The 124,478-nt window shown below is 39.4% G+C and overlaps 3 protein-coding genes across 6 annotated transcripts; 2 read left to right on the top strand and 1 right to left on the bottom strand.

Annotated features, from left to right (window-relative positions):
• The first annotated feature begins 7,216 nt into the window (after nt 1-7,216).
• On the top strand, nt 7,217-15,114 carry LOC115371496 (T-box transcription factor TBX2b-like). Its single transcript, XM_030068906.1, has 7 exons — nt 7,217-7,587; nt 8,110-8,377; nt 8,968-9,114; nt 9,581-9,657; nt 9,758-9,927; nt 10,937-11,499; nt 13,987-15,114. Exons 1-7 carry the CDS (start codon nt 7,223-7,225, stop codon nt 14,407-14,409), a joined length of 2,013 nt encoding a protein of 670 aa, XP_029924766.1. The 5' UTR covers nt 7,217-7,222; the 3' UTR covers nt 14,410-15,114.
• Nucleotides 15,115-27,139: 12,025 nt separating this feature from the next.
• On the top strand, nt 27,140-68,226 carry acaca (acetyl-CoA carboxylase alpha). Of its 4 annotated transcripts, none has more exons than XM_030069768.1 (55): nt 27,140-27,319; nt 29,298-29,556; nt 32,294-32,426; nt 32,548-32,686; nt 33,082-33,191; nt 33,294-33,375; nt 33,484-33,582; nt 33,965-34,071; nt 34,180-34,290; nt 34,656-34,865; nt 35,034-35,204; nt 35,947-36,108; nt 36,810-36,973; nt 37,135-37,285; nt 37,607-37,710; nt 37,805-38,032; nt 38,401-38,551; nt 38,666-38,800; nt 38,890-39,036; nt 39,126-39,314; nt 40,184-40,284; nt 40,788-40,876; nt 41,103-41,227; nt 41,530-41,643; nt 42,157-42,270; nt 42,365-42,454; nt 42,584-42,702; nt 44,551-44,574; nt 45,146-45,295; nt 45,895-46,038; nt 46,190-46,292; nt 46,428-46,535; nt 46,637-46,693; nt 47,026-47,070; nt 48,140-48,181; nt 48,830-49,045; nt 49,537-49,692; nt 50,272-50,496; nt 52,705-52,860; nt 52,953-53,099; nt 53,587-53,856; nt 54,107-54,204; nt 54,392-54,512; nt 54,639-54,749; nt 57,581-57,724; nt 57,861-57,981; nt 59,511-59,607; nt 59,755-59,851; nt 59,939-60,074; nt 60,152-60,329; nt 60,676-60,788; nt 62,028-62,182; nt 63,498-63,668; nt 66,154-66,290; nt 66,405-68,226. In XM_030069768.1, exons 2-55 carry the CDS (start codon nt 29,327-29,329, stop codon nt 66,529-66,531), a joined length of 7,224 nt encoding a protein of 2,407 aa, XP_029925628.1. In that variant the 5' UTR covers nt 27,140-27,319; nt 29,298-29,326; the 3' UTR covers nt 66,532-68,226. The 4 variants fall into 4 exon arrangements, with proteins under 4 accessions (XP_029925628.1, XP_029925627.1, XP_029925629.1 ...); XM_030069767.1 differs by lacking the exon at nt 27,140-27,319 and adding an exon at nt 27,557-27,807; XM_030069769.1 differs by lacking the exons at nt 27,140-27,319; nt 45,146-45,295 and adding an exon at nt 27,557-27,807.
• A 19,515-nt stretch (nt 68,227-87,741) lies between these two features.
• LOC115371726 (LIM/homeobox protein Lhx1-like) lies at nt 87,742-92,422 on the bottom strand. Its single transcript, XM_030069209.1, has 5 exons — nt 92,253-92,422; nt 91,054-91,274; nt 90,022-90,296; nt 88,511-88,667; nt 87,742-88,118 (listed from the first exon to the last, which is right to left on the bottom strand). The coding sequence occupies exons 1-5, from the start codon at nt 92,420-92,422 to the stop codon at nt 87,742-87,744; spliced, it is 1,200 nt and encodes a 399-aa protein (XP_029925069.1).
• Nucleotides 92,423-124,478: the final 32,056 nt, after the last annotated feature.

Below are 124,478 nucleotides of genomic sequence, written 5' to 3'. Positions count from 1 at the left end.
TACAAGAGCCATCCTCAAGCCTACATGTCAGTGTTGTGCACAGTCTATCACAAAATATAATTATTTGATTGCCATGATAAGTGCACTCACACTCCCCAAAGGAAGATTCCTCTTGTTTGTGATGAGCTGATAAATGCTCCTCTACTGCCTCCCTAATGCCAAACATTTGGCTAATGCACAACATATCTCTAAATGTAATGAACATATTGGTAAGTAAATTGCAATTGTACTCATGCTTCCCAGGGAATGAACTATCTCAATTTTGATGTCAGAATTACCTCTCATGACACTAAGGGGCCAAAATGTCAGATTTGCATATGAGATATCACTAAATCTAATTAGCTGATTGTCATGATATTGTGTGAGTGCATTCATACTCCCCAAAGGAAGATTCCTCTTGATTATAATGACCCCAATTACCTTTCATCTAGGACCACCCTCAGGCCAAAATATCCAGTTTGATATCTCAAAATCTATTGTGCCATGACATTGAAATGACTTGCCATGTATTGAATAAAAAAAACACATTTATGCTACCTAAAGGATGAACTATGCAGCTTTGATGACCACATGACTTTCCTATTTCACCACCCACAGGGCAAATTTTACCATCATTTTGCATATATGCCATTGGGTCAGGTCAGCAAAACCAGCTCATGCCAGTCAACTTTTAGAGTGCATCCCAATTCATTCGGGCTTAATCTCGCATGCAGGGATGGGTAGTGTTTTAATAAAAAGTATTTACTGAATTAAGGATGCACCCTTCCGGTTTGAGACATGACAGCTGTTGACATCTAGGTAGCCATGCTGACAAATGAGGGTAAAATGCAGTGCTGTCTGGAGGCCTCTCTCTATATTGAGTTACCAGACTTGAACTGAATGCAGGCCACTGACTCTGATCACATGGACATATGAGTAGAAGAGCATCTTCACTGTCATCGTTGTAAATATTGGGGCTTTATTCCAACTCTGACCACCATGTTTCGTGTGGAACCAACACTGAATTGATGTGCACACCCTAAGAAGTCAGGAAAGGAAATGTATAAGGTGACAGGATTTTAAGAGATATCTAAGGTACATTACACGCAACTCTTACCCCCAGAGTCCAAATCTAGGCTGTTGTCTTTGTTTCACACCATCATCTTTCTTTTCTGTCTCTGTTGACTATAACCTGTAAGATGATGGAGAAAAGCCATAACATTATATCTTTTTTAAAAGGCACTTTTCCATCAGTGGTAGACATATATTGGGGCATGATTCTCCCTGATTAAGACATTTACAAAAATCTATTTTTAAAAAACATTTCAGCTTCAGAATAACTTTATTTGGCCTGCTGTTGTAAAAATATAGCCAATGTTCAGAGTAAACATGATCATACAGTCAAATACAAGTAAAGACTTTCTCAATGCAATTTCACAATTTCATTCAAGGAGCCTTAAATGATCACTGTTGATTAATGTAAGCTCTTGAATATAGATAATGCATGTGCTACTGTCTATGCAATATGAATTTATCTATCAGTACACACAATGAAGTGCAAATGAGTTTGCTGAGCTGATTGTCTTAAGTACACACATACTGGATTATCCTACAAAGTTACAGATAATGCCCGATGCATGCAATATAAAACAGTAGTATAGTATATATTTAGAGTATGATATTCATACTATTTATTGATTTAGATTTCAACACTTTGCACTTTCACTAGTATGTCACAGGTTTTTGCTGTGTTTAATTGGGGTTCAATAGCCTGCATGCTGTGGAAACACTGTGACATTAAAACCTTTAAGCCTGATCATAAGCCCCTTTTGATTCCTCAGCTGGGCAATGACAGCTCTGCCCTTTTTGAAATTCTCTCTCATTGTTTCTAACTTCAAAGGGCATCAAACATGGCATCACTTCCCCCAAACAATATATCATGTATTATAATGTGAACTACTTTTTTTTTTTTTTTTTTTTTATCTTACTTTAAATTAAGCAGACAAAGCACAAGATTAGTGTCAGTGAAGCATCAACGTTTCACTCATCTGGGCTTTCTGAAACATGTATCTGAAACTGTTTCATTTGTTTTTACTTGCAACACAACATTTAGTCAAATACACTGAAATCAGGTTATTAGAAATTCTCTACTCTCTCCATAAGAAATAGAATGAACAAAAGCCTCTATGTACATAAGCTACTCTTGCCTATTTATGATCGTACTTACTTATATGGTAAAGGAAAACATACTCTGAATCTTGCATAGAAAGCCAATGGTCTGGAACCAAAAGTGGAACAAAACACATGTGGGTGTTCTAAGCTGCAGAAGAAAGCTTTTCGGTCTTTAGTGGAGTTCATCATCTTAAGCTCTTTACAATAATGAGCTGCATTCACATTCCACTCGGCTGGAGCACAGAAAGGCCACTGCAGGCTGAGCTTTGGCTGGGAAAGTGATATCATTATGAATCATTTGAGATAAGCCTGAACAGGCTTTCGCATGTAACACAACTTGTATTTGTGGGTACTTTGTACATATGTTTCACGTGCTGTAATGAGAAATCAAAGGATCCAAAGGGACATGTGAATTAGAGGATATACTTGTAATTAAATGCATAGAAATGTAAGTCTTTTTTGCGGTAAAGTAGCTCCCTGCATTCAGAGCTGCCCTAATCCCAGCATTTAGATCATTTTTAGTCAGGATAAACAGATCCATGTGTTGTATCTATTATGTTACGAGTATGATGTCATGATTAAAACAAGAGACTGCAGAGTTGAGGCTACGATGATTCCACTGAGCCTTGAACCACGCTGCTCAGCCGTGAGTCCACACTTAAGTTGTCTTTCCCTCTTCTTGTTCCCGTTTGTCATTTCAGAGAGCTCTTCTGGCCTTCAGATGTGATATGCACTTTACATGCTTGCCCTTTGGATGACTTGCCAGGAGCCCTTGGTGACCTAACATTCTCCAGAATTTGTCCCAGGTGTGGACTTTGACCAGAGAGGTGAAATCCACGCACCATCACTCAGATTGACTGCCTCCTTCCTGTTCTGGCGCGCCTCTCATGTGCTGCTGGCTGCAGAAATACGACAGTGGTGGTGTATCATGGACCATCCCTTTCAGTTGCAATGAGTGAGGAAAAGCAGACCTCAGCACCGCTCCCCCTGCTCAACCCAAAATCCAGTGGTGTTGATGTGTTGATGGCTGTGTCAGACAGAAAATGCCACTCAATCTTTATTTTTTATCATGAGAATATGGGCAAACAATCTCATGCATGCCGCAATTTTCTGAGTGTTTTTTAGACAGGAGCAGAGCACCAACCCCTCCTTTCTTGGCCTTGCTTCTCTATGCCCGTCTCATGGCTTTGATTACAAGTTATTACCCTTCCCTATCTAGAGAGCCATTCATCTTGCACGGGACTACTGAGATCACTTCCTATCCCGAGCCTTTCCACCCTTGTAACTGTCAAGCAGCACTTCGGTACACCCTGCAGTCACTGTAGTCCAACCTTTGATACAGTATGAGGAAAAACACCAGAGCTTTATTTCCAATCTATCCAGGGAAGAAAAAGCTGACTAAAATGTAAAGGTTTATGCTGTATTATTTCCTAATTTCAAAGCCAGTTCAGATATATGCTCGATTTCAAGTGAAAGCATAGAGAGTCCCATGCGACCAGAAAATTATGGATAAAGTTATTACAATAGCACACTGTAATAACTTAACATTTCAGAGGTGCTGACCTAATTTTGTGGTGTATGTTACTTTAATAATTTGCTGAGAATTTAATAACTGTCTCTGACAGAATTCAACTAGTGAAAGAAGAATGAAAAAAAGGTCACAGCATGTATTACTGATTGCATTATTAAAATTCATAAACTAGCAGTTAAGACATAATGTATTTTCAAGAAAGTTTAGTTAGAGTTGGAATCACAACATATTCAAGAAAAGTTGTGAGAAGAAAATATTCCCATTTCACAGATTATTTGTAACAGTTTACAATAATCTGACTTCAAAATGTCACTGCCTGTGATAAAGGCACACTAAAAACATAATGTTACTTTTAAATTGTGAATTATCATTCATAAATTCATATTCTGACTGCATATCCATCCAATTAAAAGAAGAAAATGGCACCATACAAGAAAAGAAAAAAAAAAGAAATAAGAAATAAAAAAGTTTTAAATATAGCCTGTAAGCCTGTCAACAGGAACTGCTACTATTTAATTAAAGAATGGGTTGGCATTTACTAGCTATATTACTTATGTGTGGGGAAAAAAAATAGGCAAATTATAGTACAAAGTTAGGTTTGTGTGTGTGTGTGTGTGTGTGTGTAGGTGGGTGTTACATAACACTAATTCTGTGTTCATTAAAATACGCCTACGATCAAGTATTTTTTTTTTTTATTACAATTTCATGTCACAATTTATTTTCTGCGCCTCAATAAGCAACGAATGTAACAAGTCAAGATTTAGGCAGACACATTTTGTTTGAAGAAATGTAGTGCTTCAACTTAAAAAAATAAAATAAAATAAAATAAAATAAATACCGTGATAACTCGAGTAAGTTCCGCTCACGTGGCAGAGTTAAATTCTGTTTTCCTGGTCAATCTGTTAATTGTGATTGGGGATTTAGCCAGCGACATCTGCATCTTTGTTTAAAGCTCTAAGACGGCAGTTTAATCAGCCGAATTTTCTGGACCTTTTGTTGATATCGAAGTTTAATTACAACAGTTATAATATTATAAGGTTTGTCATACACACTGACACAGCCATCAGGACCACCTGCTCTGTCCAGGACACGCTGCCTCTCACTGATCAGCTCACCATTTCAATCATGTTCAGTGAGACTTATTGTGCCTATGTGCGCTGCAAAAGTTTTACAGTGAAAGTTTTAATGACTGTAATCCTTCCATAACACTGATAAGACCCACTATATTTCATAATTTGGCGCGCCGAATTTTAACAGGTTCATTATTAAACAAGCAAGCAAACAAACAAACAAACAAATAAACAAAAAACCCAACATTTTCTATATTCAACTGTAAAGGCATGGGGGCTATTTTATGGGCTACTTTGCGTTGTTTTTTTTTTTTTTTTTAATGTTGATTCATCGGTTTTGGTGTAAGAACAACACTGTAGTTCATAAGGTTTGTGTGTACTGCCAGAATTTCTCACATAATCATCAATTTGGATAAATCTTTGGTTCAGTTTGGCATTTAGCAATTTGGTATTTCTACTAAACCTGTTGAATGTACAACATTACACTTTCTTCAACCAGGCCTCGTCGTTTACAGTAATAACATAACAATGTCAATATGAAGCAAGGAATAAAACGAAGTTATTAAAAAAAAAAAGAGTTTAACGTTTAAGCTAAGTTTCAAAATATTTTTATTTTCTTTGAATAATGACATTTGTGTAAATTTTGTGAGATAGGATAACCCCAGTCAGTTTTATTCCCCAAGTTATTATTATTTTTAGGCTTATTTTTAAACAAGTGCCAATTCTTGAATTAAGATTAAATAAATCAGATCACCGAAGATAATGACGATTCTTGAAACAAGCTAAACTTGAAATTAGACGCTTTTTGTCTTTTCTTTCTTTTTTTTAGAACAATGTTCTGTTAAGTCTCAACATATCAAATGTTTGATTACTTCGCATTGTAATGCGCCTACAACCCTTTGAGCTCAATGTCATGACTTCATGATCATTAATAATGAAGGTCGAATTCATGGGGAAATGAACAACTCATTGCAGGCCCTTAAAGCATAATAGCCTACATATTTTTACGCCAGAATCCATATGAAATCCATTTTCAACTCAGACTGGTAAACTTAGAATATCAGACATCCTAACAGAGTAAAAGCACAACGTTCAAATTTACCGTTATTTCACAGAATTAAAACCTCTGTATCGTTGAACTCCTGTGTTTTTGACTGCTGTTTTATTTTGTTACTAGCCTTACCTTTCCAGACAAGCGCTGTTTTCATTTAGACCCCATAGATTGAAACAAATCATTCAGGATTTCTTCTTGCTCACGCAGGCGAAAGCTGAAATACAGCCAGCGGGCTGCACTGACTGTATAGCAGGCGACTTGAGGATTTGGGGGGTAAATACGAAGTGACAGGAGAGAGCTCTTAGGCCCTTTGTGGGACGCCAGCAGACTGGCGCCAAGTCCTCCTTAATTAACAGACCTCGTTCTACTTAATCAAGGCCCTGTGGTTTCCTCAAAAGGTACGTGATATAAAATTACATAATGGAATCGAGATGAGACGACCGGAGCAGCGGAATCAGTCAAAAATAAGTGGTTACTTTTGATAGTCTTATCACCCTCTGTGGAAATACCAGGGTGAACTTGAATCGGGCTCATATGTCACGTCAGGAGATAACGATTTCCAGAAGATACGGTTCAAATGCAGCCTGACTGCTGTTGACTAATAGCACATTAATACCTACATTTTGACTCATTAGGGAGAAAAAAACATAGCTGACCTCTAATAATAATAATGATCATATGAAGAAGAAGAAGAAGAAGAAGAAGAAGAAGAAGAAGAAGAAGAAGCAGAAGCAGAAGAAGAAGAAGAAGAATTGTTAGTAGTAGTTGTTGTATTGTTGTCGTTACTGTTACTATTATTGTTGTTATAAATAAACAAACAAATAAATAAACAAGCAAACAAACTACTATAACTACTTCTATTCTATTCTATTCTATCTAATGCCTTTTTTTTTTTTTTTTTTTTTTTTTTGGTAAAGGGGTGTTTCTGCCTGCTCAGGCCGTCTCTCTCAGCTCCTGTCTGGGCAGGGGAAGCCGCGCCCACGGGGCTCTGCGATTGGTGGGCTTTAGGAGCAGTGGAGGTGGGCGACCTAAGACATTTGGTTTGAGTACTTTGCCATGAGCTACAGGAGGAGGAACATGTGCAACTGTTCAAAACAGGATCTTAAAGGATCTCTCTCTGCTATCTGCAATTGTATTGGAGCTTGTGAATTTTTCATACAGATTATGGACTGAGGGGAGCAGCCGGAGAGGAGCTCGGCGCATGTTCCTGAAGTGCGCTGCCGTCACTTCTGGGTGAACAGAGACTGTCTCTGCCTCTGTGCTCTGTCTGGAGACGGCTGGGAATTTGCATGCACTCTTGTGGTCTCTCGGACATGATGCAAAACTAAGGTGAAAGTTGCTGCAGCTTGGATATAAGCATTGCGCCTGCACTGAGGTGTGCAGGAGTTCCTGTTGACTTGCAGGGTCGGTGTACTGATGAGAGATCCAGTTGTCACGGGGGCTGCCATGGCTTACCATCCTTTTCAACCTCATCGACCGGCCCCGTTTCCCATGTCAGCCTACATTGCCGCTTCTCAGCCCTCGTTTTTCCCCGCGTTGACATTTCCCGAGTTCAGCTCCATGTCCAAGCCTCTCCCGGAGCAGGCTGCCTCCGAGGCTGCGGACGTCGGGCTGCACGCAGCGCTGGGACACCAGCATCACCCAAGCCATCCTCGCTCCTTTAACAGCTTGCAGCCAGAAGAAGGGATGGAGGATGACCCGAAAGTCACTCTGGAGGCACAGAATTTATGGGATGAATTTCACAAAATGGGAACCGAAATGGTCATCACGAAATCGGGAAGGTAAACAAAGTGTTAGCCCACTTAAAGTGCGCTTATGGAGCTCAAATGCGACTTTACAGAGGTCTTATTGGAGTTTGCATTTTAACTATGTCGTAACATTTCTGTATAGTCATTATGATCAGCTATAAGAGCAATTTACATCATGTAATGTAGGGTTGATGTCACGTGCTATTATTTATCTGACTAATCTGTTGCCATAATGCCAAACTGTCGTATTGAATAATCGATCGCCATTATGTCTATTTTAATGTCAACAGTTTATGAAATAAAACAGTATGCTATAGGATGATTAGCTGCAACAGATTCGATTAGTGATCTAAATAAATAAAATATAAGAAATAAATTAAAAGGACACGTGCAGGAGGACAAAATGCTCATTATGCACATTAACTTTCTGAAGTAAAATAAAGCCCTTAAAGTAAGCAAAGTATATTGAATTTTTTCTTGATTAGGCCTACTCTCTGGAGGGGAAAAAAATCAGGCAGCCAGTGATTGCAATCTGATCGTTTTACTCTGTTGCAGGAGGATGTTTCCCCCTTTCAAAGTTCGCGTGGCTGGGCTGGATGAAAAGGCAAAGTATATCTTGCTGATGGATATTGTAGCTGCTGATGATTGTCGCTACAAGTTTCACAACTCCCGCTGGATGGTGGCTGGCAAGGCCGACCCAGAGATGCCTAAGCGCATGTACATCCACCCGGACAGCCCGTCTAAAGGAGAGCAGTGGATGTCCAAACCTGTTGCTTTTCACAAACTTAAATTGACCAATAATATTTCGGATAAACACGGATTTGTAAGTAGCACTGATTTAAGCTGAGCTGTTGTAGTTTATGGGGCTTTTCTTTTGATAGTAGACACCGACTATAGTTCTTAACTGGCTGAGTTAGGCCTTTGTGTTCCTTCTTCTAGCCTAATTATTAACAGGGCCTATAATAGGGCCTATATATTTATTTTGTATTGAATTAGTGCTGCTCACTATTGTGTTTACAGTGATTTTCCTTAATCACTTACACTGATGTTCTCACAATATTCCCCTGAGGATTCACAGTATAGTTTTGCTGTAATATTTATAGTAACCTTCTTAGTTAATTATGGAATTATTATAGCATTTTTATGTTATTTGTTATGCAATTGACAGCTCAAAGGCACTGATGAGGCACTTAGATGATAATGTGAAGTTTTATGGGTAGATCAAATAAGGTCTGTCATGATGATTTGAATCCTATTGCATTGAAGCTATAGTGTAATAATTACAACTGTTATCCTACTTTTTAGCTTACTTTGCCCACTTTACAGTCCCAGGGATGAGAGTATTGCACAATGGGAAGCAGACCCTTGCTCTAAAACAAATAGGTTCTAATGTCTATTTCTTTGACTTTCCAGACAATTTTGAATTCCATGCATAAATACCAACCCAGATTTCATGTTGTGAGAGCCAACGACATAATGAAGCTTCCTTACAGCACATTCCGGACTTATGTTTTCCCAGAGACAGAGTTCATCGCAGTCACTGCCTATCAGAACGAGAAGGTGAGTTTTCTCTCTCTCAGGATCTCTCTCTCTCTCTCTCTCTCTCTCTCTCTCTCTCTCTCTCTCTCTCTCTCTCTCTCTCTGGGGCCTCTAAATGTGAGACTGCATGGAAAAGCATGGAATACAACTGAGAGCATTTTCACAAAGAGTTGGATTTTACATCTTGAATAAAAACTGTCTCGATGTGCAATGAAACCAGTTGAGAGTCTGACATCTGTTGGGTGGTTTGGGAAGCTTGGATGGAAAATTTAGGATGATGATTGCTCTCAGAGTCAGCTGTTGTCTAACTTTACAAGACAACTTGTAACTCAGCTTTTAGATACTGAGTCTTCACTCAAGCGGAGTTACAGTCTGTCTGTAAGATATTCTGGATTGATTTTACAATGTTGCACTGATGTCTTTGATAATGTGAGAGCTCATAGGCCTATTTTTAGGATGACTGATCTGCATCTTTTTCCTTCTCAAGATCACACAGCTAAAAATTGACAACAATCCCTTTGCCAAAGGATTCAGAGACACGGGAAATGGGAGAAGAGAAAAGAGGTATGACATGTAGTCTATTCCTTTTGCCATCAGAACACTCTTAATAAAGAATACCAGCTGGACTGTGGACATGTTGTAGTAATCTAAGGCTGGTCTGCAGGAAGCAGTTAACCCTTCCCTCACTGCGCATGAATGAGAACCAGAGCAAAGTGGAGCGGGATGGTGCCGAATCTGATGACTCCTGGTGTGAACAGCCCAGTTCCAGTGATCCCATTCACTCTCCACTGGAAGTCGTGAGCAGCCCACTGTTGTCCAACTCAGCCAGTCAAGGTGGGCTGTGTTGTGTTGTTAAACAGATTTTATGGCAATTTTTCTACTTAATCAAATTGATTTTCTAATAGTTTTAATTTTGTTCAGCATTACAGTTCATACTCCAATACTCCTGCAAATAAGGGACTGTTTATGCTTTACAAACCACTTTCTAACTATTTAGAGTTCTAAACATCATTAGCATCATTTACAACTTCATATGGGAGCTTAATAATCACTTATGTTAAACAAAAAACAGTTCATCACTGATGAATTTTTAATCAGATATTTAAAAGTGCTTCACTAATAACAAACTACTCACAAACTGAAGGCAATCAAAATCATTTATTCAGTAATTTATAACCTTTGATAAAATATTTTATGATTAGTTGACCTATTAACATATCATCAATAAACATGTGTGATGGTATGGTGGTTACTATAAAGTACTGCCTGACATCTATATATGTATTATACTGCAGACGTTTACATGTTTTCTGGAGTGTTAACTAACATCACCTGAGCTGAAATATTGTACATTGTCATTATGTTCTATACATGGGATGATAGAGAAAAACAATGCATATTCTTAGAGTGTGAATGATTTAATAAGTCATGAGTGAGTCATTCTAGGCAGAAGTGAGTGTGACAAATTTGAAGGGATGTTGTTTGATGTGAATGTCAGCTGAGACAACTATGACTAATCTGAGTAAAAACAAAAAACCCTTGCTTCTATCAATGAATTTTATTCTAGACAATGGGAGTTGTCTTGGGCTCAAGTTTGGCTTGCGAAATTGGTTGCATATTTTCTCTTTACCCCATCATTGTTATCACTCAAGGCACAAATGTCAAATTAATTTTAAAAAATCTTCATTATTCAGTTTTTTTTGTTTTTTTTGTTTGTTTTTTTAATTGTTTAAGTGAGTAGTCTCAGGGTATAGGCAGAAAGTAGATCTCAAGAAGACAAGTGCTTTTAAACTTGTCCTGACAAATGTCTGACATCTAATGAAAACAATCTTTTACTACTCAGATGAGAACAACATTGGAAGCGATCCAGATATTGATCCAGATATTGAGGATGAGAACGCTACTGGAGCCAGCTGCTGCAGGCCTGAACGTACATCTCCTTTGCGCCCCAAGAGTAAAGAAAGACCATGGAACAGGTCTGGTCTTGGCAAGAGGAATGAACATCAGGACTCAACAGAGGAAAACCCATTCTATAAAAAACACTCCAAGGAAATGGATTCTTCAAAGAGGGATTTAGACAGTGGCATCTTGAGTGAAGTCAAAGATGTTTTTTTGCCTCTGACAGCACAAGCGCAGACTTCATCATCCCTCACTGCTGGTCACCTTCACACCCTTGCTTTCTCAAGTTTGCACAATCAACAGTTTTTTAAGCTTGGACAACCCTTGTTGTTTCACCCTGGACAATTTTCAGCAAATCCAGAAGCGTTTTCCACTGTGGGCATGGGACATCTGCTTCCCTCTTTGCCTGGGACAAACAGAATGGAAAATGGAGGTCTATCTTCTCAAAACATCAGCTGTCCGACTCCCTTCATGTTCCATCTGTCACCGCATATGTTGGCATCTCAGGTAGGCTGAAACAGGAACACCATTAACTCATCTCTACGTAGCATACTGACCACCAGGGGCGTCGTAGTGGGGGGAAAAGCGGGACTGATTACCCAGGGCCACAATGGGGAAGGAGGCCCTCGAAAGGCCTGAAATAAAAAGGTTTGCCTATTGGCCGGCTATACAAGGGCCCAATAAGATTTCTTTTCATGGGGCCCAAAATCCCTGGCGGCGCCCCTGCTGACCACATATTGTTTTCATCACTGGGTGAAGTGGGGCTGTCAGCCTCTAGCCCAAGACTGTCCTCTAAATACTTACAATTCAAGGGTATTTACACACAAAATATATATACAATAATGTATTAAGAAAATGAGTGTAGTAATCCATGATTTTTTTACTATTGCCAACTGATGTAACATGACAGTGATTAGACCTTTGAGTATTTGATGAAAGTTTTTTACAACTGCTGTTAAACAAACACCCTGTGTCAGAAGGGTCATCAGTGAGAAAAATCCCCTGGCACACAAGATTGACTGATTGATGATTTTTGTTACTGGAAGCTGTAACAAGAGTTCGTTTGATAAAAGAAGAAGAACTTGGTATTTAACCTAGGCAGCAATAGTCACCACAGCCAAGCAGATAAGGAAGAGACCGCAAAGTACAGAGATTCAAATATCGTCAACAAAAAATCCAAGGGTAATGGATGCCCTGTTTGTTTTCCATTTTATCTCTGGGAAGTGCAGGGCAAAAACACCATGAGATGGAACAGTAGAGTAAGATTAAATTTCTTGATCACCAAAAGTCCCCTAATAATATTACTGTTACCAAAGAGAGGTCATGTAAGAGCAATGTTCATGGAAAATAAAACATTTTTTTTGGATAATGATCAAAGTGAGAATTAAAGAAATATGATTCAATGGGCAGAGCGTGATGTGAGATACTTGTCAGCCCATAATGGAAGATGCAGAGTAAGTCTGCTGTTCTGAGCTGAAAGCAGAGGCACTCAGGATGGAGAAAGTTGAGACTGTTGAGTGATGAGCAGAGGTGAGTTTCTCAATAGTGAGTGAAGTTAAAATTTCATGACCTATTTCTTGAGGATATGTCATATGTCATAGCATGTCTTGAAGAAGGATGCTATGTTTTTAAATCACTTCTTTCATATTCTTCATGGGACTCTTCAAGGCACTGTGACACCTTTCAGGAAGTGCACCACAGATTGATACAGGGAAGGGAAAGACACATGGCAGGTACTGACAGAAAGGACAGGCTGGACAGTGCTTAGGGTTGGACAGTTAACCTTGATATCTCATTTAGGGAGTGTAGGTTTGATTTGATGCTAGGAGAGTTTGTTGAAAACGCGTTGGACTGCTTGATACTGGGTGAGATGTACTAGCTGAAGTGAAGACACGTTGGACTGCTTGATACTGGGTGAGATGTATTAGCTGAAGTGAATATTTTTGTAGGCTGACTTGGAGGGAACTATAGTAGTCCAGATGGGAAATGACTGAGGCTTGAATAAGGAACTGGGCTGAGTCCCTGGTGAGGAAGGCTCTGAATCGACAGATGTTGTGTGCAAATCTGCAGGGTCAGGTCGTGGTTGCCAAGGGGAAGTCACATGACAGTCAGTTGTGTAGAGTGACACTCAGATTCTTGACAGTCTGGGTGGGAGTCACCATGGCCTTGTCATTAGTGATAGGAAAGTTTTGTAGAGGACAGGAATTCAGCTTATACTTAAAAGAGCCATTTAATAGAGTCCCATACAGATCTTCATGGAGCATCTCCAATTTCCCTTTATAATCCCAAATATTTGTCCTTTGATTACTTATTTTATTTAATCATTTAATGTGCAACGAGTGATATTTATGTTGCCTAGCGCAAAAAATGACCATAATATCTCAGTGAGGGTTCATAACCGATACCTTAGTGGTTGCCAAGAATTTATGTTTCCAAATGATAGTCATGTTTTCGTTTTCTCCACACCACCAGGGATTACGAACGGGATGCAAGCTTGCATAGGAACAGCTGAGTGTTGTGAATATGTGACAACTGCAGTTGAGATGTCTTTGAAATTAGAAAACAAAAGCAAGTCCAAAAGTAGCCATCATGTAACAGTAACTGAGAGCAAACATGGTCTTTTTTAAGTAATTCTACATAGTCCCATGTCTAGTTGGGTATAGCAAAGTTTTCAGTGTCAAGTTTCACATGCTTTTGTGTGAGAGATTCAGATGCATTTCCCATTTTGAAGTAATTTGCTAAGATTTCAATTTTAAATAATTTTAAATAAATCAAATAATTTGCATTGTGTTGTAACTTAATGTATTTTTTTTTGTTTTTGTTTTTGTTTTTGTTTTTTTGTATTCTAACCTGCAGTAATAATTGCTCCTTAAAATATGAGGGAAAACAAACAAAAAAAAAAAAAACATTGTTGAATTTTACAAGGCAGTGGATGACTTGGAAAGTGAATCTGGTGCGTTGGGAAATTGATCATTTCTTTCTTTTTTTATACAGGGGATCTCCATGTCACCCTTTGGAGGACTGCTCTCATATCCTTATCAGTACATGGCAGCACCTGCCGCAGCAGCCCCAGCTTTCTCCCCCTGCTCTGCCACCTCTCCCCTGGCCAGAAACCGCTGTGTGAGCAGCCCTCGTTCTTGGGTCCGATTCAGCCCTTATCAGATTCCCACATCTAATTCCTCAAGCCAAAATCTGCTAACTGCCACCACAAGACTGCATGGCAGTTTAAATGGAGGACCTGAGTTGTTCAAATCAGGCAGCAGAGAGTCGAGTTCAATGTCGGAGAACTGCGGTTACAGGGCTGGGGCCAACCAGAAGACTGTTTCACCCAAAACCGGCGTTAAGGGTTCCAGTAATGAGCTTCAAAATATACAAAAACTGGTCAGAGGACTTGAGACACCATGCCCTCCACAATAAACTCTCGTAGATGATCTGTTCTGGCTATAGATGCAGTGGATATGGGTTGATGGGATTTGATATGATTAACAAGAGAGCACTCTTAAGTTCCAAAAGGCACATATAATAGTTGCCTAAAGTGAGTATATTTTCTTGTCATAAAATGTACATTTTTATAAAAGGTGCAAATGAAATCCTCATTATATCCTCCTTCATTGCAATTGGAAACGCTGTCAGTAAAGTAAGAGCTGCGTTTGCGAAAGTAAATTAAATTTGAAGGTTTTTAAAAGGGACAAAATGAAAGATTGAAGCATGGAGGTTCTTGGGGATGTGCTGTGAAACACTCAAAAAGACTGTTTTTTAGGTTCTATAGATTAATAATGTACTTTAAATGTGAATATTACACAGCATTTTATTAATTTATTCTGTACAATTATGTGAATATCTAGTTCTTTTTTTAACATGAAAAATATAAGACCAGCACAAAAGCCTTCAGAGCCTTTTAAATCACATGTTTGTAATAGGTCACTGTTTATCCTGCCAGTAAGATATGAATAATTGTATACCGCTTGTAAACAATTTCACATTTTGTTGATTAAACAATGCAGCAATGTGGAGTTGGAAGGAAAACTCAGGATTTTTTTTTGTTCACCAGCACTAAAGAAAATTCCTTTGATGAAAGTGATTTGGCAGGTTTCCTGCCAGTTTATTCAGGTAAACTGATTTGCTTTTGTTGCGTTCTGCACAGTTTCAATAAATGCTGATCACATTTAGTGTGGCTGTTTTAATATGTTGGTTCTATATTGTTGATGCTGTATTTTCCAAATGTTCAAACTGGAATCTGTGACCCTATTTAACAGTTTAACAGCAAGAAACATGGAATATGTTTTGCAAAAACAATAAATATAAAACTACTTTATTAACCACAGTCAAATTAAGTTACAGGAACTTAATGCTTATTTCCGGCAATAAAGAGGTCAGATGTCACACAACTGTGTCTCTCTCTGGAGATGCATTTAAAATAATTTACTCTGACCCCTCATGTGATTAGACCAGCTTGCATATTTGTTTTCCATAAGTTGACATGGTCCATAGCCTGTGACTATTTTTTTTTTTTTAATTAATTAAAAAAAAAATCTAAGATTGTTGCATGGATGATACACAGATATATGGAATAGACTAGAAATTAATCAAATGCACTTAATTATTACATGAAAAAATCATTTTATGTCAAAAATGAAACACCACATTCACCATTAAAATGCTGCTGATCTGATACCGTGGAATATTTCAAAACATAGGAAGCCACTGAGGTAAAGTTTAAATATCAGCCCATGTCTAAAGCAGCTTAGGGCTTTCCCTACCAATTCCCGCCATGTGTACTAAGCCCTGTGTAGGTGGACCAGCAGTGCAGGTCAAAGGGTCAACCTCAGGTTAGCGTTGACAGAATAGCAACATGGAAAGAGAGAGGTGATGAAAGACAAAGGAGAAGTAGTGACCTCAGGTGCCCATGATGTATCGCTAGTCCACTGCCTAAGATCTGGGCATAATATTCTCATTATACCTTGAACAGCAGTGTCTGTTGTCTCTACAGTGATGTATTCTCTGCAGTAAAGAGTGAGAGACCCATTCTAGAATAGAATAGTAGCCTTTATTGTCATTGTATACATACAATGAAATTCTAGAGCTTCAGCTTTGATGATGTGTTGCTCTCCACATTTTTCCCTAACCTTAACCAAGCTATTTTACTTGCCTGGCTAAGCACTGTACCGCAGTCAACCATTAACACTGATGTTCTTTCGTTTTATATTCCAGCCAGATCACTAAGGTCCTCCACAGCTTATCTTTTAGATGTTCCGTATGTGTCCCATAAAAGTACTGGTGAGGCTACTTTCTGTTTTTATGGCCCTAAACTGTGGAACACACTGCCCCTGGATATCAGGATGGCAAGTTCGCTTGGTATTTTTATAAGGAAACTGAAGATCGTTTCAATCTGGCTTTTATTTTGGCATAATGTTACAGCCTTAGTTTTTTTCAGTTAAATCATTGATTTTCATATTTATTTTTAGCCTTGTGTTTATTTTTTTTTTTTTAATTTAATTTAATTTAATTTAATTTTATTGACTTTAATGTTTTGTTTTTAACATTTTTTTAGTTCTTATTGTTGTAAGTTTTAGTCTGGCATACTTTTTATTGTTGTCTGTTGTTTTTATTTGTATTTTGTTTTTGTATTCTTTTAATCTTGCAATATGAAGCACTTTGGGCTGCATGTTTGTATGAAAGGTGCTATATAAATAAAGCTGTTGGTTTATGTAGCCGTTCATCTGAAAAAGGATTGAGTCAAAGTCATTTTTATATCAAACAATTGATCTGTGCTCAAGGGCAACTTCAGCCAACTCTTTTATAGTTTGTCTTGGACTGTCCCTTTTTCTTTGTGTTGCTGGTTATTGTAGAAGTCCCGAGTGAAGAGGCCCAGCTGTCCTTTTGCACTCATTACTCACCCTTTTCATCCACCCACTCACTCCAAAGGAGATGACAATAAAAGGTGTTGTATTGGGCAAAAAGGCCCATGAATCTAATGAGCTTGAGTCTGATGTAATGGTTACAGACCAATGCCCTTAGTTACTGTTGCTAGGTCAGACAAGGTTTATATGCTCAGCCATGGAGAAAGTGATATTCACTCAGCTCCTCAGTGTGTGTCTCCTGCAGTTTTAAACAAACAAACATGCTATATATGTATATTTTGAGCATCTTGTACTGAATCTAACTATGCCAGGGTCTTTGCAAGTTGAACTCTACTTTTTATGTGACCTTCAAAAAGGTGGCTCCACCATGTCCAAGACACACTTTTCCTGCAGAAACTATCTTTAGACCTTCCCACAGTTTCAATCAAACATGCAACATGTTACATATCAAAATGGTCAGCATGTTCTGCTCAGTCTAACCATGTCATGGTCAAAGCAACTGCACTTCTTTTTACAGTAAGTCTCTTGGAAGTTGCCAGCGTCACCCAGGCAATGCTAGGCTAAATTAGTTAGTAAAGGGGCGCTCTGGTCAGGGTCAGGTCACATTTAGTTTGCACAGCCTCCAGTCAGCAGCATAAACCTTTGAAAACACCTTCACATCTAGAGAAACTCCATTCGCATCTATGGAAATACTGTATATGTAGGTCAGTTGTGGGATACCTCTTAGCACTGCTGCCACCTCTCTTTGGGAACCTAATGATGACCATTTGATAAACAATGGGCAGTGCTTAATATGTAATTGTTCACACAGTAGATAAGAATGGTAATACTGAGGAACTCCAACAATGGCACTGGTTAAGATGACATCCATTGCCATTCTCCCCAAAAAGACGAAAATACATGGTGTTCTGTGCAGTTTTTATCATGAATTTTTCCAGGTACAGTCCTGGTACACTTGTGGATTAAATTTAAAGGACACCGCATCGGTATTTGTTAGAGGAGGGAAATGATTTTCTCATTCACCTTTCTAGCATCAGTATTTCCAACTTTCCTGGGGTTTCAGGTCATTCATAAGATGATGACACACTGATGCAACAGAACTATGCCACCCTTGGGATGGTCATTGTCAGTCATGGTGATACACAAACGAGCTGCGTAAATTCAGGGATATAAGCATAATGAAGATGCTACGGCCCTCGGCTAGGGAAGCGAAGGAAAAAACTAACAAAAGGCGGACGAAAACTACATGAACAGGCACCAGGATGAGGTATGAACATTTTTGTGACAAACATTTTGGAACTGGAGAAAGGTTTGTGCCTCCTTTTGTGGTTCCAATCTGTGTTGGCTCAGCATTCAGCTTGTTTCTGTTTAGCATCAACATGAGCCTTAATGTACCATCCAAGTAACTTGCTGGGGTCAGTAACCTGTTGTAGAACTTGCAATTGCAGGATTTCTCTTGTAGTTCCACCAAAGTTAAAAGTGGTGCAGTACAACAACTTCTGCTGCCACGTCCTTGCCACAGCAATGGTGGCTGAGCAATAAAGGTGAACAACAGTCCTGTGCACTTCATCCAGTATGCATGAATGCAGCCCATTGCTTGCTAAAGCACTGTCGAATTCCCAAAGCATCTCTGCTTGCAACACTGTGGCTACATTTGAGTTGCTAGTCCCGCCACCCAGTACATCTTTTAAAGTTGCTCTGCCGAAAATATTCTTCATTCTCTTGCTATTGTTAACATATTAGCTTTTAAATCTTTGCAGCTTCCCAGTAAGCACCGAGTAGAATTTAACCACTGATTTCTCCTTGAAAACTGGGAGATATTTGGTCTGGATGTCTAAGACCTCTTTTCGCAAATAGTCCTATTGTCCTGCCATAGATTGCATAAAATAAATGTTCAAGTTATGTCACCCAACAGTTTCTAAACTGCCATTTTGAAGCCATGAGTTTTTCTTCATACTTGATGTTATCTTGTAATGTCTTGCAGATGGAAAACATGCAGAAAACTCAAATTTGGTCAGCATGGTGAAGATGAAGAGAAGCATGTGAGTGCAGCCTGAGAAAGAGGAGGGTAATCTGCACACTGCCCAGTTATGCCCACCTACTTCCAAAGAAAACAGGCACTAACTACACCCTGATACATCATACTAATTTGGACAACAGGCCAATTAAAACGTAAACTTACTCAATAAACTGGACAGCAGAGTCCTTAGAGGGTCTGTTAGTGCTGCTGAACATATAACGAGACATTTTCAGTTATGAACTAAGAGAGTAAGGGGAGCTGAGGCCCACACAGCCCTGCTGAAATGTATTGGAATGTATGCATGTGTAAAATAGAAAATGCAGCTCCTAATTAAAATGCCATTTTATTACAGTTATTGACTTTAAGGAACTCTCAAATCTTGATGGCTGATGAAGATAGTACTCAACAATGACATTAAATAAGAAAATCCATGTTTTAACTGGGTTTACCATGTTGATTGTTCCTTAATACAGCTCTGCAGTTGAATGTGGCTTGCTTTTAGCCAGATTTGGAGAAATTACCACAGCACTACCTAACACTTTTTCTGGTCTAGTGTTAACAATATAACCGAATATGTTACAATAGTTTTCTTAACTACACTAAATACAAGCTTACAACTTCATGAAAGTATTTTGGTGTGGAGTGAAGGGCATTAATGTGATTACTCTTTAAAGGAAATAAATGCACAAAGATGTTGTTTTGTGGATGTCAGATCAAAAGTGATAAGCAGTATTCCAAATTTACAGATGTCACAGTAGAGATTTTGAGTTGTGCTACAGTAAAAATAACCTATTTATGTGCAATTGTGGAAGCACAGTTAAAGTGATGTAGTGATATGACAGGAGGCCACTTTACTTTTGATATAAGAACCACTTTTTAAATAATTTTCCAAGATCCCGTTCATGCTAATAAATATAGGCAGCTAAATATGATGAATGAGATTATTAGTAGGCTAACATTAAACCAATATAACCTTGTTTCACATTATATTTACCTTTAAACTGAGACCCAAATTCATTGTGAATACAGTGGGATGATTTCTGCCTGGAGCGGAGGTGGTTATGATTCAGGTTGTCACACAGCAACTCATAAAAAGACATTATAGTTTCCCTGACGATATCTGTCTGCCTGACACCAGTGGGAACGTGGCACAGAGTGCAGGGGAGCTGTCAAAGCAAAAGCCCAGTAGCCTCAGGGCTTAGTGTTGTTCTGAGCCAATCACAATTCAACATTCAATCTAACCTGACAGCATGCATCTGTGAAAAAGCTCATTTTTGCCACTGGAAAGTTCTTGTTAAATATGCAAGACCACAAAAGGTCTTGCATATTTAAGGTCAAAGGATTCATTAAAGGAAAGATGTGTAAATGTCTGTTTTTGGAGCACCAGCTCTTAAATATCACTTTCCAAAGACAAATATTTGACTGTATGGTGTGCATTAAACAAAATGGTACTTCAGCAGTTATGAGCTCACAGGTAAAATATATGTGGCATGTTTGTTGGAAAAGAAGGTTGCGCTTCAACAAAATGATTCTCATTGGAGTGCTAAACCCAAAATCCAACATTCCATACTTGTCCCCATCCCCATTGTGTGTGTGTGTATGTGTGTGTGTGTGTGTGTGTGTGTGTGTGGCTGGTTATTAGCACCATGTAGCTGGTGCATTTACATCCCACTCACTGATGAAAATACTTTAACTATTTATTATGACAGATCATTTTAAATATTCATTTTTGTGGAAATGTTACTTGGTAATTCAGCATAATAAATGATGCATTAACAATAGTACTTTACATTTAATGTCTTTTTTTTTTTTTTTTTTTTTTTTTTTTTACTAACAGTTAATCTCAAGACTTTTCAAGAATTCTTTGATGAGTGGGTCATTCAGGCAAATTCCTGGCAGCTAAACCTATATGTGTATATCAATCAAAGGCACAAGTTGGGTTTTTCTTTCATTTTCAGATAAATGTTGAGTGCTAGTTTGAGCTCATAACTCCACAAAAAGAACATTTCAAATCTTACATGAAGGTACAGTACAGGCCAAAAGTTTGGACACACCCTCTCATTCAATGCGTTTTCTTTATTTTCATGACTATTTACATTGTAGATTCTAACTGAAGGAATCAAAACTATGAATGAACACATGTGGAGTTATGTACTTAACAAAAAAAGGTGAAATAACTGGAGGCTGTGTAAGGGCTATTTGACCAAGAAGGAGAGTGATGGAGTGCTGCGCCAGATGACCTGGCCTCCACAGTCACCGGACCTGAACCCAATCGAGATGGTTTGGGGTGAGCTGGACCGCAGAGTGAAGGCAAAGGGGCCAACAAGTGCTAAACACCTCTGGGAACTCCTTCAAGACTGTTGGAAAACCATTTCAGGTGACTACCTCTTGAAGCTCATGGAGAGAATGCCAAGAGTGTGCAAAGCAGTAATCAGAGCAAAGGGTGGCTATTTTGAAGAAACTAGAATATAAAACATGTTTTCAGTTATTTCACCTTTTTTTGTTAAGTACATAACTCCACATGTGTTCATTCATAGTTTTGATTCCTTCAGTGAGAATCTACAATGTAAATAGTCATAAAAATAAAGAAAACGCATTGAATGAGAAGGTGTGTCCAAACTTTTGGCCTGTACTGTATGTCAAATCATTTGTTTATTTTCCTCTTCAGAGAATCCAATTTACAATTTATTATAAACAGTTTCAGAGGTCACTACCTAAGGGATTCAAGTCTGATCATGGCTGTGAGCATAAATATGTACTTGAAAGGAGCAAAAGCATTTACTGAGAAAACAGTCCCTGCTAACGTCTTGGATGGTGTAACATCAAATCAGTCCAAGTGACATCAACCACCTTAAAACTTCCTGCTTACCAGCTTGCCTTGCTTATTTGACAATGCTATGAGTGCACTTCCAAAAATCAATTGATTATGTCAGCTGCTGGTGTGAACAGTGAGTTAGCTAGCTAATGACTAGCCCTGCGTTCCAAATCGCATACTTATACTTTTTACTTTTAGTATGTACTGCAGCTGCCCTTACAAAGTATGTAGTTTAGTATGTATTGGGACATACTAATTCTTTTTTTCCCTACTAAATAGTATGGTAGTATGGGTATTGGAACGCAGGGTAGAAGTACCTGACCAAATCTCTTGCACAAAAAAAAAAAAAAAAAAAAGTAATGTTTCTATGTCTGAATTTCTGCTAAAAATAAGGTGAGTAGTGCACCTCTGATGAAACACAGTTTGAAAGTAATCCTTATCAGTGCAAACAAAAATGACTATTATTTTCAACCTGTGGCCAATAGGCTACTTTTCATTCTTATTAGTTTGTACCTTTTATTTGACCAATCATGACAAAATAGCTGGCATGGTTTAATTCTCTCTTAAAAGAGTCAGGTGGTCTCCCAGGAGGAAAATTGATCTAAAAGCCCTCTTCTTGTGCTGGCTCCACTCATGTCTCCACTGTGTGCATTTTCTCCTTGGCTGAGCGTAGTCTCACAGTGAAAGAGCATCTCCACTGGCTCAGAAATGTGGCAAAGAGGTCAACTGCAAAAGTTATTGCAGTCAGCAGAAAAGTTCCCCCCTGCCGTGTTAGAAAGTTCTGGTGGTCGGGAGGGAGGGACGCCTTTGGCATTAAAAGGACCGGGAGTGAGGCAAGAAGTGCTCCTCTCCTGTCACTGAGATCCTGTTTTACCCCACGTCCCTCTTCTCCAGGCGTAAGTGACTGAGGGAAGAAACCGGGGTGGGAATGGGCCTGACAGCACAACTGTCTCACACTCCTTAGTCTGCAGAATACTCAATAATAAAGAGAGGAAGTTAAAGATACAGAAGATAGAGCCACTGTAGCTGGGCTGGATTGTGATATCAAGCAAGGAGATGCATTTTTGTGGCCTGGAAAGCTCAGATGGGACTTATCAATTAAACATTATCATACTCAAACTGCTGTCAACAAAACATGGTGCATCTGCTTTAACATTTTCCTAGATGGCAGAAGAATGCTTAACCTACCAGTGCACTCGCATTTCCTCTGACGAAAGTGTTGAGAAAAACTGAATTGTCAACACAGATAGTTTAAAGAGACCGAATAGTTGTGGTCTGCATGTAATATGAATCATTTACATTAAGGGGATGTCATAAAAAAAAGCTATGTTATCATAAATGAAGCATGGACTTCTATCTGGAAGGGCTTTGTTAGAGTAGGGATAGGGAAAGTATAAATAGGCCTACTGGCATGAATGCACTGAGCAAGCAATATTAAATGCATGAATGATTGTGTCCCTATCATAATCCTACAACACATGTAGATATTAGAGTAGCTTTCTAGGATTAGCATCTCACTAAAACATACCAAAGAGACAAACACAGTTTTGTGTGTGTGTGTGTGTGTGTGTGTGTGTGTGTGTGTGTGTGTGTGTGTGTAAAATGCTGTATGATCTTACAAAAGGGGAAAATCCCAATGACACTTAAATAAAATCTATTATTGTGTAATGTTTTTGAAAAAGCCTTTATATATATATATATATATATATATATATATATATATATATATATATATATATATATAACTCATAACTACTGGGGAAGTGCATAGACTTATCATTTTGAGACATCAGAGTTGAAGTCACTACTAAAGGAAAATGTGTCAAATGGTGAGAAGTTGTGGAGGTGGAAATACATTAAAGTTCAGCAGTGTGTACTTCAGTGTTATCCATTTCTGAATTTATAGGGAATCTTAAAAGAGATTTCCATCACCTTATGATTGTTTATTAGGTGTTCAGTACCAATGACAGTACCCATTCTTTCAGCATAGGTCTGTGGGGATTATGGCTGACATCAGGCACCTCGCAATGACTGGGGCCTCCATCATCATTTTTATGGCATTTCTACATTATTTAACAATACAATTCAGGGAGAGAGAGAAAGGAGAGGGAAGACGAGGGAAGGGACAACAAAGGTCCCAGACCAGATTCAAACCCAGAGTGTTGTGATTACATGGTATACACTTAACACCACTGAACAACCAGGACATCCCATCTAGCTCTTTAAAAAAGAAGGAACCAGAGGAATCACAGAGCAGTTGAACATGTGAGTGTTATCTTTCAGCCATACAGTTCAGACAGTGGTTTCATGCCAGTCAGTGAGAGTGTGCTGTGGTTGTTGGCAAATGGTATACTACTGTGAATTTCTAAAAACTGTTGGACTGCATGCAGTTGATCTTTTCTGAAGTGTGTTTTTTAATTACGAACTCACTGTTAACTTGCATTTAATTGATGTTAGCTCTAAGGGCCACAAAAATGCAAAAAATACCCCATCAGAGGAATGTGGATACACATGTTGAACAGGCAGTCATAATTACCGAGTCGCAATTTGCTGTGCTGCATTCATACTGGCAAACTAATGGCCTGTGAAGACATCTAGTGGAGGAAAATGATACAGACGCTGCAGTTTTCTTTGTCTTTAAAAAAAAAAAGGAAAAGCTTATTTCTAGGATTTGTTCTGTTTAGATGGATAATGCTAACATTTAAAACACTAAATTGAATACTTAAGTGTTATTTAAGTGTGGATCAGGCATCATTCTTGCATCCCATGTTTACATGGTTCCTATTCTTACTGATGACAGCTTTTACACAATGTAACATTTAGGCCAGTGCAAAACATTTGGGTTGTTCATCTAAGTATGCAGATATTCTTCCATCCATTTTCCATAATCAGGGTCACAGAGGGCTGGAGTCTATCATAGCATGCACAGAACAGGTTGCCTGTCCATCACATGGTCAATACACAAACACACTTATATATCAGTTCACTGCCCAGTATAAAGTTATTCCCTTTTATTTTAATTCTAGGTTTAATTAAGCTTCTCTTGGTTGGTTGGATGACAGGGGGACTGAGTAATTAGAGTCCATTCCTCAGCCAAAGGACCTGCGGTAAGGTTTGAGTTAATCTGCTGCAGGGAGGCGAGAGAACAGACAATCTATAAAGGATGGCATATTCATATCATTATTAATTCAGAATATTTTTAAGTGATACATTATTCTTAACCGCATTATTATACAGCTGCATCATGTATGAATTACTAAGCAGGGCATTTCAAGCCAAGAGGATCAGATGTTGTGGATAAGGTGTAAGCCTAAAAGTGGAGATGAAATGCCAGGGGAGTGCATGTGTTGTGTAGGTAAGCAAAAGTCTGATCTGTGCTCGACAGGCAAAGTTTTTTCTTTTTCTTTCAGGTGTGACAGGTCTTCTCTAAAATGACATGCTGTAAAGACAAAGGATGTAGTCAGAAATTTAAGAAAGTTGCACAATCTCAACAACATAATCACTGGACTGATGGATAATTATGCATGATTATAGGTCATTTAAGAAAAAAAAAAAAAAAAAAAAGGCGAGTCAACTGACAAATCATATGCCAAACAAGATGAACCTGGCCAAGCACCTAAAACAGAAACACAGCATTGTAAGGTTACTGATTGAGTTAAATGGGCATAATGATATTATGTCATTATGTCATTATGTGTCGATTGTCTGCCCCTGAATTGAACTGAACTGAAACTGAATTGTGGCTGACTTTGTGATATCAGCAAATATTGTATCATTGTCCAAAGAATCAGGATAATATTGTGTTGTGGTGAAACTTGTGACTTACACCCCTACTAAACTAAGAGAGAGTAGTGTTGTCATTAAATTGGGCCCACTATGACAAGGATTAAGATTTCATATTTTAGTGGGAGACACAAGCTCTGCAATATTATGAGTCTCTTTAATAGCCTGCTTATTCTCAGAAATCTTCATGATATTGGTTCGGAGCAACATGCCTGGTCCAGCTGCTTTCTGGTCATATGAACTTCTGCTCTTCTGCAAAAAAACATAATGAATCTGTAATTTTCAGTTGTGATTTGGGCCACTTTCATTTGTGGTCCCAAAGCAGATACGGATCTGATTCCTGCTGATGTGGAGGTTGTGTGAACGCTCAGACCAGAATTAATGTGTTTGTTCCCACTGAGCATGCTCACATCACTCTCAGAGGAGCATCAGCATTCATTTATCATCAGCAGTGGTGGACAAAACAAAATATGGAGGATTGCAGCAATAATAACACAAAGACAGGAGGTTACACATTTAACAGATATATGGGAGGATGCTTCAACCATAGCCTTTTTTTGCCTTCTTGCAGGATCATGGTTCACGTTTCACACTGATGTCAGATATAAATTTATATCACACACAGAGGCAAAAACATCAGAATCGGGTCACTTTGAACCGCTGTGTTGAACGTCGCCTAAGACTAGAAACCAGTTTACATGAGGCTGTCGCAGCTGTAGGGCTTTCCACTTTGAATAGCTCCCTGCAACACGTTTCAGAAAATGCAGTGTGGCGCTTTACGTTTTCAGCGTGAATATGCACGTCGGCAGTGTATCTGTAGTACCGGCAGCGGCAGCAACTATAAAACATGCAAATATTCTTGTGTTTGGAATTATTCAAAAATTTTGATATTGCTGGAAAAACAGCATTACAGTACACTGACTTAAACGCTAGTATAATCCGAGACCACCCTAAAGCTCTGTCAAACCGCCTCTTCCGGGACGCGCCCACATCAGTCGTTGTGAAATCCGATTGGTCCTGCAGGATGGCGACCATAGAATTAGATTAAATAGACAATATCCCACGACTTCACGACTACAATGAAAGGTGCATGTACTGTATTATGCTGTATTTGCCAGAGTTTTTTTTTTTTTTTTTTTTTATTTTAAATATTTGTTACCATGAAAAAGAGGAAGTATAAGCAACCCGGTAAACACGAGATAGTCAAGAGTCAAGCTGTGCTGTTTCATACCAAAACACGCTCAACTGACTCCATATTTTTGATAATATTGTCAACCAGTCAGCGAAGGGCATCCAAGATTTAGTGACAGAAATGTAATGTGCACGAAATATAACGCGACACAATCAATTTGAAAGTGTTTTGATTTATTTATGTAAGCACAGCTCTGTTTTTACGCACTAATATAGTCTATCATGAAAATAAACATAGAAAAGCGGTTCCATGCAATGCATAGTTAACCTCTTTTGACCATACTATGAAACTTTATTTTGTTGTCAGTTCATTTGGGGATTAAGCTTTTCTTCTCGGCATATTGTCTCGGGGTTTATTCTCAGTTTAAGCCTGCAGCCATCTTAAACGTGCCGGTACGTGAGGCGGCGCTTCTTCTCTACTCAACCTATTTCTATGACGGAAACAGAGGTCAGAGGCCAACGTCCAGGAGTAACCCGTTTGCGCATCATCACATCACCCCACTCTCTGCTGTTAAAGCGTCTGTTACAGTTGCCATGAGCTCATCATGATGTGATTTTGTCATCATCAATGGGAAACACATGTTCGGTACACACCATTGAGTAACCAATCTTCTTGGCATCAACTTTTCAGGATTGCGTGTCGGTTTCTCTCCCACGGTGAGTTGCTAACCTTGACATTTGACTCAAGTCGGCGGCTTATGTTAACCTGTCCTGTCTAACTCACATTTTAGCTCAGGGGAGGTTCAGACCACGCTTTAACACAAACACGCATACACAGACACCCACCGGAACACCGGCTCAGTGCAACCGGCCGACCAGCATTACCAGCAAGAGCAGTAGCATTATAATTGTATTACCGAGTAAGCTAGCTAACACCTGCGTTATTAGCACCGGTGCTGCGGCTTAGCGGAGGTTGTTGTTGAATTACAGCTAGCTTGTTTTGGTCGGTAACTTAGTTAATGTAGCGAGCAAGTCATGTTATCAGTAGTTTAGCTAGCGGTTACATTGAAACCGAGGTTTCGATGGATTAAATGCAGCTCTCGGTGTCCTTTTTGGGATGTTTGGCTGGCTTAACGTTACACTGGCAGCGTGTCTAACTGCACTGCTCGGCTTGTTTTTCTGGTCCCGCAAGCAACTATCGATAGGTAAGGTGTGCCCTGCCAACGAATACACTCATTCATTTACAGGAGCACGGCTGTGAATTATAAACATGACTGTCTTTTTTTTCGGTAAACGATAGTCCGGCAGTTACGATGGCGAAAATATAGGCAAATTCATCACGTTTGCCTTCCAGAAATACAACCTCGCCTTCCCCCTCGGTTAAATATGAAAATAAAGTTAAATATAATGAAGGTGCATTGTAAATACATCGATATTTAGTCCTGAATACCTACAGGGTCTAGTCGAGACGCCTTCATTAGTGTTATGTCAATATGGGATCCCAGTTAAAATTCAAAGTTTTTCCAGTTTTCATCGAAACTACACTGCGTTTCCACTGTGCAAAGGCGCTGCTGAAACAAAGGGTGCAATTTTTTTTTGTTTGTTTATTTTTCATCCCTGTGGTGAGAGTTTAGTATTCCTGTTCATGTAAGGGTTATCATGGCATTTTAGTGAAATTTAAAATTGCATTTAACTTCAATAACCACTAACATAAGTTCTGTTCTGCATCATCATTGCAGCAAGCTAGTTCCACTCTGTGAAGTCAGTGTCTCTGTGTGTATTGCTCTTTAACTGGCATGCACAGCAAGTGTTTCTTATATAGCCTTACATGCAGCTTACCTGATATTTCATGAATGTTACATAGGATTCAGTTACTGTGTGATCTTACCAAAATACTGTATGTTTTGCAAATAGTTAGTATGGTATCTTGGCTATACATGTATTATTTGTTTAATATGCTGTCAGGTAATGCCAGTTTTTGCTTAGATTTTATGTGATTCTGAATAATTAGTTGATTGATTGATTAATCAATCAAAAAAAAAAAAAAAAAAAGCTTATACATTTGATAATCAAGTAATTATTTAGCAAGAAAAAACACTAACAAAAAACAAAAACCTTTTGCTTGTTACAGCTTCCTAAATATTTAGGGTTGCTTGCTTTTGTCTTGTTTGTTATTATAAAATTAAACCTTTGGCGTTTTTTTGGCTGTTGGTCAAGCTAAATAAGTGATTAAGATTTCACTTGTTCTCTGGAAACTTGTGATGGGCATTTCTCATTTTTTGATTGATAAAATAATTCTTCACCTTATCTAAAAATAGTTGCTAAATTAATCTTTGAAGAAAATTGTTGTTATTTGCAGCCCTAGTGCCATTAATATCAGCAAGGGCACCACTAGCTTCATCTGCTGCTCCCATGTACTCTTCCTTTTATCCTGGCACAGAACTGTTTTCATATATACAGTAGCCTAAACAGTTTTTCAGAACATGTGCACCATGTGCTGATCCTCCCAGCATCAGTCATGATTTTGCAATATCTATTGCATTATCAATATACCAAAGTTTGTGCAATGCACTGATGCAATATGACAAACATCAGCCTATCACAGCCATGGTGATCTTGTGTCACACTGTACCATGATTTTTGGACTCCCTGTCTCCTTTATAACTGTTGCTGTCACTGTCTTGTCCCTCTGCAGTGTTTGCAGCCTGTTCATGTCGTCCAGCCATGGCACAACAGGACGGTGCTGCCAAGAAGAACCCTGCTGTTGCGGCATTGCATTCCCACTTTATGGTGGGATCAGTGTCAGAAGAGAACTCGGAGGATGAAAATACCGGGAAAGCAGACATGCAGCTGGAGGAGAAGGACACCCGCTCTTTGTCTCCATCATCTGTTAGCTCAGACAGCACCTATGAGATGGGCTTCGACCACATTGATGGCTCCTTGCACAACCTCAGGTTGGAATCTTAGCCTTCTCTATGATTATTCCTTCAAAGTTTGACAGTGTTTATTGACAGTGGCTGCACAGTACTAGGCTAACAGTAGAATCATGTTGCAAATTTCTGCCAGATATTGTGATTGTGATATGACTTGTTATGCATATGGGCACAGCTTTTTTTATATAATGTCTTGTCCAAATGTAAGTTCAAAAATGGTACCAGAAGAATCAGAGATGCTGAAGTGCACTTTGAATAGTGACAATAATGTAGGGGTGACTGTTGGCATTTTCACAAAATATTTACACAAGGGATTTTTGATAAATAACCATTTGTGATGAGAAAATGATGACCAAACAGGTAGAGACAAGTAAGAGAACGGCTAGAACAGTCTAATAATAAGCTCAGAAAATTACATCCCTTAATTGTTACAAAGCCTTTAAAACAAGGAAACAATAACACATTGTCTATCAAGATATGACAATATCTAGTATATCCAATACATTGCTCAAGTGCTTTTTTTGTATTAATTGTGCAGTCCTATTGGATCACTATAAATAGGTCTTTGTTTGTCTGCTTCATGTTTCTGTCAACCTGTGAAACTCAGCAATAGTGATGCATTAACTTTGCTCATCATGAAGTCATGACATTATATTTGGCATAGTTGAATTGAATGTTCTTTGTGGTTATGAAGCATGCAGATGTAAGAGATAAACAATCATCCTGACACTTTGAATTATGTTTTTATGAGACTAGTCTCTAGTGTGTAGGTGTTTGCCTGAGATCTGGAATGACCTGGAGTACACTGTGTTCAGTTTAATGTGCTCTCCTTTGGCTCGGTGGCCATTTTTATAGCACATGTGAAAAATGTGGTCTCACCAGCTATATGCTGCTCCAGAGTTTCTCTGTTGGAGGTCTGGGAGGTTGGCACTGCCGTGGTCCCTCTGCTGGCTTTTTCCCTGACACCCCCCATCCTCCAGCCTTCTTATTTCAGTGAAAGGGGAACTTGTGAAATTCTTTCTTTATTTTTCTCTCAAAAGCCTCACAAATTAAGTTTTTTGTTGACTGCATTCTGCATGTTGGTGAGGTGCTAAAAAATGACAAAACAACTGGTGTTTCCCCGAACTTAACATTTACCTTGCCCTTTTTTTGTGGTCAGTTTTACAAGAAAGAAGAGGAAGAGAATAGTGGGGGTTGACCGAAAGTTAGGACAATTTCAGAACTGGAAATACTGGATGGAGGTGTCTGCCACCCCCTCCCACCCCTGCTCCTGCAAGTTTTTTTTCTCTCCCATAGCACTAAGGAAACTCATTCAACTCTGTAGCTGGCACTGAATCAGAGCTCCCATTCACTAGGGTCTTGTTTGCCTCATGCCAGTGCCCCTACAGTGATGCAATAGTGCAGTGTCAGACCACAGGAGCCAGCCAGCCAAACTAGCTCAGGCGCTGCCACACCCTCTGGTTGAGTGTGACATCCCTCCCCCTGTACTAGCTGCTCCTCGTGCAGCTCCCTCTGAGGGCGGCGCTTGATACAAACAGTGCTCTGTGGATCCTATCTGAGAGCTTGCCCAAGCCTGTAAACACATTTCAGGAATGAATCCATCCAAACTGCTTGTTAGGTTTTTTTTTTAAGTGTTTTTTGACAGGTAAAATTTTCGGGACTGGAGATGTGCTATCTTGTTGTGCAAATCATGCTTTTATTTGTTATTGGATACACAAGACTAGATATAATCTGGAATTGTAGATATTGTAAAATGATGATATGACATTAGTGTTTTTGTCTTTTCATCATTTTAAAGGCTGAATAACAGGAAAGGGATGCAATTTTCTGAACAGGTGTTGTGTTATTCTTTTCTGTACCCGCTTAGTCATCATGTTCATTTTACTTAAAATGATCAAAAATCTCCAAGTATGTGAATGTCTATGAAAGCACTTATAGTCATCTTTACTGTATTATCATAATATCAAAGTGCTCGCTCAAAGATATCATGATATTTGATTTTGTCCATATCACCCAGCATTATTTCACATCATGTTCTGCAGTTGATTCAGTCACAGGTGTAAAATGAAGCTTCTGTCCATTTCACCCACAAACTATAATGTTTTAGATAAGAGGCAGAGCTACTGTTAAAGCAGTAGTCCTCTTATCACTGTGTGCTGATATAAAATATCCTCTTATCTCCTTGAGTCGGTTTTTCAAAACTCTTAATCTAGATCAGAATGGTCTCGATATTTGGATTCTACTTTTTCCTATCCAGGATCAAAATGATCCCAGCGATTTTGATCCGTTTTTTTTTTTTCAAAACATTGTTAGTCTGGATAATGCTGATCCAGATACCACAGGATCTGGATTTCCAAATCTGTATATGGAGTGTTGTCAATTGCCCTCTATATGGCCATCTGATGGACAAATAAGAGCTAATTTGATAGTGAAAGATTTTATGCTGGATTGGACTACAAAATCAGTGTCCTCATCTTCAGGATCAGAAGCTTTGTAATATATTTGAAGAAAGTGCAGCTGCTACTGAAAGGATCTGGTGTGATGTTTTGTATGCGTCAAGTTAATTTCTAAATTTTCTACTTGTTAGATACAAATTATTACATTTTTTGTGCAACTGAAAATGGGAGACAATGAATTCTAAGTTTGTTATTCACATACTTACATAATGGTATACATATACCATATGTATCCTTTTCCTCTTGATACTGGAGGTATTCTTAAGGCGCACTAAGTACAATATGTGAATTTCTTAAAACAGGCCAAGCATGTCAGGGCTGCACCTGGTGAAACAGGGCAGAGACCGCCGTCGGATCGACCTGCAGAGGGACTTCACTGTTGCCTCCCCTGCTGAGTTTGTCACTCGCTTTGGTGGCAACAAAGTCATTGAGAAGGTATAATGATTTTTATCTAACATTTAACAAAAGCAAATTGTGCTAAAAGTGCTTCTGACCTATTAAATGGTACAATATTAAGAAAAGATCAAGTCAATACTCAGCAGTTTTGCTTCTCCAGGTCCTTATCGCCAACAATGGCATCGCAGCAGTCAAATGCATGCGTTCCATCCGTCGCTGGGCCTATGAGATGTTCCGCAATGAAAGGGCAATCCGATTTGTTGTCATGGTGACCCCAGAGGACTTGAAGGCAAATGCAGGTGAGCATCGTTATGATATCTCTGCAGTGGTAAAACGCTGAGTAAGTACACCTGCTGTGTTGTGTCTAATGACACAGCAAAACACACAACACTGATAAATGATAGTCTTAATGAGTTTGAACAGACACATAAGATTCATAAGGAACAGCTGCCCAGTTCAGGCCCTTCAGCTCTATTGTACACCATCCCAACAGCTGAACCTATTGATAAGAAAATGGTTATAGGGAAAAACTGATGAGTGGCACCCAAACTAAGCCATTCTGGTTGTCATTTTAGAAATTAAATCAGGGATTGGTTCACCTAGTTTGAAAACCAGTGAAATAGATGAGTAAATGCTTTTCTGATATTATTTCCTTTTACAAATGTGCACTCTTAATTATTCCTTGTCTCCACAGAGTACATCAAAATGGCCGACCATTATGTGCCTGTGCCAGGCGGAACCAATAACAACAACTACGCCAATGTAGAGCTCATTCTGGACATCGCTAAACGCATACCAGTTCAGGTACCACCAGATATTGCATTTTAATCTTACTTATTGATTTTTTTAATGGTAGTTAATGGCTTGGTAATTCCTCACCTCTTGTTTTTGTAATGCTCTTTACAGGCAGTGTGGGCTGGGTGGGGTCACGCCTCTGAGAACCCTAAACTCCCCGAGCTGCTTCACAAGCATGGCATTGCTTTCATGGGTAAGAGAGGATTCCTTATTTGTTTTTTTTTGTTCACTGTCTAACTGATCTATGAGCTATAAGAAAGGATGAGTAAACTGTTTCTTTAATGGAGTTTTCATTTCCCAGGTCCCCCAAGTCAGGCCATGTGGGCTCTTGGAGACAAGATTGCCTCCTCTATTGTGGCTCAGACAGCTGGCATTCCAACCCTGCCCTGGAGTGGGACAGGTAGGTCAGAGGAAGGATGGGGCCCCAAGTTCTGCTTCTGCTTTTGCATCAACACAAATGTCTTTAGACAACAATAAATAGAATTTTTACTTGAGTCAATGAGGGAAAAAATATCAGCTTTGAAAATAAAACATGTTATTATTACCATATTTCCTTTTTTTAAAACCCATTATTACAATCTACTTTCTCCTCAAACCTAAACATTTTATTTTATTTATGGGGTTGGAACAATATTTTCTTCACAAAATTATTTCAACCTTTCATTATTGGTAACATTTACGCTTTCGGGTTTAAATCCTGCAGTTTCAAAGACAAAAGGTAGCCATCACCCATCACATGAAAACACAAAGAAACAATATTAAATATTTATTTTGTATTTCAGGCCTTACAGTAGAATGGACAGAGAACAACCCAAAGAAGAGAATCATCAACGTTCCTCAAGACCTGTATGAGCTGGGCTGCATTCAGGATGTGGAGGCAGGCCTCAAGGTTTGTGTATCTCCTCACCAGTATGTTGAGAATGCACAATTGATTTTCCATCATCTTTTGGCACACACATTTATATGCATGTTGAAAGCAGTATGTGTTGGTTGCCAGGCTGCAGAAAGCGTAGGCTACCCTGTAATGGTGAAGGCCTCAGAGGGAGGAGGAGGAAAGGGCATTCGCAAGGTCAACTCAGCTGATGATTTCCCTAACCTCTTCAGACAGGTGAGTGGAAACTCTCTACCTAAATGTAATGTCTCTGTGTCAATATTATGGTATGGTTTAAGTATTGTTTTTTTCCCCTGGTTTTAAAGTTTGCATTACAGTAAAGGGATGCAAGTTTCTAAACTTCATAGGCCAGCTGTGCTATTGTTTGTATGTATCTACTTGGTCGTCATATCCATATTAATAATGACTATTTACCAAAAGTCTCTTTTGTGTAAACATATTATGAAAGCACCAGTAGTTGTCTATATCAAGATATTTGATCAAAGATATAATTAGTTTTGATTTTGTGCATAACGACGAGCCCTAATAGAATCATTTTTTTGTGATCATGACTTAAATCCCCTCTCCTCTTGGTTATCCAGGTCCAGACAGAGGTTCCTGGATCACCCATCTTCGTCATGCAGCTAGCCAAGCACGCTCGCCACTTGGAGGTTCAGATCTTGGCTGATCAATATGGCAATGCCATCTCCTTGTTTGGCAGAGACTGTTCTGTGCAGCGACGCCACCAGAAAATCATAGAGGAGGCTCCCGCTACCATTGCCACATCAGACGTGTTTGAAGACATGGAAAAGGTACAACCTATCTAGCTTGCTTGTTGGTGTTGCTGATAAATAACGGCTAAATTATGATAACTTGATTCGTAAAATTAAGGGATTTTTCATAGTTAATTGAATTCTCTTACCCCAGAAGGACTGTCTGAACCTTGATATGACCAGTAACAGACTGTTTTCCATCCCCAGTGTGCAGTTAAGCTGGCAAAGATGGTGGGGTATGTCAGTGCAGGCACAGTGGAGTATCTCTACAGTCAAGACGGCAGCTTCTACTTCCTGGAGCTCAACCCTCGTCTGCAGGTAGAACATCCCTGCACTGAGATGGTGGCTGACGTCAACCTGCCTGCCGCCCAGCTACAGGTCAGTTTCACCCACAGAGACACAGACACACTCACTCATACACAGTTGCACATGCTAGAAAGAGCATGTGTTACATCACACATTATGCACTTCAGTCCCTTGTCTGTCCAGTAGCAGACAAAGTTAACATGCTTCACTGCCTAGCACTAGACGGGCCCCCTGTCTCCATGGCAACCAACTGCAAAAGAAGGAGTGAAACATGTAGTAAGCTCTGGCGGTTGTAGACTCATCGGGTCACATGGTCTGTCTTGCAGTATTTAGGATTGTGTGTGTATATAGGTCAGTGGCACTCAAGCTGAAGGACAGTGTTGCCTGGGAAGCCGTGCCGCAAAGCACATTGGGTGTTTAGTGTGGGAGGGATACACTGTATTTGTTACGCAGGAAGTCACCCTTCTACTATTACGTATTTTCCAGACAACAGCAGCACTCCCTATCTGTCCTTAATGTTCTGTGTAGCTGCAAATATCAGCAACTTTTAAGAGAGCTTTCCAAGTCTTGGTTATATATATACATACATATTTTTTTGTTTTGTTTTGTTTTTGCACTATGTCCTTTTCTGATTTTCTAAGCTATGCTATTGCTAAATGCATGTATTATTTCTGTTTATCTACTTATGTTGTATCTGTCCCTGTCAAATTAACCATGAATTATGTGATCAGTACCCCTGAGCTTTTTCCTTTAGATTTTATGTCAGTATAAGATCACGCTCTTTATCTTACTAAAATCTGTTACCTGTTGTCAGATTGCAATGGGTATACCTCTCCATCGGATCAAAGACATCAGGATGCTGTATGGTGTCCAGCCCTGGGGAGACTCTCCCATTGATTTTGAGGGTCTGTTGACGGCTCCCTCACCACGGGGCCATGTCATTGCAGCCCGAATCACCAGTGAGAACCCCGATGAGGTATGCTTCGCTCTTTTTACGTTTCAGTTAAAGGCTGTGTGGAAACTTAAAAGTTCTCTTTTAAAGTTCTTTTCTCTCGTTTTATTTTTGCTGGTTTTAATGCTTTTAAGATATGGAGTTCATATAAATGCCAACCATGTGAAGTGTGGCAAAATAGAACAGCTTGTTAATTAGAGCATTAGAGCATTCATTCATTTGGTCGACAGAAAATCCAACTCTAATTTTGATTATTAAGTAATCACCCTAGTCATTAATGTAAGTAAAGTTCCAAATCATTTGCTGAATGCAGTTCCCCTAAAATCACTAAGATGCTAAGATTTGCTTACATTTTTTTCTGTTCGTATTATTCTAAAATCGATACTTAGGGTTTTTTGTTTTGTAGTTAATTTGATAAAGGAAGCAATTTGAAAGTCTCACTTTTCGCTTTTGACTCTGGTAACTTTAAATGGTCATTTGCCATTGTTTTTGACATTGAAAACACGAATGATCATAATAAGTAGTTACAACCTTATTGTTGATATTACTGTTGTTATCATGATTATTAGTTGTAGTGATAGTAGTAGTAGTAGTAGTAGTAGTAGTAGTAGTAGTGTTGTTATTATGTTATAAAATTTGACACTTGTCTAAATATCAAATGGACTGTCACAAAGCCCAAATTCATTGGGCTCAGTTAAATGTTTGTGTGCATTTGTCTATTTCAGGGTTTCAAGCCAAGCTCAGGAACGGTGCAGGAGCTGAATTTCCGCAGCAACAAGAATGTCTGGGGTTACTTCAGTGTTGCGGCAGCTGGAGGCCTACATGAATTTGCTGACTCCCAGTTTGGACACTGTTTCTCTTGGGGAGAGAATCGTGAAGAAGCAATCTCGTGAGTACACACTGAAACTTGAAGTCATTGTGAACATTGCACTGTCAATAAAAGCGTGCAGCATTTGGTCAGAATTTAACATTGTGTACCCAGCTAATTGTCCAGTGAGGTCCTTTTACAGTCAGTATATGCAGTTACAATATTTCCTTGTCTCTCTGCAGCAACATGGTTGTGGCTCTGAAGGAGCTGTCAATCAGAGGAGACTTCAGGACCACAGTAGAGTACCTCATCAAGCTGCTCGAGACTGAAAGCTTTCAGCACAACAGCATTGACACAGGCTGGCTGGACCGGCTTATCTCAGAAAAGATGCAGGTATGTAGAGATGTTGCTGCTGTGACCTACTCTCCAAGAAAGTTAGAATGAGGCAAGCCTTCTGTGCAACCCATTTGTGATCATTTATGATGCCATTGCTGAAACCACAGTAAATACAACTCATTGGATGCTTCCTTTTGAGGCAGTTATCTGATTTTCAAATTTTCTGATTGCTGTTGTTTGCCAAAATCATTGATTGTTCATTTTATAATTAAATCGGTCTTTACTCTCACTCAGTAAACATGGATCATTACAAAATCTTAAATCAGTCTTTACTCTCACTCAGTAAACATGGATCATTACAAAACCTTATGTTTGCAGGCGGAGCGCCCAGACACCATGTTAGGAATTGTGAGTGGGGCTCTTCACGTGGCAGATGTCAATCTGAGGAACAGTGTGTCCAACTTTCTGCACTCTCTTGAAAGGTAATGGTATTCACTGTAATTGTTTTCAAGCATTTGCTGTATCATGTAAAACCTATATGAGAACATTTGAAATGACTCTCTGCTCTCTGTTCAGGGGTCAGGTGCTGCCGGCACACACACTCCTCAACACTGTGGACGTGGAGCTGATCTACGAAGGCACCAAATATGTCCTGACGGTGACAAGACAGTCTCCCAACTCCTATGTGGTTATCATGAATAGCTCCTCAGCTGAGGTGGACGTCCATCGGCTCAGTGATGGAGGCCTTCTGCTGTCCTATGATGGCAGCAGCTACACCACCTACATGAAGGAGGAGGTGGACAGGTAAGGCATGAGACAAAGATCAAGCTTAACATGATCTGTACATATCCAGAAGAGGAAATTTGGCAGTTATAGTACGTGAGAATAAGTTATTTCTAGAGGTTTTTTTCTTGGTACTAAAATGTGTTAACTTAATGAAAACATTTCTTCAATTTTCATTCCTTATTTAATATAATTGTATGTAAAGTCAGTATTGACAGAGTTAAATATTAACAGATGTTTGCAGTTTAGTATTATATTAGTTGATTATGGAAATAAAATGGAAATGGAAATAAAATTGTGCTTCTTCCATTTTTTTATAGCAAATGAGTAACATGACAGTTTTCTGTTTGTGCCTCTGACACCGTATTGAGACTACATTTATTTTACAGATATCGCATCACAATTGGGAACAAGACTTGTGTTTTTGAAAAGGAGAATGATCCTTCGCTGCTACGTTCTCCATCAGCTGGAAAACTCATCCAGTACACAGTGGAGGACGGCGGGCATGTGTTCGCTGGACAGTGCTATGCTGAGATAGAGGTATGTTCAGGCTCAAGTTTGTGATTTACACTTACAAGATGTATTTAATTCAAATTCAATATTTTTTCATGGGATTTGCTGTATAGATATAAACTTTCTGCTTGTGTGTTCCAGGTGATGAAGATGGTGATGACTCTGACCGCTGCGGAGTCTGGTTGTATTCACTATGTGAAGAGGGCCGGAGCTGCGCTCGAGCCCGGCTGTGTCATCGCCAAGCTGCAGCTTGATGATCCTAGCAGAGTGCAACAGGTCCGGCTTGCTAGTACCATACACCTGCATATAAAACAATAGCAGATACATGCAGAGGTTGAGTAACTTGTAATTTGTTTTCATTGTAGGCGGAGCTTCACACAGGGGTCCTGCCCTCTATCCAGGCGGTGGCGTTGAGAGGAGAAAAGTTGCACAGAGTTTTCCACTACACACTGGATCACCTCGTTCACATCATGAACGGTTACTGTCTTCCTGAGCCTTTCTTCAGTGCCAAAGTAAGACTTCACACACAGTTGCAGACATCAACCAACACTTACTCTGTTAACTCCAAGCAGCTCCTTATATTCTTCTCATTGTTTTCTAGTTGAAAGAATGGGTGGAGAGGCTGATGAAGACCATGCGAGATCCCTCTTTACCCCTGTTGGAGCTACAAGACATTATGACCAGTGTGTCTGGTCGTATCCCCCCTGCTGTAGAGAAGGCTATCAAGAAGGAGATGGCTCAGTATGCCAGCAATATCACCTCTGTGCTCTGCCAGTTTCCCAGCCAGCAGGTACTCCTCCCTCCCTCCCCCTCCAATACACACAGTTTCTTTACTTTGCCTTTACTTTTTTAATATACTCTTTATTGTTCTTTAAATGTTCAGGGTCCTGCATCGCCTGGGACATGAAGTCTGATTGAACTATGAGGTTGTTCAGACTTGTGAATGAGCTACAATGTGCACTGAACAATGATATTATTTATTTATATGATTTTATGCACAAGTTCATGTAGTTTAGTTATTTTGCTATCTTTTTTTTTTTTTTTTTTTAATAAAAAGAACAGTTCATTTACAGAATAATTTTGAAAGCCTAAAGCAATAAATCTCAGTGAAAAGTGGTCTTAGAGTATCACGATCTTTCAAAAGTCTTGTTAGTTTGCAAGTAGGATTTCTCAACTGCAGTATCTGGTCAAGTACAGTGGCTGGAAGAATTCCTTGACTTATTTCACAATTTCTTTTGCAGACATACTATTTCAAAATACAACCAAGCATACTTGTCTGAGTAAAAGGGCAAGCAGAAAGCACCAGGTCTTAGGTTACAGAGGACATCCGTGTGTGTGTGTGTGTGTGTGTGTGTGTGTGTGTGTGTGTGTGTGTTTGCTTTCATATGTACACATACAACAGCTATCAGTATTTTAGCTGACAACAAGATTAACAAGTAAGCAAATGTGATTAGTAGTGATGCAGCTTATCATATCACTTAAATGGCACTGAGCTTTATTTATCAGTCTGATGTCAATTGTTTTGAATATCAACTAGAGTCTTCCCCCTATCCATGAGTATAAGAGTTTGGATTTAATAGATTAATAGATGGGTCTTTACTGCCACTGGGATGCCTAAATGCCTAAATTAATGAAACACCTTTCCTTGCTTATTTCCAGATTGCAAACATCCTGGACAGCCATGCTGCTACTCTTAACAGGAAGTCAGAGAGAGAAGTCTTCTTTATGAACACACAGAGCATCGTCCAGCTGGTGCAGAAGTGAGTATATCCCGTGTAGGGATGCACTGATGCCACTTTTTCAGTGCCAGTACCTATACAGAGTACTGAGTAATTCCATTAGTTTAGGCTGATTGACCAAAATAATCAATATAAAATCCTTAGTATACTTATTATCCAAAGTATACTTTAATTTCAACATACAACTCAGGGCCTTTAGCTATTACTGTTAAAACCCCTGATAGTAATACTCCATTTAAGCTCATGTTGGCATCTCTAATCTTAAGATAAAGCTTAATAAATTCATCTTATTTGCCTGTAAAAAAAAAAAAAAAAAAAGTCCACAACACCCTCCTCTCTGAAGGGTAAGAAGGCTGACAATAGCATGCCCATTACATAGCTGAAATCACTTTATATCCAGTATTTTCCTTGTCAGTAGATGCCATGTTTCGCAGATTTATAGATCTAGTTTCTGTCCATACTGTATGTTCTTAAGGATAACTCCACACCATATATGTCACTGATGTGAATGTTTTCTCTGACAGGTATCGCAGTGGCATCCGTGGTCACATGAAGGCTGTGGTGATGGACCTGCTCAGACAGTACTTGAAAGTGGAGATCCAGTTCCAGAATGGTGAGGAGCAACAGCAGCACATACTTTCTTAGACTTTGTTGTGTTGACATGTTGCTAATGGGTTGTAGTGGCTTCAGCTTTGTTTTATGGATCTCTCTCAGAGGAGTTGCAGTTACTCTCTTTCTCCACTAGAGGGAACTGTTTGACAATAAACATCTCAGCATCTCTGAAGCTGCAGTTACCCTCCACTGTGTACTAAAAGATTTGTGCGTTTGCTTGTTTACAGGACACTATGACAAGTGTGTGTTCGCACTGCGAGAGGAAAATAAAGGAGACATGGCCAATGTGCTCAATTACATCTTCTCTCATGCCCAGGTCACCAAGAAGAACCTGTTAGTTACTATGCTGATTGTAAGTATCCTTCCTTACTGCATTACTAACCATGCCTGAATCCTGTGAAAGAGCCAGTTATAACTGATAAAGAAAGAGAATGAGTCCATATTAGTATTGCAGTCCACTGAATAATAATAATTAAAAAAAAAAAAAAAAACTACTGTATGTACATTGTCTATGTATGCATATTGACATGCAGTATATAGGCACTGACGGTTTATACATATTGCTCATAGTGTGTGTATATCATAGGACACTAGTCTTTTTCTAAAATAAAGTGTTTGACATGTAACGAGTTGGTGATCATCCTGCGTGTGTAGGACCAGCTGTGTGGCCGAGATCCCACACTGACAGATGAGCTGATGGCCATCCTGACTGAACTCACCCAGCTCAGCAAGACCACCAATGCCAAGGTGGCTCTGCGTGCCCGACAGGTCAGATGTTACTTCTTAATTTTTGATGACAAATTTGTTTTGCATTCTGATAAAAACACTGAGGGTGCTAAATCGCATCCTGTGCATTTTATAGTATTCACTGTCAACTTGAGCACAGTATATCAAAAATAATGTATTAGACAGCTGAAAATGGAGGTATTCTTGTTTTAGTTTTTAGTTTTTTAAAAATGCTTACAAATGGACCACCAGATGTCACTGTTCATTCTCCATCATCTCTTTCTGTGGGAGAAAATTATGAATGAAAGTTAGTATTTTACAAAATTATAAAGACTCTCAAACAGTTGATTAAATCTGTAAATCTATTTTAAGTATTTGAGCCTTTTATATTTGAAGTATATATCTGGAGTCTTTAACTGAAATTATATGCATGATCCAAATTTTGGGAGAGAATAATAAACAAATTGTGTGAATAGCAGGGCTGTGCTGACCAAAGCCACTCTTTATGAATGAATCAGAACAATATTCCACCTCAGTCTTGTCTTTTGTATCCAGGTGCTGATAGCTTCTCACCTCCCCTCTTATGAGCTGCGACACAACCAGGTGGAGTCCATCTTCCTCTCTGCCATTGACATGTATGGACACCAGTTCTGCATCGAGAACCTGCAGGTGGGGATTTAGAGCCAAGAGTAGCAGCTTTATCTGATGCCCTGATGGCTGGTGTTCAGGATGGTTAATCACCTGCCCCTCTCTCTTTTTGTAGAAACTGATTCTTTCAGAGACATCCATCTTTGATGTTCTGCCCAACTTCTTCTACCACAGTAACCAGGTGGTTAGGATGGCTGCCTTGGAGGTAAGAGCCATACTTTTCTTTTTTGAAAAGTACTTAGCCTGCAGTCCATTTCAGTGATTGTCATAAAGGAAGCGGTCCTCATGTCTGACTCCTTTTCTCTATGTCCTTCCTCCTCCTTCACGGCCTCAGGTGTATGTTCGCAGAGCATACATTGCCTATGAGCTCAACAGTGTTCAGCACCGGCAGCTGAAGGACAACACTTGCATTGTAGAGTTCCAGTTTATGCTTCCCACCTCACATCCCAACAGGTATCACACACACACACAAATGTACACCAAAACACTCACCGCTGTGCACCACCTTCACTGCTTCTGCCCCTGTTTGTGGCACTGTGGAGACATAATGTCTGTATACAAAGTATACGTTTGTGGCTATTTATCTCTGACTATCTTTGACACATCTTATTGTTGTATCAGTCTAATCTTGTATTAGATAAAAATATAAAGTGCTGGTCTTACTTATTCCAAGTCACTTCCATGGTAAAAGGGATGTCACAACACCAGAGTTTTGTTAGTTGATACCAGTGTCACAGAAATGTCATGTTTGTTTTTCATGTAATTAAACATACAGGCTACATCAGAATAAAAACACTGCATTACAAGTGCAGCATTGGCCTGTAGCCTTCAAGTAGAAAGCAAAATGGCCCATTAATACACTCATTTCAAATTAGAGGAACTATGTGAAATATTCTGCTGTAACAATAAATACAGCAGTCTGGATTATCTGCTTTCTTTTTGATAGATGGTCTTGTAGCATGACTGCAGCTTAAAAGGTATACCACACACAATTACAGAGGGTTGATTTAAGTGACAAAGACTGGAATAAATACATAATTCTGATGGTTGAATCTGCGTGGTTCTGGTCATCAGCCTGATAAATTTTGTGCTTCTTCCACCTCTTTGTGAGTTTAGCCTAAAGGTTCTCACTCAAACCAACCCTCAGCAAATTTGCATGGTGCATCTTTAAGTGTTTCAATATTTGAAGACACAGGCTAAGGCCGCATTAGAATAATAACACAGCGTTAAACGGCGAGAGATCAAGTTATATTTGCACAACAGATACTAAAAACACTAGTATTTGTCTTTTTTGTGACATCCCAACATGGTAACGTTAAGTTATCATCGGTGGAAGATGTGTATTTTGTTTTTTTTCACTATGTTCAGTTCTTCCATGGTGCCACGGTTCTTTCATCCCTTTCCCACCCTCCCAGCTGTGTTGCATCAAACATTGTAAATGCTCCTCATGTGCAAAAAGAAGGTATTTTACAAGACTGAAAATACTTTTCCTGGTTTGTCAAAACTGTGAGTTTCATGGGTAACAAAATCCCCTGCTTCAAGAGTCCCATGTCGTTGCTCTCCCTTGGGAACAAGAAACCCAGTTGCCTCTGTGCCAGTTGAAACTCAGGACAGAGAAACTAGAGACAAACTTGGATCAAGTTTATCTTGTACATGCTTAGCATTTGAGAAAACTGCTTTTACCAGACCCTGTTCCCTGACATCTCTGTTGTACTTATGTTCCCCATCCTGCCAGTGTGACTGTATTCAGTGTGTGTATGTATGTGTATGTGTTTTAATGTTTTTGCTTCGTGATGCTTTGCAGCGGTTGTGTGTTTCTTTGCTGGCTGTGTTGAATTGAGTTTGTTGATGTAATGTACTTGTAGAGATGCTTTCACTGCCATCGTACGCTCATTTTATTGCATGCATATGGTTTTACATAACTGAATTAACCATCATGTTTGGCTCATCATAATTTACAATTACTGTATGAACTAGCATGTGAGTGTAATGATCCTCTTCTGCTGCTCAGACGATTCCTTGGTACAAGGAAGCATTAGGATATCATGTTGCATGTTATGGAGGGAGCAGTCAGGAAGTGAAATGTGTGTCTGATCAGGAAGAGATGATCATAAATTTCTTCTTTTTTAACATTCACTGCATTTATTTGGATATTGATCAGTGTAATTAAAATCTGGATTATTCATCCAGTGCATTGTGATTTTAAAATTAGAAGGTGTGCACACATTGTTACACCTTGACTGTCTTCCTGTCCTTTTGCCTGCCACTAACCACTTAGTAATCAATGTTGTTTAATTGCAGAGGGAACATCCCCACTCTAAACAGGTATAGTAAACATTCTTCCTATTGCAACCAATACGTAGATGTAGACTATTAGCGACTGTAGATAAACCAGCTGCATGGCCAAACATATTATCCCTCACAGATTTAACAAATCTTATCATTGAGTCAAGTTGTTTGGCTATGCAGCTGCTTGGTGCTTTGAATGTTGCTAAAATGAATCTGATTTAGCAACTGGAGTGTAGTCTGGTTGATCGGCAGTGTGTTTTCTAAGATTTACTGACAACAGCATGGCGCTTGTTGTTCAGCCACTGTGTCACTTTTGAGTGTGTGTGTGTGTGTGTGTGTGTCTGTGTGTCTCTGTGTGTCTGTGTGTGTGTGTGTGTGTGTGTGTGTGTGTGTGTGTGTTTATATTTGTGTTTTTGTGTATACAACACTGTTACACAAAGTGTAAACATGCATTTACACATACCTAACTGTTGTATGACTGTGGTTTAACATTGTGAACTGTATGATATCCAGTAAATACGTTTCACACAGTGTACTATAAGAAAGTGATATTTTGGGAAAATGTTCTGGGTACTGTATGCACTGAAACCTGTGACTGTCCTACCAGGAAAATGTCTGCTCCGCTTCTGGACAATGTAAAACCCACGGACACTAATTTGCAGGAAACTAAGACCCAGGACATTAACATACAGAATAGCAAACCTAAGGATGCTAATACAGAGACGGAAAATGCCCCAGATTTGGAATCTGTGGACAGGTTTGACAAACAACTTCTAGTGCTTTCAGTGGGTGTAACCTCTAGGACGGTTCTGTTCCAATTAAAGGACTAACCCTAACCCTACCCTAACCTTAACCCACAAAGTGGACTATTTACATGAACTGGTGTCTCGCTGTTGGTTTCAGGTGTCTTGTTGTACATGTTTTCATTGTTTCAGTTTGACTAACAAGTGCTCTGTCACAGATCCACTGCACACCTTTTGTAATCTTTGTAACTGAACTGAAAAAGTGAAATTCTGTATTTATGCGCTCTATTTTGTTATATTCTGACTCTCATTCACAATGTGATTTATTATTTTTTTTGTGTGTGTGTGTACTTCAGGTTCACATAACTAATATACATGGACTCTCTGTTGTGAAGAAATGTTACCATGTTTTAATGCATATTAGCAAACAAGTGAATGAAGTGTCAGAATAGTTGTTACCCCAGCATCTCAAAACAGATCCTGTCGAGAGCTTAGGGGTTAAATCATTTGTGAGGTTCTTAATCAAGGTGGAGGGGGAAGATCGTCGAAGAATCAGTGAGTCTGGTGGTGTGGCAGGGTCCTGTTGTGATCGCTGTTTATTTTGGTGCCTCAGGATGTCCTTCTCGTCCAACCTTAACCACTATGGCATGGTGCATGTGGCCAGCGTGAGCGATGTCCTGCTTGACACCTCTTTTACTCCGCCTTGTCAGCGTATGGGAGCCATGGTGTCTTTCCGGTCCTTCCAAGAGTTCACCAGGTCAGTCCTTTTTACTAATATTATGAGCTTGGATATATTTGTTAGATTGGTTAATTGTTTGGTTGGTTCTATTTTTGAACCCAGATAAAAATGTTGAGACTGACAACTGTGATGAAAATTCAGGCCTAACTATGTCTTACCTCCTCTACAGGAATATTACTGACATGTTGAGCTGCTTCTCGGACTCTCCTCCTCCCAGTCCAACCTTCCCAGAGGGAGGTAACCCCGTCCTGTACGGTGAAGAGGACAACAAGGTAACACAACAGGAAAACAGACCTGTGCTCAGACATTTCATGCAAACTAGATTCTGTGAGTAGTGATTATAAGGATTGCTATTTACCAGCATGTCTGTTTTCCTTGGTTTGACGTTTGTTTGTTTTGTAACTCAGAGTATCCAGGACGAGCCTATCCATATCCTGAATGTGGCCATAAAGACCGACAGTGACATTGACGATGATGGCCTGGCAGCTATGTTCCGGGAGTTTACCCAGTCAAAAGTAAGACCCTTTTCTCTTACTCTCAGCAGAAACAGTTAAAGATTTGAGATGCTTCAGAGAGTACTTCCTCATCATGGCATTTTTTTTCTTTCTGATTTCAGAAATCCCTGCTGTTTGAACATGGCATCCGCAGGCTGACTTTCCTTGTGGCTCAAAAGGTAAGGATCCCGATTTATGTCTTCAACATCAGCTACGTGTTTCTTCATGAGCTGCTGCTCTGCCTATCACCAATTTACTTAATCGGAATAACATGTATCAAAGATCCCTCAACCGATAACTGAAGTGTTTGTTTTTCAGTTAGTAATTGTTATTTGGAATGTGTTAATATGGAAATACTGTGATTATTTTCCTAATTTAAACTAATTTATTTGTCAAATTTTGGCTGTTTTTTTTCTCTCTTTCAAACCCTTATTCCTTTTGCTCCTGGTCCTGTCTTTCTCTATGTATTCCTTTCTGTATGTCCTTGCTTTTGCTGCGTTTTTGATGACAGGATTTCAGGAAGCAGGTCAACTGTGAGGTGGACCAAAGGTTTCACGTAAGTAGTGGAACAGGTTGCGAATGAAGAGACATGCCCTGTTTTGCAGTTGCATTGCTGATTTTATCCAAAACATCTGGCATACCATGACAAAATATATTTTATCATGGATAGCCTCGGTAGGATTTAACCCTATTGGTAACGTTAGGAACATGCCATTAGGAACATTTTTCTTTTTGACCCATTTTGCACCCCCTAGCTTTCAAATGAGGACATTAACAAGAAGAATTTATTGCAGGATTAGATATAGGGAAATACCTGGTTCTGTTCCATTCACTGTCACATTGACAATAGGCCTTTGATTTTCTTTTGACAAGATAACAGGCTCTGATGAGAGCTAATCGCTCTCATTGGTGTCACTGTCATTATGTGGCCTCTTGCCATGGCTCTGGAATTGGTCTACTCACATTCTACACCATGCTGTATGCTCTTGCTAAAATACATTTACCGGTCTACACAATAGAGTGGGAATATGAGGTACAATCACAGCATCAAATCGTGGCTATGGAGGTTTGCAGTGTGTTTACAATTGCAGTTCTCTGGTTATCATGTAGCCTTTGAATTGAGTGCATCTACAATCGGTCCGGTATTGTTTCGTCAAGTGGGACACTTCATCTGATAACGCCAAACAAGACTACCAGGCTGTATTCAGACAGTTGAGCGTCTCGGTGAAAAAAATGGAAATGTTTTATTCATTAGGGTAGTGAGTGGTGCACTATACATTGCCTGTTACCATTATTATATGTGCACGCTGTTTGAGTGAATACACCATGATTTCCTAACAGATAAACTGCAGCATTAACAGGGCACAGGGGCCACTGAATATGAAAGACGGGCCCGATGATCACAGCATAGTGCTCTGTTTTTATTAGTGCATCATTTCAACCAGATCCCACCGCATCTTATTTTCATCTGCAGTGATTAGGTTTCAGGAGCACCATCTGTGCATGTCCAGCTGACTTGGTATTTTTAGCTATGAACTGGTACGTTAACAACAAAAATGTTTGCTTGGAGCAGTTATTGATTTATGTTTCTGTCTTTTCTCTTTCTCTCTTTGCCTTCCTCACAGAGAGAATTCCCCAAGTTCTTCACATTCCGTGCCCGAGACAAAGTGAGTGGCAGTATCCCTCCTATCAATCCTCCTGCTGGCCGTCAAATATTACTAAGTGGCAAACTTGGTGTTGTTCCATCTAGATATGAACCGTCTGTCAGAAAGATAAAGGAATGGCTATCTGAGGTTCATACATCAGAGCATTGTGACATTATTACAAGATGAACCCAAAGACCAAGTGTTCTTTTGGCTGCGAGCCCACTCATAGTATGGTTATAAGAAACAACTTTCCCACCCCCCTGGCAGCACTGAAAATTACTCTATCACAATCAGTGATAGAGTGATTCCTCTCCGTTACCCCTGATAGTTTCACTACAATGGCACCACCAAAACTCATTAAAGTAATGAACTACTTAATTATGTCTCCCATTTAAGAGAAATGACACCCATTAGCAGCCTTGTGAGATTGAGATTGCCTTTGATTTCATTTACTTAATACAGTATATGGCTCTCAGGCATCTTTTTATTCTTATATCAATTCAGTGCTCCTGAAATTGCCAATCTTCACTCCTCTGGCTTCTGTTAATGGATACGATGATGGCAGGAGTGCCCAACTTATAAAACTGTATTGTGCTTTAGGAAAGTCTTGTGTAGATTTTATGTGATGTTGTGATTCTTTGTGTGAACGTGTCCTGCCTATGTCCCTAGTTTGAGGAGGACAGGATCTATCGGCACTTGGAACCAGCACTGGCCTTCCAGTTGGAGCTCAACCGCATGCGCAATTTTGCGCTGACTGCCATCCCTTGTGCTAACCACAAGATGCACCTGTATCTTGGCGCTGCCCGTGTGGAAGTGGGCACAGAGGTTACTGACTACCGTTTCTTTGTGCGAGCCATTATCCGCCACTCTGATCTGGTCACCAAGGTGAGAACAGCCAGGAACCATGCGTGTAAAGGTGTACATGTGCATGAATAATGATTTCTTTTCTGTCTTCTTCTTAATTGTTTTGCATCAGCTTTGAACTCTCTTACCTTTTTCTTGAGTTGTTTTAATTTGTTGGCAAAGAAAGGAGATCAGATGAAGGCCCTGTGGCAAATGTAGACTGAAACATCATGCATTTTTAGTATGTAGTCTGACAGTAAAAATCTCAATTTTTCTACTGTGAGCAAGAGTTGTGTTTTTCTTTGCCTACAATTTGCAGTATTTCTGTCTTAACCTTCTTACAGCTGGTTGAAATGCTGCCTTTTCTGCCTATCTTTTCTTCAGGTTACAGATATCTGTGTTCTCTCGCAGTCCCTTTTTACTTTTTGATCATTGCTCCAATTTGTTTTTATGCACAAATTAATTATTTATAAGAAGTGCACCTGCTCCTGTTGACTATTTGTTTTGTTCCTGACCCTTCATCCCCTCATTAGGAGGCCTCCTTCGAGTACCTTCACAATGAGGCAGAGCGTCTGCTGCTAGAAGCCATGGATGAGCTTGAGGTGGCCTTCAACAATACAACTGTACGGACCGACTGTAATCATATCTTCCTCAATTTTGTCCCCACAGTCATCATGGATCCATCAAAGGTTTGTGAAGTTATTACAAGCACATGTCTGATACACTGATTATGTTTACACAATAAGCACTCAGATTGTTGGCCTTACTTTCAGTAAGACAATATTTTAATAAAGCTGTTGACTTTGGTTGCTTATAGAACTATTCCATTCATATTCCTGTTTACTGACTAGGAAGAATAGCTCGATTTAGCTTCACTCTTGTGAATCTTGCAAAACATTGTGCTTTTGAGTCATTCTTTGTGTCGCAGTAGATAAGAATAGATTCAACAAGAGCATGCATCATCAGCAGTTAGACATCCCAAACTGCTGCAGAAACTCCACTTGAAAGTCATTTTGCAATTAAGGTGTATGCATAGCTAAAATGCCCTTCAATAACCTGAATAAAATTGGAATTCTCCACATCTTAAGCTGAGTATTGCTTATTCCAACTATGACCTTATTTCGTTTAAGGAAAACTGAAAATTCTGTCTACACAGACATTTTTGAATATTGGAGCCCATGTAAATGTAGTCACTCTTTCACCGAAGTATTCAGTGAATTGATCATGTGCTTATCTTCATCAATGTTCCTCTGTACGCTTGTGTCCAGATTGAGGAGTCCGTGCGCTCGATGGTGATGCGTTACGGCAGCCGATTGTGGAAGCTGCGAGTGCTGCAGGCTGAACTGAAAATTAACATCCGCTTGACACCCACTGGAAAGCAGATCCCTATCCGCCTCTTCCTAACCAATGAGTCAGGCTACTACCTGGACATCAGCCTGTACAAGGAGGTCACAGATTCCCGGACGGGACAGGTGGGGCCCAAAGACCGTCAGGTGGGGCGCTCACTCATCTTTCATCACATCCATTTACCACCCAGTCACAGGTGGGGTGTTGCAGCATCATTCTGGAAACCTCAGCTCACAGAATGTAACCGGCACTCTTGTGGTCCCAAAAACAGAGTCTGCCATTTTTGTAAAATGGAATATAAAAAGTGCATTTTACCATATGATTTATTGAGTTGGAGCTGAGATTCTGTATGGTGTTTGCATTGCCTCTTGCCTGGTAGTAACAGTCCGTTAGTAATGATATTTTCTCCATACAGCTGATCAGGTAAGCTACACCTCATACATGTTTCATTCCATCAATTGTAAGTGAATGTTGAGGCACTCGAATGAGCTTTGGTAGAGTCTATATGTAGAAATGAAGAATAACTATGAAAATATTGCCCATTACAGTTGTTTGAAAGAGAAACAATGCTATGACATCTTCACATTTCATGTTTTGTTTTTTTTTGGCTTTTTGCTGGGCTGCTGCTTTATTGGTTTCCTGAGAGAGAGGTTTAATTTGGTTTCTATTTGGAGGCTCTAGACATAGTCAAGCAAGCAAGAACTGGCTGCACTGCCCTCAGTGAGTTTCATTAACAGTTAGCCATAAGGGTCATCAGGCACTCATTCTTGCTCTGTACTCAGGAAGCAAATTTCCCTTTCTTATCCAAAAGGGCTTCTCTTATGTTAGTCTAATGAGAGAATCCATTACCTTATGCTCAAGAGAGGCTCTCTTTCAGTCAGGTTTGTTCAAAGGGGTTGAAAATGGAATTGGATATCAGAGAGCATTATGACAGTTCAGAAAGACCTGGATATTAAGATTGGTTGGTCTGTGAGGGGGAAAAGATAAGGAGTGAAGCACTTCAAGGGCAGGCAGGGCTTGACTAATAATCACAGAGAAAATAGTAAAAACTGTCTTAAGGCCAGACTTGATTTTGTGGTCAAAGGTGCAGTGGGTTGTGTTCTCGGGTTGACCTTAAAGTGACACAGAAGTTTAGTAACATATTTGCCTGTATATATTCTTGATCTCAATATAAGTTTATATTCTGACACTCAGGGTTATGCGGAGCTCCTCTGTAGAATGCAGATCTTCCATTTTTTTCACCTCCTTATCCATGTGTGTTATGTTTACAAAACAGCTCTCAAAAACATAGCTACATCTGGAATATGAACAAGTTACAAACATGACTTAAAGAGTATCACATAAGAAAGCGGTGGTCATACTGTTTTTGTATGCTAACTGCTGAAATTTCAAAATATAATTGTTTGAATGAGATGCATCCGGTGATGTAGATCCAGTAAACTTATATTAAGATCAAGAACATATACTGGCAAATGTGTTACTAAACTTTGATGTCGCATCACGGGACAACATTATTGGTGGCAAAGGTGGAACAACAAAGTTGTAAATCTAGCGGGCCTGAGTGTGACGCAAAGTTGTTTCTTTCTTTTTTCCCTTATGAAGTCAATGTATTGCACCACCAGTCGCACCTGCGTGGTGCTGGTTCATATAATGTCAGTGTTGTTAGGCTTGCACTTTTTTGCGGGGGAGGTTTGACATCAGAAATACATTGTCCCCTTCTCATCTTCCAGTCATGAATAGACATAACTTGATGAGTGTTGTCCAGTCACTTGTCTCACAATGAACAGCACAATCTGACTGTAGAACACCAAGCCGCTGAGTGATTTATTTATTTATTTATTTTGTCACTCTAGAAAATACGTTAAATATGGTTTTTGTTTCCATGTATAAAAAAATATTTTTGGATGCATTTCTCTTAAATGTTTGTTATTTCTGAACTGCTGAGTGGCCGGTGTCAAGTCACCTGGGTCAGCTATTCCTGTAGTCTTTGTCCTTTAGACTGTTAGCACAGTCTGTTTTTTGAACCACTGAGCCACCTGCTTCAAGGCAGCTGATCTGACATCACATTAACATGGTTGTTTAGACTTCTAGTGAATTCAAAAATTATTGGATAATGTTAGAACCTGGGATAAAGCTAATTGTACGTATGAGAATGCGGATTACAACACAAGGAATTGTTACATCATCTGTGGAAGTTGTTTATATTGTAGCAGTGGATATCACCAGTACCCCATGGCGCCCAATATCATGTATCATTTTCACTATTTTCATAATCATTGTTTATGTGGCATACATGGCAAGGCTATTAAAATCTCAGTATATTAGTGAAGTGACACTCTCTGTCCTTTGTCCAGATCATGTTCCAGGCATATGGAGACAAGCAGGGTCCCCTACATGGCATGCTCATCAACACACCCTATGTCACCAAGGACCTGCTGCAGTCCAAACGCTTCCAGGCTCAGTCCCTGGGCACCACCTACGTCTATGATTTCCCAGAAATGTTCAGACAGGTACAGGAACCACATGGATCTTGACTCTAGGAAATGCTACTTATTGGCTGGTTTAGTGTGATTAATATGTTAATTTCATTCCCTCTTTCCAGGCTCTGAGGAAGCTATGGCACTCTAGCCAGGCCTATGCCCACTTGCCTAAATGCCCTCTGCCTTCAGAGATGCTCACCTTCACAGAGCTGGTCCTGGACCCCCAGGGTCAGCTGGTGCAGATGAACCGACTGCCAGGAGGAAATGAGGCAAGTTTTTTTTCCCCCTTGTTTTTCAGCTGAAGTGATTTTTGATAAACTTTGTGTTTGAAACAACTCTTTTTTTGGTGCAGTCTGATACATATAGCAGTGAATCCAGATTAGGTTTTGTTTACAAAAGTGTGAGTGTAACGAGAGGATGACTTGATACATTAATACAAAAAAATACTTGAGCACTCACTCACTTTGATATAACCTTTTCCATCATCTTTTCCATGTCCTTTTCATAATTTTAAAATGTGCAGTTTCTCTTCCTCTCTGTAGGTGTCTCTGTGTTCCTTTGGCTGTGTGGTTGAGTGTTTGTTTGACACCCTTACTGTCTCTCCTAGTTACACTGTATGAGCAAGCAAAAATGCCTTTAAAACCATTAAAAAAAATCAAATCCCTTTTCCCTATAGAATGTAATTTAAAATTGATGGATCTTCATCAGTATTCCTCATTTTACCGTCACTATCACATCACTTTCCTGTCCATACAGATTGGTATGGTGGCCTGGCGGATGACCCTGCGGACTCCCGAGTATCCAGCCGGACGTGAGATTATTGTTATCAGTAATGACATCACACACAAGATTGGGTCATTTGGGCCTCAGGAGGATGTGTTGTTCCTGCAAGCCTCAGAGATGGCACGAGAGAGTGGCATTCCCCGAATCTACATCGCAGCCAACAGTGGTGCCCGCATTGGCCTGGCAGAGGAAATCAGACACATGTTCCACGTGGCCTGGCAGGATCCAGCTGATCCCTATAAGGTCAGTTAGCAATGTCTTAATTTAGCAACACTTTATTTGAGGCCTTCCATTCTAAAATCGTATATCTATTGTAGAGAGATTTGCTGCCTCAAATTTATTGAGTTGTCCTCAAAAATGTCATTATTTTGTAAACTAATAACTTTAATTGCAACCCCTTAATGCCTTTTCATATCAGCAGTTATTTCGTTAATGGCAGGCTCTGATGGATTAGTATCATAGTCACTAAACAAAACTACCTTCACCCCTACAGGGTTTCAAGTACCTCTACCTGACACCTCAGGATTACAAGAAGGTCTCAGCCCTGAACTCTGTGCACTGCGAACACGTGGAGGATGAGGGAGAATCAAGGTATATCTTTTTTTTTTAATTCAACACCACACACTTGTTCACTGATTTAACAGTGGACTTGAATCTTGGTGTCATCAGTGGAATGCACACTACAAAGCCCATAAGATTACAAAGGTGGTGACAGAGAAAATTAAAGTGATTTGGAGGGCACAGCCTGGCTTGAGTAAATGTATGTGTTGTCATGCAGGTACAAGATCACTGACATCATAGGGAAGGATGAAGGGCTGGGTGTGGAGAATCTGAAAGGGTCTGGAATGATTGCTGGAGAGTCTTCTCTGGCTTACGAGGAGGTCATTACCATGAACCTGGTAAGGATGCAGTTGTCCCTCTTAACAAAACGCATCCACACATTTGGCCATGTGCAAAGCCTTGAGCTCTATTCACTAAATCTAAGCCCTTCTATAATGTTCTATACTTCTACACTTGTCTTATAGGTCACATGTCGAGCCATAGGGATTGGAGCCTATCTGGTGAGGCTAGGGCAGCGAACCATTCAGGTTGACAACTCTCACATTATTCTCACAGGAGCTGGAGCTCTCAACAAGGTATGATCAAAGTCAAGGTAGTAAAATATGTTTGGCTTACTCCACCGTATGTAAACATTTCCAGTATACAGGACATGTTTGTGCTTTTGCAAGACTAAAAGAAATGTTTTGAAAAATACAATATGACCTTGATTTTTAAAACTGTCATTTTATTTTTCTTCTCTGAATTGGGATTTTTTTTTTTTTTTGTTAATTTCCCCATAAAACCGTGACTTTTTTTTTTCTCCCCCTCATTGTACCATCAAAATCACAAACCACTGCATCCCTGCAGTGGTCGTGCAGTAGTGTAGAATGTATTTATGCTGTTCATAGCACAGTGTAAAGACAATTTTCTTCTCTTCATTATTGTGCATTTTTAAAATTGGAGGCATGATGTTGTTACTTCTGCACTGGGCCTCTTCATTTGTAATCCTAAATGGATTATCACTTAAATGCAATTAATGCATCTGCATTTTAATGTGGAATTCATTCTGTCAGTTGGCCGAGATCTATGAAGGAACTGTGTGTGTGTGTGTGTGTGTGTGTTCAGTAATTTTGTAGCCGTGTAAATCTATTTTACCAAAAGTAAACAAAATCAGCAGATTTTGAAGTAGCAAACACCAGGGCAGAATGATGTCTAAATAAAAATAAAGAAGAAATTAGAATAGTCTACCATGGTTTCAGTATTGTTCCATCTCAGTGATCACGCCCTCTTCTGCCTTGTTCTGTCGTTCAGATTCCCTTTAGATCCCAGCCACAGGCCGGCGTGCCTCTCGTTGGAATAATTGAAAGTGAACCATGAAGTTGTTATTTGCATAGAAATAGAATGACATGCCGGAGGCTTCAGCGTGGGCCACCCATATCATTTGTTTTTAATCAAAATGAAAGTTTTGCTGAGGCAGATATTTGTGTATGTGCATGGCTGTACATCCCTTCGCGCTTCACTGGCTCCTCTTGTCTTGACTCCCTCTCTCCTTGTCAGTGCATAAAGACGACTCCATCCCAAATTACATGACAAATCGCAACATGACAAAACATGCAAACGGTCCAATGATGACATATCCATTTGCAGCTCTTTGGTGGAGGTACCATGTTTTATTTTTTTGCCCTGCTGTGTAGCTGTACTCATGAGAATTGGCACATAGTGGTTACTGACAGTCGGGCTCAGCGATAGGGACAAGATCAAATATCACAATATCTTTGAATAAATACATTGAATGATATTGTGACAATATTGTGGGGATGATAAATGGTGCTTTAACAAAATATTTACTCAATGAGATTTTTGTTAACTAATCATCACTAATGCCTTTATAATAACTTAGTGGATAAAGTTAAATAATTGAAAAGCAAGAAGAGGAAAGTTGAGGAAATGTATCACTTTACTGTAATGTAGCCTTTAAAACCAGGAAAAGACAACACTCATGCCATATCACAATATTACGATATCCAAAATCCCAGACAATAGCTAGTGTCATATCACCATATTGATATAATATCACCATACTGCCCACCACTAACTGACAGGTATTCACAGTGTGTGGGTGATGGTTCATACTCAAGATATATTGCAATATACCCACTGTTTACTATCAATTGCGAGGTTGTTTATTTTGAAATGATATTGAGTTTATGAGTAACACAGGGGTGAAATAGTGTAGATATCATTTTTCCTGCCGTTCGTCATGTGGTTTCTTAGCTATTAACTGAAACTTAATGGAGAGCAGGAGGCTGGCACCCAGAGATCATCATTTCATTAGCTGCTGGAAATCTCTCATATTTTTATGGAGACTGGATAGTAACTACTAGCACAAATACCCCAGTGAGCTGTTACATCCAGTTGGCCCCCTCTTTTTTTCCTCCACCCGTCCTTTCCCTCTGTCCCTCCTTCTATATCGCTCTCTGCTCTCTCTGCTGCAGAATCCTAATGAAGCCGGCAATGGCCGGAGGCACAGGGGTTTTGTGTATGTCAAGGTGACTGCAATGTTTCTTGGGGCCGCAGGCTGTCCTGACAGCTTTAGGAGAGTGCCCTAGATTTGTAGCCAGATACATAACCATTAATGGTAATAAAGAAAGTAAATGATGGCTGAAGAGGTGAGGGCTCAGAGTAAGAATTGAGCTCCTCTCTGATTTTTATGGAACCATGTCAGGGCCCTGCCACCTGTTCTTGGCTGCTTAAGAAAAGAAGGTGGGCTGGGAGTGATGTTTTATGGGTTCAGGAGCAGTTTCAATGCTTAGTCCTGTAGCCTCCATGCCATCTTTACATATACTCTGTCACAACTGGAGGAAGCAAAGTAAACCAATATAAGCTCTGTCTTTGAAAATAAACACAACAAAATAACAGGATGTGTGGCAGCGTAAAGCCAGATATCCACTTGATAGTGTGTTTGAGTGTCTGGGATGAGAAAGGGCAGGTGTTAATTCACTCCGTCTGTTACAAATAACCCCGGGGAGAGTGGCAGGTGCTGCCAGCCCCTCGTGACCACTGTGATAGAGAAATCCCTGGCTGCTGATCAACAGTATTGACTGGGCAGGGAGGCCATGTAGCGGCAGGGTCCCTCCTGTCCCCTGGCATATCTGTGCCTGTGTGTGGGATCTTATTGATCCACGACTCCTCAGACCAAAGTGCCTGGTGACAGCACACTCCATTTTCATCCAAGGTGGCACAGCATAAAGGCTGGATTAGCTCCGCTCTCTGCAGTAGAGGCCAGGATTATCTAGCGAGGAAAGCTTTGAATGTCGCCATACTGCATGCTAATAAGCCATAGTCACATTTAAGATATTTTTTTACTTCTAATATTAAGTTTCCCTTTTTTTATGGCAAATCTATGCTTTTCTTGTTTCCACCACAGGTGCTGGGCAGAGAAGTGTACACGTCAAATAACCAGCTTGGTGGGATTCAGATCATGCACAACAATGGCGTGACCCACAATACTGTTTGTGATGACTTTGAGGGAGTCTTCACTCTGCTGCAGTGGCTTTCCTATATGCCCAAGGTACAGTTTTAAATTTTGTTTTTAATAAGGTAATACACCATGCAGTAGTTTATGTATATATGTCTCTGCTATTATTTCTCCTAATGTTTAGAATTATATGTCTATAAAAACTTTGAAATATATGTCCCCCTTCTAGTGTAAATCTAGCCCAGTGCCCATCCTCAATGCCAAGGACCCCATAGACCGGCCAGTGGAGTTTGTACCCACCAAGGCTCCATATGACCCCCGCTGGATGTTAGCTGGACGTCCCAGCCAGAGTGAGTACCTGTTCTCTTTGGCTGTCGAAATCTATTCGAACCAGAACATTTTGACAAAACACTTGGCATATACCATAAGAAAAATATCTGTGCGGGATGATTACCTCTCAACAAACCCCAAAGACATGCTTTCACCTTTCCTTCCTTTCCTTTCACGTCTGAGCAAGATCTCTTTATAAGAGCTCTTCCATAATAGTGCAAACAACAGCTGCATCTGTATGTAGTAAAAGCTCCTTATGCCTTTATATGGCAAACCACTTGCACAGGTTACAATCCACCTTCATAGCTATAATTATGATTACTGTATATGTGGTCTTACCTCTTCTTACCTGTCTAGATAGATAGATAGATAGATAGATAGATTTACTTTATTGATCCCAAACTGGGAAATTCTTATGGTACAGCAGCATCAATAGAAACATAAAAATAAAATAAAATTAAGCAGAATTATATACAATAAAGACTATATATATACAATAAGGACTAACCTAAGAATATAAGATATGAGATGTGTAATATACAGATGGTAATAAATAAATATGAAATCTACAGATGGTATGGAGCCGAGTTAGCATGAAACCATGAAACCAAGAAACCAAGTGGTAGAACCCGACGCCCGGTACTGGGATTCAGGAACTGTCAGACTTGGTTCGGCCCCTTATGGAATCACCACTTCCTCTCCAGTCAGTATGAAGAACAGTATGAATGTATATTAACCTAGTATGTAATAAATAGATAATAAATAAACAGTTAAGGTGCTGGGTAATGGATAATAAAGAAACAGTTAAGGTGCTGAGTAATGGATAATAAATAAAGGTGCTGAGTAGTGGAGTGAATTCTTTTCATCCAAAGAAATATCCTATTAGCAGTGTTCAACTGCAGAAGCCTCCATATTTCATTTGTGTCTGTCTTTTTTTAAGAGGTAAATAGAAGCTGTTAACATTTCAGGCAGGTATCCCTAGGGTCAAGGGTAAAGCTAATTCATGACTAGATAGAGGCTGTTAGAAAAGGAGGCTCTTTATTCAGAAAGAGAGAGTGACACAGCCAAGCCTAACATCACACCACCACAGCCAGGATCATGATAGTACTGCAATGGATGCTGTGTGTTTTACACTGCAGGTCAGGACCGAGCAGGTTCCATATCAATGTAATTACAACTTGGGACAGAAAAGAGATTGGAGACCATACAGGAAGCCAGTCAATCTCTTTGGTAGTGATGAGTGGCGAGGCTTAATTGAATGGTAACCTCGTAGGCTGAACATGTTTCTCTCAGTCTGCAGGCAGCAAAAGAGCTGAGCAAGCCTTCTTATACAGTCATCCATCATGGCATCTGCCAAGATCACAGATTACGGGTGAAAAATACACAACCTCTGGACTGCATGGAGACGACAGTAGTGTATTATTAAGAATTCTGTAGAGGGGGGAGATTGTATTTGCTGAGAAATATTACTTGAATTCTGTTTCTGATTTGCGACATGAATAATTTAACTTTGCAGAATTAACTCCATTTCTATTGCACATATATACAGCACCTAAAGGTTCATGGCAGAATGGTTTCTTTGACCATGGTTCCTTCATGGAGATCATGCAACCATGGGCCCAGAGTGTGGTGGTGGGCAGAGCCAGGTAAGAGTCCAGACCACACTATCAAATCTTATCTTTTTCAGCCATCATATTGATAGAAACAAATCTTTATTCACTAAAGATACAGATATGAGCTTCTAAAATATAGTTATACAGTAGCTGTTAGGGTTGACTCGCCTCTCTCCACAGACTGGGTGGGATACCTACTGGAGTGGTTGCTGTAGAAACCAGATCAGTGGAGCTGTCAATCCCAGCCGATCCAGCCAATTTGGACTCTGAAGCTAAGGTAAGGGTTGTTTAGTGTTTATATATGCAAGCCTGAACAGTTAGACTTTAACCCGCTGGGTACTGATTTTCTGTGTTGTGTTTTTAGATCATTCAGCAAGCAGGACAGGTGTGGTTCCCAGATTCTGCCTTCAAAACTGCCCAAGCCATCAAGGACCTGAACAGAGAGGGTTTACCTCTCATTGTGTTTGCCAACTGGAGGGGCTTTTCTGGAGGAATGAAAGGTACTTCTCAAGCCATGGCAATCAGTCAATCCAGAATTACATCTGTTGAATCCCTAACATGAAATCCCTCTTTCCAGACATGTACGATCAGGTGTTGAAGTTTGGGGCCTACATTGTGGATGGGTTGAGGGAGTACAAGCAGCCAGTGCTGGTTTATATCCCTCCTCAGGCTGAGCTGAGGGGGGGCTCCTGGGTGGTCATAGATCCCACCATCAACCCCCGGCACATGGAAATGTATGCTGACAGGGACAGCCGGTGAGTCCAACTAGCCAATGTCCAGTTGAATAGTGTCTTCAAAAAGCCTCCTTAGCATGGTGACCTGGACAAAATCACATATCATGGTATCTTCGACCAAATACTGAATATCAGTATTGTGGTAATATTATAAGTGTTACCAGTGCTTTCATATGATATTTACACAAGATTTTTGATAAACAGTCATTACTAACATTGATGTGATGACCAAGCAGAGAGAGTCAAATAACAGAACAGCCTAATGAACTCATAAAAGTGCATCCCTTTACTGTAATGCACCCTTTAAAATGAGTTAACACTTGCTCTAAAACCACTCACACATTTCTTTTCCTCCTCTTCTGTCCAGAGGTGGAGTGTTGGAACCTGAAGGAACAGTTGAGATCAAGTTCAGGAGGAAAGATCTGGTGAAGACCATGAGGAGAGTAGACCCTGTCTATACGGGCCTGGCTGAAAGACTGGGTGAGTCCTCCAGCCTCAGTTCCCATTCTGTGCTATATGGGCCTCTTTGTCCTCAGCCTTGTTCTCTTATAGTGTCTCTGTCCCTCCCATCCTCTCTCAGTAAGAGGCAGCAATATATCAGGTGGGAGCATGTGTGCTGTCACTCTTGTTCTTTATCTGAGGTTGATGGTATCATCCTCGCTGCACTCCCTTGGGAGATGTGTCAATCACAGCCCGCTCAGATCAATCACCAGCTCTCCTGTCTCTCCTGTTCAGCCTATTGATTTTCCTCCAGGCTCAGAGGAGCTGTGGTCCAATGCTGTGTGAGCTAGTTGTGGCTTTGGGCAAAGTGGAGAAATCGAGGGTGGGGAGGGGTGGAGGACTTTCAGATTGAAATTGACATAAATCAGTCTGTGGTGACAGCAGCGAGAGGTTTGGATGAGCACTAAACCAAAAATGCCATCGTCACGAAACTCCTTTAGAGTTGCACACTCATGTAAAACCTGATTTGATGATAATGAGACGACCAGGGAAGGCCAATCAAACACGAGAGAGTTGCAACTTCCTCCAGCCCATATGGCATTCATAGCCAAAAACTTTTATATTCACTCCCTGATATGTTTTCGGTATGCATCAGCATCAGCTACCAGTTCTTATGCATGTACACTTGAGCAGAGTATGTTGAGTAGTCATGTCCAAGTGTGCTATGGAAGGCCTTTATTGTAAGTGGAGAGAAGGACCTAATCAGTGAGAGAAGCTGGTGTTTGATTTGAATAAAAACCTGCATGCTCTCAGGCTATCCTCGCATAGCCATACTTTGATTTTGATTCCATTTTAAATTGCACAAAATAAGAGCCTGGGCACTTGTGTTTCATATGCCATGCACTGCTCCTATTAGCTGTTGTCACCACCAACACCATACCTAAAGTTCTTCAAAGGAGGCTGATTGGTCTGCTTGTTTGGTGGCTTCTCACATACACTTTGATTGGACTGTTTTCAGATTGTTCTGCAAGTCCAGCGAAAGTGATCTTGCAACATTATTCTCAAGTCCCCATGACAGCTTGTCATCTGAACCAAACACCATATCAGCTGAATTCTCTGATAAGCACATCTTCAGCCATAGAGGAGAGAAATGATTTGTGAAATAAGCTGGTGTAGTGTTTGGTTGGGATGGGCCTTCATATACATGGCTCTTGATAGCATTTTTGTTTGTTTGTTTTTTAAACTTCTCTTTCTGTTCTTGTTCACTGTCTCCAACAGGAACCCCAGAGCTGAGTCCCTCAGAGCGCAAGGAGCTGGAGACCAAGCTGAGGGAGCGCGAGGAGTTTCTCCTCCCAATCTACCACCAGGTGGCTGTGCAGTTTGCAGACCTGCACGACACCCCTGGTCGCATGCAGGAGAAAGGCGTTATCACGGTGAGCGCAGTGTCATGCAAAATCCTTCTTGATGCAGTCATGATAAAATCAGATAGCATCAGAGCACACCGCTGAGGTATTATAGCGATATGGCCTTTCTTGAATGTGTGTGTACATTTCAAGGTGTGATGTGTTTTTGATCCTATCTTTCTTGAACATGCTTTTCTCTGAATGTGCGGTATGTGTATAACCTGCAAAGCCCAGAGGGCAGTATCTTTCTGGCTGCTGCTGCACCTGCCTAGTGAATAATGTTCCAGTCTCACCAGGCTATGAGACATGTCTTTGTAATTATCTTCTGATGACCCTGGTCAATCACCTTAGCAAGCACAGAACAGCCTCAGGCAGGCCCCATCTCATTCTGCACTATCCCAGGCCTATCTCTCACAAACAAACACACACACACACACACACACACACACACACACACACACACACACACACACTTGTTTCCTCACTTAACCAACCTGTTTTCATAAAGGGATAGCAGCTAGGGACTTTTCACAGTGCATAAGTATAACTGTAAAGAGAGGACAATCTTTTGTTCTACATGTTCAACTCGCATCAGCAGAGGAATATCTGAGCCGGTGCCGGTCTGTAATACATATACTCAGCTCTTAATTCTGCTATATATGTAGTAGTTTACACATGCATGTGTGTCACATGTAAGACAAATTACATTACTAAACAATTATAAATACATTATGAAGCTATAAATACATTGTAAAACAAATCCTGTCTAGACTAATATCATGAAATATGATTTTATTTTTTTACCTAGGCTTCTCATAAATCTGAAATAGCACTTTAAATTGAATGTTATTTGTTTTAAAATAAGTCAATCTTTTGGAAACTGAGATTGCTCAATCTGTGTTTGTGAACACCAACATCTGTTTCTCAGAGCACTAGTTTCTAATGTCGACTGTGCAAAAATGTGTGGCATGGACCTGCAGCATTGACAGTTAATAGGGGATTGTAATTTATGTACGTTTGTCCAAAATGTTACATCCAGTCAAACTTTTTAATGGTCCGGCACTGCCTGTTCCAAATGAAATGGTCACCTTCATCTCATTTTATCCTGTTTATTTTGTAAGGAGTTTTGACCTAGTTGTGAAAGACAATAGTGAATGTTAATACTGATAGTACTTTCCTGAGGCATTGGAATATGTTTTCATAACAAAAAATTAATAGCCCATATTCCCTTTTTGCAAATTTCATTACACTAAAAAAAAATCAAAAATTGTTTTATTCTTCATATCTGTGAAAATAGGAGGTAGTAGCTCTTATTAAGATTTTGCATTTCTTTTGTTTTTCTCAGGATATCCTGGAATGGCAAACATCCCGTCAGTTCTTTTACTGGCGTTTGCGGCGCCTGCTGCTGGAGGACACCGTGAAGAGGAAGATCCAAGAGGCCAACAGTGAGCTGACTGATGGCCAGATCCAGGCCATGCTGCGCCGCTGGTTCGTGGAGGCTGAGGGAGCTGTCAAGGTGAGTCCCGCTGCTCTCTTTTCAGGTTCCTTTGAAACAACAGTATTCAGTGTCTCCAAAAGAATACTATGGAAAATTATAGTTAGTCATCTTGAATGTACAAAAACTTCACTAAAAACATCTTTCCTTTCATTTTCAGAAAAAAATATTAGTTACACCGACAGTTTTACTACATGTAGTGCTTGTCTTGATAGTTGTAGGTGTATCATTTCTGCCCAAAACAGAGCTTTGGTTGACAAGTTGACAGCCATTCACATGCTGGAGGTGACAAGGCATATAAACTGTAAACAGCCTGTATCATTGTATCACCGACACTTGCATAAAAGCAGGAATACATCCATATCAGTGTGAATGCTAACATTATCTGGGAACAAAAGGTGATGTTGACTTCTGGCAGATCATTGCTTATTTGAATCAGCTGAAAGAATGACATCAGATGTTGACTTAACAAACCCCAATGACTCAGGATTAGGGTGCAGTCCTTTTTTTTTTTTTTTTTTTTTTTTTTTATGGCCAAGCTCACCAGATATTTTCTTCTCTTTCTATTTCTTCTTCTTTCTTCTTTCTTCTGCTTGACACCCCAGTGTTACACAGCAACAGCTATCTACCATATCTGAAATATGTTGGCAGAATTTCGAGACAGTAATGATTTCACAGGCTACAGACTAGTTACAGTCATTACTGTAAAATACAAATCTAATGTTACACCAATTATGAAGCCAATGTTTTGGTCATACAGTGTTTAATCAGTTATCACAAACCATGATTTTCAATACTCAAACACATCAGTTTATAGCCCACATGCCTTAAGAACATACAGAAAGCTTTATTTATTTAATTTATCTACTTATCTATTTAGGTATCTAGCTAACTAATTAAGATAGGTAGCTAATTAGCTAACTGGGTAGTTAACTTGGTAGCTAATTTACTAACTAACTAATCTTCAGTTGGCCTTGATGATGTTTTACACCAGAAGCTCAGGAGAATCTTAGGAGACACATTGACTCAAAATAGACTCTTTGCTTTAATCCCAACCAGTTATTATGCACTTCCATCTGTAATATCTCCAGTCTTCTGTCATAAATGACAGATACCTGTTTTATCTATATGATATCAATATTGAATACCTAGAATGCTTAATTTCATGTTAATTGACTTTTGTTTCACAGTACTGTGTAGATGTGCTTTATAAATCCTCAGTAGTGATTACAAAGGATGTTTTTAATCCTAAAAAAGTCACTCTACAGTCCTCTGACCACAAGGCACACCTGATAACGAAAAAGTAAGCATTCCTGTTAAATTATCTTGATTAAATGGAGATGAACTGATACAGTTGTTAATGAAAATAAACTTCCTTTGGAGATAAATACTGTCCATTCCAGCCCAGACCGGGGCCCAGAGGACCAGCCGCAGGGGTGACAGGCACCAGCCCAACATTTGAGGTCTTCTAAGAAGTAGCCCTCTTGTTGGCTAATATATTATCCTAATCAGGACTGGCTGTCTTAAGCCACAATTAATCACAGCCCTGGCACGTGCAGATAGGAGAGCAACATGCTGTTTCTTAATTAAAAGCAAACAGATTAAAAATGATTAATAAGAGCATTAAATGTTCTCGTGGACCTCAAGCAGGAGTCTTCATAAAAAGGCATGAGACCATTAACCCACCCCCCACCCCCCAAATCTTTGTCCCCCAGCCTGGCTTTCTTTGGGATCAGAGATGCCAGCACTCATGAATACTAATTGTCCTATCAGGTCCAGTCAACAAGACATCTAGTCCCTACTTTGTGGCTGTTGATGAGAGAAAATGAGATTTTTGTTCATTTGTGTGTTCATTTTATTTCCTCCATTTTGTTAATTTACATGCAGTTCTTTAATTTTTAAAACCATTGCAATGGCACTTTTATCCATTTTATTATCACATAATTTGAGTCATATCAAATTTATATTTTTTCCTGCATAGTGGTGCTAAATTAATAAATTAGGAGATTGCTCAGATTGTTTGTGGGTTGGTTAACGTTGCTCAGTTAGGCTGATTTGCAATACCTCTGTAAACTGGCTAAAGCAGCTACCGTGTCGTCTGTAAGTTACATCATAGCTGGTGGACACATCAGTTGCTAGTGATTGGTCAGGGGGATTCAAATCCCTCTGCCTGTAGAAATCAGCTTACATGGGGTCAATTTCAGACTGAACAAAGGTGTGGAAACAGAATGTTTTTTTCAGTCTGAATATCAGTCTTCAGATGTTGAAGTGTGGAGTTCTGACTGCAGTCCTCCCTTTCCAGTGCTGCAAAACTTGACCACAGTGAAGAGCTATACCCTGAAAGCAACTGCAGAAATGCTTCTGCAGCTGCAAAAATGTGCATTGTTTTCTTTGTCACAGACTATGTAAACCCAAATTCTAAGTTTTATTTATCTCTAACATAGTGAATCTTGCTCAGAATGACCTCAAGCTCTCTTCTGCAACACATCTTCCCTATTTTACACAGGCTTATCTATGGGACAGCAATGAGGAGGTGGTGGAGTGGTTGGAGAGGCAACTAGCTGAAGAAGAGGGTGCGAGGTCGGTCATCGACGAGAACATCAAGTACATCCGCAGAGATCATATCCTCAAGCAGATTCGCAGGTGACATTTCTCAACAGTGCGTTTTGGCAGCAGCAGATGATTAGTTTCCATTTCCATAATATGATAAAGATATTATTTTCTTAAGTTTCCTTTTGTCTCCCTCTCGTTTCCCAGTCTTGTCCAGGCCAACCCAGAGGTTGCCATGGATTCCATTGTTCACATGACGCAGCACATCTCTCCCACACAGCGAGCTGAGGTGGTGCGTATCCTCTCCACTATGGAGACATCGGCCTCCTCCTAAAGGGAGTCTGTCCTCTCTTCCCTGCCTGGCTCAATACCAGCTCAGCCCACATCTGCACCCAAAGGAACCCAACATAGCTGGATCTGCTCCTGACGAGGAGCTCGGTTGGACACTGAGGCTGGAGGAGCCAACCTGAAGGCCCTGGCAGCTGCCAGGTTACTGATGAAGCGTTGGCAATGATTCTCAATGAGGGAAGAGTTCAACTGACAGATGTCAGTTATCACATTTTGTAAATGTCTTACATTTATGCTAGTGTGGAGATAAAGTTTGTGTATAGTGTATTCAAGTGCAATTGAAAAACAACTTAAGAACTATTCAGTCGCTAATGTGTAATAGTGTGATGATAGTTTACATAATTGGCCAAACTGGAGGTCCTTATGCTTTCATGATAATCAGTGGCCTCCATCCTGTTGAAATGGAATATTCACAGCAATAAATTAAAAATTTAATTGTCATATTAAAATGCACCTTGATTTTTGAGATGTGAGATACGCTTGGTTTGATTGGTATGCTTGCAAAGAGTTGGAAGTATTTTGATGGCAAATTGGACAATGACAACATATTGCTGGAGGTGTTGGCAAAAAAGGTGTTTTAACAGTCCTGGGTTGGAGCACTTAATTACTGATCAAGGACAGAGAACGTGGTGGGGTGCTGTAGCAGGAGGAGTTGGACAGGAGAGCCCAGCAGGGAGCAGGGACAAGGTCCCTTTCAGACCCTGACTGTTTCACAGTCACCCTGGAGTGAGTAATGGGCAGCAAGCCACAAAACAAAACCATAGCCAAGAGAAAACCAGCTGTCCCTTCTGTTCTCACTCACACAGTACACACATGCTGCTCTGAATGCACTTTACTGCTTACTGTTCCCTCACATGCATCCGGCATCAGACGCACACTGTTTGTATTGTTTGCATTGGTGCGCACACACAAACACGCTCACACACATGCACAGAGAGACACACAGTTCAAAATGGTTTAAATGGCTGCATGCTCATTTCGAAATAGTCCCCCCCCCCCAGGGGTTACATTATGCCAACCATTGTTGGTTATTCCTAAAAACAATCATTGCAAATTGAGTTGTCATGTTTTGTTTGTTTGTTTGTTTTGTTAACCAAGGAAATATTTTTGAATTTACTACAGTAAAGTGACTAAATTATTAAATGTCTGTCGTCAACAAACAAAAGGTACTGTCACTTTACTTACATATGCTGTGATATATTAGGTGTGACTTCTAATTTTAACTGTAATCCAGACTTTGCCCGTATGTTTAAATTTGATGTGAACAACTTTATGTAAATGAAACATTACTTATTTTTAATGTTGACTTTCCAAGGAAGAAGTGTGAATTTTGTGTTGACTCTCCACTCAAGTCTTTAATCAGTGAGCACAGATACATTTTTGGCTACTGTATGATCTCATGGTGTAAAGATAAAAAAGTACAGAGTGTAATAACATAATACCATCATGTTGTTTAATTCAGGCATAGGTCATGGTGTCATAGATCCTGCTGAAAAGATAAACATGTGAAATGTGAAAGAGCTTCATGATCAGTGCTGCGCCTTTCATGTGCCTGTATAGACATGTTGTCCAGTTACTTTATAAGTGGCTGGTTGTTTCCTGTAAGATGAGGGAGAGCAAATTCACAGTGACAAGCTCTAACTGTGTTTGCAAATTTAATAAAACCAACCTAACTTAACTACCTAACAGGTTTTTGTTTGTTTGTTTTTTTCAAAATCCTTGTTTGTTTGTTTGTTTGTTTTTGTTGTTGTTGTTTTTTTTGTTTTGTTTTGTTTTTTGCATATAGTAGCAAAAAGTAAAAAGGCAGATAAAACTCAAGTTTCCAAGAAACTGCACTAATTTAATTTCTCAATTATTTGTGTTTTATATATTGATGATCCTCAAGACAGATAATCACATCATTGGAAGCCTCATTAATTTTACCAGTCAGAACAAAGTGTAATACTCTGGAGAGACATTTTCTGATTACTCTAAAATGATAGTCTTTTCTCATTCCTCAACCCACAGATGATTAAAGTGGTATTTTTTCCCTGGCTTTTAAACTTCAACAGTCTTAAGGAGGATGAAGCAGATCAAACAAATAGTGAGGGATCAATCTCATCCCTTTGTTTTGTTTCTTTCTTTCTTTTTTTTTTTTTTTTTGTCCCGTTCTTTCATATCATCCCCTTGGCTCCGTCAACTCTATTACCGTCCTACCAACAAATATGTAAGACAAATTGAGTTGCATGCACCCAATACCCACTACAATTATAGGAGGCCCAATAAGAAAATGAGTCATTTGGTGGTATAATTGGAAATGCGCCTTGCTTGGTCTCTCTGGTCTCCCAAAGGGTTTTGCTCATTTGTGGAGGCATGCTAGGCTGGCTAATTCTTCTTTTAATCACCGACAAACTGCAGAATCAGGTCCTTCCTCAACCGCTGGAGTAGAGGAAACGGGATTATTTCAAGAAAGTTGTAGGAAACTGCTTAATTCTAAGTCTGGGCACAATAGTTGCTCTTTCCCTTGTTTGTAAAGCAGGGCATTCAGTGTACATTAATACACATTTAATAACATCAACATTTTAACATTGAAAAATGGTCACCTTATAAAGGAAGCAGGTTGAAACCATTTTAAGTATCAAAAGTGCTGATCTCCTTATGGAAGTGGGACAAACTAATAGTGTGTTTCCTTATGCATATCAATATAATATTACATCATTATAAATAAATTATAAAGCATGTGAATGCTTTGCAATCTTGAAACACCCCAAGATGCTGAACCGGTGCATTCTAGCGCAGTCTAAAAATGACCATCAGAGACAAAGGAGGTGATGGTCCTCTTTTTTTTTTTTTTTTTTTTTTTTTTTTTTTTGCAAAGCAAAGACAGAACCTGGACCTGAAAAGACAAAAGGGGTATTGTAATCCTATAAAGCCTGAACTATGAAAGAATTGGCAGAAAATTCCAATTTTTTGAAATTGAACCCTTTATTTAGTCCTATAACAAAATGTTAATATATATATATATATTACACAATCTTTCTGTTGTATGATATATGATATGTACTTGAAGTGCCAATGTATGGTCCAGGGTGAACAGGGGAAGTGTTCAAAGGTATACAACAGTATTTTGGTCAGGTATTGATTAAACTGAAAACGGAATGTGTGAATTGATAACGTGTATCATATGTGATATAAATGGCTTTGTAGGGTTAAAAAGAAGAAGGAACGAATAATATGAAAAAAAAACAACAACATGAAACTTGATTCCCTAGAATTCTTATAGCAAAGTACATTTATTTATTTATTTATTTCAGAAGATTTTTTTTTTTCCTTAAAGTACTATCATTATTATTATCATCTAGACCCAGTGACTGCTGGTTGCAGGCTGAGCACTGACAAAGGAGGAGGCAGAAACAGCAAAAGAATTAATGGGAAAAAGAGAAAATCAGTGTCTGCGATGAGATTGAAAGAGGGGCATTAAGATAGAGCAGAGAGGAGACTCAATCATGCGTCTGAGGCAGCCATAATTCCACATTCACGCATCTCAATGACTTGACAGCACTTGAGAGACAATGCCTGTGACCCAGTTGCAGGATTCCAATTAGCGGGGTGTATGCAACAGTTGAGATGAAAAGAGAACAGGGTCTTTACAGAGCCCCAGGGCTGTCTGATTACTGCCTGAAAACAAGAGTCTTTTGCCCACGACAAAGAGTAGAGCGGCGCAGAGGGAGTGCCAGGCCCCAGCTGCTCTCTGTCTCTCCAGTCAGACGACTCTGAAGACCTCACCTCAGCTCCCCCTTTAACATTTCAACCAAGTTGCAACGCGCAAAGCAGCTCAATCTGACTAAAACACATTTTTAAAGTTTCTTTTCTCTTTCTTTCTTTTTTAAAATCTTTATTTTTTGACAAAAAAAACATGCATGCTCATTTTTGTTATCACCATCATTCACATTCACACCGAGTGCTCACACAGTTTTCTGCTGTTTACATATTGGAGGTTAAGAGGCTTGCTAAAGGGCACCTTGGTGGTGGGTAGGCGAGTCAGAAGGAAGAGATGGTGTTCCTTGTTTACTGTCCTTGCCCAGATTTTCCCTGCCAGACAACTTGTTGGTCACAAGCCTACTGTCTTCTCTAACCACAAGGTCTGGGCAGGATTACCCACCGGGCACACAGGAGAGCGTTCTTTTTTTAGTAACGGACAAATGTACAGAGCCTGCCTAGTTCTGTTTGTGTAGATATTCATCATCTCATTCAGCATGAGTACATTTGTGCCACCAGATTCCCTGTTCTTATGATCCAGCTATGCTCAAGTTAACCACAAGCTAGGCAATATACATATTACTTTACAAAAGTGTATCTGGTCTTGTGCTATATGCATAGCTGTTCTTCAACATCCAGTTAAACAAATGGATAATTCTGGCATATGAACTACTGTAAAATACAGATACTGTCTGTATGACCCAGTGAAGCAAACACTAGAGGGCAGTATGATGTCCTCAGCAACACCAGTTCAATTAATAACCCTTGACTTCATGTTTCATGAAGTTAAGGATTTTGACTTCCCCTGGACAAGCTTTGCAGTAGTGTGGAATATTAGTTAACACAGAGAAAATCAAATCACTTTAATTAATAACTGGTGGTGGTTTCAACCAGGGTTTATACAGTGCAGCAACATGCCCAGTGCATATAAGTCACTACCCTCTTTTAGGAGCTGTCTATTTTTATATGATGAAGCCACTGTGTCACATTTAAAAGCATTTCAGGGTCCAATCTGTAACTGTTGGAACCAAACCAGTGTCATTGTGTTAGTGGGTATTTTTAATATATGATTTTCCTATGGGTTTTGAGGCTTTAAAAGATCTGTATTGTTTGATGCTTGTGGGCAAACAAACTGCAACACAATACCCAATAATCAAGTAAATGATGTCATTTTAATACAAGCAGGCCAGCCTACAGAGATGAACCATGCAACCTCGCCACCGGCTGTATGAGGATCTTCATCTCCATTTGAAATGTTCCACGAGGTCAAAGATTACAAGATAGAGTGATCATCACCACATAAGGCATACATTCTCATTCTGCCAGAGTTTGGTAAACACTGGCAGATGAATACTGAATACCAGGGTGACTGGGAAGCAAGCTTGATCACAAGCAAGCCTGCCACATAGAGAGGAGAGGACGGGAGTCAGAACAAGACAAAAGGAGAGATGAAGTGAGGTCTGAAATTAGAAAGCCAATCAGCAGCCAAATCCGTGCTTCTTAGACATCCATAAATGACAGTGAAATCAGAAGCCTGGTCATCTCAACCAAAAACACAGACTATTTTTATTTTTTCACTCGTAGCAGAAGGTTAGTTGTGGTTTCGATGAAACAATAAGCAGGTGAGCCAGTAAAAATGATCAAGCGCTGACAGTCTGTTGTTTTGCCTCATCTTCATCTTTCAAGAGGAAATCAATATTGCACAGTAGATGAGTAAACAGCAACGGGCTGGCTATTTGCCCTAATGCTCATGCACTTAACTGTATATTTGTCAGTGACATAAATCTAGGCGAACCATAGCTCAACCATATGAATATGCATTGTAAAAAGGTCCTTATGAATGTGCACTGCAGACCAGGTGAGGCTGCTCCCTGCACCAGGCAGCTCCTTCCTCCTTCCACTCCCCCCTCCCCTGTCCTGACATTAACATTCATAGAGGCACTGGAGTGTGGCGAGCTGCGTACATCAAGCCAACGATGAGATGCAGCGAGCGGGGAGAGGGAGGAGGGAGGAGGGCATTGAATGGGGCTGATGGAGGGCGGTGGTGGTGGAGGAGGGGGGGTGAAGGTTGCCCAGTGAGGGATTGTGGGAAAGGTCAGCAGCCAGTGCGTTGCGTCTGCGACCATACATCACCATTATTACTGTAGGTCATTGATTGGTATGGAAATTAGGAGCAGGGACGGCTCTCCACGGCGGGCTGGCTGAGCGGGCAAGGCCGAGCCAGCGAAAAGTCATTAGCCTATTTACAATGTCTGTTATCTCTCAGTGAATATTCACAAGCCGCTGCAAAGTTGTTCAAGAAAGTATTCACTCCTTTACACTTGGAATGTAGAATGTGATTTCATGGCAAAAATATTTTAATGTTTCATTTATTTTGTCTTTTTTGTCAGAGAAAACACTTGCACATTTAAGAATAAAAATTCTCGAGATGTGTGTATACTATATATATATATATATATATATATATATATATATATATATATATATATATATATATATATATATATATATATATATATGAAAATAAGGTTGCTGCACTTTGTAGTGACTTTTTTGGGCGGGCAGTTTATCCTTAAAATTTAAAGCCTCAATTTACTGAATAGTTTGGTTTAAACTTTATAGGCTACATGCATTATGTGGGATCATGTACAATTTTGGTGCAAAGTTTCATGTCATTACCATGTAGCATCTCATGGACAAAAATAGCAATTAATAGATGGTTTCAACAGAAGACTGCGCCAAAACTGAGGAGCATGGAGAACATGGTTGATTATCGGCTACAGGCACAGACACACAGGCATGCACACGCACACACTCTCACACTTATGGCTTATGATATGCACAGAGTTGCTGACTAAAAGAGTTTGGTTGAATGCAAACATCAGTCCAGCGGTGGCCCATTTTGGGGGGTGAGCCACATTAAAATGCATACATTACAGGCATGTCACTGGAGCGTGGAAAGCAAACTCCCTATGGAAATGTCCATTTACTGCTTCTCACAGGCCTGTGGAATGGTAGGATTTGTAGCCAGTGTCCTCTGGCTCTGAAGGACAAAGGCGACCAACCAGGGAAATCATTGTTCACAAGACAAAGCATGGCGTTATCTTGCCGTCCAACGATTGAATTTGACTGATAAACATAGTGCCTAGAAATTATAGTTCAAATATTTCTGCCCCGTAACATAGAAGTACTGAAATTCTCCTTTTGCATGGATGTTCCTCTGCCTTTCTGCTAACATCATGGGGGAGACATGAGGAGAATGTGAAGACAGACAGAGAAACAAAAGAGAAAGAAAGAGCTGGAGCAGAAAGAAGGATTACTGTCATGTAATACAGAAGCTCATACATAAACTCAAGATGCGGGCCTCCAGATGAACAGGGTCCTTTTCAGATAAACTTGTATTCTTATCTACTCTCATTGCAAAGGCAGATTTATACACCTGCAAATTGATTAGAAACTGCCATTTCATGTTACAAATGTCTATACACAGTCAATAATTTTCTCTCATTTAAGCCTCTGTGTAATCTCGTGGTCTCATACAAATCCATCTGTAATCAAACCTCAGGAGATGGTGTACAACCGAGCAATAAATACTTCTGGACGAAAAGCCAATCAGATTTCACCACAGCCACATTCTACATAAATTGAACATTTTAAGATTTGATCATTTAAATAATATTGCAAATGCTATGCTCATTCATAAATGTTTACATAACCAAACTCTTCAGGTTTTTGGCTCCACTACAAGGGGTGCTGCTGCAAGGAACTGCAAAGTTCTCCATTGCAAAACCTTTTTTTTTTTAGGTCAGGGGATTAATATTTGGAATTAATATTTTGAATTCATTGCCTCAACAGTTCAAAACTGACCATAACTGGGACCTCTGAAGCTCAAACCGAAGCATTTTCTAAAGTCTTGAAGTCTTTGTTTGTTGGTTTTCTTATTTGTTTGGTTTCTATTGTTAATTTTTCATTTTCTTTTATTCTGTGCTCTACATTTTGTTTTCTTTTTAACAGTTATACACTAAACATCAGTGTATAACTATTTTAACAAAGGCCCAACTAGGGATAAATATTGCAATTTAGCTTAAGCTACAACTATGATACAAAGCATTGGTATATTTATGAACTGTCCAATGTACATGTATCCTTCCTGAACAAAATAATAATGATAATAACAACAACAACAACAACAGCAACAACAACAACAACAATAATAATAATGATAATAATAATAGTAATAATAATAATAATAATAATAATAATAATAATAAATCAATTTATAACTTAATGTATCAACAGACTGTTAATGATGTGGCCCACATTTCAGGTTAACACACTTCAAATGAAGCTGTTGCCTGGTTAGATTCAATTAAGATACAGGCACAAATGTATCTCAATGAATTTGTGTTGGAGCAGCTTAAACAGAGAGGAATCTCAACACCAGAGAAGGCTTGCATGTTGACAGAGTACATACCATCAGGACAACAAATATTGTGCTCTTTGCCGAAAAAAGACATCTGGAAACAAATCTGGAAGCAAACCTAAAAAAACGGATGTTGGAGTGAGACAGTGATCATTCAAAAGCTTCTATAAATTAACAAATTAACTATAAATTAAGAAGATATTGACTATGGAGAAAGAGGTTGTTTTATACAATGAGATGCAAGGAGGGGTGGTGTTTCTTAAGAAAAAAAAAGTTGTGTTATTGGTTCAGTTGGTTCAATGTTATGCAGGTATACAGCATGAGGTAACACAGTTTTCTAAGAAAATTAAGTTATGGCTTTCGATATGAATCTACGTGCTTTGTAAAAGGCAACTATAAGATCCCACCTTGTTACTGAGTGACTGAAGAATAGGGGAGATAAACATGGTGAGATCTCAGTTTTGCATGACAAAATCCAATTAATTTGAGTTCTATTTTTGATCTATACCCATCAAAATTCATAAATTACATTATCCATAGGCAGGCAGAGATTTGTGATTTCTGCATTAGCTTTTAGCTCATGAGAACAATCAAATTCCAGCAGGGACTGACAGCAGAGCTACGTGCAGCACAGGCAGACGATACACAGACACGCAAACCACAGACACATTTTGCAAAATTTTAACATACCCCTGTAAGGAGTTTTAAGGATGGAGAGCAGTAACACAGAGAGAATTGACTCTAGTTTTACCGTGTAAGTCAATGAAGAAACTGAACAGAAAAAAATTGCTGAAAACTGTTTCCTCTGTACTGTCAAATGGACAGACAGAGGATTTTTTTTTTTTTTTTTTTTGTCTTTCAAACAGCTTTGAAACTGCTTGATTCCATAAATGAACAACAAATTTTTCATTTCTTTGTCTCAGAACCCCTCTTACAACCCACAAAATGATCCAACCAAATGCAGTGTGAAAAAAGTGCAAAAGCTCCCCGGTCTGTTTGTATTATTCAAGCTGCCAAATCAGGCTACAATAAAAAATGTAAAAACAGATTCAATAAAACTGAAAACATTATTAGCATATGTGCTGACATCAGAAATGTGTAGATGTGCACCAGCTCTATTCCTCTGTCGTTGGTCATAGTGGATCTGGGAATGTGTTATAACTCGCAATGCACAATATTGGATTTTTTGACGATACTGACATATACACTTTTTTTTAACCTAATTGAGGAGAAAATCAGGTCTCTCCTGTAGTAGAATTAACATTTTATCATGTTAACTGTTACTGTGATGGCATAAAATAAAAAGCTTTTAAAATAGCACACATTCACTGGGCAAAATAAGAAACCTGCTTCACGTTAGGTGATGTAAAACATGCCTTATTTATTTTTATGTAACATTTCCCTTCAAAAAGATTCATCCAACTTGAACAGGACTGGGTGAATTCTTTCTCTGAGACAGTCTTACAGTAGCCACAACCAGGGCAAAGTTGACCGATTTCACAAGTTGCAAAACAAATAAATAAAATGTCATCTTTGTCCACAGGGATCATGTGAAAGTAAGTACTTTGTGCAACTATCGGCAACAATATCAGCAGGAATTTTCATTTCAAGCTGTTGACATGCAGATGACTTGTTGTTGTCGTGCATCCCTAGTTTTAACCTTTTAAAATCTCTCGCCATGTCCTTAGACTTGCAGTGCAACATTTTTTTTTCCTTTTAGCTTTTCTTACTCTGGTCTTCAGCTCTCTTCTCTGGCTCTAAAATCGAGAACAAATTGGTTACAAAATCCTAATTCTTGCTTAAACTAGTGGTTAAATGGCGTTGCCCTACATTACTGTTTAACTTACTCCCTATTTTCTTGTCAAACTGTCTGCTCACAGGATGTGGCCCGCACTGACATTCCCACTAAATTAAATCACCTTCTCCTGCAGGGCCAACCTAACCTGACAGAGGAACTGGAAACTGAGAGTATTTAAGCCCAGACTGAAGACCTGCTTATTCAGCACAGTCCACAATCTGTCATCATTCTCACTTTTTTTTTGCAAGTCATTTATTTTCCGTCCCTCCCTTCCCTGCTTTAGGGCTATCTGAGATCCCGTTGTTAGGTCTTGTTAGCTTTGTCCTGGTGTTGCCCTGGAGTGCTTCTGTATCAACACACACACGTGTGCTGACACACATTCACACACACAGTAATTTCTGGAAAGCTCCTAAAATGAGCCTTATGTCTTCAAATGCAAAAACATCTTCTGTGCAAAAAGTGAGATATGCGTTTTTTTTTTTTTTTTTTTTTTTTTTTGTTGTTGTTTGTTTGTTTGTTTGTTTGTTTTAACCACAAAAGGATTATATGAAGGAGACAAGACTAGAAATAATATGAAATATGACCATAAATATGAAAAATTCACAACTCATGCCAAGATGGTTTTTAGTGCATGTGAAACTGTATCTTTTAAAGCTTTTATTAATTTATTTTTCATTTGACATGACAAAACTTTTTGTAATTAGGTTTCTGTTACATAAATCAAACCCTCATTCAAACCAAAGTTGTTTTACCTAAGCTTGGTCATTAACCATAACCATAGCAATTAGCCACTGGCAAATGGGTGTCCAAATAGTGCTATTGTTTGAATCTGAAGCTTGTTTTTGTCTTGTTTCTTGTTTTCAATTGTTTTCTGTGTTCTTTTGTTTATTCTGTTAAGCATTTTTGCGACAAGATTTTCTAAAAAGCAGTTCCGAAATTATTTTGGTTCGCTTTAATCTGGTTTGATTTCATGGTTTACCAGTGTTGTTGTCTAGAATCGCATTATCAGGTTGTCTCTCACTGTCAAAACTGTTAATTAAAATGCAGGTGAAGAATGTTAATGTTGTCAGCTTGAGAATATTGTTTCTTTATGTCTTGAAAACTAAATTAGTCAATAATACAAAGATTAGATAAGGAAGATCCTCGAACAGCTTATGCTGTTTGCCAATTAAGGGTAAGTGGCATACTTTACAGCTCAAAAACAAATATTAGCAAGTAATTTCACCCGAGCATCGACTGATTAAAATCTTTACAAGCAGATCCGTATTGGCTTTTGGTTAGTTCACAACTTGGCAATATCTATTAAAAAGGTTGAAATATTCTCAAGACTCTGCCTTACAAATCATACACTGCAGGAAAAGAAAGTAGGTGGGGAAACGCTTATGATTCTGTCCTCTTCAACTTTAATCAAAAGTACACTGACGCGCCGAAGCCCCCTCCCTCCCTTTCATAATAATGGGCCGCTAAAAATTCAGGAGGCAGGCTCCACATCAATCACTCGCCAGATTTGAGTCCAATGCAATAAATATGTAAATGAGGAGAAGCCAATGTCTCGTAGCTTTGAGATCAGCGCAAAGAGAAAAAAAGGGAAAAACTGTATTAATTGCCCATGGCCAGAGGAATCCTATTACTGTGGGCATTGATTAAAAAATTGTATATGTGAATGATTTTCATGCAGAAAGTGGACTATGAAGCCTCAAGCAAAAAGTGAAGAAAAAGCCAAATTGGAGAATTGGGCCAGATTGTTCAAGAGACAAAAAGGTAAACAGCAATGACAAAAAAGGGGCTAAATCTAAGTTCAAATATGATTATATTTAGAAAATGAATGAGTTCCAATAAAATTCAGTTATAACATCTTTGTGGCCATGATCACATGGAGTGTTTTAATGCACCGACTATATCACTTTGTCAAATTCATTTTAGCAAAATGGCTGAGGTAAAATGAGACTACTGTCATAAAAACGGGTATATTCTTGTGTAAGTATTGCTTTTTATGTGTTTTTTTCCCCCCTATATTTTCCCAAATCCAGTTTTCTGACATTTGTGCAGGACTAACATTTGTGCAAAAGTGGGCTTCAAGCAAAACAGGAGGAAGACTGCCTCACTCTGTTTGTCTGTAGGCAAGACAAACAAATACACAGGTAAATATGACCATATCCAACATCAAGTATAGCTGTAGCTGAAGTTACGACAGTCCTGGAGTGAGCAGGAAATCCTCAACATTCATCCAGTGTATCACCAAGAAGAATAAATCCATCATACTATACTGCCATACTCCAATTCCAAACACAATGCAAAGCTGCTTTTGAAGCTTGGGATAGTTGTGACAACAGCATTTGCCAACGAAACATATTTTTGTCACGCATATATTAGCCACTGCAGCTGTGAAGCTTAGTGATCCACCAAGGGAACAAGCATCAAGGTGTGGCAGCACCATTTGTCTAACTGATCAACAGATGGGCCTGAATTTTGCCCCTGATGAACATGTCTGTTGCTGTGGTAAAAATAACTTTCCTCCTTACATGTTCATTCTGGTTCCGTTATTCAGTAAGTTTACACCATGACAGTTTCCTCTGCTGTATACATGTTTGTCTTTCCTGTGCAGTGTGCAGAGTTGTCTTTGCAACAGTGATACAAATCACTACTTTTGTAAGGGCATTATTTTAGGGGACATTTGAAGGGGGATTGCTTTGCAGCTAATTGGTCTTTATTTGCTATATTTCTGATGCCCTATTATCTAGGTGTACTGCCCTCCAGTGTGGCATGTGCCGTTTTCTCTGTACTTTTGTGTGGGTGTAACCTTGTATTCTCTTTTTTCAGCTGACAGGCGTGCCAATGTATTGCCTGTAGCAGGTGCTACACAAGGTGTATTGCCTGAAAATTAATGGTTATTAAAGTAACTCCTGTTCCCTGAAGACAAGAAGTGAGGTGACACTCTTTGTTGCCTTTCACTGACCCCATGTGTCGCTGGGAGCAGCGTTCAGCAAACCTATACACTGGCATTATTATGTCTTGGAGGGTCTCATTAGTATTATGATGTGGCTGAATGTGAGCTTAGCTATGGGAGCCATGCTGACTCACCCTCATAGCTAGGCTAAGTGTCGAAATTAATTTCTTTCTATCAGGGAACAGGGGTTATATTCACACATTCCCATATTCCAATGTATATTGTCTGAGCACAAAGCCATGTACTGACCTGACTGAGATGATACCACTCTGTGGGGTATAAATTCTATATATTTCTATATATTTTTCATTCTAATCTTTGCGTTAAATTTCTTAGATCTACAGTATGTACACATCAAACAGATATGCAGAAAAACAAATTCTTAACTAGATATGTACTGTTTGTGAACGACAGTGTGTATCTTTAAGTGGAAATACATGGACGCAGATCTGCCAATAAGTTTCAAAACATTTTTTATATGTAATTCTCAGTTACACCAATATTCAACCAGACACATCAATAACCAGTACCTGCTAATGTACCATACATCTCGAGGACAATATTCAATAAGATGGAATAAAAATTTACTGATGCCCTATCTTTGCCCAGATATAAAATCAAACTTAAAAAATACCCTGATAACAAAAGACTCCAGTACATAACCCAGATTTTTGTAACATTTTTGTCAATTTATTTATTCTGTTTATTTTGTTTTGTGTTTAACTTATCCTTTGTGCAGTTTTGCACAGTTTTATTCTGAAATGTTTGTACAGAATATTACTTAGGTAAATGACATTCATGTTAATTTCTCATATTGTTGTTGTCTGTGTTATTGTTATTGTGTTTTATTTCTCAGAGGTGAGGTGTCAAGATAAGCCTTCGTGGGTTTCTGCCTCACCCGCACCTGTTATTTATTTTTTTAATTCTTTAATTTTCTCTGTTTTTGTAAATGTGCAAATAAACTAAACTAAACTCAACTAAACTCAACTAAACTAAACTAAACAGCAAGGTCGCCTATATCGCCTAAACGACTTGAATTGTCAATGACTTCCTGTGACTTTGTCCCTAATCTAATCTGGTTCAGTGGTTTTGCCAACCAGTCAGAGACTGTATTAAGTATGGCTGCCCTCCAGTAATGAGATCATTAAGTCCTCCTCATCTCCTCCACCATGCAAAACATCTAACACCTCCTATTTTGCTAATATTGGTGCTGGCATTATCACATTCACAAATTGAAAGTTTTGCATTATGGTGGCGCTAGAGGAAAGGTCATGGGGTCACCGAAATTGATAGCGTTCTCCCTCTAGGGGTCATGAATGTGAACAACAAATCAGAAAAAAACAAAAGGTTTTCAAACTGTCATGTTCACAGCCAGCGTCTATGGCACCATCAGTGGCAGTCGAGGCAAATCCATAATAACCCTGACCTGTTGTTTTGGCAATATGGTTGCAATTAATATCTCCTTCCAGATGTTGCAAAAAAGGTTTGCCATATACAGTATATTGCACATTTTAGTTTTTATGTGACAAATCAACAATACCTCAGGTCATACTCTCTTCCTCACTGGTGAAATGTATGTCTTTGCCAGGTATCAGATATAGTTATTTCCATACAAATCTTTGTACAGAAGATGCATCCAAAAAAAAAAAAAAAAAAAAAGTGTAACCTTTCCAGGTATAAATATTATGAAAACAATGACAATAATTCCACAATAAGTAAAGTTGTATGCATCCTACTGCTCAGTGCACAAATAACCTTCAATGCAGGAAAACAATCAGCAGCGTGTAGTCTATCCAACAGTCTAATGCCATAATCAGTGTCAGCTAGATTTAAATTGATTTACTGGTCTTGTGTTTGACTTGCAAATCTCTCCCTTAATCAAGGCATTTTGTTTGGATAAACAGGGATTAGTTTGATTAACAGCATAACATTATCTCCATCTAACAGAGAGGAGAATATTTAAAGACTGTGGCTTTAGAGTCGGACTTTGGTTATTCTAATTTAACCTACAGGTTACGGACAAAATATAGAAAATATTTATTATTTACATTTACATATCCGGAAAAACTTGATTCCTCAGCCTCAACAAAGTTGATATTTGGGGTTTTGCTCTTAGCGAGTGACCTTAGCAGTTGAAACAAACTTTTAGCTGCTGATTACATTTTGTGGGCCAAAAATAATTGGTCAAGAGGAATTCCAAGCGCTTTCATTTATAATTCTCACAATTAGACGTAGAGTTGAAACTGACTCTTGAAATTTGGGATTTGTGGACCATTACTCCTCTGCAGCCCTGTAATGTAACAGCCCTGCCTCCAACACGAGCAAACGAAATTTCAAAGAGTGATACATGCACCGAACAACCTCAGCATATTAAATAGACCTTGTGTGGTTTACCATCATGAGCTTTGTTTAGAGTCATGGAGTTCCTCCAAGGTTTTGCACTCAACAAATTTAGACTTGAGATGGAAGTAAAGACAAATGAATGAGAGCGACATCATGAGGCCATGAAATTATTCGACTATACGAATATTCAACTATTTGGAGATTCGTTTGTTGGGTTTCAATTTCAGGATTCAGATATATGTTTTATTATTATTATGTAATTTGATGGTTGTTCACTGTTCTTTGATCTTACTTCTCAAACTATTTGAGACAAAATAACCCTCTTCAGCAAACAATCTACCCACAAACACTCAAATTGTTAAATCCCACTATGTTGGATGAGCATAAATCTTCCTTGACCCTATCCCTACCAAATTCATAGCAAACTTTCTCCATTCTGAATAGAAAAAAAAAAACAAAAAAGCAATAATCAACTGGATATGATTCAAACATACTGAATACTAATACTGACATTGGTATAATACTAATTGCAGACATTTTCAGCCTGCCATTTTTGTCCAAATTACAGTTTAAGGTGGCACTCCCCATCAAGTGACAACATACTTGTACTTTAATAATATCTATGGACCTTTACAATTTTGCTTACCACTCTGCTGAGATATTAAAAATTTAATTTCTTATTTGTCCCTAATCCTCTGTGCTGCCCTCCTCATTGTCAACTAGGCTATCAGATTCTCTTGCCTGCCCACCTCAAGTGTTTCATTATTTAGTTCAGACCGATTGATTTCAGTTTGTCTGGTTAAATGTTGATTAACAAGCTAAGTGGCTGGGGCTCCTAATTGCTCAATACTCTCCCTTTTAGCAACACGATTCATGAAAAGCATGCAGGGTTTTGCTGTTACTCAGATGACAGAGTAGTCTACATACACATCTGGCCTTGATGAATCTGTTTTGTTTATGAAAAAGTGATTGGTGAATAATTGCATTTACCCGGATGTAGATAAGACTAAATTCAAAATGTTTGGCTCTGTAAAGCACAAAACACCATGTGTGACAAATGTGTGTCTTGAGAGTTGGCTGTAGTGTTGTCTCAAGTGACGATGTTAAAGAAGACTTCCACCCTTGGAAACTCTTGTTTAGGGATATCATCAGTCTTGATGTTAAGTACATTTCAGGCGTTACTTTGTAATGTGTGTTGTGTTTTACATTGCTTTTCTGTCCACTTTACTTTGTAATGTGTGTTGTGTTTTACATTGCTTTTCTGTCCACATTACTTTGTAATGTGTGTTGTGTTATACATTGCTTTTCTGTCCACTTTCCCTCAGCCAGCTTAATCTCCTCCCCACCTCATTTAGTGATTTCTTACACTTCCCAGAATGACCTCTGATGACCTCTAAAGAACTTGCTTGGCCTTGTTACATCCACCGATAGCGCCATTTGTTTCATATTCACTGTAGGTGGCGAGAGCAAAAACAATAGTGACAACAATAGGGAGTGAGTTCCTCCAGTCGACAAAAAGGGAGTGCTGCCTCTTACTGAAAACATCTTGTGGCTGTGTTGCATCTTTTCTTCCTTTACTTTTGACTGTTGAATATTGGGGCCAATTATGGAGTCTGGGTCTGAGCACTGAGTGTGATGGCCTGAGAAAATCCTGCATTTACCACTCATGTTTTGGATTGTTGCAAAATGTTCTCCTGTCAAACTTCATTGTCACTGTGCTGGAAATATTGTCAGTGTATCATCATTTTAATGTCTGGCCACTTAATCGCAGGAACAAGGAATATACATCACCAAACAATAGAACTGACCCAGGAATGCAACATTGCCATTACCAGTCAAATGTTTTAGAGTATTTTTTTTTTTAAATAATGTATTCTGGCTTGTCTTGTGGCATCGAAATCTTCAGAATTACATTTTTCTATCTGAAAAATATGACAACACTAAAAAAGAAAACTGATCCCCTGATTCTGAGCTTTTATCACAAGACCCTTATAAACATTGTGCTTTTTATTGATTCCACTGCTACCAACATCAGAAACCTACAGCTAGCTCAGAATATGGCTATCAGCAGTCTAAGCTCATGTCCTGCATCTCTTAAGAGAGGAAATCCATGAACTACAACAAAAAACTCCACTCAATGAAGTCTGAAATAATTTAATAATTTATAGAAGACTAATGCTTTGACTCCAAGTGTCTTTGTCAAAGTTTTTCTGGAGTTTATTAGACTGGTGCTGCATCTCCTCCTCATGTCCTGGTCCAGTATGGAGGCTGCCATACTGTCCCCTCCTGTTAGTTCTCTGCTCCACCACCCCTTGGTTCTGCAGTCATCGCTAACCTCAAACAACTCTACAGTTCTGGTCCTTAAATCTCCTGCGTCGCCGTTACACTGCACGGCACGCAATTCGTTTGTCCTGTCTCCCTTGTGCTGCTCTCACCCTCAGTTATTCACTCTGTCCTCACCCTCATCTCTACTACCACCAGAGCTTCCTCAGCATAGTGGCCTCAGTCAGTCAGCACCAAACAACTGGACTGTTCATTTGAACAAGCCTCATCCTCATTATTTGCCGACCCCAATTTGTCCCTGCAGCCGCACTGCTGCCCAAATTACCAAGTAAATAATATGAACATTGTTCAATTATAGACTATTCACTAATGGATTATGTATGCTCCACCTGAATAAATTTGCTCAAACAGCCACACACACACACACACACACACACACACACACACACACACATATGCATGTATACATACAAGCATGCATGGGCATAGTTCTCCATTCCAGTATTATGTATTGTCTCTGAATGTTGCTTATATTTGTATTAATTCTACTTTGTGTGCTGTGCTTTGTCACGGTTTTATGGTCGCTGTCACACTGGCCTCTTTGCTTCACTCCTTCATTTCCATTTTGTTCCCAGGATTTGAAGAATCAACACCATCTCCTAAAAACTACATTCCTATACAACTAAACTGCAGTCTTATTCACATTCAGATGGAAACATATTTTGTTGCGGATTATGTTTGTTTCTGACATATGAGGATACATTATTTCTAATCATCATATTTTGTGTATCATGTCAGGCTAAGGTTAGGGAAACATTACGTTTAGGCATAAAACCACTAGGTTATGCTTAGGGAAAGGTTAGGTTTAGACATAAAAACCACTTGGTTAAGGTAACATAATGTAATGTACATAATGTTTGCAAAAACCGAACACCACTGTCACTTCACGCTGGACTTGAACTAAGGTAACCTGGGTGAAAATCGATTGTTTGACTGATCCACCACTGCGTCTTTGTCCTAGCACACTTTTCAGATTAAGTAATTACAAACGTTCTTGTGATACAAGAATGTTTGTCCTCAACAATTTATATTCCCCTCAAAATGTGATTGAGAATGGACTTTAGTTGTATGAGAATGTAATTTTGATTTGGATAAGTCATAAAAAAGTGCGAAAGGCAAGCAAAGTTTAGCCGTTACCACACCGGCCTGAAATCCCATGTCCTGTGTTGTGTCTACCTTCTTGGCAATGACAGAAATAATGAGACGACATCAACCACTTTAGCATCTCGACAGCTCACTAGCTTTTGCGAAGTGATCAGAAAAGAATGCTGACCAATTCCTCACGGAACTGAAAGTTTATTGATTAGTACCTGGATGTCTTGTCTTGATTAGCCACGCTGCCAGTAACAATACGCTGCTAGTTCTGTTGACTGTGCAGCATGGAGTAACACTGTCTCTCACTGCCCACCCTCTTGCAAGTTTGCAAGTACTTTCCAATATAAGAGTTTGGATAGAAGTCTGTCTTTTAGCAATGTAGGCAAAAGAACTCTAGCCATGTTACAGAAATAAAGCAATTCAAATTCTTATGTTTTGATGGCAATTGTTTCAGTTGGTCACAAAATCTTGATAATGTTTTTTAAAGAGAAAACAGGCATGTAATTTAGTCTGTGACAAAGCAGAGGAGATATTAAGGTTAGAAATTTGCTATATTCTATGAGACAGCCAACCAAAGCTTGCTGATCCCAGTAATATCATGTTGATATAAACATAATAGCAATTTGTAGCCTACCATGCAATGAAATGTGGGTTTGTAGCATTATGTAAAGGGAAATAAAATGTAGAAATGTTTTGTCTAAAATCTTCATTTGTTGGTTATCATATTTTTTATGAATGGTTTCATTTTCTTTTGGTTTCAGTTATATTGTCTGTGACAATTTACCGATGCATGTGATGACCCTCCTGTCTCCGCATGTGAATAACAGCTAGTGTAACAGAGTTCTGCTACAAGTAATTTTCAAAGAAAGGGAGGAAACAGTTGGTTAGTTACTTAATTGTAAGCCAACAAAAGAATGAATATGACTAGCTATTATTTTAAATAACAAATCTGAACATATTGCCACTGGTCTCCATGGTTTCAGGGGGCTGCAAAAGCAAGACCAGATCTGAGGGTGTTATACTACCGCAGTACAATATCCACTGGATTTAAAAGAATTGATACTGGTTTCTTAATTTAAGGGATTGCCATATGTAATGATTTAGGTCTGTTTAGAGAATTATGTTAACAGTTTAAGTATGTTGCTACAAATCACTGTAATCACTGAATGGGTAAAAAATGGACTTGAAATGACAACTATACTTTTCCAAAATACTTTGAAAAAAAAAATCTTCACAAGTTTTATTATACAGTGAATGGTCTTGCACATTGGTGGTCACATAGGCTTTATCATGGCAATCAAAAATATCTCATGAAGTTCTACATTTCAGAGAAATAGCAGCTGCTGGCAGTATATGTGACCATTAGTGTTTAATAATGGGACATTTTATACATTAAGAGAGAAAAAAAACATATTGGATCTTGGTTGTTCAATTCATTGACCTGCAAATAATTAATTTCACTATCAATGTACCCAGAGAATCAAAAGTAGAGCTGAAGACTGTTCAAAAACTGAAAAATGCGATGCACGTCTCAGTACGTCCCACAACTAAAACTGCAGAGCACTTGCAGTATTTGTGCTGTTATTTTATTTGGCAAATGTTTATTTGTATTTTCTATTTTTTACTGTAAGTGAACACATAATACAAACTAGCACAGTGAAGAACCACATAAATAGAATAGATACAAAAATTTGGTTTGTTTGCATTAAATGGTTTGTCCATTGAGCCGAGAGGTTTCAAACAATGCTGATATTAAAACCCCTGAACACTGTAACTTTACGTAAACAGTTGACTGCTCTGTACAATTGTCCAATATTGTAATAAGGTTGAATTAATCTGAAAGTCAAATTATTTCCTATCATATGAGATTCTAGACTTTTCAAAGTTATCCTTTTGAAGGCAAACCTGTGCTGGCAATCAAATAATTATACCGCAGCAAGAAAAGTAAACAAAAATATCTCACAAATAAACAACAATGCTTCCAGGGCCCTGAGAGAGGCTTTTGGTCAAATGTATTGATCTGCTGAACGTCACAATCATAATCTGTTATTGAATCAGAACATCTTCCACAACACATGAACACGTGGATAACAATAGGCCTCGTTTATCAATGGGTGCAAAATATTAAACATTAAAAATGCTGAGCAACATGCATCTCACATCAACATTTTGATAATTATCCAGTGACGTCTAAGTGGTGGCAGCAACGATCTTCACAGAACGTATTAAAAATGCTTTCTGCAGACAGATTTGTGTGTTTATTGCTTGATTAATGAGGCCCATCATTTCAAAAGAATTAATGAGTCAAATTCACAAGGAGTTTTAAATCAATGTAATGACTGGATAATAAATAATCAATTAAATAAACAGATAGATAGATAGATAGATAGATAGATTGCAAATAAATACATAAGCCAAATAAATAAATAAATAAATGAATAAATAAATAAATAAAGGACTGATTTGCCTTCAAAATCATCCAGTGCCATGTAGTTCAGTGTGGGATCGACTACCAGACTGTGCCTTCACTCATCTCTGAGGAGGGCTGAGACAGCTGGTTGGTGTATCCATTGTCACTGAGGGACAGGGTGGTGAAGGGCGTGCTGGGCCCACACATCTCGCGGGAGATGCTGTGCATTGATCCTGGTCCGTTGGGCTCTGGACTAGGCGAGTCCGCCGGGTGGTGAGACACAATGTCAGAGAAACACTGCACATCTCCAGAACAGTGGTGTCCCGGATGGTGAGGGTCCACGGCTCCTAGAGGCGTGCCAGCGGGGACGGAGGAGGGCACAAAGCCGAGGTCTGCTGGTGTCTGGGCCTGGGATGATGGAGGACCTTGGAAATACTCATAATTTCCTCCTGAGCCATAAAATTCACCGGGATAATCTACATTGAGGGAAAAGTGGATTAGTGCATGGGATAGATAGATAGATAGATAGATAGATAGATAGATAGATAGATAGATAGATAGATTATTGAAAGCCAGGCTGGTGTGTTATGGGTAATATATTTTGCAGGGATCAGGGTGGAAAAGTTATAGAATCAGTTTCCTATCATAAATTATGTTTCAGTATATGCTGAGCACACCAAACTAAGAAATTGGCTTACATTAACCTCCAGTGACTCTCAAATATGTATTTGCTAATACGAAAAATGTTTTTTTCACTCTCTCTCTCAATATTCACAGTAAAATTAGTTACACTTCAGGCCTACAATCAGTTGCCAAGGTGTTAATAACGTGATCAGTGAAACCTCATCAATATCGAAACATAGCCTACCTCCATAATAAGAGAAGTGTCCGAGCTCCCCTGGCTCCAGTCTGTCCCCCATCGCCCTCATCCTTCTTGGGCTGCGGAAAAACGCGTGTCTCCGGGCGCCCAGAGCGCTCAGCTGTTTCATCCGCCTCTCTTTAGACCTCCGGTTTTGGAACCAAACCTTCAGCACAAAGTAAGACAGAGTAAAATTCATAGCTAGAAATTAACACTCGGGTGAACCTTGGGGACGGGGGGGGGGGGGGGACGGGGGGGGGGGGGGGGGGGGGGGGGGGGGGGGGTAAAACTAAAGGAATGCCATCATACAATAAAAGCCTACTATTCAAATATCACAGGAAAAAACTGCAATATTCATTCAGTTTCACTGTTATAGAATAGGAGATTAAAACATTTCATCACACAGGCAACGATAATAAATCTTACTCACTGTAAGGCACAGATACACTATCCCGTAAGAACAGCAGTGCAGGCTACTGAAGTAATATTACAGTAACATTTTGTTAAGAACTGTTTGCTTGTTGGAGTGGTTGCTTTCCTTATGTAATATTTTAATATAGGCTTGTGCTGCGTGTTGTGGCCGAAGTCAATTATAAACGCGATATTAGGCTATTACAGTCTTTGAATGTAAAACAAATCCCCCTAAACCACAGAAATGCATCAATTAAGTTTCCAGTCTAAGTAGACATTGATTGTATAGGGTTTTTTTCAGTTCAGCGGAGAGCAAAGATCAAGCAAAAATAAATAAATAAATACATAAATAAAATAACATGATAACAATAATAATAATAATAATAACAATAACAATAACAATAATAATAATAAACAAGAAAATATTTTTGAAGCCAAATCCAAAAAAAGAAATAAATAAAACAAAACAAAACAAAACAAAACAAAAAAATAGCATAAATGTTGAAATTACAAAATAAAAATGAAATATAGCAGTACTGTAGTAGTAATACAAAAAAAGTGAAAAAAAAAAAAAAAAGTCTAAGAAGATGAAAAAACAAAATAGAAGAGCAGCCGCAGTCCTCCCTATAAATTGCCAAAGTGTGCGCGTCACTTGGAAGATAGTTTGGTCACTAAGTGTAACACTCAATCACACTGTCGAAACATTTATATTCCAAACGAGAACCTTCCTCGATATAAGTGGGTTCAGAAATTTAGGCAGAAAAACAAAACAAAAATAAATAAATAAATAAATAAATACAGGGACTCTGTTATAGGCTAGAGATTAAGAATTGACGCACTTTGAGTTTAGGTGTGTATAGTTATTTGAAAAAAATGTTTAAATACTGTCAGCTGACTGTCTGGAAAGAGACAACGTCCAGATTTTGCAGAAAATATGATAGAAGCATGTCCGATAATGGATGCCTGTGCTCCTGCTGGCTGATAGCGGGCGTCTTTGCCTCAGATGAATGCAGTTTACGGTTTATTTATGGACAAATGGCATGGATACAGGTCGTTAAGGTTTAGTAAATGGATGCCCCGGTGTCGATGCAGATTTATGGGATTCTCACCTGGATCACTCTCATGTTGAGGCCGGTCTCCTGAGCCAGCTGCTCCCTGATGTGTCTGGTGGGCTTTGGAGTGGCCGCAAAAGCCGCTTTGAGCGTCTCCAGCTGCTTGGCTTTTATTGTGGTCCGCGGCCCGCGTCTTTTCCCAGCCACGCTCTGCTCGTCGTTCTCGTTGTTGCACGCCTCTTTATCTGATAAATGCCCCGCTTCTGAGTCTTTGCCATCGTCCTGCGGGTCCTGGGAGTCTGGAGACAAACTTGGGTCGCTGCACGTCGTAACTGTCATATGAGGGAAAAATACATATTTTCATAATAACTCTAAAATATCCCGCAGGCTCTGAGTAACTAAATTATATCATCATGCAAAACCAACAGCAAAAAAAGGCCAACAACAACAAATACATGACAATACAGCAATATACTAGAGGATATGTGGCCTATATTATAGAAAGATACAAATATGCAAAACCAAACATCCATGTGTAGGAAGTACAATAAGAATAATATTCCAATAAAATTACTGATGAAACCGAAGGAAAAAATAATACTCAATGCAAACACTCAATATAGCGATAAACCACTCAATAACAATGGCACACTTAAAGTCCTTAAGGGGCTTTATTATGGAATTATGAACATATTTCAGTGTTTTTTCGTTGGAAAAGAAGGCTGTTTATGAGAGTAAATAAAATAAAATAATTACTTACGACTACCAATCATAAAAATAACATTATTATTATTATTATTATTATTAGTAGTAGTAGTAGTAGTAGTAGTAGTAGTAGTAGTAGTAGTAGTAGCCTAGACCTCTTTCCCTTCCTGTTACATTCCTCGAGCGGCTTAATTTGAATTATTCTTGATTGAGGAACATGGCCACGTTTTATGTTATTTTGACAATCTCTCATCAGTACAGCACCACTGATCACTTAAATGTTCACATTAGCCAACAGAAAAGTCATGCATGTCATCTCATCTCGCTCCTGAGTTGCTCAGTGTGTAAACTTATACATGAATGGTCTGTTTAATCTGGAGTCACCTGAGAGCAGGATTGTGTCCTTCCCATTGTTGTTTTGGTAGTCCTCTTTACAAACAAACTTGAATTCGTCCAGGATGTACAGTTCCTCTCCGGTTGACAGCTGTTTGTTACACATCACACAGGTAAAACAGTTCAGGTGAAACACTTTGCTCTTGGCTCTCCGGACCAGGTCATTGGGTGAAATCCCCTGGGCGCAACCTCCACACTTTGTGCCAAACCTCCTGTGGAAAAAAGCAGAAATCAGTGAGAGGAGAAAGACCCAGGTAATGCATTGCCTCTGATGATCTTTTTACTCATATCTAGGCTTTTATTTATATTAGTGAGTCTATGATTGGCTTACAATGAACATACAATATAGTGATATAAAAGAAATCCATAATGATGCGACAGACTGAACTGAACTCTTGTAAACTGTAAGAAAAATAAACTGATAGTCCACCTGAGATTTTATTAATTTAATTCTAACCACGCTGAATACACTAACGAAATATACAGCAAACAAAATCTTATAATAAATTTTAGACGAATGGGCGTAATATCATATAACCAGACCATATAAGCATTAAGCCACATGTACAGTCTTACTGGAATAGTTATAACATAGGAGACTAAAAGAGAAAAATATAAAGTGGCCTACGGTCACGGTCACGTTAGAGCCTACATCCCAGCATAGGAATATTATGGGAATATTAGGCTACACACTCGTTGAGTATAATTCCTAAAATACTGCAAAGGCTTATTTTGATGCAAAAAAAAAAAAAAAAAAAAAAAATCAGCCTATTCTGTGGCTGTCAATCAAGGTTTTCAACTGATTTATTATTTAAATCCACTTATCACATTTTCACTCAAGTCTCAGCAAACAAACGGGCCGTTCTCTAAAATATGCAGGCGATGTCAGCCCCACAATGTAAACAAAGGATGTTTTTAGTTGAATCCTCCACAGAACATTGTAGGAGAGACTTTTAACATGCACGGGCCCCATCAGCTTTGATGGATCAACATCCATAATTAAAACATTCCCATTTGCGTGTGGTACTTGGACAGACTGCCATAGGCCTTGGGGCTATATCCCATATAGCCAACATTTCTGTACCCCAATAAAGATTTGATTTAATCATAAACAGTCCTGTTTAAGTCATTGTTTCCTAATACACAGACTAAGTGCAATCCTGAATTCAGTCCGATTACCGGGTGCTTACCTAAAGAAGTCATTCTTACAGTACAGTCTCCCCTCTCGTGAAAAACATTTCTCTGTCAAATTGCATTTGCAGTCACAGCACTGAACACATTTGATGTGCCACGGTCTGTCCAAAACTTTGAGTAAAAACCTATCAAGAATAGGCCTTTCGCAGCCAGCACAGTGAACCATTGTTTGTGAAGTATTTCCAACCAGGTGTGTTTTGGATATATTTATATTTGTATAAGATGATTAGTCTCCGATGTAGCCTCGATCACCTCAGAGATTACTTGCTCAAGTGTTCCTTTATGATCCAGGAAATCCAGTTTATCCAAATGAATCTCAAGAATTAAATAATCATCCGTGAAATTAAATGTTGCTCTTCTGTTCCATGGGACAACCATCCACATGTGGCCAAAAGCCCCGAACCACTGCCTAACTGTCGAACAAATGTGACAGGCAGCATTTCCGAGGCAAAATTACAGACTGGAGAGCAGCGCGGTCCTATCAAGATGCTCCGAGATGCGCGGATTCATGGGTAAGCACAGGAAACAAGAAAACCCATCAAAGGGGATTGTTTCAGCTACTGCCGTGTAATATATCCTGAGTGTTGCCTACAGCAGAAAAAAATAATGTAAAATACTGTCTCTGGGTTCAGCCTTGTCATTTATGTCCCATTTTCCCTGTGATGAACTCTCGGTATAAGCGCCAGCAGTGTAATGAGCACACCTCTTAAAGCTTGCAGCCTATTCAGAAAGCCTTGACGTCACCTCCAGGAAAAACCTATGAGCATCCTCACCACTCGCCTCCACTGTTGGAATACTTACTTCAAGCAATAAGATGGATTTTAAAATTACTATTACTATTACTATTTTACTACACCATGGGAATAAAAAAAATTAGCATAAACAAGACAAATCCAAATAAGAGTCATTTTGTCTTTAATAGCCTTAATTGTTGCAGCTGAAATGCGTTGATTTTCGGTTAGTGCAATCAAATTTAGATAATTAACTGGGATACTCTTTGGTCACAAGTGTGCCAGTTTTAAGTTTTAGACCGGCTTCAAATGTGACAAAGCCAGTCGGAACCGAGGACCCGAACTATTTGCTTTCATGAAGCAAAATATAGCCCATATTTCATGGTTTCAAATTTGCACATATGTATGCATATACATATGTAGCAGTATAGCCTAATCACATAGGCCTGTTGAAGCTTGTCACTGTTTAAGCCTATTTCTTTCTTTATTCTTTACAGGGATCAAAACCATTAGGATCAACCATGAACAGGAGATCACATGTCAAGGCTCAGCTTTGTTTATTTGTTTGTTTGCTTGTTTGTTTAGATGGATTCAGATGCCACTAAAGCTGCTGGAAGTGACTGACATTTTCAGTTCCTTACTCTATGTATTCAACCAATAGTGACAAAAGATAAAACACACAAAAAATCCAAATGTAGGAATCTTCTAGGGTTTAATATATTTAATTATGCCAAGTCAAATGAACTACATGTTTGACTGTGGGTGAGATAGGCCTGATGGAAATGACAACATCATGAGAACATGATACAGCAGAGATAGACATCGGTATGGACCATGCTATAATAATAAGGCCTCTTGTTAAAGGAAAATCTCATTTTAATAGATCACTGAGGCTGGTTACATGCAGGCCTATAGCAGATTTGCTGTTGAAGCTCATTGACAGTGAGTTTCTGTCCTGATGATAACTTTCAACTTTCTTTCTTGTCTGATTCAGCACTTTCCTCCCTCATTATTTACTCTGCTGTAGACCTTCAGAGAATTATTTTCAGCAAGTGACTATAGGCAACGTGGCCCATGCAGTGCAACAATGAGAAAGAACCTTGCACTTTGGCTTGATCCACTTTGACTGGGAATGGTAGTGCATTGGGCTATAATCTTGAATAAATTAAACTGCGTTTCAATTTGCCAACTGAATAAAATGTCTTTAAAAAATACATCGAAAATAAAAAATAAAAAAATGGAATCAAATAATTATAATAATAATAATAACAAAACAATAACAACAACAACAATAATGCTTAGATTTGTTTTTTTCATCCTCCCAGTATTTTTTTTTTTTTTTTTTTCCTGATAGCGACGCGTAATCATGGGAAGTAATAATAAAATATTTCCCTGAAAGCCTTTGGAGTAGCCTATAGGCCGGGTTGTGTGTGGGAATTAAACTGAGTCGGTGACAGATGATAAATTATCAGCAGGCCCATTTGATTCCCTGCAATATGGAAAGCGTACACTGAACACAAGCTTTTCACCCTCAGATTAATGTTATATCCCAACATTATTCTTCATTTTGGGTGAAAGGACAAGGATCACTAATGGTTATAATATCTAGCGATAGGCTGTCCCCTAAAGATGTTATCGCATTGTGTTGGCGCACTGGGGACAGAGATAGCGCGTTTCCTATACAGGCTCCCAGCTCTGTTGGGCCCTGATAGCTGACGCCAGGGGAAATCCAAACAACCAAATAGCTTATAGCCCGAGAAATGAAAAGTAAACCAATCAGTTGCAATATCTTTCATAAATCTGGAAATTTTCAGTAGCCTATACATACGCTTTATTTATTCTTTTTTTTTTTTTTTTTGCTTTTCTTCGTAAGGCAAAATCACAAACGCATAAATAGTTTGAGGAAAATGAAAAGAAAAAAAATAGGGGACTCTTTGTCTTTTTCTTTTTCATTGCTTATCTCACCATATTGACATTTTTTGTCTCACAAGCTGTCTCTGAGGTAAAGAAAAGCGGAAAACAGCTGATTGGACTGTGAATGCGCGGGGCGGGGGCAGCCGCTGTTTCACCGCAACGTCCTCAGTGTGTGCGTGAGTTGCCATTAAAGAGGAGAGAGACAACACCGCGTGACATGGCCCTCATTTAGCTCACTGGTCACGACAGAGTGTATTCACACTCCTTTTTTACGTGGTCTGTTAGATCGTCATATAAGATAGATCAACGGAGAGGCCAGCGAAAGTTTCCACCTGTGCTCAAAGGCAGGCTGACGTCAAGTAAATGGTCATTGCAAGCCAACGCAAAAATCAATCCACGGATAGATCGATCAATCAATCAATCAGTCAATCAAATACACACACTCACACGCAAAGCAAATCATGACGAAGAAGTTTTAACTTCCACCTTGTTTTCAGAGAAGAGAGAAGTGCTGAAGGTGGCATATGGGTAAAAGATTGCCATCAGACAGCCGTGTGGGATTCATAAAACATCTGTACACTGTAATTTCTGTTTTGACTGGGGACATTTGCAAAATGAGGCTATTTATAATAGCCAGCTTCACCATGCTGAGTAGGCTAGTGTTATATTTTTGGTAGCAGTGGGCAGCCTGAGGTTATACGGGTTTACTCTCTCTCTCTCTCTCTCTCTCTCTCTCTCTCTCTCTCTCTCTCTCTCTCTCTCTCTCTCTCTCTCTCTCTCTGATTCCCCTGAGTACCTGTTGGACTAAACAAAAAGACTCTTATTTGCATGCAAGGCAAAAAATGTCAATCGTTTTTAAATTTCTCCATTAGTGTAGGCAAGGTGCAATGTGTCATCACCACTGTTGAATAAATGTGATGAAATGCGTGAATGAACAAACATTTCCAAAGGGACGTCCAGCAATAATCTGAAGTGAGAACCATAGGAAGGGCCAGTGGTTATCAGATGATCAATCTAAGGAGGATGAGTAGGTGCTTAAAAGGGATTGTTGTGTCATTAACATAACCATTAAAGCAACATATTCACCTAGGGGTGGTCCTCACTGGCAAATCTAGCCCTGCTTAGATGGGGGCTGCTTGTGGCCTATGTATTCCTGGAAACTGATCCACTTTCATGAATCAGGAGAAATGTAGGTGGTGTACACCTAGGCTTGCAATTCACTCAATCCATTTAATTCAGTAATATCAGTCATAAATATGGCCAGAGCGATCTAATTTAGGTGTGGTTAAAGGGCAGAATTCTTAGTATGAGCTTTAACACCCAATTATTTTATAGGTATGCTAAAAAAAAAAAAAACTTCAGTATGACAATGTCAATGGAACCAGGTTTATTGGATCATTTTTATTCATCCATCATCAAAAATACCTATCCATTTTTGCCAGTTCATAATTATAAATGACAAATGGTTTGATTGTATTTACCATGTTCTTTTGCACTGTATAATTTGACACTTTGCAAAAAATGATTTTCCATTGAATGACAAAAAAAAAAAAAAAAAAAAAAAAATGTTTAGAACTGACTAGATTAGAGCAGGGAGCCCCATTGACATTTTTTGTGCCGTCTTCGCTTCTAAATCTATCTAAAGATTTTTGGCTCATGGAGGCATCTATTCCTTGATTCTTGGTTTAGACTTGCGATGAATAATTCATGTAAATGTCAATAACCTAAAATTCTTCAAAATAAAAGTTCTACTATGAATAGAAGTTAAATAATGCAATTTTCATGTATGCTCCCACCACACAACACACACATGTGAACACACACACATGCACGCACGCACACGCACACGCACACATGTACACACACAGCAGCAGCACCACCACCACCACACGTTGCTTTTATTTATTTTGATTTCCAGTTTTGTTTATTGTATACAAATTATTGTGTATACTAATCATTACCATTTGGCTGCATAAATCCTAAAAGTCAACATTTTGTTTGGAATGGGGATATTGCCACTGGTGAGTTATGCAATGTTTAGTCTGCAGTGGAGAGCATGAAAGGCACAGCATGCTCCTTCAGGACCATGGACAGCACCACAAGGCACCTATAAAATGAAACTATTCAGTTTATGAATACAAAACCACACACAAGAAACACAAAACAAGAGCAGGATAATCACCTTGGGGATTAATTTATCTTAGTCAGTGATAAGCCTGTGACTGTGTGTGGAATCATGAATGTATGTTTTTTTTTTTTTTTTTTTTTTTTTCCCTTTTCTTGAGACTGTCTTGAGATTACAGTATGTTTGAAATCTTAGAGCTGGCGTGATACATTGTTCATATACACCAAGCTTTAGGTTGATGAGCTGGTAATGCAAATGTGGCTAAGAAGTTGAACTTCTCTAGTTTCTAAAGCAAGTACAATGTGGACTGACTGATGGAGTGGACTGCTCCATGTGGAAAATCTTCAGCATCGACATTCTCAGTTGTCCACTCCATGTTTATACAGTCCTTTTTACTTGCAGCCATGATTTACTTTTTTCAACAGAGAGAGCAAGACAATCCTCCATCTTCTTCAACAATTGCCTCCAATGGCATTGTCAACAAGTAGAAATTCAATTTGAACAATGAAAAACAAAAAAGACTGTGGGTATCCCTACCTCCCCATCTAGGACAGGTATCTGTTTGAACTGATACAACATCTGTCTTCTTCAATTCCTGGAGGAATTTCAGGACACATTTCACTTATTTTCACCAAAGAGTTCTGCAGATTTTTACAAATTTCATTGTCCATCTAAATTATAATGTGACAGATGTTGGAGATGATGTTGGAGTAGGCATGTCACAATTTCTTATTGCAGGTTTTTGGCTGCAGAAAATGCCTCAGTTATCAACATTAAACTGAAAAGCTTCAGTTTCTGTGTTGATGAGGGTGTTTGAACTCTAAAAGTTTGAAGACTTTGCTGAGGAATTGACAGTGTTTATAATGACCATGCAGGTCAAGGCTGTGGCAGGAATACATCACAACAGCGCTGTTTTGCAGTACTTAGAATTTCTGAATATATACAGTGTATCAGTAAATGTCTGTACTACATATTTTCGGAGTGTTCTTTCTTTTCCAGAGAAGTGGACCAAACACAGAATGAAAGTTACCAGTTTGAATTCAAGGAACATCTAGGAAAATATGGGCAGGAGAAGTGAATGACTAATACCATTAATTGACTAACATCCCTTAACTACCACTGAAGTACTGATGAGTAAGACAGCAGAATAACTTAATAACCAACAGTGGAGGATCATGGTCCACTGGTGCAAATGCATTTGAAAAAGTCAAAAAAGTTATTGACGTACCTTTTCATGCTTATTGTCATAGTTGTCTGAGTTGTCATACAGTTTAAAGCTACTGGTGGAGAGATTACTTGCCAAGGAGGTCGAAGAATAACACTGAATTTGCGGATTGTGAATATGTTAAACATGAACTAAATACAGTAGCCTATATTTTTCTCATTTTTAGCACCATGAGGTATCCCTCCTTGGTAAAGAGCTGGCATGATTGGACATAGTCATGGTGGTGAATCAAGTCAATGTGCCCTAACTGAGCAGGGCCTAATGGGTCTGTACATGGAATATCAACCTGCTGTTCACTATCAACAAGCTATGGCTACTGAGCTGGTTTGTGTCGGTGAAGGGCAACTGTTCTCTGATCCGAACTGGAAGGTTGGAAGGAGTGGCATGGTTTCTGTATGCATAGGTTTTCTGTCTCAGTTGTCTACCTATCATTCCCCTCTTCTGTAAAATTCCATGAAGAGTTGTTGATCTAATGAATTTAGATTGCATCCTGCATAAAATGTGAAGCAGCAGTACCGACATAAGAAATGATGTCTTCTGGATGTTACCCAGTTATTATTCTAAAGAAAACTTGTGTTTGTAAAGAGGGAAAATAATGAACGAATAACTGCTACTCATCTACAAAAAACCTCTGGTATTTGTAGTCAATTTGCAGTTTCAGCTGTTCACAAAATTCAAGTTTGGTGGATTTTATTGGAAATGTCTGACCATATTTATGAGCAGTGTTATTAAGTTATTTACCTTTTTGTTTCCTGTTTTTGTAGTCACAGCCTGCTAAAACCTTCAAAATGTCAGGGGTGAGGAGGGGTCACCTAGTGCATCATGCTCACCCAAGCCAACCTACACAAATGCCAGACCAAGTAATGAGCACACACTTCACACACTGTAAAAAGCATGTGCAGACTTGATATACTTGATATCTTACCTTCCGTGCAAACTTAGGTGTCAACAGAAAGTCCAAAGGTGAGAATAATTGTCTCTATGTTATACTGAGTGTGAGTTGTGTGAATGAGAGTCTCCTTCTGGGTTTGTGTTTCTCTGTGAGAGGTGTTGATTAGAAGCCTGGCCCAGCGAGCTGGCCCCCAGCACCACTCCAACACACAAGAGGTCTCAGCAGCACTGGAATCTGGCAGGGTGCACACTGTTTGTTTTGGACTGAAAAAGCATGTCATTAGTGTGTGTTAATTGCAGCTAATTGGCCCTAACAAGATGAACAGGCTACCCACTGGGACCATTCATACAAATAATTTGTATAAAACAAAATTAATTACTAGATGCTAATTAAAGTCAATTAAAGCTGATTAAGCAATGGTGGAATGGGAAAGTTATAGAGATCAAAATACTTGGCAACACACAATATGAAAAGACAAATACGTATGGAAGCCCATAGAGCTCCTAATACTGTGAAACAGGATGGTCTGAACCCACTCAAATCCCACATGCATAATGCAGCTTAACAGAGCATTCCTGTGGCTTTTAACAAACTGTGTCAATACGTCCTTTCAGTCAGTGTCACCTATAGGGAGAGCTATGATAACTGCCTGAGGAATCCAATGACATCAGGATGCTGAGAATTAAAGTGTAAAATAACCAAGATCCTTTGGACTACTAATGGTAACATTTACACACAAAGTTAATATGAAAAAAAATCCTTTCAGTTTACTGACAGTTTTTTTAATTGCATTTCCTTCAGTCCAACATGATGCTGAGCTGTGTCTATGGCAAGGCAAATATTGTATAAACTAAAAGGTGTTAAAAAAAAAAAAAAAAAAAAAAATGCATCGACATGGACTAAGCCCTGTGTTCATTTTCAGTGGAGATCTCCATCTAATCTAAGATCTAAATCATGATTCCTCATGCAATTTTCTGCCGAACAACAGTATCGTACCATTTCATGATTTATTGTAACTGAGAATATTTTGCTTTTGTTGGTTTGTGCCCAATAATGATATATAAATGATTTTAACTGAGCTAATGGGTGAGTTGGGAGATTTGTAAAGAGACAGAAAAAATGTGGTAAATCTAAGGTCACTTTTTTTTCTAATCCGATCTTCTGGACAGCTGTTCTGCCCATTCAACAAACCTCCTTCTGACTGATACAACAAAAACGTATGAGAGTTAAATGAAGGGAAAGATAATAGGCTGAAATACACCAGTCATAGAAATTCCTCAACAGTGGCCAAGATGTGTCTTTGTAAATTATTGCAGATTATTACGATATCCAGTAACTTTTCATACTTGTAGTCATTAGTATATTCACATGTATGGCTAGTAACAATTGTAACAGTGTTAAGCAAAGTTTAACATCCATTCTTGGCACAAAACCACATCACCTGCACCTCTTGTCCTCTGAGCAAACTGCCCTTAAGGCGATGGCGAAATGACATACTTCAGCAATTTTTCAGAGCAGAGAAGCTGGACAGCTTGACAGCTCTCCGAGGCATGACATTTGAAGCACTCAGCATAAACACAGCACACAATTAAAATCACTGAAAAGGCCACATTGCATTTGCAACATACTGATAGCGTACACAAAGCAAGGGGAACACAGAGATGCAAAATGCAACTCTAAATGTTCATATATTGTATGTAGTACAGTCGTATGAGATTGCTGTGCTTCCCTGTGAGAAAATACAGAATTCCCCTTACATAACTGATTTGCTCCGGACACACTAGAAAAAGCTGAATTTGATGGGCTGAGTTTAGTGGCTAGTTGAGTGGCTTGGGGAGCCAGGTAGCTCCTCATGACAGCACATACACACATAGTTAGTGGCCAGTGGGAGAGGCTGTTAATGCCAGCACCAACAGCCACAAAGAGGAAAGTCCTAACTGTAATCCATATTGACTGCCTTTACTCTCACCTGCCAATTCATATCATGGATTTGTCTTGTTCAGTGACATGCCTTCATCAATCCATGTAAATTGATCTCCTTGATAATTTTCACTGCCTTCACAATCATTACAAAGTATCAAAACAATCCAAATCCTAAAGCTGCCCAGAGAGAGTGGACTACATTAGGCTAATGTAAAACTCCCCAGTGCATAATCAAACAGCTATTGTGGATGGAAGAAAATCAATCCTGCCGATTGAGGACATTCTGAAGTGAAAAACGTAGCAGAATGAAAAAAAAAACACTCTGGATAAATTAGCTGCACTGAGATGGCGAGATGGTCATTTCATACACAGTGCCGGTAAAAGAGAGCATGTGAAGTACAGCTATTATGGAGATGGTAAGACCATCCTGAGAGGAGGTTTAAGCCACATTGTTGGCCTGAGTGAGGCTGGGTGTGAAGAGGAGATTGTCAGGAAGAACAAGAAGAGGAGCAGAGAGAGTGAACTGACCCCATAAAGGGGGAGAGAGTGATCTGCCTGGGGGCCGTTCGGTGAGAGGGCCCAGGGGACTGAGTGCCTGCAGCCCTCGTGATGATGGTGATTGATGCAGGCACAATTCAGACACCCCAGACGCTCCAGCAAATTAAAAGGCTATTTTGTAAAGTTGTAAAGGAGCAGAATGGCAGAGGGGGTTGATGAGCCCCCCCCCACCCCAAACTCTCTCTCTCTGTCACACCATCAGCTTCTGTTTGGTTTCCTTGGTGTCATCAATCCCTTAGGGAAGAGAGCTGTTACAAGCCTTTCACGCTCTCATACCAGCTACAAATCTGATGCCTCCTGCATGTATGTGGCCATATGCATGCATGTGTGCATAGGGCAAGTGAGTGTGTATGGTGTGGGGTTGGGGGTGGGGTATAAGTCCTAACACATACAAATATATCCTCAGAAATATTATATATGTATATAGTGTAAACAGTAGTGTCTCCAAGTTCCATAGGTTACACAGGAGCTTCCAGTTACCATCCACTCTGCATATACTGGTTTTTAACCCCATAAAAACTGATTTCCATGTGAAATTCCCCTTAAGTAATTTCAAAGTTAGGTTTTTTTCTGTATTTTATGACCAATACATATTTTGTATCTGCAGGTTGTAATGCTTCATTGAAACTACATCATTATTCTATTGAGTGGAATTTTCAAACCCAAGATGCAATTCTTTTATTGTTTTATAGAAAATATTGAGATGTCTTGTGCTTCATTTTCCACATTTCCCTGTAATTCAGCAGGCCATATTTTGAAACCTAGTGATGTCCACTGGACTTTAAAATAATGTTCTGTGGGTTTAACAAAGCTCATCCACAGAACTTCTGTTTGTGATGGCAAATCCACTGATGGCAGGATTGACTGGCAGGGTTAAGAGATTACAGCACATTTTCAAAGATTCAGCAGTGAAAAATACAACTGCATCATCAACTATATAATGCAATTTATTTTGAAAATTGGATGACTGTAAGGCATTAAGTGGAGCAACCAAACTTTTGTTAAGTTGGAAATATTTGATAACCTTCCGTATCTACATGATTTGTTAACAGTCCAAATGCACGTAACATGTACTCTCATTTGTTGTCATTCAGTGTAGCAGGACACAAGTCAGAAGTCACTGCTACGTTATAGTTTTCTCGACTACACTGTTTCTGTCAGCCTTTATTGCACTTTCATCAACTAGCCAATTACTTTAGCCTTTAATCCACCTCAGCTAAATGTAAAAACATTTTACACAAAATAGGTGTTTCTGCAAAACTCAAGTGTTTCTATTCAGGTTTTTCTTACTCACAAATTTATGGGAAACTCCACTTATGCCTCAGCTGACATGAGAACAAGTCTGACCTCTCTTTCCTCTGCATTAGTCCCTTATCTGTACATGATTTACAAATCATTTATCCTCAATTTGAATTTAATTGACCTGGCTGACCTGAGGATGCCCCCGTTGCTGGGTTTGTGTCATGCCTGGGAGCAGTGTGTGTGTGTGTGTGTGTGTGTGTGTATGTGTGTATGTGGGGAGAAGAAATGGAGAGACAGGCTGTGTCAGGCCTGGGAGGGCAGCCTTTGGGGAGGACAGTCGCATGCCAGAGGTCAAACCAGTGTCAAGTGGGGAGTGAAGCCAGCTGAGCTGCCTTGGCCCACGCATTGTGCTCATCAAGGCAGCTGCTGCCAGTTACCAGGAGTGAGTGAAGGGGAAGGGTGGGGTGGGGGGGTGGGGGGGTGGGGGGGGGCGGAGAGTCAGCCTGGTGCACAGAAAGGAGTGTGCATGTGTGTAAGTTTGGGGGAGGAGGAAACGGGGGTTTGCTGAAGCTTGGGGGCATATGGTGCCTGGCCAAGAGAAGTGGCTCCTGTCCACACAACACATGCCAAGTCTCTCACAAGCAGGTCACCTGCCTCACATCTCCAGACTGCTCACAGGAAACATTTAATAATAATCTGTGGTCTGCTATTTATTTATTTATTTGCTTGTTTGTTTGTTTGTTTGTTTGTTTGTATTTAATAAAAAATAATCTATGGTTAACTATTTGTTTATTCATTTATTTATTTATCCATATAATTATTACATTTGTGTATGTTTTTGAGAATAAAAATGCACAGGCTAGTTTTGTAATTTTATTATTATATTTTATTAGAGTTCATATCATACAGTTGCATAATGCGTTTGAGATATTCCTAAAGCTACAAATTCATAGAAATAAAAAAAAAAAAAACTAAAATAGTAAAAAAAATAACTAAAGTAATAAACTACAAAATTTGATTGTATCAAGTAAAGCACGGCAAGAAAAAATAGATTTATTGTCAACACATTTGAAAAAGGACAATATTTGGATCCTCCTGTTTGCCGTCCGGTTATTAGCGTCCCCTGTGTGGCTGCTGTGATCTCAGTCAGGGGTGATGTGGCTCAGGCTGGAGTGCAGGGGCTTGATTCTCAGGCCTAGCGTGTAGCCACGGGTGAGGTATAATCAGCCCGGCTGCAGTAGGGTCACGACTCTTGGTGGAATGATTTGACTGGCCTGTAGCAGCTTATCACCTGCTCCCACACTGCCTAGCCCTCCCAATGAATGCAGACAACGGTAAGGGGGGGCGGGGTGGGGGTTGGGGGGGGCACTGTATCAATCGATCTGCACTCACACAGATATGTCCTGCTCAGAGGTCACCAAGGCTGGGTAATATGTGCACTGGCAAGTCAGAAAGAAAATATTGGCCAAAGTGCTTAGCAGAGAGGGAGAGAGAGAGGGAGCACAGACACACTCTTTACATGCAAACACATATGCATGAATTGATGGACATGCACACACACACTCATACATACACATCCCAGTCTGTTTCCCTCGGTGCATCTGTTAGTCTCTTATCTCTGAGTTGTATGCGAGGAGGGGAGTCGTACATACTACATTAGAATAAGAGCGGCCTGCAGGAGTACCGCAGACAGACCATGTCCCGATGCTGCCGCCCACCCTTGTCTTTTCAGCTGGGCCTTCTCATACTCAGCCTTTCATTGCGTCAGCTCTGAGGGACCGAGCTCGTCCCAATGCACCAAACAGATGGGCGCCTCACAAAGGGCCCTGCTTCGCGGCAAGCTGGTGTCCTACATGGTTGATTACACCTAAACACCAAACCCAGAATTGATACAGTGGCTCACTGGCACTTTTTGTTTGCAATGGGCACAGGGCAAGCGAGAACAAAAAAGCCAAAGGTGCTGTACTTTGAAAGCTGTTTCCGTTGTTGTTTTTCTTGTTATGGTGCAGCACAGGGAGGCAGAAATGTAGGTGACAACTTACATGCTGCCATCTTATATTTAAAGTTTTAGAGCCACTGGGAGAAAATGCAATCTACATGACATATGTTTTGAGCTGAATACACAGATGTTATTCTGACTGTATTACATTTAGTATAAGAAAAAAAATCCATTCAAAATAACTACAAAGATAATAATGGATATGAAAAAAATCATTCTGGTAAATAGTGTCTCCGTTTCCTCTAAAATATCCAAAGAAGTACAGTTTTTGTTCAATGTGAATGATTTTTGGATGCTGAGAAGACAACAAAACATGTTCAATCAATCAAATTAAAGTTCCATAAAAGAAAGGGGCTGGGGAATTGAGCTCACTGCAGTGACATCTACATCTGCTAAGAAACATATTACAGTTATTGTAGTGGTGTGTATGCTTGAGCAAAGATCGTTTACAGTTTATCTTTACTGTTGCTGCTCTAGATGTGAATGGGTCTTGACTTGATTGAATGCTGAGGCGAAGCTAAATAATATCTTGTGTTGACTCTGAGCTCTGTTAGGTGTCACAGAAGCTAACAAACTGCTGTAATCTATATCTGGAAATACACCATCTCCCTTCAATGTGCTATAAAAACCATTCAGCTGAAGTAGAAGTAGCTTCACCAGCTTCCTACCAACTTCCACCCTGCCAGACAGGTGGTCACAAGAAGCTAATGATAAATTAAAATAATAAAATAATTTTTAAAAATAGGTTTGATAAATGTCTTACTGATATATATAGTGAAAGCTCCTTGATCAGTCCTTGGTGCAGCACTCAGGAGATAGGCAGATTGCACAGAGCAATGAAATCTTCATAAACACTCTTTTTTTCCCCTACTTAATAAGAATACAAATTGAGAGTTCTTTGATAAAGGGATTATGTTGATTTTGTCTGCATAATCCTCCTGTCACTTGACTTGTAAAAAAAAAAAAATAATAATAATACTAAAATAAATCCTTATGCTAACTGTGGTTTGTTAGGTGTGAATTTCTAACTGTATGAATTTTGTCCTCAGTGTTTGAAGATAAAGATGGATGTGTCCATCAGGCAAGTTATATAATGTTAAGGATATTAACTCAGAAAATACCTTTTTGTATCTCTGCCTCAAGAGGGAAACGGGGCAATAATGTGTCAGAGAAATCACAAAATAACAGATTTTTCACCAAAACTGCCATGTCAAAACTGAATTTTGGTACAACTGAAGTCTCATCTCCAATAAACCGCCACAATAATTTCCCCAAATTTGTATCGCTCATTTTCTTTTGTCTCACCAAATAAGGCCAACAAAAAACTTTCTTGCTGCTGCAACTTAAGGCTAGTTGGTAGAGACAAAATCTTAAGGCGAAAGCATGGCAGTAATCGCTTTATGATGACAGTTTGGACATTTGAAAATAATCAGGCAATACAAGGCCTGCATTAACTTTTCATAGTATTCCAGGAACTTTTTTCAGCAAATTTGGCCCTTAAAAACAATTTACACCTTCTAATCAGTGGTACATTCTACCAGTGCAAATCAGACTTAAAGTACATTAGTTGATTTTAAATACACCTGTTCATTTACAAGCACCAGTAAGCTGTGATAATGTAGTTATAATGCAAATAAATACCACATGTATTGTGCATATACAGTAACTATAATACCTGAGCACAAATATGCATTTATACACTAATGCTTCCCCCCATGGGCTTTCAGCTGCACTCCCCTTCTCCATTCTTCTGTTTTTCGCCCCTTAATCACTGATAGAAGTGTTGTCACTGTGTGTGTGTGTGTGTGTGTGTGTGTGTGTGTAGGTGTGCTCATGTGCAAGTACATGTGTCCATTCACATCTGAGCCTACATGTGTGTAAATAAGATAGAGAGGAGGAGGAGAAGGAGGGGACTGAGTACATGCCTGTAGCCAGCCTATCCACATTTTTTATCAACATAAAAAAAACAAGCTTGGCTCCTTATCAGCAGCTGTGTCCTTTCCTTCCTCCCAGACTGCCCTCCCATCCCTGTCTGGCCTCCCAGATATGCTAATCACTATGTAAGAATATCCTGTTGGATAATTACCATACATTACCCTGTGCTCATCTCCGGATTAATTCTTCATGTGCATAATCGCATTTGGGCTTCTTTTCTAGCCCAATGTTAAAGGTGAAACGTGGGTAAATACAATTTATCACTGATCGAATATCATAGTGTAGTGTGGAATGTGTTAGCAGCTCTTAGCTCCGGGATATTGTCTGCAGACAGAGATGGCTGAATGAAGAGGATTATCTCTCCAGCCATAAGCTGTCCAGACTGCTGGATCTTAGAGAGTGTTAATGCCACCACCAAAGGCAGTTTTAAACAGGAAAATACCCAAGCATTATCCTATTGATTCAGGTAGCTTAAAATGAGTTTATTTATTTGTTTTAACATCGATCTCCCCCAATGAGAAATTACACAAAGCTTCACTCACATTATGGACTGTACATCAAGTTCGGTTCTCCAAGATACGGTAAAGGTTTATTTCTGTGGTAATCGTACATCAGTTGCAAACACAGTAGCTCCCCTCAGTTTCTTATTGTTGGAATCTGAGGTAAAATGTTTGGACGGCGAATATTTTGGTCCAACCGAGTAGTATGACTGTGATGCCACTCCACCGAAAGGAATGTCTCAGCAAGGGGAGCCTGTGGAGATTTTATCCCATGACAAACTACAGTCACTAACTTGTACCTTCTTCACATCTTTTTCCTGTCAAAAAAAAAAAAAAAAAAAAAAAAAAAAAACAGCAGTGGCCGTAAATGACATTTCAATCAGCGAGGACACCTTCCAACCAGCCGCCCTCCCTGTGTTCCCTCACCACTCCTCGATATCTGTGACAGCAAGGAGAAAGCTCCACGCCAATCATGAATCTGCTGCATTAACACACACTCTTGAACATCACCTCTGATACAGTTAACCCTGTTTGTGCGCTTTGTAATAAAATAAAACGAGCTGGAAAAACTTTTGGGTTGTCATGACTCACATTTTGGTGTAGAAAACTCTTAAGGTCCCATTTACAGAAGCCTTTAATGTCTGCAAAACAAGTGGCACAGCTCCTGATTGGCCAGACACCTAAATGCTTGACATTTTAGTTCAAACTAATGTTTTAATAAATCTGGAACTAAGTGTGGTAATATTAAACTATCTTCAGTAAACATGTTGCAGAATGCCCCTTCTATTTAAGTTCCAGATGTGTCTTTATGGCCTATGATTCAAAAACAGAAATGGAGGATCCCACGGCAATTTGCTAAACTGACAATGAATGGAAGTTCATGCATTCATAGTGCTTGATTCAACCTGTATATCCACATGAGCATTTCAGTCAACATTTCATCACGTTACCATTGGCAAAAACTATCCTGCTTTTGGCTCAGAGAGACAGTAGTGAATCTTACAGAGGCAGATACATATAATATATAAAATTGTTTCAATACTGAAATTCAAGGTTTTCCCCATTCATGTTATTATGACCATGTGGGATGTTATATGTTTCTTCAAAAATTATGCTGAATTTAAGAATCTTTTCCTGATTGCGTTCTGTATTTGATTTGGGAAATGAAAATGTGTTCCCAAATTTAAAATGATAACTTACATGTAGTTGACTTGTAGGCTTACAGACACAACAACTGGAACCGGTCCCGACTTGATAGCACCACCCCTGTTTTTTATATCTCATTTAAATATATTGAGTGGGCCATCTGTAAGCCATTTATCTACATCAAAAAGCCGTTAGAATTACCGTCTCCTCCCCCTGGCCCTGCCTCCAGCCCAGTCGGCACGTACAAATCAACACATGCAACCATGCATATGCACACACACACACACACACACACACATACACACACACTGCAAACAACTTATCCAAATGTGTTTTTCTTAAAAATAACATGTTTGTACATCCATCTCCCTCCAATGAGACATTTCTATTATTTTTAACTGTATTATAATATCTTTGTTTTTTATATATATATATATAGTTTTCTTCTTCTTTTTCATGTGTGTTCTCTCAAATCAGTCACTTCTGCAACCGCATGTGTAGATGTCTGCCTGACATCCACCAACAGCCCTGTCCACAGCCATGGGAAGTTGTTTTATATCATCTCTCCTCACATCAACCTGACAACTGATGCCTGTGTCTCTGTCTGCAGACCTTTCAACAATGACCTGCTGGTGCGGTTGCACACATGACCCTTCCGAACCAACCATAAAAGCACTATTACAAGAGTAATGACCAAATTTAACAGTTTGCCTCAGCACACCTGGGTTCCAGACAGCGACCGTATTTTTTCCTCAGACAGTCCCACATCTCTGCGGTGCGCAGCCAACCAGAACCTAACTGGCAGGGTCAATATCCCTGGAGAGGGAGAGGAGTGTTTTAAAGACGTAGTGTATTTTGTGGGTTCTCATTTGTGCCTGCATGTAGGCCCAGAGGGCACCGGGAAGAGGACGACTCGCAGAGCTCTTTCTGTTAATCCTTACGACTCAGGAATGAGACAAAAGCCACCAGTATGACAGCAGAAACAAAAAGAGTTTCATCAGGTAAGGTGGCTGCTTCTCTCATACTGAGGGCTCAGTACATTTTCACCTTTTAAAAGAAAAATAGTGCCAAAAGGATAATGATGTTTTGATTTGTTTAGCAAATGAAGCTCACGGAACCAAAGCTTTGTGGATCTTGTGAAATAAACACTCCATACTGTAATTTGCTGTTAACATGCAGAACAGGGAGGGAGGGAGAGGTTGATGTTAGAAGCTTTCAATCCCAGGCAAAAGGGCTGGATAATGGTCTGCTGATGTCAGTAAGCAGCAGTTGCTTTGATCGCCAGCAGGGCCTGAGGCAGAGCCAGAAGTCCTCCTTCAGCCCCTACAATGCTAATGTGCTAATCTGTTTTTTCCAGCATGCCCAAGGGCTTTCTGCAGCATTATGGCCACAAAACAGTCTTTACCTCAAATTAGTTAATTGGTCACACTAGGAAGGGGCAGGCAAGCTAACAGAGAACTTGTTCATTCACCAAAAGCCACCCATGCCTGGAAATGACAAACACTGAATTACACCTCCTATTATATATCAGACACATACCTTTATTCTAGTGTGAATCCTCATCCTGTTACACTATGTGAACTGTCACAATTTATGGAAAACAGATGTACTGACAATACAAAACATAATACTTTTCTGACCATATTTCTGTCAATTGCTATGTGGGAAAAGATAACAACATCTAACTGGATTTCAGATATCAACCAGACACAGCTTGTAAATCTAATCTGATATCCATAATGTTGTATTATTCATAACACATTTGTTCTTCCTTTGTCCTGCTGCAGAGCCAGAGTCAGTGGGGTGGCGGGTGTTGCGAGTCAGGGGAATGCACACAGAAAGTGTTAATGGACTGACACAGTGGAACAGCTGATCACAGCTCAGAGTGTCTGCCAGCCTCCTCCTCATGCTCAGGGCTCTGCTCCATGCCTTGTGACTGAGACATATGTTCATAACAAACCATTTCAAACACAGCTCTGGCACCCTTGCTGCTCACTATTCAAGCCTCCTGCAGTCCTTTCACATGCCCCCCTCACACTTTACAGAGACACCTTGACCCGTCAATACATCACCTAATAAGCAGGTGGCAGAGGGCACGAGCATAATCTCACACTGCTGCCCAGACTCAGACAGCCTGGCAAAATGTAGCACTGCAACAGGATCCATCACTTATTAAAGTTTAGGGATATTAAGTCAATTAATAGCATGTCACTGTCATTTCCTTGGCCTAAAACAACAATTTTACATTCTGAGCAAATATTTAGAACAGTTTATAGAAAACATGAAATGAAACACTGATGCATAGTGTAAAGGACATTGAAAACACATCATTATGTTAATTTTATTGACCCACTTGTCTCCATTAAATTAGCAAAAGTCATGAAATATGGAACAAAAAAGATGTTTGTCATGTATTTCGAGACATAGAGACATTAAACATTGAATGGGGTCAAACTGACTCCAAGGATGGGTTAAAACAAGTGAAAAAAAGGGAAAATCCCACTTGTTTCCTGTGCAGGTATATCTGGGAAATGCCTGTTGATAAAAGGCAGGATAAGGCAAATCAGCCCACTAGTGTCAACAAAATGACATTCGACTCAAGACAATTCTAGAAATAATTTGATTAACTAGAAACAAGTGGGTGTATCTAAATCCACTGGATTTTCCCACTTATTGTCAAAAAAGATGATTGTAAGAGTGAATCTGAAACTAAATGACTTTTTCAGATAGGCATTTATTTTTACAGTGTGTTGAATTATTCTACAGAAACATTTTTGACAACACTGAAACTTAATTGACATATAGTGACATATTCGATAATATGTAGTTATTCATTTGCCACTAAATGACAAAATACATTCAGATGAACTATTGTATAGCTTGAGTTGTAGTCTTGAGGGACATTTATTTCCCCTGTAAATTACCAATATTGTACAATACTAATCAAATGACAAGTGGTGGTGACTGGAAATTGATGAAATCTTTATCAATTGAGATGATCCTTATTAAATTATGCCCATCCATCAAAGGTCTTGTGGAAGGTAAGATCATCATAAAGCACACTGTGAGAATGAGAATGATTCAGTAAGCCACTAAATAACATAAATAAATATAGGTTTACAAAGGAAATACATGAGCTCAAGCATGTCCCACTGATGACCGCTTCCTATTCATGATTCACTGTACCAAGGATATCAAACAGTATTTTACTATTATATTGTAATGCCAACTGTTTGTCCACACAGCCTCATCAATGCAGATGTAACATTTGTCATGTCAATAAAGCTATTTGCAGGACATTGATCAGCTGCAGCCTCTTGGCTCCCACAGGGGGCTGGTGCGAATTAGAGAGAGAGAGATCAGCAGAAAGAGTGAGATTCAACGATTCCTGCCACTCGACCTGAGATACTATCGCAGGACCTGTGGTCAGGTCTATGCAGTGGCCTTGCTGCAGAACAACACCTATTGCTTCCTCTCCCTGGAGAAAGTGAGAGATAAAAGAAGCCGTGACACTGTGCTCTCCAACAGGAGCAGCTGGAGATCAGCTTCTACAGCAGACCTGTTTCTCAGATATCTGGGCATTTTCCCAAGAATTATTATTTGGGGTGATTCCTGCTCCTGGTCAGAGGTGGACAATATTTCATTAAAATGTATTTAAAATATGTTTTTAATTATTTCTCAGTATTTTTGTCATTTGTATTTTGCTGGACATAAAACAGATTAGATGTCATTTGTAAGGAAAAAAAAAACTTTAAAAGCTTGTATTTGTGTATTTGAATCTTTGATTCTGATCTTTACTCTTAAGCTAAATGTTGTGCATGGTTTTACACAAAATGTTTCACAACATTAAGAGTTGTACAATTCAAAATGAATTGACTTCACTCATGGATAATACTTAAGAAACATATAAATGACTGTTTTAGAGTCTATTATGTAAGCTGCTACTGTTTTTGAAAGCTGTTTTAAGTTGCTTTTCTTTCTATCTAGATCTATTTATCTATGTAGAATATAATTTGGTATTCTCAATTTACAAATAACTTGTATTTTAAAAAACAGTATTTTGAATTTGATTTTGATATATGTCATGAGAAAGTATTTGTATTTTGTCACAAGATACTTTCTGATGTATTTGTGCCCATCTCTGCTCCTGGTCCTGATCAGGCAGATCACTGAGCTCCTGCTTACCCAGAATGCTCTTGGCAGTTTCTCACTTTGGGGAGAAAAGGAAGACATATCTGTCAGTTAAACAAAGCTTTCCTGTTTTTGAAAAAGGGAGAAAAATCAATGACTATCTCCAATCTGCGGAGACACAATCAATTGTGTGCAGGTCTTATCCTCTCAATGGAGATGAGGGGGGAAATAATGGAATATGGTCATTTCAGGGTCACAGCAGACTTTGGGAGATGGCCTCTGGTTGGCGTGTTTGTGTTGGACTCATCCCGAGTGCTCTGCTGCCTATTGATTTCTTTCACCCTCGCTGACTCCAAGAACCGCTGGGCTCTTTCACACAGACAGGAGGCTAATCACAACAGCATGGCTGCTCAACTTACTGTCTCTGGGTGACTGCAGGATTCAGAGCAGTAAATATGTTTGACCTCCCGTACTGTTGTCCTTCTTCTGAAGAGATTAGACCAAAGAATGCCAAAGAATGTTCCAAAAGCACGGTAATGTTATTGTATTAACACATATTGGAATTTGCCCAAAGTGACACTGATTTATCAAAACTATTTTTTATGAATTGGAATAAAATGAGAAGAACATCATTAAGGTACTTACTAAGGTAATTACTGAGGAAGTTCAGCACCAGGCCAGGATGAGCTCTGTTCATCTCTGTAACAAAAGTTCTGGGAATAGGAATCATTACAAAAATAATTAAAACATGCAAAAGCAGTAACCCATTTAAAGATTGTTAATTAGTTAATTAACATTATATCTCTGTTCTACGATGATTTTCAGAAAATACTAGAAAAATCTAATTTTGAGTAGGTTAATGTTTATTCCATTCTCCTTAATTATTAGAAGAAATCAATGCTGTTACTTTATTTTGATAGTCCTCTGTTGACCCAACAGTCTATCAGCTGACTGTCAACAAGGGATATTTCAACAGGCTATCTGCATTTGGCTATGAACAAATCAGTAAACTATCTGTAATGTATTTCCGTATGTGTTTCCTCCTAGCTGTTAGGCAACGGATACACAAATCACACTAAAAGGCTGTTGATGCTCATGGTAGGTTTGACACATGCTACTTGGTTGAGACAAATTGTACAGACTTATATTTTTGATCTGCATCTATAACCTGCATCTGTGCACCTCATTCCTTCTGTTGGTGATTCAAAAATACAGATATTAACCAAATTTGGACTAGTAACAAGTGACAAGACTCTGGTATCATCAGGTATATCAGACAAGTCTTTTTTATGTTCTGCAGTAAAATGTACTCGTACTTCAAATACAGTATTACCTTGGCTTCCATGTTTTCTACCAATGTCCTTCGACATGTTTTTGTTTGATTTGTTTGTTTGTTTGTTGTTTCACTCAAAGAATCTTTTGTTTGTTCGTTTTGTTCATTACCAGGAGAGCCCAAATGTCCTCTTTCAGTCTGCCTTCAGCAGCTGGGGTGAACACTGATCACTGCTTTTTTGGCAACTGAACACTGTATGCATGCTTGTTTAAACCCACTAACAATAAATGTCAAAGTATTAATCGATATCTGATACATCTTTAATACATCCATAAACTGAAAAACTCCACTTGTCCTGCAAAGCATGCGTTCATTTGAATTCATAAGTTAATGTGCAAGCACCGCAATGACTGACCTTCCCAGAGAGATCATTCAGTGTTCGTCTCCATTAACTACAGACCCTGTCACTTTCTTTGCATTTAATTTATGCATTTTGTGTTATGATATTTTCCTGCCTTGATAGGTTTGTTGTCTGTTATCCAGCAATGCACATACAGTTTTTTTTTTTTTTTTTTTTTTTTGGTACAATATGGTACTCTAGCTTTTTTGAAAAGTCATGCTTTGCAGTTAGATGGGACTCTCTAAAATAGGAGAACAGTCGGTAAACTTTAATTACCTGCTGTGGCAGTCCATCTGTTATTTAATTAATAGGCCAATGGATACATGCTCTGTCATCATAAATAAATATGAATAACAAATGGAAGTTAATGGGGCCATATTTTCACCTTTTCAGAGATTTGATTTCAAATATATTGTCTCAGGTGTGAGTACTTTGCCTCAACCAAATATAGTTAACTAGTTGTTGTTGTTTTTTTTTTAGCAGATATCTGAAGAACAGTGCAGTCTCAAAACAGAACAACCTAAATATTGGAGGCTGACTGAAAGACACCATCAGACTTCCAGTTCAAAAACACACCAGGTGAAGGCTTCCCAAAGGGCATATAAATTACATGCTACTAACCTACCTTATTAGCACTTATCATTAAATATTTAAAACAAAGCAATTAGTATAGCTCTGTAAACATGACAAATTCCCATTAATGTATTAAACCATTAATGCGATACAAATTAGCAGCTAATACTGTAATAATGATGTTTATGGAATACACTTTCCAAAAATGTGATAAATGCCACAGAATAATGAAATAACTTCCTGGTAACGTAATAATTTGTAGAGTTATGGGTTTTTGTTAATAAGAAAGTAAAAAAAAAAAAAAAAAGAAAAGAAAAAAATCAAATATGAAGTTCCTTTATGAAATTGGCAGTTAAGCAAGACATTTGATTAATTTCAGTTTATCTTGTGCCCTGTGACTGCCCTACCTATGGAAATGATTTTGGTTAGAGAAAAAATAAAGCAGCGTTAAGTGTTAATAATTAATAAACTGTAAAGTGACAAATCAATCAATCAACCCATCAGTCAATCAAATGAATACACGGATAATCAGGCAAACAAACAAACAAACACTCCCGGGAGAATATATGATGTGAGGTTTGGATTTTATGTTCCTATGAATCCCCTCAAAGAAATCACCGAATTTCTTAATTCCATTTCTCATCCTGGGGACTGGGCTTCCTTTACTCTTCTACATCTGTTGTTTACCTTCCTGTGATTTAATACACCTCCTCCCGCTCACAGCTAAACACTGAATAGACTGTTAGTGCCCATCATTCAATTTCTCTGAACATTTTCTTAACCCCAGATAATCCATAATTGGCATGGCATCATCCTCTGAAGCATAAACATGTGAGCCTGTCTAATCTTACAAAATGATTGTCTTTGTATAGATTAGTCCTATTCTTCATGGAAATCACATCTTTGTTGTGCTACGTTCAATAAGTCCATGTATTGTCTTTGGTGTGATTTCATTGATGTCGGCCACAGACTAATTTCCCCGGGTGATGCGGGGTGCAATGACAGACCATGTCACACAGGGCTTAGCACCAGACAGGTTGCTGTCTCATGACCCTCACCTCCACATCAGACACCATCAGATGCACTTAGATGTGTGGCTATGGGAAATGCACCACAGTTGATAAATGTGTGGATCACAGTTGAAAAGTAATTTAAAGGGAAAATCCTTTTTCTACTTGTGAAAGTGACTTCTCAAGTTTTGACTGAGTACTGACAGATATCACTCACTAATCATTTGCATGTTCTTTGCATTTAAGACTATAGAGTGATTGGGACAATTCTGCATTCTTTGGTCAAAATGGCCATCCACTTAGTTTTCACCAGATCATCAAATCACATCATAAACTGCCCTCAAATGATACCTGTGGCATGTTGTTTCATCCTCCACATCCATTTTTGATCGTCAGTTTATTAAGCCTTACATACCGTATTTCCCCAATTAATCGCCCGGCCGCAAATAGCCGCCTGGTTCTTTTAAACGCCTGGGGTCTGCACCCATTTTGCGTATTAAACGCCCACCCGAATAACAGCCGGGGCGATTATTTGCATTATATTGAGGTAAACCCAAAATAAGGCTATTCACCTTATTTTTGCAGAAGTAAATAGTTAGCTGCACAATAACTGTGCAGCACTTCCATTTCTTGTCAAAATACGAGAGCTAGCTAACGTTAGAAAAAAGGGTGTACCGTAATCTTAAATTGACGAACTATAAATATGTTGGACAGTAAGGGCCCTATCTTGCGCCAGACTCCCTAAACCTGCTATTTGCGGATTTAGGATTTAGGAAGAGGCGTTCCCCCGTAAAAGTTGCTATCTTGTGCACCTCCCGCTATCTGCAAAACACCTGCGCTACCCGCTATATTATGCATAGGCGTGTTTTGGGCGTTACGCCAGTTAAACCAATCAGTGTGCCAGGTGCCATTGCCTTTAAGGGCAGGCTGCGCTATCCTAAATCCTAAATCCTAAACCCGCGATGGAGAGAGGGAGGTAGATTTTCTCAGGGCTTCTACTGAGGCTAAAGCAAGTTGGCTTTATATACATATTATATATTATATTATAGGCGAGTTAATTCGGGAGGTGGAGCCACATGTGTCCAAGTGGACGTGTCACAAGGTTGTACTGATTGACTAAAATCCTCAGGCCACACCACAGACACACAAGAGGCAGAGGTGGAACTATGAGTACGTTTACATGCACACCATATTCCGGTTCGGCTCAATATTCCGGCTAAGGTAACTGCGCCGCGGCAACTGGAATATTCCGTTTACATGTTACTTGGCATGCCCCCGTGTTTCGGCGTATTCCACTCTCTGACGTAATGCGACACTCAGCCGCGGGGGGCAGCAGTACGCGTATAGGCGTCTGGTCTGCCGGAAAAACAGACGAAGAAGTCTTCTTCCTCGTCTTCTTCTTCTTTTTCTTCTTCTTCTGTCGCTATTTCTATGTTTTCTCCCATCGATAAACTCCGTGATATTTAAGTCTTTCATTAGCTGAAGGCGGACTGCAGTCTCCTGGCTCTTGCTGCTCTTCGCCCTGCCGTTTTCCCCACTTGCAGGTAACCATAGCAACAAAGACGCCACAGAATTCCTTGTGAGTCGAGCATGCGCAGTCGTGACTGAATATTCCGGTTCGGGGAGTTTTCCGACTAAGGTGTTTACATGCCCCAATATTCCGGTTGGAACAGGAATATTCCAGGGGTCTTATTCGGAATTATCTCCAACCGGAATATGACCTTAATCGGGTTCGGTGCATGTTTACATGACACGTGCGCAACTGGAATATTGCGAATATTCCGGTTAATACAGGAATAAGGTGTGCATGTAAACGTGCTCTATGTGTAAACTAATTTATTGACAAGGTAGATTGGGCAAATAAAATATTAAAAATAAAAATATAGCACAGCTGCTGGCTTATGATAAAACAATAAAACGTGCTGGCATAAGTGTCCAATTAAAGCAGTCTTTCCTCTAAACAGTCAATATGAGTAATATACTGAATCCATTCCGGTGGCGTCCCGGTATCAGTCCGACCGTGTGTGTGGTGAGGCTCCGTCGGGGCGTGCATTGAAGCCGCCTGGACGCGCTCTCGTAACAGCCCAAACTTTAGGGATAGCGGATAGCGGGTGGTCCTGACCACCCGCTATCCGCTATTAAACACCCGGGGAAATTGGGGAAATATGGTAAGCAAAAAAGGTGAGAAATGAGTGCTCTTTCATGCATTATCTCCAATCACTGTCATAATCAGCCTAGTATCATGTCAAAATGTGCAACAGAACCACTAGTCCACAAGAGGAAACTGTATCAGTGTCACTTTTTGCCTCATCTGGGCATGAAAAGTATGTTAGTGTATATATAGATGTAGAACTGTGACATCATGTAGCATAAAAAGCAACAAAGTCCTCAGTAGGAGGGTGGTGGGGTGGTGAATGGGTCAAACAAAGACAGGACTTTCACACAGGATACTGCAATTCCTTTGTGAGGTTAGCTAGCTATTGTTCGGCAACCTTAGCCATATAATTTTCCTAACTTAAACCATGATCTTTTGTTAACCGAGTAGTTTTGGTGCCTAAAGCTGGCGAAAATGGCTACAGCTAACATTAGTTTACATTACCCAACAGTTGTGACGCCTAGCTGTGATGCCTAGGCGTGGCAAAACGTGACACTGACGGTGGCTGGCAGCTCTATTACACGCTATGATACCTGCCTGCATGTAATTTAACTCTGCAATTAGATGTGATTTGAGGATTTAAGGGTTTTAAATGGTGATTAAAGTGAAAAGGTTTACATACCTCTTACACAAATTTCAGTACTGACCTTAAAAAGAGAATAAATCTGGAACTAAGGAAGGAACTAAGGAAAATGGGAACTCGTGGCATCTGTCAGTACTTGTGATGAATGGAAATAGGCCTCTCAGCTCCATCCTCAGCACTTCAGTAATCTCCAACCTTGGATGACATTTCTCTGATGAGTCATGTTTTGTAAATTTGTGGCAAATTACTCCATCAGACATTGCCGGCACCTGTCTTTCAGACAAAAGGACAGCCTGATGTCTCACAGACAGGTGAGTGACAAGGACGAGCTAAGGGAGGAAACCAAACAGAAGCAAAGAAGAGAGGAAAAAAAAAAAGAGTAAAGAGAGAAAAAAAAGCCAGGAGCTCCTTTGGCCATGAATTCCCCAGGGTGAAGCAGTATCAGTCAATCTGGAGCTAATTCATGTCAGAGTGTGTATCCTATCTCCTTGAGAGGCCAGCAGAAGGTTGATAAAATTGAAGTGGAAATGAAGTTGGTTGCACAAGAGGATAGTTCAAACACCAGTGAGGAGAAAAGGACTGTGATAGCGACACTCTAACACTGACTTTCATAGGAATTTTTCTGACCTTGGAGCATGTCCTTGCCCCCATTCTGACCTCCAACATTTCTTGAAGAACTCTTCGACTGCAGAATTTACTTGGGTACATTTTTACTTTTACACAAGAAAAAATGAATGCAACTGTTTGCACCATCTAAACACCATCTGCAAACTGTATCTTCATTATACATGCTTAGATAAATTAGATAAATGTACTCCTACCCTCCACCACAAGCTCCCTCTCTTTTATTCCCTCCATAAAAAATAATTTATACAACAATGCAAAGAGGTTAGAACAAGACAGCAACGTTGCAGTGCAACAGTGAATAGTATCTTTTAAGCCCCATTGTCAGTAAAACCCCTGTGTCTGCGTGAAAGTCTTTTTTCCACTGGGGAACCTGAAGGAAAGTGGTAAAAGCATGTGAAATAAGTGCCATAATCCACATCTTGAAAGAACTGAAATAAATTAGACTGGGAATACTTCCCAATGGGATTGTATGAAACACGCAAAGATACCTTTGATACAAAGGTACCTGGTATTTGCAAAGCACATCAAGCATATTAACAGTGTATTATTTGCATTCAGCATCAAGGGATAAAACAAAGGATTACTGTAAGTGTGGCTAGACAGAAAAGAGAAAATGAAAAAGTTGAGTATTTTGTAGAAGCCAAAGAGACATAAACCAAAGCAAGGAGAGAGAAAATGAATGATAGCAGCCAGCCTCCATCATCATTTGTATCCATCACGACATTTCTGCCCTCAGACAACCAGCTTCCCTCTCTTTGCGGTATCTGAGAAAACAAATCAATAGTTCTCTTGCCCCTAATTCATTTGGTCACCGGAGAAGCAGTGTTGATGCGCATGCACTAAAATCTGAGGACATAAAAAGTGGGGTACATTTTATTTACACAAGCTATGATCATCCATTCATTCTTCAAGTCAGCTTGCTATTGTAGCCAAAATTCTTATAAATTTGGATGTCATGTGCATCATGAAAATTGCATATTCACAAATACAGTAAAGGCTTGCTTTCAGGATTTTAAAATCATGTGCACAATCCCCCTAATATTTGTTGCACACCCTGCTGCCCATGTATTGATGTAATCTAAGGGAATGGGTACTGTAAGATTATAATCCTTCATAGCCCCAGTTAGTGATCATTGTTAAGCATCAACTGGATTTTGTCAAAAGTTACCTTTACATTGACCCTACGATCATCATGTTACCTAAGCCGAATATGTAGCTCTTAATTCTGTTAGAGTACAGCTCTTTCCACCTGAGGGTCATGGATTTCAATTCAAGACAACACTGCTTTTTTCCCCACCATAAAACTAAGGCTGATATGGAAAATTGTTCTTATACAATAGCATGTACTCAAATTCAAATTCCACTGAAGGTCACATTAAGTTGAAGATTGTTTATTGTACTTGGACCCCACTTGCAGCTATATTTGTTTCTCACTGGAAAATTTCATACCAATCTATAGTCACCTTCCTCCTCATGTACTCATATAACTGCAGACACCATGATGTTTGTCATGATGCCCCATTCAAGCAGATCAAAAGTGTGCCTTTTATGGTTTATTATAGGGCTATTAATTACTGAAGTGTCTAATTTACTGGTTACATGCATGTGTGACAAAAGTTTATTGCAGAACTTGCTGAAAAGAAGAATTTACAGGGAAATTTATAACCAGATAAATTGGGGTAGGATTAGCATGGCTTTGTGCTTTTATGAAATGCTGAAAGCACTTGCAATCAATACAGTTGCATAAACAGTAAAAAAAGCCTACTTACCCATTTTTATGAACGACAAAACACCACCGCTATCAGCCCTTATGACCACAGTGGATCTAGTGGTGCATTTTATGAATCAGGCCCAGAGAGTGAGAGAAACAGTAGAAAATGGGAGTAAAGATGCATGGGAAGTGGGGCGCATGTCAGTGGCAGGTGAGAGAGCAGAGCAGATGGCGAGGTCTGGGGCTCCATGAAACCCATAATGCACCCTCAGGCCATGGGAGGCAATGTCTAAATGAATATGATTTGTCCACCTTTGATACTTAAGAGGATTATACCTTGTGTTCAAACACAGGGGTGTGAATAGACTGGAATGAAAAGTGACGCAGAGCAGAATAGAATTAGCGCCTCCTGAAGGACTTCTTCATTCATTGTTAACTCCTTGCAGTTCATAAAAGCTAATCCTTATTAGAATGTAAGTAAGGCAGGTCTGAGTGAGCTGGTCATGGCTATGGGGACATGTGCCCCCATTGTGTGGCTGATGGTTAATCATGCTGTCATGGTGGGAGGAGGGGAAAGCAAGAGGGAAGAGAAGGAGGGATCAAGGAAGTGCATAAAGGCCCCCTGCTCGTCATGGGTGTTACCCAGTCTGGATTGAAGTTCTGAGCTCCCGGATGGCTCTGTGGCACTAAGCACGTATTACAGAGCAGAGCCACTGTTTACCAGTCCTGGCTCTTGACTTATGCATGCATGCACATGTACATATTGTATGTGTCCACAGTAAAACCTGCAAAGCACATTGAAGCCTGTTATATCAAGGAGACTCTCCTCCGGCAAAAAATGACCCCACAGGTTGTTTGTACAGCAGCTTATTATGATCATAGACTGTATAAAAGACAAGGACCAACACTGGCTGAGTCCAACACCGACTGGGACCGAGCTTGAAGGCAAGCTGATGGGGATGCTATAATTAAAAGTCAACAAGTAGAGCTTTGACAGGCCATAACTGCTACACCACTGGTTATGGTGAAATTTAGAGAGATGCAAGGGTGCAAGGGTGCACCATTCATGGGGGCTGACACATTTCACATGTATTCTTTTTTTTTTATTGTTATTGTTGAATCCTATAACTTCTGCTGCTAACTCTTAAATCAGTGTGGCTGTCATTCACTCCATCTGCTCAGATTTTTTTTTTTTTTTTTTCAAATGTCAGTATTTGAATATAACAATCTATCCTTAGAGCGTATGCAATTTTTGTCCACTTAACCCTAAAAATATTATTGTAGAAAAGGGAAAAGTAGCTTGAATTGGTCCCCTATTCAACCTATGGGGTGACACAGTGGCAGAGCTACAGAAGAAAATAGTTCCCCCACTTTGGAAACCACGTGGCTGAAGAGAGCCCTGAAAATGAAAAATGAAACACTCAAAATTGTGTCCTTGTCCACAGTGTCAGATAGATCAACATTTTAGGTCCGATCAGAAAAGTCTGCTCAAGTCTGCTGCTGTTGCAAAAGAAGAGTCAGAGTCCTGCTAGCACATGAATTATCTGTCAAAGCCTGGACACAGCTGCCAAAAGCCTATATTTTGTGCCAATATTCATTATCTTTAAGTTTGAAAATTACCATGAAAAAAAATTGTGTGAGTGCAGTGTAATGGCATTGGCAAATGTCTGCTCATGCTCTTCAAGTTTAGCAAAGATCCTCTTGCCATCCGTACCTTAGTGCTCTGTATTCCATATTCCAAAGAGTTAGGCAGATACTGTACACACTTAACGTTTTAACCAGAGGATTAATGTAAACACTCCTTGATAGCTACAAATAAATAGTGAAAAGTCAAATATAAGTCTTTATGAAAGCTTTTCATATAAATATTGAGGAAACCAATGAAAAATATATTGTGTGAATTCTTCCTTCTATCACCATGTTTATCATGTATGAGTTTTGTGTAAACTTGTATGACTACTAAATAATGTTGAATGAGTCAATCAATTAATTTATTCCATAGATGGAAATCAGAGATTTAATCTCTTTGTTGCTAGCCACACAGCAACAGCACAGAGCTCCAAACAGCCAACAAAAGAAATGTCGGACTCTTTGCCTCTTGGTCTCTCTAATGTTTGAAACGTAAAAGAACCTGAACCATCAGCTGCCGGGTAATTTATACACATCAGAGTGAAGAACTCCTACCTGCTGTGGTGTGGCCAGATTGTTCCTGCCTCTGTTCCTTTGTCAACTAGGCAGGAGGTCAGGTCATTCTGCACTGCAGCAGCTTCAGCATGGGGGGGTCAGAAGCTGCAGAGGAGCTCAGTCAGCAGATTGCATTCTTGGTCCTGCTGCTTTTTCCTCTTCCAGGCCGGAGTCTTTGCTCAGGCAGGTCAGGCTGTCCTGCATCACAGCAGCTTCAGCAGGAGTGGTCAGAGGCTCCAGAGGAGCTGAGTCAGCAGCAGAGTCTGGGCTCCCTGGGCTTTGTGCTGTGGTCTCCTCCAGGCTGGGCTCCCTACCCAAACCTCCATCATGGCTGGTGGAGACCACAGATTCCTCAACAGAGGATTTGTCATGTTCCACCTGAAGAGGGAGACAACCTGCTTTCATTTAGGAAAAAAAGAACTGTTTTCTTACTCTTTTTGGTCCTCTTACCTCTTTGATGGTCAGGATGTCAGACATTCCTCTGTCATTTGTTTGCTCAAACATCAGAGAAATTTCCTTCACTGTGGTTTTCACAATGTTGGCCATGAACTGTGGGTCACAGTGGCTTACAGTGGCTCTGAACACACCAGGCATCCTCCAGGATGTCTGGTCTGTTCAGCTCTCCTGCTGGATAGAGAGAGCCACCTCATCCCAGATGGAGTGGTAGAAGGAGACCTAATGGGCCATCGTGGAGGAAGACAGCTGATTCAAGATGGCCTTAGTGATGACGATGGAGAGGAGGGGCAAATGGACCCAAAGACCCTGCAGAACTTTTGTCACACCTTCCACCACCACCTCTAGGGGACCGAGGAGGCTGGAGCTGGGCTCCTGCTGATAACTCCCTGCTGGCTTCCTCTGATGCTCTCTGCAAAATATAGACATTCAAAATAAGTTGAAATGCACCTCAGTGGACCACTGGGACATCACCACATACTAACACCATACAGCTTCAGTGATAACTCATTACAGACAAATGTGACTCGCTGAAAAAAGTATCAGTGGCCTCTTGGGAGTCCAGTACTATCTGGGCTCCAAAATCAATGTTCCTCATTTTCAGGTTCATATTCACCTGCCACATCTGAAACAAGAAATTAGATGGACCATTCAGATCTGACATATTTACATTATAAATCTAGAAGTATGCAGTCATTTACTCCAAACTAAGTCTCCTCCTGTGAGAAACTTCACAGTCTGCAAACAGAAAACTTTTTGTTACTTTTGCTCTTTTGCCTGCTCAGTAGAAACAGATGAACTTTCCAAGAGCAGAGTTAATGACAGATCTAGTAGTGGACTGTATGTCTCACCTCTCCCTGAGAGATTTTTTGCTCCTCTCCACCAGCCAATGGGTCATGTCTTCGGCTGCCAGATGGTACAGGAGCGGGTTC

Source organism: Myripristis murdjan, chromosome 14 (assembly GCF_902150065.1).
Source record: "Myripristis murdjan chromosome 14, fMyrMur1.1, whole genome shotgun sequence".
Lineage (NCBI taxonomy): Eukaryota > Metazoa > Chordata > Actinopteri > Holocentriformes > Holocentridae > Myripristis > Myripristis murdjan.
Note: the sequence above shows the minus strand (reverse complement) of the source record. Positions and strands in the feature narration are given on the sequence as shown.

Coding starts and splice junctions, on each gene's coding strand:
- LOC115371496 (XM_030068906.1), top strand. CDS start 7,223: ATGAGAGATCCAGTTGTCACGGGGGCTGCCATGGCTTACCATCCTTTT. Junction 7,588..8,109: donor GTCATCACGAAATCGGGAAG/GTAAACAAAGTG, acceptor ACTCTGTTGCAG/GAGGATGTTTCCCCCTTTCA. Junction 9,658..9,757: donor AATGGGAGAAGAGAAAAGAG/GTATGACATGTA, acceptor GCTGGTCTGCAG/GAAGCAGTTAACCCTTCCCT.
- acaca (XM_030069767.1), top strand. CDS start 27,720: ATGTTTGGCTGGCTTAACGTTACACTGGCAGCGTGTCTAACTGCACTG. Junction 42,703..44,550: donor CCCACCTCACATCCCAACAG/GTATCACACACA, acceptor GTTTAATTGCAG/AGGGAACATCCCCACTCTAA. Junction 60,789..62,027: donor GGGCCTGGCTGAAAGACTGG/GTGAGTCCTCCA, acceptor TGTCTCCAACAG/GAACCCCAGAGCTGAGTCCC.
- LOC115371726 (XM_030069209.1), bottom strand. CDS start 92,422: ATGGTTCACTGTGCTGGCTGCGAAAGGCCTATTCTTGATAGGTTTTTA. Junction 91,275..92,252: donor TGTAAGAATGACTTCTTTAG/GTAAGCACCCGG, acceptor TTTTTTCCACAG/GAGGTTTGGCACAAAGTGTG. Junction 90,297..91,053: donor GGACACAATCCTGCTCTCAG/GTGACTCCAGAT, acceptor CTCATATGACAG/TTACGACGTGCAGCGACCCA.